At 42.1% G+C, this 144,179-nt stretch overlaps 2 protein-coding genes and 1 long non-coding RNA gene across 10 annotated transcripts; 1 reads left to right on the forward strand and 2 right to left on the reverse strand.

Moving 5' to 3' along the window:
• Positions 1–8,524: 8,524 nt before the first annotated feature.
• Positions 8,525–78,516, reverse strand: znrf2b (zinc and ring finger 2b). 5 transcript variants are annotated; one of them, XR_003981317.1, is made up of 6 exons: positions 77,551–78,516; positions 42,132–42,227; positions 10,912–11,017; positions 10,321–10,439; positions 9,208–9,281; positions 8,525–9,026 (listed from the first exon to the last, which is right to left on the reverse strand). XR_003981317.1 is itself a non-coding variant. In XM_030395048.1 (5 exons), the coding sequence occupies exons 1-4, from the start codon at positions 77,969–77,971 to the stop codon at positions 9,224–9,226; spliced, it is 681 nt and encodes a 226-aa protein (XP_030250908.1). In that variant the 5' UTR covers positions 77,972–78,515; the 3' UTR covers positions 8,525–9,026; positions 9,208–9,223. The 5 variants fall into 5 exon arrangements, 3 of the variants coding, with proteins under 3 accessions (XP_030250908.1, XP_030250909.1, XP_030250907.1); XM_030395048.1 differs by lacking the exon at positions 10,321–10,439 and having other exon boundaries at positions 77,551–78,515; XR_003981318.1 differs by lacking the exon at positions 8,525–9,026 and having other exon boundaries at positions 9,264–9,281; positions 10,321–10,470; positions 77,551–78,515.
• A 16,060-nt stretch (positions 78,517–94,576) lies between these two features.
• On the reverse strand, positions 94,577–103,768 carry LOC115566827 (uncharacterized). Of its 4 annotated transcripts, none has more exons than XM_030392840.1 (16): positions 103,275–103,768; positions 102,420–102,522; positions 101,700–101,815; positions 100,200–100,349; positions 100,012–100,098; positions 99,799–99,924; positions 99,612–99,692; positions 99,317–99,481; positions 98,582–99,192; positions 98,149–98,476; positions 97,169–97,973; positions 96,788–96,997; positions 96,345–96,667; positions 96,119–96,259; positions 95,854–96,015; positions 94,577–95,764 (listed from the first exon to the last, which is right to left on the reverse strand). In XM_030392840.1, exons 1-16 carry the CDS (start codon positions 103,302–103,304, stop codon positions 94,766–94,768), a joined length of 4,437 nt encoding a protein of 1,478 aa, XP_030248700.1. In that variant the 5' UTR covers positions 103,305–103,768; the 3' UTR covers positions 94,577–94,765. The 4 variants fall into 4 exon arrangements, with proteins under 4 accessions (XP_030248700.1, XP_030248699.1, XP_030248702.1 ...); XM_030392839.1 differs by having other exon boundaries at positions 94,577–95,767; XM_030392842.1 differs by lacking the exon at positions 100,012–100,098 and having other exon boundaries at positions 94,577–95,767.
• Positions 103,769–114,422: 10,654 nt separating this feature from the next.
• LOC115567984 (uncharacterized) lies at positions 114,423–116,094 on the forward strand. The gene is made up of 4 exons (XR_003981309.1): positions 114,423–114,595; positions 115,405–115,566; positions 115,650–115,742; positions 116,002–116,094. It is a non-coding gene; the product is annotated as an uncharacterized LOC115567984 (long non-coding RNA).
• Positions 116,095–144,179: the final 28,085 nt, after the last annotated feature.

Consider the following 144,179-nt stretch of genomic DNA (forward strand, 5'->3'; position numbering starts at 1 on the left):
CATATATGCTTAAATGAGCTGATGTTCTCTTTGATATTGTGGTATGATGGCTGGGAATCACTACTGCTGCACCTGTTGCTCCTGTTATCGGCTCTTTTGATCCATCTGTGTATATGTACACATATTCCCCATACTTTTCATCTACATAGTTATAAAATTCCTGTACTATATCTGCTGTCTTATTTCTTCTCTTGATGTTCCATATTTCTAGATCTACACTTGATTCTTGTAACATCCATTCTGGTCTTGTTGTCCACAGAAGTGTTGGGCTGAATTCTCTCTGCTGTATCTTTAGTTGTTGTGCTAAACCCTCACTGACCCACCCAAAGCTTGTTTTTTGTTCTTTCCCTTTTTCCCAACACATCTCCAATCCTCTCTTTGTTGGGTGATCCTCACTGTGCCCTTTTAGGTTTGTCCAGTAGTTGGCTATAAGCTGTTTCCTTCTAATCCATAATGGCATTTCTCCTGCTTCCACCTGAAGGGAGCATACTGGTGCTGTTGTCATTGCTCCTAGACAAATTCTTAGTGCTGGAGCTTGGATAACATCGAGCTGTGAGAGGACCGTTTTAGCTGCTGATCCATATCCCACACTACCATACTCTATTCTAGACCTAATTAGTGCTACATATATGTATTTTAATGAAGTAAAATCCGCTCCCCATTCTAATCCGGCCAAACACCTCATAACATTTAATACTCCCTTACTTTTTTCTACTACTCTCTTCACATGTTCTCTCCACGTTAATCTAGAATCAAAAATCAACCCCAAGAATGGAAAGCTGTTTACTCTAAGTTCTTTCCGTATAAGTTTAACTTTTTATTTGCACTGATTTTCTTTTTTGAGAAGAACATTACTTTACTTTTTTCCACTGAGAATTTAAAACCCCATTCTGCTCCCCATGTTTCCACTTGGTCGATCCCTTCCTGCAGCTTCTTCACTAAATGGTCTATGTTGCCTCCCTTCTTCCATAATGCCCCATCATCTGCAAACAGAGATCTTCCCATTCCTATCGCTATATTTTCAAATATATCATTTATCATTATTGTGAATAGTGTAGGACTTATAACACTCCCCTGCGGTGTACCATTCTCTACCTCATGACTTTCTGACACCTCCGACCCAATTTTAACCTGGATAACCCGCTCCCTTAGAAAATCCATAACCCAGTTAAATAAGTTTCCCTCAATTCCCATTCGATGCATCTTGATCAGCAATCCTTCTCTCCATAACATGTCATATGCTTTTTCAGCGTCAAAGAACACTGCAGCCACCGTTTCTTTATTTACCTGTGCTTTCCTGATGTCATCTTCTAAACACAATACTGGATCCATTGTGCTCCTACCTCTTCTAAATGCACTTTGATACTAAGTCACCAGTCCCCTCTTTTCAATATAGTGCATGAGCCTTTCATTAATCATTCTCTCCATTATTTTACCTATATGTGACGTACGAGCTATGGGTCTGTAATTTATTGGCTTACTAGGATCTTTCCCAGGCTTCCTAATCGGTATGATTATTGCCTCTTTCCAGCTTCGTGGGACTTTACCCTCTTTCCAGACTTTGTTAAATAATGTCAATATTTTCATTAGTCCCCCCTCACTTAGATGTTGAATCATTCTGTAACATATTGTATCTTTACCTGGTGCACTCGTTCTTGTTTTGGCTATGGCTCTTTTCATTTCTCCAATGGTAAATGGGACATCTACTTCGCTTTCCCTACTATCCTTTCTTTTTAATATCTCCCTGTTTTCATCTCTGGTTTTCTCCCTTCCTTGTCTTCCCTCCTCAGTTAAATTATTTGAGCTGTGTACCGCAACAAACGTTTTAACCATTAACTCTGCCTTTTCTTTATTGGTTACCGCCATTTCATTTCCATTGCTCAAAACTGGATAATTCCAATCCTTCCTATCTCCACCCATTTTTTTCAACATTCCCCAAACTTCTCCTATCTTGGTAGTGCTCCCAATTGATCCACAGAACTTCCTCCAATACAGCCTCTTTGCTTGTCTTATTGTTTTCCTTACTATTGCTTGTGCTTGTTTATATTGAATCAAATGTTGAAAGTTATGATATCTTTTAACTAATTTAAATGCTTTGTTTCTACTCTTTACTGCTTGTTTGCATTTTTCATCCCACCATGGTACCAACTTATTTTTCTTCCTGCCTGTACTTCTAGGTATAGATCTGGTTGCTGCTGATATGATCCCCTGTTTTATTTCCCTATCCATCCTTTCCACTTCCATATTATCACTGATCTGTGAAAGATTTTTGTCACATTTCATTGTAAATTCTTCCCACTTGGCTTTTCCTAGGATCCATCTTCCCCCACCTCTTTCTGTAGCCTGTACTAACACACATTTTCTATAGGCGGAGAAAGCAAAAAAGGGAGAGGATGAACTTTTTTCATACCAGGTGGGATTGTAGACAGGCCGGGGATGCATATTATTGATAGAAAACCGCTCTAAGGTGTATTTTGCATAATATGGGACCTTTAAACTTTCTTACATTTGCATTTGTGAGGTCTTTTTTGCTCCAAATATTGTAATCACATATTGTAATCACATTTTATTAATCCACCTCTTATTTATCTAAACAAATCAAGCTCTTGTTGACCTCCCACTGAAACTAATGTGCTTAAACATTAAACTGTAGATTAACCTAAATCATTTTAAAAACCGTATTCATACACAGGACCTACACGTGCATGGGATCACACACAGTTTAGTGTTTGAATAATAATCTGTCTTGAGTTTGGTTGAAAATGATCTTGAAAAGGTCTTTAATAGCATACAAACTGTCTGACACCTGTAAAAGACCTGTTCCAGTCCTAGTATGGGTCAAGCTCCAAAAACACTGGAGCCTTCAATTACCCATAATGCTTGATAGCATCATTTATTTGAACATTCTTTCCTGGTAAATGCCCACATACAGTATGTGTAGTAATATTGATGAGTGGAAAACTGACTTTTACATGTAAAACCAACTGAAGTGCTCCTATAATTCACCTACCTTGTGTAGATAATTGAACCACCATCATTATTAGTCCGTACAACAGCCTGTCCTAACTCGTATACAAACGTAACAGTCTTCACTTGACTTGCACTCAGGTCCATGTTTAACAGATGTGTATTTGCAAAAATAAGCAGAGTATGACACTGTTAGGCTGATTAGATGGCTGGATTTTTACTAAAAAAATGTGATTAGCTTCAAACACAAAATATAACATAAAAATGCAACAAGTACACAAATGATTGGTATCCAAAGGATTCACTCTTAATTGCTTTGTGTACATAGTTTTACAGAGAAGAAGTATTTCTATATGTTTTACGTTTGTTACAATTTTCTGTCTGTATCAGTCACATTCACAACGTTCTCGGTTACATTCCATCGGGTGGTGTTTGCTGGGGCTCAGAACTGGCAACAAATTATGACAATGCTAAAAAGTGCGTGACTGATTCTAAAGCAGCTCATGTAAGGCTTCTCTTAGAGCAGTACCCTCAGTGTCTCTCGCACTGCCAGTACAATTAAAGACCACACAGTCTGTCCTAGAACTGAGGCAATACACCACTGCCTTCCTCCCAACTCACTGCTGTGGCTCACACACCTAGAACACAGTATGAAGGGTACTTCCCACTGTATGTGCAAATAGGGGAAGCCCTTATGTGTGGTAGTTGCAAAATATCATGTGACATATTTGTGTCGAAACAATGTAGAAACAGAAGAACCTGATGTTGTCCAGTGAAAGTCCCGAGACACAGTATTTTTCCATGAAACCAAGTGTCTCTGTTCACTGAAGAAGTGGTTTAATTCAAAGCTGCCTTTTCCTCGATACCTTTCCTTTTTAATCTTCAGTTTAAAGGTTTCATATTTTCTCTTTCGTGCTGGAGGTGTTACGTCATCATACCTATTGAAGGCTGGATTTGTTACACTTTCCTCTAAAATTCACAGACAAATAAAAAGACATCAATAGTCACTGTCAGACCTGCTCACAGTAATAACTTGTATGATCAGTCATGGAAATGATGATCAGTAAAAACAGCAGTCTGTCAGGTTAAAGTGAGAGATGGAAGTACAGTAGCAGCCCTGTGAGATGTCCATCCATCAGCCAAATGGTGAGACTTTTACTACCAGCAGAAAACAACATGAGAACTACATGACTCTATAGCACCACTGTGTGGTGGGATGGTATTACTGCACTCAGCGAATATCTGTGTGGCTCTGACCCGGTGGATCCAAAAACTCCAAGTTCACCAGTTTTCCCTCTAGTGACCCAGAAACAGATTCATCACAGTCATCCCAACGTGAGCATGATACCACTTGTAAAAATATAAACAGTTTGAAGTATAAATACATACAGGATGGATATCATTTAAAGGGATACTCAGGTCACCTGTCAGTATTTCACTTCCATAAAGTTGAAGGACAGATTTAAAAAAAGAAAGAAGCTCTCAGTCAAACTCTACCATCACTGGATCCTCGCAGGGTGAGCAGCGTTACTCTGTGAGGCTTATTGTAAAACAATAGTTACATCAAAAAGATCTAAATTCATTCAGATTTATTTGGATTATTTCAAATTTGATGTAATGTAAAGTCTGCATGTGATCTCATAATTGGCTTCCAGTGATGTCACTCAGTGGCTTAGTTGCAATGTGGGTAATGTAGGTGCCAGGTTTGGAATAGGAGGAGAATGGATGGATGATATCTCTGGTTGTGCTGTACTGATTTTAATCATTTGTCTTCAAAGTGTCTATAACGAGTCCCACAGTGTTACAGAGTGCAGTGCTAGAGCTGTGCTCTGCTTTTCCAAACCTGACGCCTACATTTCCCACAATGCAACTTTTAGCCACTGAGTGACATGACCGAATTTATCAGACTTTAATATGTCATTTTGGTGGAGTTACCATTTTACTGTTTATTTAGCAGCTCTCTCTTTGATACTATAAGTGATTGATTGACATACAGCTATATAAATAGAAAATGTTTGATATATGAAAGCTTCCAGATTACTAGTGTCTTTCTTCATGTACAATGGAATTTGATGCTGCATCTACGTTGTAGACTGAGTAATAATGTCCCATAATGAACCCACCTATCACAGGACCTGAGAAAATCAGCTGCTTTGTTGATTGGCTAGAAAAACACCTGTACACACATGCATTTTGGTGGCTGAATACCACTGATATACTGTATACTCCTAAATATACTAAATATTCATGAATTGACTGATATTCAGATTTGAAATATTGTGTTTGTATATAGCATGATTTGATGCCTTACACACTCCAGAAGTGGAGGAATACAAATTGGTAGTAGTAACACTTTACTACCTGGAGGTAGTTTAAAAGACAAACAGAGTGACAGAATGGTAAAAAAAGAGAGCAACCAACATGCTTTTAAAGTAGCTGTTACAGAAACAGTAAGCAGCTTCTTTGTTTTTCCAGTATAAAAATAGTCTTCGGGGTAGTGGGACAAGCGCTGAGGCTGGACAAAGGCTGTGGAGGAAAGAGGTGACGAGTTTGACTGGAGCTTTGGGAGCCACACTCTGATTTCACTGATGGATTCATGTTTATGAATCACGGTTGATGATGAGCTTGTCAGTGAAATTAACTGTGATACAGTTTTGATAAAAGTCTGTGCACAAAAGCTCTTCCATGGTAGAGGTCTTCTCACAAACCCGACCCCATGAAAACCAAAGAGACAGGTCCAGCCATCCTTTCAACCGGTGTCTGGGCTAACTTTACTTGATGCTGGGTCTGTGTTAAGGAAAGCACTTAAATTAAGTTTGGATTAAAGCTACCAGGAGTCTACCAAGTCTGCTGTAGTTTAAGCCATGAAATTAAACTACTTCCAACATAACGACAGCCATTCATATTTCTCCTATAACCTGCTGACACAATAGAGTTTTAGTGCAACCAATGGTCACATGGGGACCAAATGTTGCTTGTTGCACTTAATGTTACAATAAAGGATCACTATGCTCACCCTAGTTTACCTGCTGTGTTTAAACCAGCAACATTTGTCACTTCAGATGACAGTTATCTGGTAATCACTCTGAATTACAAATGATCTTGTGGGTGCCCTGCTGACTAAAGATTTGTGTTTGTTGTTTCATGTCTCTACTCTTAATAAAGGAATAATATCTCATCCCAAAATGTTTAAAAGAACAGTGTTTAAAGTTAAGTATGCTTTATCTTTACTATTTTATTCTGCACAAAAGTAACAAGCACAAAGCGCAGTGATTCCCACAGTCAAAACTCTTGGGAGGACACAGAAACTGTGGGATCACATTAAAGTGTTCTACATAGCTTTATTGTTCAATGTTATAAAGGAGTTATTTATAAAAAGTTATGCTTACATTCAGTCTTACTTGCCAATATTGTGTGAGCTCTAACAGATGTGATGCATTTGTTCCTCTGATTATGAAATATTTGAAACTGAACTGCTTACATTCATTCGTCCTAGCTTGCACTCTTCTTCACTGCCTTTGCTGGTGCATCGCAGCATATCCTGGTGTATTACTGCCACCTGTAGACTAGTGGAACAGTGAGAAAGCAGAGGCAGGACTGTTGCCATGTCCCAATTCAGGGTCTGCATCCTTCGAAGGACCCGGCCTTTGCAGTCTTCGAAGGCGAGTCCTTCGGAGGGACCTTCAAAGGCTGCGTCAACCGTTGTTAAATGGGACGGTCTGGCCTTCGGAGCATTTCCTGGTTGCAACACCAGATGTTCCCACCCTTACCCTTACATTGCAATTTCTGCCGCCCAGGCCCGCAAAAGTTGGGCGCGCAAAGAATCTTGGGATATGGGAGGCTGCGAAGGATAGTAGCGGTGCATCCTCCAAAAAGAGGTAAAAGAAGGCCGCATTTGTGGGCTGCATTTGGAGGAGCCTCCAAATTGGGACAGCCTTTTCCCGCATTGTGGCATAATTGGCCTTCAAATGCGGCCTCCAAAGGATGCAGACCCTGAATTGAGACACTGAAAGTTTATAATGTATGTGTGTCCTTGTGTGTTTGCACGAGATTTAAATTGATAGATTATAGTAGATTGAAAAGAAGAACCTCAAAGGACTTCTTTTGGTTTTAATTTAGTTTCATTTTTTTTTTTATCCAGCCTGGTGGCAGGTTTTGAGAATAACTATACTAACAATACAAAAGTAGCCAATCTTATAGCTAATGGTCTAGTTAGCTTGTGTAGGTCACATGGAGGCACTCAGACGGTTTCATAACCAGTTAAAAGTTCTGTGTAATAGATTTAAATAAGGGATTATGGTAAAACAAAGAGTAAAACAAATTAAAATAGAAATGTGCATTATCTTTCTTTCTTTTCTTTATTCATCTATCTTAATTTCAGTCAATGAAGGCCAAGTGGTTTCCTTGTGGTTTCCTGATGTGATGCTGCTGACCTGTGAACTGTGATCATCACTGTGGGGGAGATGAGCATAAAGCTTGTTACTCTGGCTCTACAAAAGAATAAAGATACAGCAAAAGTGAACTTCAAAATACTATTTTTTACTTAGAGTGGGAACCAGTTTGATCATAGGGTTAGGGTTAGCATCTGAAGTGTGATGACATGCAGCCCATTCAAGTTGTATCAGCCTTAAACAGACTTATTTTATAGCAAACTGGAAAAAAAAAATCGAATTTCCTTGTTGTATTTTGTCATGAGATCCTACTCACGTTATACAATTAGATTTTCCATGTTATACTGTTTTGTTAATCCTACACACCAACTACTCAGTTCTAAGAAAAATGCCTCTTTTTGTAACATTATGTCACTATCTTGATATATCACAAAATGTTCTTATCTTTACACAAAATCCATGTATTTCTTTAAAAGAAGAAAATTCTCCTCATAACATGATACATAGTTAGAAAAAGAACCTTCCATATGCTCAATCGCATATCTTTTATAACATGACAAGAATCTAGTTAAAACAAGAAACTGTTTTGTTGCTGGGGTTTTATGGAAGCGAATCTGTTCCATAATTCAAATTAAAATGGATTAACATAAAATGCTTTTTCATTTTCAGAATGTAGCTGCATTTTTCGACTCATAAATAAAATTAGTAATAAATCATCAAAATTGCATTTTCATTTTCTTCTTCAAGACTGCTCATTTTGTAACTTAATTCAAATGATAAGGAAAAGGACATTTAAGATATAATTTTCAAAAGATGACCCAGCAAATAGGTACCAAAATTCAATTTGAAATGTGAAATTTGAAAATTAAAATGCATTAGCAGAAATGCTTTCTCATTTCAAAGTCAGAGCTGCATGTTTTGACTCATTAATAAAATGAGTAATAAATCATCCAAATTGCATTTTCATTTTCTTCAAGACTGCTTATTTTGTTACACAACTAGTGTAACAAGAGACTAGACGAGTCTCACAGTCAGACCCATGAAGTATACGAGGATAAGGATTTTGACAGAGGATTACTTGAAGACTGAAAAGCACTGATGATTTAGTGTGTGTGTGTGTGTGTGTGTGTGCGTGTGTGTTTAATCATATTCACAGGTGATTGGCACCAATTTAGCAGCAGCTTTACTTCTGTATACGGCTGCTCATGCAGACAGATATTATGTCTCTGTCTCTGTCTCGTTTCTCCTGGACTGGACTGGCACAGCTCATAGTCGGGACTCGTCTGTCCGGCCCTGCTGTGGCTGCGCATCACAACAACAAGGCACTGGTAGACACTGATGTTGGAGGGATTCAGAGTCAAATGGGGAGGGATAACCCTACCCCATCAGCTGACATGCTGTCCAATGGCCGCGCATCATAATGTCATATGTGGCTCTCAGTGTCAGGGCTAGGGAGGATATGAGGTGGAGATAAGTCGGTCCAGTCTTAGGCGCACAGTGTGCAACACAAACATCTGTATCCCTGAAGATTGCTTAAATGACATTTGGCACACCGTGGTTCTACATCATTGGGTAGGTGGGGATGGGTTCACTCATCAGTGGTCACAGTGTCCAGCAGTCTCCCTGGATCCACAATTCATTTCATGGATCACTGCTATTGTAGAGTACCTGTCATCAAACAACCAACAGAGAACATTGAAAAAACAATACACAAATGACTAGGAGAAATCTATCTATCTATCTATCTATCTATCTATCTATCTATCTATCTATCTATCTATCCATCCATCCATCCATCCATCCACCCACCCACCCACCCATCCACCCGGGATGTTGGCAAACACTGTACCTGTGCAAACAAAGCTTTAATCTGATGGATGCTCTGGACATGATCTATTCACTTGGAACCACTCATCGATACAGCTGGAGAAAAAGTAAGGAAGAAGAGATCAGTAAGAAGTGTGAAACAGAATGATTGACACTCAGTGCGTTTACATGACACCCAAGAAAACCGAATTACTGTGTTAGTCTGACTATGATCAGATCTTTACGATGCATGTATACACCTTAGTCTGACTAAAATCGGACCAGATCAGATTTCTCATAGTCGAATTAAAGCACCCAGATTATTCGATTAATAGTCGCATTACTCCTGCATGTATACGTTCCAGTGGACCAGATCGGATTTTGCGTTCGGCGCAAGCACGAGATTTTTCCCCAGGGGCCGTGAGCCGGAAGTAGACGGACGGCGGCGGCGGCGTCTTTCCTCCGAAATCACCGCAAGAAAGAGCACCATTGTGCATCTAGTTTGTGTAATTATCATGTACACCATATACGAAGTGTACAAAGATGTAGCTTCATCTCGCTCTTCGTACGCCATCTTTCTTGAATGCCGAGGCAGCTGGTGACGTAAAGAGGTCAGCCGGAGGTGTCTCTGTTACCACTAATTAAAATGGGTACAGCGCCACCTAGCATACTGGGTATGACATGCTCCGGCCCAATAATCCGATTTTCTCACCGGCATGTATACTCGGATAATTGCAGTTGTCTGATTGAGTAGCATAGTCGAACTATGGCTGTAATCCAACTCAGCTGTGCATGTAAACGCTCTGACTAAGACTGTGTACAAGTCATCAAGTCATGAGTCCTACAAATGTTTGTTTTGACACCTAGTGGTGAAAGGTGGTCATAATGCATAGTGTTTGATATTAAATGTGTCACAGCTGATCTAAGTCAAACTAGTGTAAACGTGCAAGTGTAAATAGATCTGTTTCAGACTTTAAAAAAAAGACACAAAATTGTATTAATTTTGAAATGGAGTAACTCAGTCAATTCAAGTATCCATATCCAAATTCACAGTGTGTTCAGTATAGAGCTCTTGATTTGTTGCTCTGACAGTTTATCTGAACTGAGGTGTGTTGGAGGGGAATTAACAGATGCATTTGATATGTTTAACTCAAACCTGGAAAATATTTTCACACGGAGCAAGGACTGTGGATGTTGTCCTCCATCAGGTACATCAGAAGTATTATGAAAGCAGTGACTGGTGTAAACAGGAGGAATGAGGACAGCAAGCAAAACCTGTTCCAATGTTCATACAGGCAGCTGATCACTGTTTAAAGAGACACTTGATAAAGACGTGAACCTACCATTTAAACATTACCTTCATGTATTAAGAACAGTGTCTTCAACAGGGGATCCAGGACCCCTTGGCATTACTTACTCATGCTCTCTTGTGCAATCATGTGTCTATGATAAATCACTCTGTAGCACCCATCCATAATAGTGAATTAGTCAGCTAGCTTCCTATTATTGAAACATTTTGGCCAGTTATCTGTATTATTTTCCTCAAGTGTACAGATATTCTTTTTGTGTCACAATGGATTGTTTTGCAAATGATCAACTATCATGACTAAAATCACCCTGATGTAAATTGAAGGAATTCCAAGCATTTCCCTTTTTACGACGACAGAAATAACACTCAAGTAGATCTTCCTTATATTAAGGTTAAGAAATAAAGTGATACAGTATTTTCCTAAACAGAGCGTCATACCCTTTATGATAGATGCAGAGGCAGGGCAGGCGGGCTATGGTGTCTCCCTGTAGCAGCTCCTCCAGGCAGATTGCACATTCTCCTGCATCCTTAGTAAGGACGTCCTCTATAAAACAGCAGACACATCACACCATAGGCATGGGTTAGGATTACAGGAACCCTCAATACACGACACTTCAAAATAAATGGACAAATGAAGATATCTGCCACTACCAATACTGCTGCTACTGCTGCTACTACTACTAATGCTACTGTACATATAATATAATGTCTTAACAAGACATCAATTTTAAACTTGTGTACCCAAAGGCTTCATCTTCTCACACAATGAAATTGGATACTTAGAAAGAACTGTACTGAGTAAACTGCAGTGTTAGATTATGTATGTATGTATGTATGTATATATGTATATATATATATATATATATATATATATATATATATATAGGGCTGCACAAAAAATCGTTAAAAAATCGCGATCTCGATTCACACATACACGTGATCTCATTTCTACACACAGCGATTCTGAAGCATTTTATATCTCGAGCTGAATCACAAACAAATGCTCCTACTTTCCTCCCGGATTTTTTGAAGCGCCCCCAAACGCAGCACGGCCGCTGCCTCCTCCCTCAACCTGTGGTAAAGCGTCTTTACAACACGTGATTCAGTGGCGGAAGCCCACCTGCAGTTGAGTGTTTGGAAGGAGTGTGAGAAGCCGTTTTTAGACAAGGCAGCAAGCCGCCAATCTGCCCGTCCTATTGACGGCTAGATCCGCGGTTTTAGACAGAGGGCGGCAAATTGGGGGTCTGTTTTGGTCCGCCGATTTGCTGCCTCGGACGGTACACTTATTTCCGCCTCGACTGCTAGCTTGTTGTTGTAGCGACAAGCTAGAAACGGTCGCTACTTTCAAATTAAAAGCCCCCCGCTAAGAACCCAGTTCTAAACTCCAATGGGGTGCAATGTAAAGCTCTTATTTTGAAGACAAATATGTTGTCAACTGTTTGCAGCCCAACTTCGGGCTTCACGTCACGTCACCTCTGAGGCGGCTTTTGGAAAAGGAAGAATATTATGCCTCCGTTTTAGAAAGCCGATCACAGCAGCTATCACATATCACCTAGCCAAAGCTACGGCCCCAATAAACACTGTACAACATGAGGTATTAGAGGATGCCCTCTCATCTTGGAGACAAATTTTTTTTTTTACTTTTGTAAAAATCATTTATCATCCAATGATAGAACTAACAAAACAAAAAAAAACATTGCTTTGGCAGAGGCATAGTAGTATGTCTCTGCCATACTACAATGTTTTTTTTTTTTGTTTTGTTCAAGTTCATCAGTGCAATAAACATTTTGTGAAAAAAATCGTGCCAGAGAATCGTGATCTCAATTCTAAGCAAAAAAATCGTGATTCACATTTTTTCCAGAATCGTGCAGCCCTAATGTCAATATTCCTCCTGGGGGGGTGCACAATAAGCGTTTAAATTTAAAACATTTTAAAATACCTACAAAATCAACAGTACATGCTACAGTTTTGAAACTTTCACCAAACTGTAGCCCCAATACTGCTGAAACTTTAGTCCACTTAAACTCATCTCCTCCCACAAATTTTTGCTTAATTGTCCTCAAACTTGCTAGAGAGCATCTTCAGACCGCCCTCCACAAAACTTGTTTCTTGGATTTTTGATTTATCAAAAATTAAGCCTACAGTGCATCAAAATGTTTGACCGTAAACAGTACTGTAAACATATACTATCAAATTCTTGCTAAATACATTTTCAATCTTCCTGAAAAAAATTGAGAATATTTTGGAGTCATGGTTGATGAAGTTTGGCAAATATCAGAATTTTATCTCAAAAACTGAATTTTTGAGAACATTTTGAATTCTGCTCTCATGGGAACAACTAGAGTCAATGTAAGACTGGCATTTTTAAACATCAGATTTTCTCTTATGAAGCAAAACACTTAGAGTTAAAAACAAATCGCCAACATTTCCATGCTGTCAAGATGCAATTTATGTATTATCAGATTTTTGTTCAGGTAACAGAATTTCTGACATTTTGACCATTTTTGAAATCTTCCTTGACAACAGCTGCCTGGACAGTGACTCCCTGAGTCGACAAATGAAGCTACACAGCTGGTCTCACTTCCAGCCAATTAGCTCAGCGAGTTAGGAGCTGGTTCTTGGTGTCAGGGGTTGTGGGTGCGAGACCCAGCAAAGCTAATGACGATGACAGATCAAAATGTCAGGTGTCCTCAACATGAAACACAAGACAATTGTCCTGATGGTGGCATCACAGCAAGCCTCGAAATTAAATAAAAACAAATAGCTTGGACTGGACCATGGGTGAAAGCTAACCGAATTTTGAATAAAGGTCCAGTCTCATGCCAGATTACTTCAGCTGTAAACCCAAGCCAATAGTCCTGATGGTGGCGCTACAGCAAGCATCTAAAGTTAAAACTTTGAAAATTCATAACAAATCAACCTGCTAGAACTTCACACTTTCATCAAACTGTAGTCCCAGTACTAAAGAAACTTTTGTACATTTAAACCTATTAAAAATTATGAAGTCCATCACTCTGTTTTTTTTTAAACTGTGAAACGTATGAAGACCTCCCACAATTTTTGCCTCCAGTGCATGAAAATGTTTGACTGTGAACACTACTGTAAACATATAGCCTACCTGCAAATAAATAGATAGATAAATAAATCTTCAATGTTCATGAAAAAACTGAACATTTTTTAGAGTCATGGTAGATGATGTTTGACTAATATCAGAATTTTACCTAAAAAACTGAATTTTTGAGAACATTTTGAATTCTGCTGTCATGTGAATAATTGCAGTCAATGCAAGCAGCATTTTTAAACATTAGTTATTCACTTATGGAGCAAATTAATCATTTTTAAAAACAAATTACCAACATCTCCATGCTGCAAAATGTGTATTTTCAGATTTTTGTCTTGATAACTGAATTTTTTACAGTGGTTTCAAATCTGCCTGCACAACAGTGAATGGCTTAATCAATTTGTCAAGCCACTGTTATAATGCCACTTGCCAATTAGCTCAGAGCGATAGATGACAGTCTTTGGTTCCAGAAGTTGTGAGTTCAAGCCTCAAGTCGTCCAAAGTGAACATTGTTGTCAACTGTCTTGTCTTCCTATTCTCCTGTTTGTTGCTCAGAATTGCCTAATTTTGCCAAAAAATAGCCAAGACCCGACCCATCGCTGCGCAGCAGCTATAATTTTGATTTTGCCATTATATTTCATCTTCAAAGCTATTTACTTGGTGTCATTATTTTCAGCACAACCTCACATGTGTGACTGTACAGTTATTTTTTTTATTTTGACATACTGTATTAACACAATGGACCTAAAATCACAAAAAAACATGAAATACGAGTAGAAAAAGTTAGATTTTTTTACTGTGAAAACCACAAATATGTTTAACAAACCATTTTTTTAATCATTTTTTTTACTTATAATGCAAATATAAATTGTTGTTTGCTAAATTTGTGCATACATTTCAAAAATGTACAAAGTTATATGTAACTATTTACATTTAAATGCAGGCAATGCTCAGGTCTGCCTGAGCTCCTTCCAGCTGAATGAAGAATTGGACTGCCTGCTCCACATTCAGCTTCTCCTCATTATTCTGACTTATTAAACAAAAAAACGACTCCACTACTCACTAAACACACTACACCAAACACTACATAACACACTAACTTTACACTCCAAACACGCTAAATGTCACAAATCTCTCAACTCTCACACAAACCAACCGTCGTTCGGCCTGTCAATCATCCGCCTAGGTCCCTCCCACAACTTCCTGTTCCTCAACAACCAAACTTGCTGCTTGGACACTTTCATGACAAAAGCCTGTTTTTACCGTTTCTACCTGCACCAGACACAAAGCAAACGTGACGGCGATGTTCGCGAAAAAGAACGGACATTATTTACCCTAGGTCCGGTTTTGGACGTGCCGATGCCTCCGGTCCGTCGCCTCGGGAGGTGGGCCGTGTAGCTAGCGGCTAGCTGCTAGCTAGCGGCTAGCTACACACGATCATCCACAGATTCCGATTCCATTTTGTTGTCCACGCGTCTCCGGATCTCCTCAGACCCGAACAGACTCGGTCCGGACTCGTTTAATCTCATTAATCCACAACAGTCAGTTTAGATGCACAGAACAGAACAGAACAGAACGGGAACGAACCGCTGGCAAAATCCCGGTCCAGCTCGCGCCGCTGCAGGTATGAATCTGCTTGTTTCTTAAGGTGGGGGGTCGCGGTGGGCTCTGCAGTGATTGGCTCTGGTGCACGTGTGGCTACGGTGTGCAGTGATTGGCTCTGGTGCACACGTGACTGTAGTGGCTCCGGTGGACAATGCTCGTGGAATTTGTAAAGCATTTATGAAATAATTTATTAACGGTATCATTGCAGTCCAAACAAATGCAATATAGCACACCATTGAACCACGCAGCAGCCATGTTGAAACTCTCAGGTCAGTCTGATCCTGATCCGCAGAGATATTTGAGGCACACACACACACACACACACAGACAGACAGACAGAGATTCCTTGTATTTATAGATAGATATACATATACATACATATATATATAAATTATATATATAATATATATAAATATATATATATATAATATATATATAATATATATATATATATATATATATATATATATACATACATAATTATGTATATATATATATATATGTATATATATATGTATATATATATATATATATATATATATATATATATATTAGGGCTGTCAAACGATTAATTTTTTTAATCGCAATTAATCGCATTTTGTCCATAGTTAACTCGCGATTAATCGCAAATTAATCGCAATTTTTTTGGCACATTTTTTTCTGTTCTAAATGTACCTTGATGTATTTTTTAATGTTCTTAATACTTTTAACAACATAAGAAAGGGCAAATATGCTTGCTTTATGAACATTTTTTTTCAACACTTCAAATCATGCAGGAAGATAAAAGGCCTTTTTTGTTGTCTGCTTTTGGCGGGGGGGGGGGGCTCTCTGCATCTGCCGTGTGTTTGGCTTGCAACTGATATTTGAGACTCAATGTACTTCGATGGTAACTCATTTCATGTCGATAGTATATGCAGATAACTTTTGTCCTATCGACCGAACCATCTGGCTGTTTTGAAAGTAGTTTGCCGTTTATACCGTAAATGACCAAATAATATCCGGGTTTCAATTAACCACAGGGTCCCTTTAAACGCCGGTGCAGATGTATATTTTGATAAATAACGGCCGGTTCCAAATAAATGTCGGGTCTAATTCTAAATAAGGAAGAAGAGGTGTCCACTGACACTGCACGTTTTTCTTCTTCGCCTTTTTCACATATTGTGCTGCTTTCTGTCAGTCAGTATCACACTGATGATCACCATGGCTCCGGTGCAGCAAAACAATAAAAAGTACCACTTGAAATTCAAACTGTCTGTCGTAAAATATGCAGAGGAAAACTCGGGAGAAGCAGCCACTAGATGTTTCTCTGTCGACCAGAAGAGAGTGAGAGAAACTGAGCTTCAGCGTCTGTCTGAGGAGGACATCAACAGGGCCAGGCTGCCTGCTGGAGGGAGGAAGAAGGCTAGCGAGGAGCCTGAGATAAACATGCGGGGATGAGTTATCAGCAAACGGGCACGCCACGAGAGAGTGTCCCACAAAATGATCAGGGTGATGGAGAAACAAATGTCCGCCACCGTGAGTGACAGCAGAGATGAGGAGTTTGCAGCGAGTGCTGGTTGGCTGAATCGTTTCCTCTGCCGCAACAACTTCACTTGCAGAAGGATGCCAGAGAATTCCCAGAGAAGCTGGAGAAGTTTGTGACATTTTCATCCAGGATTATTGTGAGGAAGGAATTAAACGCCTGTCCCAAATTGCCTTTTGGTCTGTTAAGTGATTGAAACAACTAAACCCCCCGGCTATTATTTGGTATTTTACGGTAAGTCCTTTCTCAATTTCCTCACTTTTCAGTCCACCGTGTTTTTCCCGAACCGCCAACCCTGCTGCATCTTCTTCTGATTCCCTTTCTGCCACCCTCTGGATCAAGACTACAGGTGCCACTGACGGCCGTAAATCTTTCAATGCGCGTTTTGTTTTTTGTTTTTTTATACCGAGCGTTAATCGCGCGTTAAAAAAATTAACGGCGTTAAGAGGATGTTGCGTTAACGCGTTATTAACGCGTTAACTTTGACAGCCCTAATATATATATATATATATATATTAGGGCCGGGACTTTAACGCGTTAATTACGATTAATTAATAACACAAAAAATAATGCGTTAAAAAAATTAGCGCATTTTAATCGCACTAATTTTTGCACCGCGGAACGTTTCTCACTGGATGAGTTTCAGGGGTACCGGTTATACTGGAGCACCAACAAACGTTCATGCATGGCGTTCAGTTGGGCAGTAACTACTACTACAAGTAGCGGCGTTACTAGTTTAACTACATTTCTCAGTAGCGTGGTGGTAGCGTCGCTACTTTCTGAATGAAGTAGCTTTTCAGTAGCTTAGCTCTTTTATTGACCAAGTAGCGCGGTAGCGTCCACACAAGCTACATTTTTATGAACACCTCTGAAGTTCAGCGCAGCGGAGCTTTCTGTTGCGGTCTGAAATGAAAGGATAAGTCGGTGATGCCACCGCCACACATGGCCGTGTATGTGGAGCCGACAGAAGCACTTCCGTATGACGGTGACACCAACGTACAACGTATACAACGTCTCTGCTGCACGGGAATACAGACAGGTTAGCTTCAGTGAGTTATGTTACTTGATGGAAAGATGGCAGAGGGTGAGGAGGACGGAGACGAGTTGATCCCGAGGGATGCAAAAGACAAACTTGAATAATAAACAAATACAGTAACAGAGAAACATTACTCTGAATTGTTACTTTTGTAATTTTTAACCAGCACAGGATACAGCAAAAATGCAATTTCTACAAAACCAAAGTATGGTGATTAGTCAAAATGATTAGCTTAAAATGTATGTAGATATAGCTACTACTACAGAGTGGGCCTAATAAAAATACCACTTTTGAAACTGCCAGTTATATGAGACACTGGTTGATGGATAGAGTACTTTATTAATCTCAAAGGGAAATTAAAGTGTTACAGCCACTTGACATAAATCAAAATCCAAAAACAATGAGGTAGGTAAAAGAAACAAATACAATTAAAGGCTGAATTATATACAATAACTAAATAGACTAACTCAAATATCAAATATAAATTATAAAGCTGAAACTAGAAGACTAGAGAACCTTAACGAAAACTACAACTATAATATACTATTTGCTGTTTAATTATGTTAATATGCTACAGTGTAGGACACTGTCCATTAGTGTAAGTCAGGTGGATATTGCTGTGGTAGCAAGGTGAATGTCTGTCCATGGATGTTAGAATTAAGTGTGCATTGATAGTTGAATAATAAAATATACAAAATAGTGAAAGCACAAATTATTGTTTAATAAACAATTGAATGTAACATTTTTGCCTGCTTATCTGTCTGATTGATAATTTTATTGATCACTGAGATAGCTTTGACTTGGAATGAAGTTGTTCCAATATAAAAAAAAATAGCTTTGATGTAGTTAAGCTACTTTTGCCATTTTGCTGTAGCTTAACTTGCTAAATTTCTCTGGGGAGTAGCTTTGGTGTAGTGAAGCTTCATTTAATGTAGAGTAACTTGTAGCTTAGCTCACTACTTTTTTCGAGTAGCTTGCCCAACACTGCGTTCATGACTTCAGACAACAACAATGAACGAAGAAGCAAATGAGACTGCTCTGGTTGGCCCCGTGGATGGGAAATTTTGTTTTAAAAAGCGGACTGATGGCAGCGTAGATAAGAGCACGGTTGTGTGCAAATTATGCAAGAAGGAGTTTGCGTATCACCGCAGCATATCAAGCCTCAGATATCACCTAAATGCTAAGCAACTATTTATTATGTTGTTGTTGCAACTGGCACTTTATGTTGAACTGTTTATTGTTTTGGCCAAGGTTATTTACAGAGAGTTGGACTGAAATTGATTTGTTTAGATCAGCTGTTGGTAAAGTCTGTTATGGCCTCTGAAGATAGATGTTTTCTAATAGTCAGGGTTTCTGAATGTACTTGAAAGTATTGTGTTTTACTTAAAAAACAAAGTGTTATAGTTTACAGAAGGTCTACCTACCTATAGGCTACCTGAATCTCTGAAATGTATTCCTAAATAAGCTATTACTACACTTTATGGCAAAAATTGCACTGGTCTGTTGGTCTTGAAAAAAAAACCCCAAACAATGTTTTGTTGCTTAAGCTTCTGTATTCAGTCATTATTCAATGGTATACTAAAATCCAGGTGAAAAAAATTGCTTCTCACTGTTCTCAGGTCAAATTTTTATATGCGATTAAAATGCGATTAATTTCGATTAATTAATTACAAAGCCTCTGATTAATTCGATTAATTTTTTTAATCGAGTCCCGGCCCTAATATATATATACATATACATATATACATATGTATATATATATATATATATATACATATACATATACATACATATATATATGTATATGTGTATATATATATATATATATATATATATATATATGTATGTATATGTATATATATATATATATATATATATATATATATATGTATATGTATGTATATGTATATATATATATATATATATATATGTATGTATATGTATATATATATATATATATATATGTATGTATATATATATATATATATATATATATATATATATATATATGTATATATATATGTATATATGTATATATGTATATATATATATATATATATATATATATATGTGGCTCAGTGACGAATAAGGTTTGAAGTTGATCAAAAATGTAGATCACTGCAGATCAATGTAGTTTTTACTTTTTATGAGGATGTTATTCATTTTTAAAATCTGATTTTCAAAAAATGTATCTAATGTGTTTTAAATTCGAGTTATTTGATAACACCAGTCAAAAATGTCATATTGGATATCGTTACTGAATTTTCCAAATATTATCATATTAGAACTTTTAAAGTCAATAAGGCTTCATAAATATATAAAGTAAGACAGTTACCAATATTTAGAGCTCAGAAAATGAAACTTAGACAATTCCTTTTTTCATTATAATGTGTTTGCTAAAGACATCATGACCCTACTTGTTCAAGTTCTCACCTACATTTCAATGCTGCAAGGTGGTTCAACCTGCAAAATGTCTGAAAATCCCTTACAGTACTTGGCATCATACTCTTATTGTTTTCTCAACTCCATAAAATGTAATTATGCATTTTAAGGCATTTTAATCAGCGTTATCCCGCCTGACTGAAATCGTTACTCGGTATGATACCTAATGTTTCCACTTGAAATGTCATCCTGTACACCAGTGGTTCCCAACCTGGGGTCCGGGCCCCCCCCAGGGGGGCGCCAGAGATCGCAGGGGGGGCGCACAACTTTGTCTGCTCTGAGGTTGTGAGGTTACCAAAATTATATTTGTGCACATTAAATGTATAAAATCCCAATACCACACCCAACTGGATAATCAAAAGTCTTTATAATCCAAATTGAACGTATCTTTGGTCCACATTTAGATTCATTGAACTATTTATCACCAACACCCCTATGAGGTAGGCAGGTAGGTAGGTAAACTGTGTATGTGTTTGTGTGTGATACACCTGATGACACAAAAAAGGAAGAAATGTATCTATATACATTGTAAAACAAGGAGAATAGGAGCAAAAACCTACAACTGTTGTTTATTTTTGCAAATTAAAGTTTGTAATTAATCACTTTATTCTTTCAGTGCATGCGGGTTGGGGTCGGGGGGGCCTGGCTTGTCTTCGACACAGGCAAGGGGGGCTTCAAGGAAAAAAGGTTGGGAACCACTGCTTTACACAACCTAATTTGATGTTCATCAACAATCCATGTTTACATCAGAGTAACAGGGGGACAGTCGACTCAGGAACACATAGCATTTTAAAAACTTTAAGCAATTCAAAGTGTTCAAATACTAAAAAGTGCTTAAAAATACCATTATCAAAATATAATATGCCAGCAATCAATTTAAATGTGCATAATAATGTGTTAATATCACAATTAGAATGGAAATCATCCTTGGAAGTGGACAGCAGAGTCTTTAACTGGGGAGTTGGGCCTCTTGTGTTGTGCCATTTGTTCATGGAGAGTAACGGACGGACAGACAGACAGACAGACAGACAGATAGATAGATAACTGTATTAATTCCTGAAGGGAAATTAGATTAACGTAGCAGTGGGTACAATCAAAATACAAGGGCAAATAAAGAAACAATGACATCTCTCTATAAAAGCAAGGAATCTCTGTCTGTCTGTGTGTGTGTTTGACTCAAATATCTCTGCAGATCAGGATCAGACTGACCTGAGAGTTTCCACATGGCTGCTGCGTGGTTTAAGGGTGTGCAACGTTGGATTTGTTTGGACTACAATGATACCGTTAATAAATTATTTAATAAATGACTGCACACCATATCCATGTGCGCACCAGAGCCAATCACTGCAGAGCCCATCCCCACGCCCCACCCCCTGAGACCACAGGCGCGCCGGTGCGTCCAAATCATGTGACTAATTTAAGATGACGTAGCAGCAAGACACAGCCTCCGTGATTTTCGATTTCAATAAAAAACAAGCAGATTTATACCTGCAGCAGCGCGAGCTGGAGCTGGATATAGCCGGTGGCTCGGCCCCGTTCCGTGCATCTAAACTGACTGTTGTGGATTAATGAGACTAAACGAGTCCGAACTGAGTTGGTTCCAATCTGAGGAGATCCGGATACGCGAGGACAACAAACTGAAATCAGAATCTGTGGACGTTCGTGTGTAGCTAGCTGCTAGCTGCACACTCTTGATGCAACGTTAGCCTATAAAATCTAGTAGAACCTCCGTATCCCTATGCATTTGCGCTAATGTGTAGGGATACGGAGGATCTACGGTCTGTTAAGTTTCGTTTTTTATTGAAAGTAAACCTCGCGTCCAGCAACTGGGCCTCGCACTGTATTTCGCCGCTCACAAATCACCTGTTGCCCAGTTGCGCAAATGTGGAGGTTCTATGGTTGAGTATATGTAGTGCCAAAAGAAAGGGCGGTCTGACGGCGATGTAAAGCGATGTGAATTTTCTCCATACAACGTACACTTGAACTGTTATAGACATTTTTAGGTGAGCCTTGTTTAAGGTAGTTCAATTTCGCTTTTTCTCTGGACCCTGTTCACTGCAGTACAAAGCTGAGCGTCTGGGCTGGAGCGGCTCTCTACTTCTCCAAACTGAGGCTGCGCTGATCGCTGATTACGGTAGGAAACAGATCGACTATAGATATGTACTTTATATGACCCCACTTCAAAAAACCCGAACTATCCCTTTAAGTTCCCACGATGACCGCATGGCAGACAATGTTGGACGCATCCCAATGATTACCTTCAACCCTCACACTGCAGAACTGTTCTATCTTCGCATCCTTTTGTACCAGGACCAACTTTATTCAGAGACCTCCTAAAAGTTGGAGATGTGATGATGGACACGTATTTGGCAGCCTGCATTGCACGTGGGATTGTTGACAAGACAATGAAGTAGATTCTGTTATGGGAGAGGCAGCAAATGTGACCTTTGGCCCCGCACTGCGTGAAGTATTTCCCAACATGCTCATGTTGGTTCACAGAAGACAGCAATGCAGTTCTGGGAAAGGCATAAGTGTGTTCTTAGTGAAGACTTCATGCACAGGGCAGTGGTGAATGAGCCAGATGAATACATTCTGAATTAAGTGCTACCCGACCTTAAAGCGAAACTCTCGCCAAAAAGCAACCGAGGCTTTATTTGGGATTGAATATGAGTCAAACCTTTGTGTAAAAGCATAATTAGGACGAAAGAGGCAATTTTAAGATTTACCGTAGTTTTGGTTTTGGGCACGTTAATTTTGAACGGGAGTGCATGGGGCAAGACATGCTAGCATCAAAATCGCTATTTTTAGAACACTAAGAAGGCTCGGCACAACATGAAACTTTGCTCGTAGTATCACCAGGGTCTCTACTCATGAACACGAGCATTGAGAACATTGTATGTGTACAAAGAGTTTATGAAAAAGAAGGTTTTTGAACTACTCACGTTGGCTGCTGAATCTCCTGCGCGTTGCCGTCAGGCAGACAAAAAGTGTCGATCCCCGAGTGCGACCTGCGACCTCAGGTTGCACTCAGGGATCGATACTTTTTGTCTGCGTTGACGGTAATGCACAGGAGATGCAGAAAGCATATTTCAGAATGTCCGTGAGGAGAGCCTCCACCTTCATGTGGAATACTCTGGCAATGGTGTCTGGTCTTTGGTGGGTCTGTTGACCCTCAAAAATTGATCCTTTTATTTCAGGCCAGTTAGGGTTGCAAGTGAAGGTGAGGAAGAAGTCTGGTTTGCCTTTGACTCTGACCAAGGCCATGACGTCTTGGAATTCTTTGGCGTACCATCTTGGTGAGCCATAAATTGTGGGTGGCAGGATGGTTAGGCATCATGGGAATATCTCAGTGTCACTACTCAGGGCATCACCAATGACTTTATTCTTTTCTGCCTTGATAGATTTCTGATTGTGGCGAATCCAGTTGAGATGTTGTGACTACATTTTTGCCATCATGTCACAAACTGTTGTGTTAGTCTTCCACCACGGAGCAGTACATTGAAGTGATGAGCAGTGTTTTGCACTTGCAGATGGAAACGGTAAAAGCATGTTGGGTTGACACCTCTCAGTTCAGTGTGGTATCCTTGGGACCCCTGTGGTAGAAGAAGCACATGATAGTGGGTCATATGCTGGATGAATGGCGCTGATTGTTTTAAGTCATCCTCCTCTGAGGTGAATAGTGACAGCCAGTTTCCCAAATTGCTCAGTAGGAGTTGTTCCTGGAGCAATGACGGCAACATTGCTGTCCAGTGATGGAAGATTCACAGTGCCGCGATGAAGGTCACAACATCGAGTGTGAGCTGTTACGACAATTCTCAGCTCATTGGCAGTGTCATTTTGGGTCACATACTCAATTGCTGACTTAAATTGTTGCACATATGGGTTGCACTCGTGAATGGCCTCTTGTGCTCTCAGCAAGAATTCTTCATTCAGCCCACTGTTTGAGGCATGATTGCGGCGGAAATCCACTTCATGGGCAGGATTATGGAAGTAGATCTGAGCAAAGAGGGGCACTTGACCCTGTTCAGGAAGGGGACTGGCATTGTAATGATAAACTTTCCCTTGTATTGGTACGCCTGGGTTGAAGCCAGGAATAGCAACTTCTCTAATGCCAATGCTTGCCATCGCCAATGAATTGTTGTATTGTTTTGCTTCTTTAACAAAGTTTTGATTAATGAAGAGGTCCTTGATAGCATTTGGTGGCTGTGGTGGGATTTAGCCGGGCTTGGGATTTGTGGGATTGTATGTGAGGTCTACTTTTCCAGTCATGCAACAGAATCCGTTCCTCTCCTCTTTCCATACATAGGCATTGCAGTGTCAATTATCATTTTTGGCTCTCAAAATATGAGAGAAGTTGCTAAACAACGAACCCACAAACATGATGATGGAAAACACGAACTGTTTATTTTTGGGGTCATGGCCTAATAAGTTTGAGAACCCTTGGCACACAAAGCAAACAGAAAATTCAGAAAACAGAAACAGGTATGTGACGCTGTTACTGTGATGATAAATGAGTTAAATATTGAATCTGTGTCTATAATAACCACACCCTGACATGTAAATGTGACATCTGTCTTGGTTCATTTAATTTAACTTAAAATTTGGATAACTGACTGAATGGGAGCTGCTGTAAAGCATTTCTGTTTCTGATTCATATATTATGCAAAGTCAAGAATATGCAGAAAAATAGTAGTCGTAATAAAAAATTATAATAATAATAGTAATAATGAAAAACTATATACATGCTGCATATTTATAATAGAAGTCTCCTGCAACTGTACTTTTTTTTTTTTTACCATTAAATGTTATTTTATACATTATCATATTTTATAATGTTCTGTCATGGAGTACATCACTTCACTGCTAACAGAAAAGAGAGCAGCTCACTGCCAGTTGCAGCTTCTTATCTTGATCTGCAGTCTTTGTTAATTTTTTGTCATGATTGTTATTATTAGTACTTAGATTATCAAAAATCACAGTTACATGTCAGGATGTGGTTATTATAGACAGATTAAATATTTAACTGTCATGTATCATCACAGTAACAGCGTTACATACATTAGCAGCTGTAAACACATAAACACATTATAAAACACATCATGTGGTCCATCATGTGGTTCGCCTTTTTTACGTATCGCGCTTGCTTTCTGTCAGTCATCACACTGATGATCGCCATGACTCAAGTGCAGCAAACTTTCTGTCTTAAAATATGCAGAGGAAAACTCGGTAGAAGCAGCCGCTAGATGTTTCTCTGTCAACCTCAAGAGAGCGAAAAAATAAAACTGAGCTTCAGCGTCTGTCTGAGGAGGACAGCAACAGGACCAGGCTGCCTGGTGGAGGGAGGAAGAAGGCTGGCGAGGAGCTTAAGATAAACATGCGGGGATGAGTTATCAGCAAACGGGCACGCCACGTGTCCTGCAAAATGATCAGGTCCATGGAGAAACAAATGTCCGCCACCGTGAGTGACAGCAGAGATGAGGAGTTTGCAGCGAGTGCTGGTCGGCTGAATCGTTTCCTCCGCCGCAACAACTTCACTCGCAGAGGACTACTGTTGCCCAGAAGGATGCCAGAGAATTCACCGAGAAGCTGGAGAAGTTTGTGACATTTTCATCCCGGATTTTTGTGAGGAGGGAATTAAACGCCTGTCCCAAATAAACACCTGGTCTGCTAAAACCTATTGGTGGTTAATGGTGGTCCTACGCCCCCCCATCGGCAAAAAAAAAAAAAAAAAAGCGGATTTGCATGATTCACGAGGGTCGCATTTTCATGTCGAAAAATTCGGAAAAATCACATGCCTGATCTATGTGCGCTGGTAGATTAGTTCTTAAGCGCTGCCGTGTCGCTTGCATGCATTGCATCAATTATTATTATTTTTTTTTTTGCCTGACATTCTAGCCCAGGCGCTACAGATTTCAGGCCGGGCGGGGCGCCTGGCCAAATAAGGTCTGCAGGAAACCCTGGTCGTGGATGAAGTGACGATGACGGATTTCAGTGGCTCCGAGGATCAGCCAAACCATTTGGTGGCATCACAATGGTCTTCAGTGGCGATTGGAGTCAAATCCTTACCGTTGTACCACACGGTAGCCGAACCAAGATCATAAGAAGGTGTTGCAAGAGCTCATACCTATGGAAAAATGTTAAAACTCTTCGTCTAACAGAAAACATGAGGCTCTCTCAAGCTGCAGAACATCAACAAGCTGAAGAAGACTTTGCCAATTTCTCTTAGACCTTGGCGAGGCTAAAATTCCAGTAATGCCAGAAGAGGGTGAGTTTGCCATTAAACTCAATGACACACTGACAATTCCTGGTGACAAACTGAAAGACATTGTCCATTGGGTGTATGAAGACATGCTGGCCAACATTTCCCGTCCAACGTGGCTATGCGAACGCGTCATTTTATGCCCAACTAACTCTGAAGTCGACATAGTAAATGAGTACATGACCAAGATATTTCCAGGAGAAGAACATGTTTGCAACAGCGTTGACACTGCAGATTCTGAAGGTCACCATATGTACCCAACTGAGTTTTTAAATACACTCTGCCCATCCGGAATGCCTCCTCATCGCATAACTTTAAAGGTGGGAATGGTGATTATGCTACTGCGAAACTTTGACCAACAAAATGGACATTGCAATGGCTCAAGATACATCATAGAACAAATACTGCCACACCTCTTAGTTGCAAAATCTGTAATTGGTGTCAATGCCGGATGCACTCTCTTCATTCCACCCTCATACCATCTGACAGCATCTTTCTATTCACCTTGTGATGAAACAATTTCCAGTGAGACCCTGCTTTGCCATGACTGTGAATAAGTCACAGGGTCAGTCTTTACAACGCGTTAGTGTTTTCTGCACAAGAGATTTCTTCAGCCATGGACAATTCTACATTGCCGCCAGCAGAGCTGGCAGATCAAACAGACTTCGCATGCTATCTCTAGACGAAGAAACAAAGAAAAAGCATCACTTTCTGGAAGATCATGTTTCAGCCCAGAAAAATGAACCTACCAGACTAAGTATGAGAAAATAACCTGTTTTGGACTACACTGTCATCCCTACAAATGATTCTGAATTGGGTACTACTCAACTTAAAGCTATGTGTATGTGTCTGTGAATGTGTGTGTGTGTGTGTGTGTGTGTCTATGTGGGTAAGTACACGTGCGCCAACCTGTATGTTCTTGCATGATGTGACATGCATGATGATTGAATTAGGGCTGAACGATGTATCGTTATCGTATAGCTATATCTAGATATGAACAATCAAAATATTCATATTGAAAAAGCAACGATATAAACGATATAGATTCCACCCTCCCTCGCCCTGCATGTACAGCTCTGGCAGTCACAACAAACATCATTTTTACGATTGCCCTTGAATACACCGCTAAGGCCAGCCAACCACAAACCATATTTCATGCTTGCTATGGATCGACAGCTGAAGCCAACCAATGACAAACATACGAGGGCGGGAGTGAGGGAGACGAAGACTGAGACGCACACACACACGACAGGGTTGCCAACTTGGCGACTTTCTCGCTAGATTTAGCGACTTTTCAGACCCTCTGAGCGACTTTAATTTCTAAAAAGCGACTAGCGACAAAATGAAGCGACTTATTCAGCTCATCAGGGGAAAGGCGAGAAATATATGATATTGTAATTCTCATGCTGCCGAGAGTGATTGCAGTCTGCGGCTCCCCTGCAGCAGCGCCGGCTCTCTGTCCTCTCACACGGCTGCAGGTGGCAGGCTGGTGTGTATGTATGTAGGGGGGGCTGGCTGGGGCAGCAGGAGCGGATGCTGCGGCCTCTCGCTCTGTGGATTTGAGTCCGTATAGCTGCCGTCTACTCTGTTTCGATCCGTTAATTCTCTGACTTCTTAGTCTTTCTAGATTCCACTGGTACTTTACCGGCGATAACCTGAAGCTGCTGAGTCTCGATCGTCACTCTCACTCTCTCTCCAGATTAGGATGTCATTGTTCATCTTGTAAAAATGCACATAGTTAGTTTGATCTTCTCCCTCCCTTTACTGATGTTACTTCAAATATATTTGTCTCTGTAGTGAGTTTGTGATTATTTGGTAAAGATTTCTCTATCAACCAGTTGTATATGTCTTAAAATAGTCTCTTTATTTTCCTGAAAAATGCTTGGTTTTCACCAAACACGTAGTCATATCGTATCATATTGATATCGAGATATCTGGCATTAATATCGAGATATGAAATATTGTCCATATCGTTCAGCCCTAGATTGAATTACTCCCATTTTGTTACATGCATGAATATTACATATATTTAATCATTTAGCATTTATGATTTAACTCACTGCATGACCCTCACTAACACTAACCCTCACCTTAACTGAACAGACAATTTCTCATTCTCATAAAATCATCACTCTGCTACAACAGCCGCCCCTCTATCTACCTTCCCAATTTCTGTCTTACAACGAATTGTTCAAAACTTAACATGTCTGTTTAAACATACTAAGGGTTTGTGTTTAACACCAATGCAAAAGCATAACCATGATGGATAACAAATTCATACTTATTACAATATTCCACCATACATACCCTTTCATTTACCTCAAAACAGAATTCTAACCAGATTTAGCTTTTAAAACACTTTCAAATATCATGCTGCTTTTTCCCAATGGCTAAAAAAGCAAAATGGCATTGTAGTGGTACTTTCACATTGGTGGAATGGGGTTCAACTCCCTACCGTGTCCTTGCTAAAAGCCCAAATATATGAAAACACAATAGTTATCAATCAATCTACACATTTCACGACAAACAAGACAAATGTCCCTGACGTCCCACCGTCAAACACAGCCTCATTTGGCCATCCGTGAAAAAGCTACTTAACCTCCCACTTTTCTATACTTCCTATGGGCACTGCACTAGTCTCTCCATAAAAGCAAGAAATCTCTGTCTGTCTTTCCTTCTGTGTGTGTGCCTCAAATATCTCTGCAGATCAGGATCAGATCGACCTGAGATTTTCAACATTGTTGCTGCGTGGTTTACTGGCAGTTCGGTCCCATTCTGTGCATCTTAACTGACTGTTGGCGCGGCGCCCACGCGTTTTTGCCTACCGCCTAAGCAGGGTTCTCCCCAGACGGTGGAACAGCGGCGCTACGCCGCTATACCGCTAGGTCAGCGGCGCTATACTCCGCGCGTGACGGTGACGAGTGTCCGTCCCCCGGCTGACGGCGATGAGCGTCCTTCTGTCCCCCGGCTGTCCGTGTCTGGTGTGGACCGTCTAACTGTACCTCTGCCAACTCATGTATGTCTGTGTGCTGACTGTGTGTGTGTGTGTGTGTGTGTGTGTGTGCACTCTGCAGTATTCATCTTTTCCTGCAATGCATAAAATTGGTCTGGGTCTTAAGTGGAAGTCATCGTGCGCACCATTACACCCATCACCTGCAGCAAAACACACAGAGTGTCATTAGAACTGGCCTTATGTAACAGTGGATTAACCCAGATAGGCCTGGAAAAGCCAGTTATTATGGGCTGCAGCACATGGCATCCTGCTCAGCTGAGGGGAAAACATCTTTAATGTACTGACGGTGCTGGTCAGCCGTTGATTCACGAACAGAGACGATAATAATACCAATGAATGGCCAAGATATTTGAATGATATCTTGGCCATTCATTGGTATTATTATCGTTGAATGGCCAAGATATTTGAATGATAAAAATGTTTGATTTGGTTGCCAAGCAATATTGTTGTTGTCCACGCCCCTTCAGTAGCAGAGTGGGAGATGCAGTGAGACAGGAGGTGTTATGTGTCTGTTTGTAGCTTCACACACAGTCTGTACAATGATTATAAATGTATTTGTATAGCACGTTTTAAAACACAGTTATGTAGTGTTCATGCAGCAATAATAGGGAGTTTTGGGTTAAATTTGTCGGACAATAATACTTAATGATTATCAGGGCTAATTATTAATTATGATAAATAATATGATCCACTTTACATTAGATCACCTCAGGGCACCGGCCTTGAAGAAGGGAAAAGATAGCCAATTCACCAAATCGGTCTCATGAAAAGGTACTAAACTGTCAGTTGGTTACTCTGATTAATAATTAGCTTAATAACTACAACCAAAATTACCACAACAGGTGTAATGTCCCCTGGGGTGGGACTGAGCTACATGTCGAAGTATCCTTCAGCAAGATACTGAACCCCAAATTTGGCACCTTGTCTGGCAGCCTCTGCCATCAGTAAGGGTCCTGCGATGAGCTGACCCTGGCCTTCGTCCATAGCTAACTGGAATTGGCCCCATTAACCCCCCTGAAAAAGGGGGATAAAACATTCCTGCGACCCTCGCGAAACAAGCGGTAGAAAACGGAATGGAACGGAACGAAGGTGTAACGGTTGAAGGATGTTAGAGTTCTTGACAGAGTAGAGGTTGTAGAGTTGCACGATACCCGCGGTACCTACGGTACCCCGCGGTGCCATATCCTAACAGTTCCTACTATACTAGAAATTCTACACGACGGTACTACCGTGGATTACTATACTACCGGTGCCAGTTTCCGCTACATAGCGGCCGCCTCTACTCTCCTCCCGGCTTCTCATTGCATGCTACTCCCTTGTAAACAAACCCACATGCTAACTACTGCAACCGAACTACACAGCTGCTGAATGATTGGCTGTTTGCCTGTTACTGGTGATGTCCGGGGATATGATAGGCTGTTTCCGCACGCTGGGTCCGCCTGTCTGTTAGCTGATTGGCTGTTCAAGTGTTTCTGCCGGCAAGAACGAACTCCATGAAGACAGCTCCGCTTCGACAGAAATTCGCTTCAAAACATACAACAAGCTAAAGTTCTGTCTCGCCCAGACGCCCGCACGGCTTACAGTCACTAACACGAGACAACACACTCACCATGGCAGAAGCACCAGGCCCGAGCGGCGAGTCTGCCGCGGCCGTGTCTCAGTGGCACCACTAATTTTGCTCAAAAAACCAAACTCCAAAAGTCACATTTGGAACTATTTTAGCTTTAAACAAGGCACAGATGGTAAAGCAATAGACGATGGCCGTCCACTGTGCAGGCGCTGCCACCAAGCTGTAGGAGCCAAAGGAGGGAACACATCCAACCTCATAAATACCTGCAGTGTCGTCACCCAGATTTATAGGTCGAATACCAGGTTAGTATGCCCTGTTTATTTTCTCATTGGCTAATATTAGGCTATATGCTCCGTGTACAGGCTGAGGAATGAAGAGTTAAAGGATATCAAAGTATAAAGCACCTAGAAAATGCATAAAAATATAGTTTTCACAGGGAATCAGTTCCTGTTTATTGTATTTTGTCCTCTATGGTTTATTATGTTATATTATTGTCAAATAGATATTTTTAAAAGACAGAGGATTTGTTATCCTGAGTTGATTATTTATATTAGTTAAACATAAATAATGTGCAAATGAAACTAAATGATTATATGATTTCAACCATATAAATTCTAACTTCATTTATTTGTTTTTTATTGCTCGTATGCTTTTGTTCATGTACTCTTATTGACCCAGTTATGAACTAAAACCATTAGGACCATTAGGCTAATTTGTTATGTATTTCCCACTCCTTATTTTAGAGAGAGCCATCCAACCCCAAAAGGAAAGCAACCCATGGCCAAGACCATACCTTTTTTTTGTTATTATTTTAACTTTTTAATAAATGTTATTCATAAAAATATTTGTTTCAGTCTAATTCATGCTTCACTAGTATTATGTTTATCATGCACCAAACAACATTATAAGTAATTAATAAGTATTTATAACTTGTACAAATACATTGCAGTTCATAAAAATAATGATAATAAAAAAAGGCTGCAGTATTGCGATAATACCCGGAACCGTGATACTTTGTCTGGTATAGTATCGTGGTTACTTATTTTGGTATCGTGACAACTCTAAGAGGTTGGCAACATTCACTCTTCTACAATATCAAGAAGCTTCAACAGTTTTTTATGTAACAAAAAGTAAAACTCATCACTCATGACTGGTGTTGTCCCTTCTAGTTTTAAGTCTGCTGTGGTTAAGCCTCTACTTAAGAAACCGCACCTCGGCCCAGGATCACTAAATAACTATCGACCAGTGTCCAACCTTCCCTTCTTCTCTAAAGTCTTAGAAAGAGTCGTGTCCCAACAACTTTCAGGCTACCTACTTAATAATAATCTCCTGGAACCTATTCAGTCAGCTTCCAGAGCCTGTCACTCCACCGAAACCGCCCTTACTAAAGTGGTAAATGACATTTCACTTACCTTAGACTCTAACTCGACCTCAGTGCTCATGTTACTGCATCTCAGCGCTGCATTTGACACTATAGATCATGGCATACTGTCAGACAGACTTGAAAGTCAATTTGGCATCTCTGGCCTGGCTCTAGCCTGGCTAAAATGTACCTGTCCAAAAGAACACAATGTGTTTCCTACAATGGTACGTCATCAATTTTTACTGCTGTGAAGTATGGAGTTCCCCAGGGCTCTGTTTTGGGCCCTTTGCTCTTCTCTTTATATATTTCACCTCTCGGCCAAATTATTCGGAGCTATGGAATACATTTCCACTGCTATGCGGACTACACTCAGCTGTATGTGCCCTTAAAAGCTGATGACAAATCTCAAATCATGAAGCTAGAGACCTGCCTATATGCAGTGAAGAAGTGGATGTCAGAAAACTTCCTGCTCCTAAATTGGGAAAAAACTGAGATGCTGGTCATCGCCCCCGCCAGACAGAGACACCATGTTGATCAGGTGACTGTAACTCTCGACAACTGTGTTATTTCTCAAAGCTCAACCGTCAAGAACCTAGGTGTTACTTTTGATTCTACACTCTCTTTTGATCAGCACATCAAAGAAATTACCAAGATCGCCTTCTACCACCTGCGCAATATAGCTAAAATTAGGTCCTTCCTGTCCACCGCGGACGCAGAGATCCTGATTCATGCCTTTGTTTCGTCTAGGCTGGATTACTGCAATGCCTCAGGTCTCTCAGGTCTTCCATGTGAGAGCACTAAAAGTCTTCAGATGGTTCAGAATGCTGCAGCCAGAGTCTTAACACGTACAAGAACATTTTATCATATTACACCAATCTTAGCATCTCTGCACTGGCTCCCAGTACATCTAAGATCCGACTTTAAGGTGCTGCTGATGACATACAAAACTGTACACAGCATTGCCCCGTCGTACATGTCAGATCTCATTACACCATATATTCCAACTCGGGCATTACGCTCTGAAAATTCAGGGCTCCTGATGGTTCCCAGGATCAAGAAGAAGTCAGCTGGCTGCAGGGCTTTTTCCTATCGGGCTGCTTTCCTCTGGAATAACCTCCCAGCTGACCTCAGACCAGCTGGCTCTGTTGACGCCTTTAAATCTAAACTCAAAACTCACTTCTTCGATTTAGCCTTTAATTAGCCCTGATGTCAACTGTAAGCTTCTTCAGTGGCTAGGTGTCGGTCTCAATGAGTTCCTATACTACTAGAGTTACACTGTGCTGCCGACGAGAAACAATCTGTTTATTCTGATAAATACTGCATTTCTCTAACCTTTGTTGTTGTTTCCTGTTCCCACAAGCTGCAAGCTGTGTCACTCTCTACACTCTCTATAGCTTCCTGCTCCTCCTCCTCCTCTTCTCTCTCCTCCTTCTCTTTCTCCTCCTCCCCTCTTTCTTTCAGGCTCCCCTCTGATGGACCACGGCCCCCTGGGACCATCTACCGTTTCCGGGCTCCTGCTGCCTTGAAATACGGACTGATCTGGATCATCACACCCCCGGCTCTGCTGGATCATTGCTCTCCTCTGCTTCATTATCTCCTCATATCTATATTTCTGTTAATCTTGATGCCTCTCTCTGTCTATTACTAATGATCTTGTGTGTCCTGCCCTCTTCCAGGTCAACATGGTGGACAGGAGGTCGTCTGGCTCGGGCACCACTTGGTGATGCCTCCTCCATCTATTGCATGTCTGTCCGTCCTGGAAGAGGGATCCCTCCTCTGTGGCTCTTTCTGAGGTTTCTTCCATTGTTTTTTTTACCCTGTTAAAAGGTTTTTTTCCATCAACATGTGAAGTTTTTCCTCACTCGAATCGAGGGTCTAAGGACAGAGGATGTTGTTCACTGTACAGATTGTAAAGCCCACTGAGGCAATGTGATTTGTGATTTTGGGCTATATAAATAAAATTGATTTGATTTGATTAAAACACACATCTAAATTACATGTACTATATACAGGTATGTGTGTGTGATGTGTTGCCTGGCTGTTAGCATGGGTTTGATTTTATCAACGTTTCTCAACTGAAAGAAGCTGAACTGGAGTTTAGTAATATGAGGTTAAAAGTTCAAATGTTGGTGTAGCAGTATTCCAAGATTCTTTGAGGTGGTCTTGATATTGTTGGCATGGCAGGGGTTATATTGACTGATCTCTAAACAAAAACAAATATGGGCCAGTCACAAGGACTTCAGTTATATTGGAATTGAGACGGAGGAAGTTTTGAGACATTCAATTTGAGCTGATTTGAATAGAAGCTAGATAGTTGTAAAGGGTGGGATTCATTCAGGCAACCCTGGGTTAACTGTGTTAGCGTGTCCAGCTGACCTTTGACCTCTGTAATGACCCAGCACAAAGCAAAGGATGTGGAAGGAGGAGGTCCTTCTACTGCAGCAGGTTGACCTCTGAGCCGTTTGAGGTGTCTCTCAGTCTGGGTTGTTTTACCAGATTGAACAATCAGTACGTTTACATGCACAGCTTAGTCGGATTACAGCCACAGGGTATATACAGCAATTCTTAAGTTGAATTTAATACCTTTTAATACCTTTTTTAATACCTTCATAATATTTTTTAATACCAACACGACTTCGAGCTGCAACTGTAGTGGCAACCTTTTGAACTCAGTGTTGGGGGTAACTAATTAAAAAGGTAACAGATTACTGTCATTTTGTTACTTAACTTTCTGAGTGAATAAGTGTAGTAATGCTTACAATTCAAATCAAGTACCTATTATTACTAGATACTTTGTTACTTTTTTGCCTATATAAAAACACTGACCTATACACAATTATTTGTTATTTAATCCTAATTCACGACAAAAAATGATTTCATCGTCATGTGTAGGAAGAGCACACACCACTTCTCTGGGGCCAGTCCGGGGAGGCAATTTTGAAAAATAACCCTTTAAATGGTGACTACTGGTGAGATTTTTGAAAAAAAAATTCATTTTCAGAATTTCAGAATCTGAATCTAAGACATGAGACAAAATAGTGTAGAAGCTGACATTACTGCTTGAAAATGTGTAAACCTCTTGAGCATTAGAGAACTTTTGTCTTTATTATTATCTATTTTTTATGGAAACAGAATCTGTTTCAGAAGTCAGTGGGCCACATGACAAAATAAAATACAATAACAATGGGTGTGTCTCATTCGTCCAGTTTACTAATACAATTTGCTGCTGGATTTGAGTCATGACATGGAAGATATTGAAAAAACCTGCAATTATTTTGTATTAATATATTTATGCCAAGTAATTTAATGACGGTCCCTAAATCAGTTTCCAGTGATTCAGCGCGAGGCTCTGGAGGTGAGCTAACCGTCCTCCTGCTGCTAACACTGGGTGAACCTCAGTAAAGTCGCGGCTGGACCCGAGTGAATGTCCGCTGAATATCCAACCTGAAACTAACTTCACTCTGGTTCGATGAGTTGCCTGTTGCAGCCTTTGAATAGGATGACAAGGATTTTAGTCACTCAACTTAAACGGTGACTTGTAGAAGCTCTTCTTTGAATGAAGTTCCGTCGTGAAAAATGAATGGACGACTTGCGGAGTGACATGAAGACACAGGCACAAAAAACGTTGACAGCGGTGGCCGGTCATCATGTTTACAATACCCGACCTGTGCCTTGCGCACTCCCATCCAGGGGTCCGTTTCACACAGCAGGTTTAGTGAAAACTCTGAGTCTGTTAACCCTGAAATGAGGGAAACTCTGAGTTTTCCGTTTCACAAAGGGAGGTAACTCAAACCAGAGAAAGAGGGGTAACTCTAGCCTGTTTCACAGAGAGAGGTAACTTAAGCTCTCGGTCAGTTACCATGGTAACATACTCTCTGAACCTAACCTGGTCGGGACCAGGTTTTTCTTAACAAACCTCGAGTTTCTCTCTGTCTCCGCCCTCTTTCAGCCACACACGGTATTTGATTTCCTCATTCTTTCAGTCAGCAGGCGAGTTTTGGCGTAGTATAGTTCTGATTGATCATTTCAAAAATCAGTCAGTAGGCCTACATTAGAAGTTATATTAGGTGGCGACTATTTTCACTACCATGGCATGTCCTTTTGATAATGATCCCGTGGATGAAGGTGCAGCATTACTGCGCAGAGAATTAAATATTCGTCGGGAGATGATTATCAGACCGTACATAGATGTTCTTGCATTTCCAGACAGTTATCTTTTTGAGCGGTACCGTTTCACGTCACAGTCCATCATTTACATACACAACCTGATCCGTCCTTACATTTCCAACATTACCAACCGCAGTCATGCTCTCACATCCCAGCAGATATTGTGTGCTGCGCTGCGTTTTTTTGCAAATGGGAGTTTTTTTATACAACGTCGGAGATGCAGAGCACTTGAGCAAGGCAACTGTATGCAGAGCGGTCAGAGAAGTGTGCTTAGTTAGTTAAAATGTTAGTTTAAATGGGCTTAATTATTTAACAGAACATGATACAGATGAGAAGACATTCATGTGTGTGAAAACAGCATAATATGTTGGGGATAAAACAACTGTACAGTCAAACAGCCACTTAATATTTACAATGTAAAACATGATCAAAATGAGGTACCCCCATGAGATTATGCCGAGGTCTTACCTGTTTGAACAATGTTTTTATGTTTCATCTTCAGCTGCAGCCAAGTGCGCTTCTCAGCCGGGGTTGCACCTAAATGAAATAAATTAATAGGCTACCACTAAAGCAGTTTCCCCCTGTAATATTATTGTGATTGCAAATGACTACATTTAAACTTATGCATTGACCCGAGCACGAATGTTCTCCCACGCCGTCTCCCTCTCTTTTGCTGCTGCAGCGGTGTTACACTTCCTTCTAAAATCGTCCATGGTGACTCGTCGAATCAGGGCTCCATTGATGCTGTCTTTTTGTACTTGTGGTCCACGTGCTTAACTCCAGGTTAAACTACTCCGAGTTGATCAAACTAACTCAAATCAGCTGTTCTGGAACCAAAAACTCAGAGTTTCCTATCTCAGAGTAGATCAACTCAGAGTTCAGGGTTAGCCTCAGAGTTTGTTGAACCTGCTTTGTGAAACGGACCCCAGGTGATATTCATTGTCTTTTTACAGACGTGGCAATAAGCCTCTCGCCTGTCACCAACTACTGGCCTAAGCCAGTCTTTGAATCTAGAGTCCTCTAACCAGAGGTCCGAAAAATAACATCTCCCCATGACTTCGTCAACAGTAGTGAACTTTTGCAAACTTTTGGCAGCAAGCCAGCTGTGTGCTATCCAGTTGTAGCATAGACTGAGGCGCTAATAGTTTTTACCGTGTCGCACACTGTCTGACGTCACATCATCGATACCTCTTAGGTCCTTCTCGCACATATAATTTATATAACTAAATTCAGGCGATTTTTAGGAGATAGGCCTGCAACTCATAGTTGGATAGTGGTTCAAAAATGTAATACCTCGTCAGATGACGTTTATTACTTTTTAATACTTTTTAATGGCCTTAATTTTTGCTAATTTCATTTACTACCATTTAATACCTTTTACAACCTCGCGGACACCCTGCTCCATAGTTCAACTATGCTACTCAATCAGACAACTGCAATTGTCCGAGTATACATGCCGGTGAGCATGTAAGCATGTCATTCCCCGGTACGACAGGTGGCGCTGTACCCATTTCAACTAGTGGTAATAGAGCCACCTCCAACTGACCTCTTTATGTCACCAGCAACAACAAACTGCCTTGGCATTCGAGAAAGATGGCGTACGAAGAGCGAGACGAAGCTTTGTACATTTCGTATATGGTGTGATAATTACACAAACTAGATGCACAATGGTGCTCTTTCTTGCAGTGGTTTCAGAGGAAAGACGCCGCCGTCCTTCTACTTCCGGCTCACGGCCCCGGAAAAGAAATTTCGATCCTGCGCAGAACGCAGAAATCCAATCCGATCTGATAGAATGTATGTAATGCACGAGTAATGTGACTATCAATCGAATAATCTAGGTTTTTTAATCTGACTATGAGAAATCCGATCTGGTCCGATTTCAGTTGGACTAAGGTGTATACATGCATCTTAAAAATCCAATCATAGTCGGACTAACACAGTAATTCGGTTTTCTTGAGTTTCATGTAAATGCACTGAATGTGTCTCTGACAGTGTCATGGGTAGCAGGTTGTAAATCTGAAAGCAGGTCAGGAAATATCTCAAGTTCTATAATGGAAACACACACAAGGGGAGCTGTGTGTTATACATACATGACAGCTGCTGTTTGTGTGCATCCGGTAGCGGATATGTTTAGGACTGGCATGTTTGTATGTGTGGGGATGTGTGCGTGTGTGTGGGCAAGCGTGTATGTGTACGCAGGCAGATAGCAGGGAGGCCTGAGTGGCTTATCTTATCTTATCTTAAGCCACAAACCCCACAGAGCAGCTGTGAGCAATCATGTGAGAAAACACACAGTCTCACACAGTTAACATAAACACTTTTTGGCTGAAATCACAGGTGGATCCTACTAAATTTGGCACACTGTGTTTTTTACAAGATCTTTCCAAAACTAGAAGTCCTAATTAAAAACTATAAAATAGATATAACTCTAAAAAAAATTAGCTAGAACGATGCATCACTCTGTTGGAGTCCTCCTATGACTGTGCTGTGGTGTTGTACAGGCAGTGGCTGCAGACAGCAATTTGAACAGACAATGGTAAAAGTTTCATTTATACTTATCATCAAGTTAGGGTGCACTCACACTTGGCCCAGTTGTTCCGTACTGTGCCGAAGCATGATTGTCCATCCTCTGCAGTCCCAAGTTGGCCTGCACTCACTTTGGTCCGGCCGCAACCGGGCCTGAGCACATTTACCTCTTATACATACATCATCGGGTCATAGCATGATCACAGCACAATGGAGAACAACATATAGAACAACAGAGAACATGGCTTTACTGACTTTTTTGAGGCTTATTTTGTGTAGTTTTGGTCACAGATGGCCCTCTCACATTCTTGGATGTTTTGATTATGCAAGGGGACGTAGTAAGCATCATTATGCTTCATGTCCACGTTGTGCACCCGTGCTCAAGCATGAGCAACCGTACTGTGGCAAAGCACACCTCTTCACACCATGCAAGGGCCAAGAAAGTGTACTGTGCTTGAGCACGGTATGTGGTGCTCACACTGGCCAAACAAACTGGACTTGAGGGTCAAACGTACTTGGGCATGGCACAGATTACCTAGTGTGAGTGTAACCTTACTCTTCAAAATAATGTTATTAGCTGCAGCTGATATGATCTGTGCAAAACCATTAGAACTATTTCTCACTGTCTTTGTCCAAAGATGTCTGACCCTTAATCAATCTGGCTAGTCGTTGAGATATCAGTCAACCTCACCACTACTGGGATAGAAAGACTTTTCCAGGACACAAAGTCAGGGAAAAGGCTCGATGGCAGCCGAGGGTTCACTACAGACGTGGAATGACATAGGCATAAACACACAAATACAAACAAATACACCAACTCTTAAAACTAGCAGGTTTTGTGTACACTGTTCTTATATTTCAAATCTATCAGACAATCTAAGAAGTAAGTTGTGTGTCTTTTACAAAGTGCTGTGTCTCAAAGACAGCATCAGTTTTTTCACTGACTTTAATCCTAAATACTGTGGGGAACTGATGAGACTGTGACCATCATATGACTAACAGGCAAAAAGACTGAAAGGAATCAGTTCCTGCTGTACAGGAAGCCAGTTCACTCAAAGAGGACCTCAACTGCAGAGTACAAAAAAAGAAATTCCAAAAATGAGGAAGCATACACAGATGCACTCAGATTAAAATCCTGATGAGGAATTATATGTAAAGGGAGCAGTGATTTTTTTCTGTCTTGATAGCGAGTCTCTGTACTGTGTTGATGGTTTCTAGTATTATAAAGGTTTCACTGCTGTCATGTTTCTATACTGACACAGGGAGTAAAAGTAGGTCATCTATACTGAAAAGGAAATACAGGATGAGGTGATTTGTAATGAGTGATTAAAACAGACAGAGCTCCAGATCAGCCTTGTCATGTGCTTACCAAAGACACAAGTAACTGCAACATGAGCAGCATTATTCATATATTTTTTCACAGATGTTATAGTACTCCCCAACACCTGATGACCTACATCAGTGGAACACATAAGTGTAACAGTGACAATGGTTGTACTCCTATATATTACAGGCTGGACACACTTGCTGCCTGTGTACTGCATGGCAGCTGATTGCTGAGCTGCTGCTGCTCACTTGCATGGACTTCACAAAGGCACTGTTGCTGCTGCAGCGCGCCTCCTTCCTGCACTCTGTCTACATGGAGTTTACTTATGCAATTTTCCTTCACCCCCTTTGAGTGCACAGGAAAAAATTGCCCCTCTCCGGTTGTGTCTTTTTTTTTTTTTTGCATTCATATTCTACAGATACAGGCTGGAGTGAAACGTTGGTACGACGTCGATAAGACTGTTGAGAGGTCTGCTGGGACAGAAACAGCTCTACATCTGTGTAAAAGATTATAGTTCACCTGAGATATATCTGTATCAGAGTATATGCTGATCAGGAAGTAGCAAGAATTTGTGGTATGCCAAGTATCAGTTGACGGTTAGTCTGAAGCACCATTTTTCTGGCTATAGCACAGAGCGCTGATCTCCCCATTTCTAACCCCAAAAACAAAGCTGCGATGCACTCAGTTGTTTGTCCAACTGGAGAGACAGTCAGCACAAAACCAGAACTATTTGAAATGCTCTTCATAAAATTTGGGTCCCATCCAGACTTCCTGTCTTTGGAAGGTTTTTGGAAGCTTGTCTCATCTTTCTCTCTCCTGCTCCTCTCCCCTGCACACAGTCTCCTCCTGCTCTCTTCTCTTCCCTCTCATCATCTGTCCTCTTCCATCGCTACCATTTAACCATGAGTCAAGATAGAAAAAACCCTTGAATTATTATGCAATTACCATATTCACATGCCAACTACATAAAATGTACATTTAAAATGTACACACAGGTCACGGAGGTAGTGGGGGTCGCCTAGTAAAGTCGCAGGTTTGAATCCCAGGCTCCCCCAGCTGCAAGTCGTGTATCCTTGAGCAAGATACCGAACCCCAAATTACTCCTGATGGGAAAGCACTGTAGAAATGCAAGTCCTTTTACGACTTACATTTCTATATTTTTCTTTCATAACAATATTATAATGCCATTTTCAACATCAGTATCAGCCTCAGACAGGCCAAGGGGCCACATACTTTTATCATGTGACATGTCAGACTGGAGAATTTAGTCAAGGCTAATCTGACTTTTACAAAACTGATAGTGAAGTGAACTGAAGGTCAGAGGAATCAACAAAAACAAATGGCTAAAAAGAACTCTTTGAAGAGTGATTAATTTTTCCTCCATTCATATTTGTTGTGGTTTCTTTATACAGAAAAATATACATATAATTAATAAACAAAGAAGGATCTGGCCTCTCAGCACAGTGCTGGTCTAGAGTTTTGGAAATATTACAGAAAGATTACACAAGATTTGACAAGGAGCAGACCGGAACAGAGGATCAGGTTACATATGCAGAATGCTGTGATTGTCTACTTTCATCAGACAGTTGTTTTTTGAATGCAACAGAAATGGTCATTAAAGGATAATTATATACCTGTGACAGTTTCATTATTATATCTTACATATATAGCTACATGGTTTTCTCACAGGCTGACCAGGCTCATTCGCTCCTGCCTTCTTTAAATTCTATTGGTAAAGCAGATAAAAAAAAGAACACAGAGGCCTACCGTTATATGTCACTCTGGGTTTGGTCAAGCACAAGACAAGGTGAAGATCCATCTCATCTGATGACACAAACTTGGAGCACACAGGACACTTGAAGCCTGGAAGAAAGAAAAAAAAACAACAATTTATTATCCTCCCTTCTCTGTGGAGCCCCATTTATCGTGGTGTTTTTGCACTGCATTTCCAATGATCACTTGTCAGTTTGTGTAGTACTACAAAGGTGGCATTTTCCTTTTTTCTGTCTCAACAGCTATTAACGTATTGACCCGAATATAGGACGAGGTTTTTTTCGATGAAAATTATGTGAAAAAGTGGGGTCGTCTTATAATCGGGGTCTAACCGTTGACACATGCTGATAGTTGTCTGGGTCGCTACACGACCGCAACAGCAGAGGGCGCCAATTTATTGTAGAGACGTCACTGACGCTGTGGCTGCGGTTATCTGTCAATCACAGCGGAGAGGAAGTGACAGGAGATGAAAAATGGAGAGACGCAGTGATTTTACGGAGCAAAGTGGATCAAGTGTGGCAAGTTAACAGACATCTGAGGCGGAGCTATGATGCTGATTTTAAGATAATGGTGATCAATGCAGCGGAGGCGCCAAACAACTGTCAGCCAGCCAAGAAATATGGAGTTACGGAGTGTAACGTCCGAAGATGGTGGGTCCAAAAAGATCGTCTGAAAATGCTAACAGTAAGAGAAAAGCTTATCGTGGTCCTCTAAGCTGCCACTTCCAAGAGACTGACAGGAGGGTATGTCAGTTTGTTATTGAGAAACGAATTTTGGTTATCAGAGTCTTTCTGAAGATTAATCTTGAAAAGAGGGGTCGTCTTATAATCAGGGTCGTCCTATATTCGGGTCAATACGGTAATTCAAACAACCCAGTACTTGTATTTATTGCAGACAATTATAATCTCTACAGTAACACATCCCTATTTGAGGATTTTATGAGTCATACCAGACACACAACTGTTCACAGCAAATAAAACAGCATTTTTTAGTTTAGTTTTTTTAAGTTAGAATGTTATTTGTTTTTTAAGTATACGATAGGGATGTGCCAATCAGATTTTTTTTACCCTGATCCGAGTCCGAGTCCTTTAATAGTATAGTTTAATTTAGTAAATGCTGATAACGAGTCCCGATCCGATACTTAGCCTTATCTAATATATTCCTGGATAATATATATATTAAGAAAAAAAGTACCTGCATCCAAGATGTTCCTTATTTTTTAAAATTCCTTTCACTTTGTTCTTCTATTTTGTTTAACAAACTTTACTTTCATTTGGCTCTTTCTTATTCTACATAAACTACCAGTCAAAAGTTTGGACACACATTCTCATTTAATGTTTTTCTTTATTTTCATGACTATTTACATTGTAGATTCTCACTGAAGGCATCAAAACTACGAATGAACACATATGGAATTATGTAGTAAACAAAAAGTGTGAAATAACTCTAAAGTATATTTTAGATTCCTCAAAGTAGCCACCCTTTGCTTTGTTGACAGCGCTGCAAACCCTTGGCCTTCTCTCAATGAGCTTCATGATGTAATCACTTGAAATGGTTTTCACTTCACAGATGTGCCTTGTCAGGGTTCATTTGTGGAATTTCTTGCCTTCTTAATGGGGTTGGGACCATCAGTTGTGTTGTGCAGAAGTCAGGTTGTTACACAGCTGACAGCCCAATTTGACAACTGTTAGAATTCATATTATGGCAAGAACCAATCAGCTAAGTAAGAGAAATGACAGTCCATCATTACTTTAAGAACTGAAGGTCAGTCAGTCTGGAAAATTGCAAAAACTTTGAATGTGTCCTAAGTGCAGTTGCAAAACCATCAAGCGCTACAACGATACTGGCTCACATGAGGACCGCCCCAGGAGAGGAAGACCAAGAGTCACCTCTGCTGCTGAGGATAAGTTCATCCGAGTCACCAGCCTCAGATAAATGCCACACAGAGTTCAGCACACACATCTCTACATCAACTGTTCAGAGGAGGCTGTGTGAATCAGGCCTTTATGATCAAATAGCTGCTAAAAAAACAACTACTAAGGAAAAGCAACAAGCAAAAGAGATTTGTTTGGGCCAAGAAACACAAGGAATGGACATTAGACCAGTGGAAATCTGTGCTTTGGTCTGATGAGTCCAAATTTGAGGTCTCCACCTGCTGTGTCTTGTGCGTTGAGAAAAGGTGAACGGATGGTCTCTACATGCATGGTTCCCACGGTGAAGCATGGAGGAGGAGGTGTGATGGTGTGGGGCTGCTTTGCTGGTGACACCATTGGGGATTTATTCAAAATTGAAGGCACACTGAACCAGCATGGCTTCTACAGCATCCTGCAGCGACATGCCATCCCATCCAGTTTGTGTTTAGTTTGACCATCATTTATTTTTCAACTGGACAATGACCTAAAACACACCTCCAGGCTGTTTAAGGGCTATTTGACCAAGAAGGAGCGTGATGGAGTGCTGCGCCACATTCCCTGGCTTCCACGGTCAACTGACCTAAACCCAATCGAGAAGGTTTGGGATGCGATGGACCACAGAGTGAAGGCAAAAGGGCCAACATGTGCTCAGCATCTCTGGGAACTCCTTTAAAGGCAGGAACACACCAGCCCAACCGTTGGACGTCTGAAGCGTTTGGAGAGGCTCGGACGAGGTCGGGAACACATATGTTTGGTGTGTTCAGCTCAGTCGGAAGCTTTCGGAGCCGCGCGGACGTTGTCGGATCCGACTGAGCATGCGAAGTCTGAGGAGGAGGGCCGTCGGACGTCTGAGCCATTGGATCCTCTGATTGGTTGTGTGCCAGCTGAATGGCCGTTCTGATTGGCGGTGTGCTGGCGAATCAGCGCGGTGTGTGGGAGGGACGGAATACTGTGTGCGCTTTGTTTTTCTATGCACTCCGTTCCGTCATTCCCCGTTTTCATGTTTTGCAGTAGTGGCACCAGACTAGTTGTTACGTCCGTTCAGGACGAATTAATTTGTGTAAGTTTGGTAATGCCTCGCTGCATGTTTAGTATGCAGCTGTTTTTTATCGGAAATAGTTAAGTTTCGTTTTGATCGAAAGTAAAGAGAGTTGCGTGCATAAGGTTCTCGTTTACAACTCACAACACAAGCGCCACCCGCTTATTGCATCTCGCGCAAGCGCAGAACGTACACGCTACTGTGGCGTAGGCAGCACGTCGAAGCGGTGTGTTCAATGCAACTTTTCTGCCGAACGGGTCAGACAAGAGGCAACGGAGTGGTCGGATAAGGCAGTTGGACGTCTGGGCGGTGTGTGGGGGCCTTAACACTGTTGGAAAACCATTTCAGGTGACTACCTCATGAAGCTCATCGAGAGAATGCCAAGAGAGTGCAAAGCAGTAATCAAAGCAAAGGGTGGCTATTTTGAGGAATCTAAAAAATAAAACACATTTTAAGTTTTTTCACACTTTTTTGTTTACTACATAATTCCATATGTGTTCATTCATAGCTTTGATGCCTTCAGAGAGAATCTACAATGTAAATTGTCATGAAAATAAAGAAAAAACATTAAATGAGAAGGTGTGTCCAAACTTTTGACTGGTAGTGTATGGTATTGCAACATTAGCCTACCACCTTCCTTGTGTTAGCAGGTGAGTGTGTGACGCTGCACTGTAACAGCAGACCCTCGTGTACAGTCAGCTGAAATGTGTGCGAGACGCAGCCCACGCTTGGTACCTCCATATCATCCATTGCTTTTTTCATATTCCTTACGTTGTCACATAAAATGACGTGGACGCGTTTGCTTGTCTATTTCACACGCGCTCAGCATCTCCTCGATTGCATGTTTTACATGCTCTGCTGTATGAGACCCACAAAACTAGTGGGTAACTCGAAAGTGGAATAAATGTAATGTAATGCTGAGATGGTAGGGCATACCGGAGATTCAAAAACTCCAGGTGACGAAGAAAACTGATCCTCTACCACGGAGATGAGCTGGTTATCCAGAGTGATTAATTCAATTACCTTCTCTGTAATATTTTATCATACCAAATGAGTGTATTAAGTGCATCTCTTTTGTTACCCCCCTGCGAAATGGTTGCACTGCAGATATGACATGCAGCTGAACTGCTTTTGCTTTCTAATTTAACTAATTTTCACACTGCAGACATTTTATCCACAGGTTTGCCAGAGAAACGTTACGTGTGCGTCTGAGTTCTGGCACAAATTGTGCTCTGACATAAGAAAAAAAAATGGACTTGGGTCCACGTGCAAAATTATTTAAAATGTTCATCATAACGTTGCTCGTTTTGATAAATGTTTCACATTTATAGGTTGGTATTTTTCAGCAATTGCATTTACTGCATTTCCATTCAATGTTCCACTAGTGCACTCCTGAGTATATTGTGTTAAAATTGAGCGCTGCGCGATTGATACAGTTTGCATAATCAGGTTGAATGTTAAAATATTAAAATGATGAATTCCTAAAACTACCTAGTTTTATGCCATGTTTTGAACGAAGGTTTGCATCTTCTCATCATCAAAGCTGAACAGTTCTGCATGCTGTGCATTATGTCACACTGTTACATTATGTGATGTGTATGTAAGGAGCTGGACACGTGCAGTATCATCCTGTCATTCACTCTGTATGCAAGGGCCGAGGGGCTGCATGTCACCGACCTACACATTCAAAACACTCAAAACAATAAACTAGAAGTTACAGCCCAGGAACAGAAGCAGAAACTGTGTGCAGGAACTCAGTTAACAAACTATGAACCTGTATTCATTTAAAATGTGACATGTCTGGGCTTTGTGCACAGAGTCTATCATGAGTTCCTGCTCTGACATTTTCAGTTGCAAAAATATTTGAAGTGGCAACCTATTTTGATTTGTGTAGGACATAACGTTTCTGTACTCATGCTTGTCGTAAGGCAATAAACTCCAAAGACAGTCCAAGAAGGAAACGAGGCCAATGTAAAAAGCAAAATGCTGCGATTTATTCTCAAAATATAATCCACTTTGAACAAAAATAAAGGTTTCCAAGCAAAATCCTGGGTATCCAGTCTGTCACCTCAAACTAATTGACAGAAAAAATGAGTTTCTTATGCCTAAATGACAGTTAAGCTACGGTCAGAAAATTGTTGCTCCAGTCCTGCTCCAATACCTTAATTACCAAACAGAGATGCCGACAAGTGCCCACATGGCTAGTTTACTACAGTTCACTACAATACGCTGTGCTTTACAGCAGTATCGGTTTGTGGTAGCAGGACAAAATAGAAGCATAATAAAACCTTATTTAGTGAATAGACATTAATTACATTAAGATAAAACAAAATATCAGTTATGATTAATCCTAATAAATTCAAACAAAATAGATATTAACTAATTAGACACACAATTAGCTCTGCTCCTCAGCTCCCCCTGTCAGTGGAGCTGGGGTGCAGCAGGGATAGGTTCCTTGGAATTACAGTCACAAGAATCTGCATTATGGGTAATGTAGGCATCCTGTGTGTTACCCAGGAAGGACATTAGGAAAATCCAAAAGTGTGGACAAAAGAACTGTGCATTACATGATTTACTGCTAAACATCGTTGTACCGGAAGCGCAACTGAACGAACAAACAAACGACATGAACGATTCTTCCTGCCGAACTGACCGACGGGAACTGAATCTCGACATGGAACGATGAAATCCACCTCTACTATGGACAACTTTTGACATGTTTTAACACAAATTCATTGCAGTCAGATGTTCTTCTTTTCAAAATAGAAAACATGGGTTCACATGTTTTTTTAAATGATGAAACAGAAGTTCACATGATTTGTGTTGCCATGTTTGTTTCCTAAACTGATTCTGAAATTAATTGACAGTAGAAAACACCCAGTTCTTGTTGATGATGTTTTTTCTTCATTGAAAATAATAAAAAGCACAAGTTTAATTGACCTTGTTGACTGTCAAGCTTGATTTGTAGTGCCAGTTTCTTCTGTAAAAGCAACATGGTCAGATGGTGAAACTGGATTGTGTCAATCGGTGTAACCAGTATTTTTCATAAAAATATTATAATTTACAGGAACATTCATAGGGTATAAGGTGTAATCCTCTATTGCAATGTACTACCATATTCTTTAACAGTTTATACATAATTTGTCAAATGTTATTTAGAAAACGCCAAGGGTTTTCAGCATTTGTCCTGGTCCATATTGAAAATACGCATTAAAAATGTATTTTAAAATAATCCAGATAAAATCTATTTTCAAGTAATATATTAAAATTAAGTAAGTGCTTTTTATAATAACACTTGCATACACTCTAGGTGGTATTAGATATTGGTTACACCACTTGACATTTTCAGGGGCAATCCATCTTTCCTTTTGTAAAAAATGGTTCAAAAGCTATTTGAAATTACATGAAACCAACAGAAATACAAAATACACATTTTTTCAAACCTGATGCAAGCTTTTAAAACTATTTTTGAATTGCTCATAATGCAAACTCTTATTTGTCACAGACCCACATATATTATTACAATATCGGCTTATTAATATTGTTATTGTTGTTGTTATTGTCATTATTATTATTATTATTATTATTACTACTATTTTTATGCATATTCTTGACTTTGAATGGGAGCTGCTGTAAAGCATTTCTGTTTCTGATTCCTATATTATGCAGTCAGTTGTCCATATTTTAAGTTAAATTAAATGAATCAAGACAGATGTCACATTTACATGTCAGGGTGTGGTTATTTTAGGTGCCTTTAAAAAATGATCCACCGCGGTCAGCCTTCGCCGGAAACTGCCGGCATATTTAACAATACATTACGCCGTCGCGATGGTTCAGCCAGGTATACTGATCCCTCCACTTCGGGAGAAATAATGGTACTGTTTGTACAGTGCTTTCAGAACATCAATCACCTGAAAAATGATAACAGAATTATAGGAGTAAGAGAAATGATACATCTCAAAATATTAAATATGTTGTAATTTCAATTTTGAAAATGTAATACTTGTTATAACGCAAACCCCTATTACTTTTTGCCATCGTTGCCAGATCATACAGATTTTTCAGGGACAGACTCTCTAAACAATTAAATGGGAACAATTTCAATAAATAAGTCTTTTTTTTTTCTAAAAAATTGTTATTTTCATTTTTTCGTGGCTGGGCCACTAAAATTACACATGGGGCCAGTAAAACTCTAATCTACTGGCCAAACGGGCCAGTAAGGAAAAAATGTTATGTTGGACACTGGGAGGCAACTGGGGCACTGTAGCTGTGAAGCTTTAAGACCTCCACACGAAGCAGCCTGGCCGTGTCCACAACAGAGGACCTGATGCGCATCAGCCTCGAGGAGCCTCCACTGGAGAGCTATGACCCAAGTCCAGCTGTAGAGAGGTGGCTTAGCTCCAGGCGGGTCAGGAGACCAGACTATGTTGACTGCTGGAGCAGGGACATTCTTCCAGTTTAAATGGTTTTAGCTGGACCTAGACTTAATGAATTAATGAACTTTCCTGGCTGGTTGTAATAAATGTTATATTTTCATACACACATTTGCATTGTTTGTCTTTCCTGGTTTTTGTTAAGGCAAAGAGCCAGTTATAACATTAAAAATTAGTCTACAGGGTTAGGATTAGGCTAAATAAGTACTTTATTTGTTTGAAAATGACGTTTTTACCAAAATTGCAGAATTTTCATTGTGCTACTAAAAAATGTTGTGTGCTACTAAATTTTTCAGCATGGTAGCACAGTGATACTTGGAAAAAAGCTTAGCGTCAAGCCCTGAAATGACCAAAATTATTACGTAATTGGCTATTACGTTGTTGGCCATTATTACATTATTGGTTGCTACACTGCTCATTTTGGACACATTTATTTAATCCTCAGTGAAATGCACTGGATGAGGTCAAACGGTAATGTAAGATGGAAATGATTGAACGCCATTGAACGAATGTCAGCTAATAGGTTAACTTGTGGTGTTGCTTTATTTTTAAATATGTTCCAATCATCTTTTCAGTTGATGATCAATCAGGATGTTGTGAAATAGCAATCTGTTAGTTTCCCTAAGTTTACAACCTGCAACCTGTAACACAGCCTCATAACACTGAGCGTGACATTGGAGGAAAATAGCAGCTATGTGACTAGGATCTGATCATTGATGTTTGGAATTTTTTTCTTTTGAGATGGATCACCCATTTTATTACCATATTACAGTCAATCAAGCAGCATTACTGGTGAATCAGTAAAAGCTAAAGACATTAATGTGATCATTAAAACATTTTATTCACTCAGAATCTGATCAATGTTAATATGGCTTCCTGTGTTGTTTTTCTGCTGGAAACTGTCCAAATTGTGAGCAGCTTTATGCCACTTCTCCTGGTTGAACCCACCTGCTCTCATCCACTTTCCAAGCAAGGCAAAATGTATCTCAAACAGGCCATTTGTCCTCTTCAAATACTTCCAACAATCTGAGAGTTTTTGTCTTTTCTCTGTGAGCAAATATTTCCCACCATTTGGACCGTATTAAAATGATCTATGGTGCATGGTCTAAAGCGGATGCTGCCAGTACGTCTAGGGTGTGTCCAACTCTGCTTTGCTAGTTAAACGGCGGATAATCTAGATGCAAAGTGAGGCCCAGGGGACAAAGGGGTTGTATTTAGACTATGGATGTAACGATTTTCACGATATCGCGACAGCATCACGGAACTGTGACATTACCTAACAACCTATCATGTGGTTATTTAGCTCATAAAGCCCATGGGAAACATGGAAAATCAGTATGAAGGTATTCTAGTATCTCTCCTTGCCACTTTATTGTTCTGTTTGAACAGTAGAGGGTGCAATCGTACCACTCAAGGCTAGTATTGCACGGTAAACCGATACTAGAAAGGTACCGCGGTACCCAGCCGTTAACAACAATACTTTTTCACGTTTTATTAGTATCGGTACTTTATGAATTTTGTGCAACAGCGGTGCAGCGTGTCTGTGTGCAGCCTCCCTCTGCTTCCTCACTGCCTGCAGACAGAGTGGGCGTGGTTTCACAGTGACAGACAGTCACAGAGCAGAGCGACACAGACGTGTTGGCTCTCTTGGTCATTACAGATTTAAAGCATCATTTACAGACAGGCTTTGTGGTGTCCGTGGGCTTGCCCTTACTGTCGGCAACGCAACAATATTTCCGTATTTTGCTCCGTGCGTCTGCTTTTTCAACAAGCCTAGGACGGTCGGCAGGAGCACTCATGCCACTTTCAGCTGACAGACATGCGGACTTGTTCAAAGAGTTCAAAGAGCTGCAGGTTAGTGATAGATAACATAAATATCCCCCAGATGAAAGATTTTTTTTTTTGAAAGGAGGCAGTCAGGGGTAAAGCTAACTGTTTAACAGTCCGATGTGGTTCCACATCTCTGTATGCAAACACAACGTTCACACTGGTAACATGAACTTTACCAGAACATGCGCTGGTGTTCATGAGTATGCTGATCAACAACACCACTTATAAATGATCTATTTTAAGTCAATCAGTACTAGTAATATAATCATAGCATGCACATTTTTGTCAATAATTTACAATATATATTGCAATTTATATTACTAGAAAATGGTGTGATTAGAGCACAGACCTCCACCAGGTCTGGGTCATTTGTGTTGTACTTTAGTGCACTAATGTAGTTTACAGGCTAATAATCCAGGGTTTGAACTTTATCAACATGAATTACAAATTGCAAATTTCCCCTTTGTGGAACGAATAAAGTATTACTTATTATATGAATTGCCAGACTTACAGTTAATGTCAGAATGCTGAATAACATTGTAGTTAATGTGCTGTTAATTTTTTTCTACTACAAGCACTGAGCTTTTAATGGAAAATCAGGTTATTTAATAATCTCTGAGAGCAAACAAGACAAATGAACAAAACAAGAAGACACTTGTCTTCTTGGATACAGATACAGAAGCTATAAAGCTCAGAAGCTTTTACAAAATATATTTTTTTATTTTGACTTTTTAAGTTTAAGGTTTTTAATTAATACAAAGAAATAAATCATTTTAAGTTCCACATTCTGTCACCTAATATTTTATTCCATTACTTTTGATGATGTTTTAGTTTTCTGCAGTGGTATCGTTTCAGTATCAGAATCGAGATATTTTAGGCAGGTATCGTACCGAAGTCATAATTTTGGTAAAGACAACACTACTCAAGGCACATGTCTTTTCTGTGGTCCTCTTCTGCTGGACCCTCTGCCTTGCTGTTTCACAATCATCTGTCTAGGGCTGCAACAACTTGATTTAATCAGATAAAATCGATTATAAAGTTAGATGGCAACTAATTTCAACATCAATTAGTTGGTTGATGTTATTGATACATTTGCTGTGACGCGGAGCGAGCGATTACGCTTCATAGTCAAAGATGGTTGAGTGGCAGATACTTAAGGAAAAAGCAGCAGTTACATTCTCCTACGGTAGGGAGCCGTAAGACAGCCAATGGTGCGCCTTGCTCACATGATCAAAAAGGAAGCGACTCAGAGTTGCTGTCCTTTCTGAATTGGCTATGTTACGCATTTGCAATATGGCAAAGGTAACAGGAAATACAAAAAAAAAATACAGAAGAGAAGAGTGTATGACTCAAGTCATCAACAGTGTGGGAGCACTTCATATTATGTCTTCAAAGACAACTGGTAATTGCAAGATGCTGAGGTGATCTTGAATGGCACTGAAGCACGACATTACTGCATGAGCACCTGAGGAGAGAGCACGTCGGAGCCATTATAGGTGGAGGAGACTCGGTGAGTTAGTAAACTATTCAAAACACATCACCTGTCAACATTGATCCGTAGTGCATGTCTAGTCGGTTAGTTATTTTTAACTATTTTTCAATGAGGAGGAGTATTTGTTTGTTGTACCTGCTAACTGACAAAGTATTGGAGATGATGAACTTTTTGAAATTATAAACTTCACCATTCAATAATCCTTCAAATGCAAGATTAGGGCCCACTACATTACAGGTTTCAATTTTCAAAACAAATGTATACGAGACAGAAAGACATTCCATCTATCAATGTAGCCCCCAGTTGAGTAATTAGTAGGAGATAGTCTACAGTGTTTCCCACAGAATCAGACGTTAATTGTGGTGGTAGCTGTCCAACTAATAAGCATGCGCACTCAAGACTTCCGCCGACCGTGTTGGCTACCTTCCAGTTTAGCGTCGAGCTAACTTCAATGGGGATAAAATGTAATCAGGTGGCTTCTCTAGACTCTCCAAATTTTATTGGACCAAACTGCCCACATTTCTGACAGTAAAACAAATCATTTTGCGGGGTTGTGCGGCTTTTACTACTGTTTTACAGATGCGTCTCTCCCAATGTTAGCTTTTGGGAAAAAGTCTCCAGAGCATCACATGACGATGTAATTACACGGCTTGGCCACAACAAAAACTGTCTGCAAGGCCTAGCGCTCTTCCTCACACCGCATCCACTGTATCAGAGTATATAACATCATGCTATTCACTGACGAGTGAGCTGTCTTGAGTGAGTGAGAACAGGACACGCAGTTCCAAAAATAGAAAATCAATATGTAGCAGCCAATGTTGATATTGTGGCGGACCGCCACAAATAAATTAATGTGTGGGAAACACTGGTCTAAAGTGAATTCTTTATTTATTCACAATAGAAACATGAGCAATATCTGTTCTATTAAAATATATATTATACACTACTCACAATAAGTTAGGGATATTGTGAGAGACTCAGTGGATTTCATACATACAGTGTTTGTTTCACTTCAGAGAGTTTTGGGATAGGGAGGCAATTGTATTGGGGTGATAGACACACATCATTTTGTGTTTTCCACGTAATGGTCTCACTGTGTACAGTGTGCCTTACATATTGGGGCCAATACCAAAAAACTAAAAGACAACCCTTTTCAATGTGGCATCAATTTCAACACTCTGTGGGTATAAAAAGCTGGTATTGTCAGTAAGTCATTCCAAGTTCATAATTCAAACAGCCATGAACACACGGCGTCACTTAACGGACGAACAGCGCCACCTGGCCATAGCGCGCCTTCAGGTCGGTGGCAGGCAGTCAGATGTTGCTCGTGAACTTGGTGTGTCTCAAAGTGTCATCAGCAGACTTGCATCAAGACACAGAACTACTGGCCGAGTTCGTTAAAGACCCAGGAGTGGAGCCCCACAAGTGACAGACCGCAACGATGACCAGTACCTAAGGACCTATGCACTCAGACATCGTTATGCAACTGCCACACAGCTGCAGGCCCAGTTACGAGATGTGAGGGGTACTAGGGTTTCCAGACAAACCATTCGAAACCGACTCCATCGCTTTGGCTTGAATGCCAGACAACCGTTGCAGGTGACTCCACTGACACCAAGACACCGCCGTGAATGTTTGCAGTGGGCACAAGACCATGTGACCTGGACAATGCAGCAGTGGTCTACCGTCCTGTTCACTGATGAGTGTCGGGTCACCTTGCACAGAAATGATGGTCGTCAGCGTTGCTGGAGAAGGCGAGGTGAGCGATACGCCGAGGTCAACATGGTCCCCAGGGTTCCCTTTGGTGGAGGAGGTGCAACAGTCTGGGCAGGCATCACCAGTCAGCGCAAAACAGATTTGGTTATTGTAGATGGCTCAGTCACTGCACGTTCTTACCTCAGTGACATCATAGAACCCATCATCATCCCCCAATTCCGCCAGCACACCCCCAACTTTCTGTTCATGGATGATAATGCTCCACCACATCGTGCCAGAATTGTCACAGCTCGACTTCAGGAAGTCGGAGTGCCTCATATGGTATGGCCAGCAATGTCCCCTGACCTGAACCCCATAGAGCACGTCTGGGACCAGCTGAAGCAGAGACTGGATGATCGTACCCCACCCCCACATGACCTGGCAGAACTGCGTGTAGCACTTGTGGAGGAGTGGAACGCATTGCCTCAGAACAACATCATGAGGCTAGTGAGGAGCATGAGACGTCGCTGTCAAGCTGTCATTGCGGCAAATGGTGGAAACACCTGCTACTGACATTGTCAATTTTTGTTATTTGGGGCTATCCTTGTTATTGTCTAAATTTTTGGGGTAATAAATATTAAACTAATGAAAATGGTGTTTCTTCTCATTCATTATTAGTAATATCAAAGGGAACTTTTACTTATTTCATTAAAATTCAGACCAAATAGGAAAAACACTCATGTAAATAACAATATCCCTAACTTATTGTGTGTAGTGAATTTCCCTATCATTCTCAGTGCATGGCAAAGGTTGCAGTCCAAATGTCCATTGATTTATCTGATTACATTTTTCAAATTCAAATCCAAATTTAAAAAAATGCCTTTACTGGTGTTATGTCACACATATTGCCAAAGCAAGTGCTTTTTTAATTTAATGTTGGAGGGATAATCAAATAAAAACATTAGGGGTGCACCGATCCGATATTAAGATCGGATACTGGCCCCGATATTGACAAAACAGCTGGATCCGGGATTGGTAAAATGAAACAGATCCACGGCCGATCCAGTTGTTTTTTTTTGTTTGTTTTTTCTCCGTCGCAGCACATCCTACGTCATTCTTCAGCCTAAATGTGTCGCATGCTGGAAGAGCACAAGTTGTTGTTTGACCAACTCTTTATTAGTTTATTCTCAGGTTCAGCTGCTATGTTTTATTTTGTATTCCTGTTTGCAGGACGTTACACTTACTCACGTCACATTTCTCCGCTGATTAGCTAGTAGCCCCGCCATCAGTTGTTAGCCTCACCGATCAGCCGTTAGCCTAGCAACGCTAACTTTCAAACCGACGTACTCAATACTGTGTGGGCTGTCCATCGTTGCTCCGTTGGTCCTCCCTCCACCACAACCTCAGGGTTATTCACCGCCGGGCTCCTTTGTTGCTCTCCTCTGCTGCTGCGGTCTCTGCGGCTCGCAGCGATGCTGGATGGTCGCTACTTCGCCGTTGCTGGCGGGGTCTTCAGGTGTTCAGCACAGGAGCACCTGGACCTCTGCTGTCACTTCACCCCAGGCTTCATCGCTTGGATTGGATCTCTTGGTCCCCTGCGTCGCCCCCGCTGTGTGCACGGAGCCTCCAGACGCTAGTTTGTTTACGGACGGTGCTACTGACTTCAGTGCTAGTTTTCCCTCCGTGCTGACTGACAGGCGCTCCATTTATTCTTTGTTTGTTTGTTTCACTTTGTTACGTGTGTCCTTGGGTACCCTGACAGGCGCTATATAAATTAAATGTATTATTATTATTATTATTATTAATAATGTTACACATGTTTACAATGTTCGGTAACTGTTTGATTATTTTGTCTTAGTTAGGAAAGTCTGGTGCCTTTAGTCCCTTTCACATGGTGGAAGGTATACAGTTTATTATTAATTCAACAACGGTATCGGATCGGTATCGGGTATCGACAGATACACAAAGTCCAGGCATCGGTATCGGGACTGAAAAAGTCGGATCGGTGCATCCCTACTCACATGGCAAGGTATACGGTTCATTCATTCAACAGTAACATCGGATCTGTATCTGGTATCGGCTGGTACGCTCAGCCTAGGTATCGGTATCGGGACTGGATCGGAAAAAACTGGATCGGTGCATCTCTAAAAAACATACGTCTGTAAAGACTAGTGCAGTAGCTCAAAGCACAAAATAGATAACTGAATACAATGTGACAATAACAGCAGAAAACAAATTAAACTGTCATCAAATATAACATGAACAACTCTCAGCTGACTGTCACTCACTGTCCCTCAGTCTGTAGCAGGCAGAACAAAGACTGCTGCGTGATCACAGCTCTTTGTGTCTTATCTGTATTTGCCCTTTACATCAGCAAATATCAACAAAGGCAACATTGCATGTTTTAAGTTAAATGAGTTTCATTATGATTTTATATAATATTGCCGCTCTTGCTTCAGAAAGAAACAACTCAACATAGGTGATGAAACTCTGAGGAAGGATGCCCCATATGCACACCACAGCAAGCATCTTTTCTGACTGATGGTATCCTCAGTATGCTGGTAACTGTCATTAGGCCACTATAAGTTGTGGAGGATGAAGGATTCAGAAAAATGATCCACATGCTCAACCCTGGTCACACTCACCAAACTGATGGAGAGGATGTACCAGATGACATTCCAGAGAGTGAGGAGTGCCATAAAAGCCACAAACAGCAACATTTCCCTTAGTACTGATGTAGGGACAAGTGAAGCCACTGAAGCCTACCTTGGCATTACGTGCCACGACATTAGAGGCGTTTGGAACATGGAATCAATCTGTCCTACGACCATGCCACTGGAGGACTGCAATAAAACATCCAACATCGCGGAGTGGTTGGAGGAGGTAGCAGCCAGATTTAAAATTCCTCCTAGCAAATTTAAAGTCATTGTGCATTACAATGGTGCCAGTCTCCTGGCTGCAGCAAACATACTGAAACAGAAGTATGGGTGGGCTTATGTCTGCTGCACTGGCTGCACATTCCAACTGGCCACCAATTCTACACTCAAGAACTCAAGCACTGAAAAAGCAATTGGTCTTTCTGATTCTGACACCTGTGCTGGTCTTTAATGTGCAAATTAAATTGCAAACACAGGCACTCAGAATTAGAAGGTGAGGCAGATCAGCTGCAGCTTGACAGTCTTGTCTGTGACCAAAACAGTACCAGCGCAACTGCCAGCTCCACTTGACCATAACCACAGATGCTAGACATACAAATCCTGTCGCCTTACTTGACTCACTCCTTGATTCTGAATCCAGCAGTGAAGAAGAGAATAGAGAGGGAGAAGCTGAAGATCTTAACAGCCAAGTGAGGAACAAAGTCCTCACATACTTTGAGAACAAAAGCCCCTCGCCAAAGAAATCCATTACCCTGGTGGAGGGTTAACGTGAATAGATATCCCTCAAGAAATCCTGTCAAGTTAACAACAACAGCATTTAGCTTTGCTGCTAAAATATGCCACGGCATTTGTTACAGTGACATTACTGCGTTCATGAAAACGTGTACACATTGTAAACCTGCCCAGCTCTTATCGTATCAACACTACTCTGCTTCACTGAGGGTCCAGTTATTGAACCTCAGTTCTTTTTGACTAGGATCAAATGCTTTGTCAGATTCTTAGGCTTGCTAATACATTTTTTGATCACATATTCTTACTTATGTAACTAAATATTTTTTCAACTCATGGCTGAATTGTATTTAGTGTATGGAGAAGTTTGTCATATTTTGTTAAAAACTGAGTAAGGATGGTTTACAAAATCCCACACACATATTCACAGAGCCTAAATTGGTGTCTTCAAGTTGCTTGTTATCATTTGTCAGAATCAAATGTCAAATAAATGTCTGCCGATTGCCTGATCAATGAATCGACTGATAGTTTGAGCATTACCCATCCCTACGACTTTGCTTCAGAACCATAGCTCTCACACTGAGGTCATGTCAATCAGTGGAATGTAACCAAGTACATTTACTCAAGTACTGAACTCAAGTACAATTTTGAGGTAATTTACTAATTTACTTAAGTATTGCCATGTTCTGCTACTTTATACCTTTAGCCAAATATTGTACTTTTCACTCAACTACATTCATTTGATAACGTTAGTTACTAGTTACTTTGCAAATAGCAAGCTGCATCAGAGCCAAAGTAAAAATTCATTTACTTGATTATTGGCAGTTGGATACAACACTGATCCCGATAATCAATATAATTAAAAAATAATCAACCAGGCTGACAATAGTCAGCCCCTTGTATACTGTATATGTGCATTATTTACTTTTACTTAAACTTGTCATATTTGAGAACATTTTCTGCCTGAAAATTACTTACTTGAATACTTGATTCTTGAATATGTTTATGGTTTGATAACTGGAGAGTTTTGGGTGACTTTCACACACTCATGTTTACTGAAGCATAACTTAAAGAATAACTTTGCCAATTTTCAACATTAATCTCTATCTTTTGGAAATGAGTCCATGCTGAGGGACACACTACCGGCCGCGCTGATAAAGACTCGGAGGGAATATCATGAGTGCATTGTGTTGTGTTACTCGGAGACATGGCTTCACTCACACATCCCGGACCACAGCGTGGTGGTACCCGGCTTCAGCACTGTTCGGGCGGACAGGGACCTGACAAGCAGCGGAAAGAATAACGGAGGAGGGATTGCACTGAATGTGAGTGAGAGGTGGTGTAATCCCGGACATGTTCATGTGAAGGAACGTCTCTGTACCCCGGACATTGAACTGTTGACTGTGGGGATGAGGCCTTATTATTTGCCCCGGGAATTCCCGTCCGCCATCATTATCGGTGTGCACGTTCCTCCTTCAGCTGATGCAGCGGTGGCCTGTGATGTCATCCACTCCGCTGTTGCCCCGGTACAGACACAGCATCCCAGTGCCTCGATTGTCATCACTGGGGATTTTTATCAGGTTTCACTGAACAAAACAATCCTAACATTTCACCAGTATGTTGACTGCCCCACCAGAGACTGTAACACACTGGATCTGTTGTATGCAAATGCTAAGGATGCATACAGTCCCACAGCCAGAGGCAGATCTATGTCCTCAGAAGTATGTCCTCCTTGTTCAGCGGCAGCCTGTCCACACTAGGAGCGTGAGGAGGTGGACTCAGGAGGCTGCTGATGCACTACAGGATTGCTTTGAGTCGACAGACTGGGATGTACTCGTTGAGCAATATGAGGAGGATCTCGACAGCATGACCGACTGCATCACAGAATACATCAGGTTCTGTGAACACACCACCATGCCAACCCGGACTGTATGCTGCTTCCCTAATAATAAGCCTTGGATCACCAATGACCTGAAAGCCCTTCTTAACAAGAAGAAGAGGACGTTCAGGTCTGGAGACAGGGAAGAACTGAGGAGAGTGCAGCATGAACTCAGGGATATGCTGAGGGCCTGTAAAGACGCCTACAGGAGGAAGCTGGAGGCCAAACTCCAGCAGAACAATGTGAGGGATGTGTGGACTGGTATGAAGCAGATCACCTGGTGGAAGGTGATCGGCAGACAGTCATCGGGCAGCCTGGAGAGGGCAAACGAGCTGAACAGATTCTTCAATAGGTTCAGCTCACAGCCTTCTGTCGTCTCCATGACACCTCCAGACCCCAACACACCCTCACTGCCCCAAATGCTTCCTCCCCTCCTCCCTCACTCCCCTGATGTGAGCTCTCCTGTGCAGCACCTCTTCTCCTCCTCCTCCTTCACTAGCCCCATTCACACTGTCGTTTGCATGCAGGGATCCTGCGCCAATTCTCTGCACCCTCCTCTGTGTAAAAGTTTCAGATGTGGAGAGGGGGGAAATTTCGCTCCGGCGCTGATCCGCCTCTGGAGGTAGGATAAGGGCCGCATTATTCGTGAGCCGTCGGAGGCACGGAGCAGGGACGTGTCAGTCGTGCAGTCTGATAACTGCACAGGTCCTTCACTCAACTAAATACAGAGAAATGTCCCACAAAAGCAACGTTACAGGACCAAACAAAAGTAACGTAGTAACTGTTACTGTCTTTGGCAACTTATATGAGGAAAAAAATACCACAGCTGTACGTGGAGAAGCATCCGTCCTCCTGCCTGTCCTACCGACTCTTTTGTCACCGGCAAAAACTTTAACTCACTGAGTGTTTGTCAGCCCTCCTGACCGAGACTTCAGGGAACTTTCCCCCAGAAAACAGCCTCCGTCCCTGCCAGTGAGGGAGACAGACAGTGTCCTGCTTACTGATGGTGATTACATTTAGCGTGAAAAACGTAACTTTGTCACTTTCCAGGATGTTTGGTGGGTCAGTATCTCAATCACTACACATTATAACAGCATCCATATGATTAGAAACTGTCAGCAGGTTTAGATTAATAGGGGGGACACCTGGGAAACACCGACGTCATCAACATGACGTGTACCGTCACGCCTCTTTAGGAGCCGCAGCGCCGACTTTCAGTGTGAATTACAGGGCGGAACGGCGGAGATGCTTCACTGTGCAGTGTTTCCTCCAGTATTTTCTGAGACTGTGGCACTGGGGGGTGTACAGTTTGGGTCATCATAATGTAATATTTTTACTTATGTCATAGGCTACTTAGGGAATTTAGGGAATGCTCTCACACAGCCATCATGAACTCCCCTGCATGGGCTTGGAATGAAGATTCATGTTGTAAAGAAATATTTTTATTATTTGTTTTAAGAGAGGAGTTATCCAAGTCAGAGTCCTGCACGGGTGAAAAATAATGTACTGTGTCGGACACAGATGCGGATCGGGTCGGACGCCTGAAGAGGCGGGTCGGGTTTTACGATTGCCATTTTCAAGGTGACCATTTTAATCCTCTAGCTAACTATCAAGCTAAATATCCAACATGCTAGTTAACGTCAAAGACTGCGGTGGAAGACGACGGAAAAATATTTCCTTTCTCTAACACTAGATTTATTTATGCCTGAATTTTTAAGGTGTGGCGGCTTTTATTTTGCCGTGGCGGTGCGCCACAGTCAATTACATGTAGAGGAAACCCTGCTGTGTGAATCACCATCGGCGGAGAAATGGTGAACCACCGCTCCAGAGATAATGCGGAGACGTTGTTTTAAAAGGGCTACTGAAGACTACAGCATCCTCCCCCGCAGGCCAGGTTAGGAGACAGCTGGAGAGACTCCACCAGCAGAAGGCTGCAGGCCCTGACGGTATCAGCCCCAGGATCCCGAAAACATGTGCCAGCCAGCTGTCTCCTGTACTACAACTCCTCTACAACCTGAGCCTGGGTCAGGAGAGAAAACCGGTGCTTTGGAAGACTTCCTGCCAGGATCCTGTGCAAAAGAAGTCGACACCATCAGACCTCAATGACTATCGACCAGTGGCCCTCACATCTTACGTCATGAAGGTGCTGGAGAGACTGGTCTTGGCCCACCTGAGCTCCCTGCTAGACCCTCTGCAATTTGCCTACCAGCCCCACTTGGGAGTTGATGACGCTGTCATCTACCTGCTGCAACGAGCCCATTCGCACCTGGATGGTGGAGGAGGCACTGTGAGAATCACATTCTTTGATTTCTCTAGTGCTTTTAACACCATTCAGCCACTGCTACTGGGGGAGAAGCTGCAGGTGATGGGTGTAGACGACACAATGATCTCCTGGATTACTGACTACCTGACAGGCAGGCCACAGTTTGTCCGTATGGGCAGTGTTCTGTCTGATGCGGTGGTTAGTGATACAGGAGCTCCACAGGGGACTGTACTGTCTCCTTTCCTGTTCACCTTATACACCACTGACTTTCAGTGCAACACCGGGTCGTGTCACCTGCAAAAGTTTTCTGACGACTCGGCTGTTGTTGGGTGTATAAGTGAGGAACAGGAGGAGGAGTACAGGGCACTGGTGGACAACTTTGTGGAGTGGACTGGACAGAATCACCTGCGGCTGACCAGAGAGATGGTGATAGATTTTAGGAAGAAAAGGAAGACAGCTCCCCAACTACTGTGCATTCTGGGAAAGGATGTGGAGGCGGTGGAGGATTATAAGTACCTTGGTGTTAGCATCAACCACAGACTGGACTGGAGATCTAACACTGAAGCTGTGTACAAGAAGGGGATGAGCAGACTTTACTTCCTGAGGAAGCTGAGATCCTTCAACGTGTGCAGCAAGATGTTGGAGATCTTTTATCAGTCTGTGGTGGCCAGAGTACTTTTCTTTGCTGTGGTTTGTTGGAGAAGCAGCATCGGAGCCAGCGACACCAACAGACTCAACAAACTGATCAGGAAGGCTGGCTCTGTGATTGGCTGCAAACAGGACACTCTGGAGGCTGTGGTGGAGAGGAGGACACTGAAAAAACTGTTATCCATCATGGATAATCCTCTCCACCCTCTCCAACTCACACTGGTCAGACAGCGGAGCACCTTCTCCGGAAGGCTGCTTCAGCTTCGCTGTCGTAGCAACAGATACAGGAAATCTTTCCTGCCACAATCCATCACTTTATACAATAACTCTCTCACCTCTGCCTGACAGAAAGAACTCTGATCTCTCTACTGTTTTGTTGTATATATTATTATTGTTTATTGTTTATAGTATAGTTTGCACTGTATGCGTACATTGTGTATATCTTGCTTTCTATCTATGTTATGTATAGAGTGTTTTTTGCGGACCCACTGCGGCTGTGGGATCAATCTGGGATCAATAAAGTAATTTTATTCTATTCTATTCAACACCAGTCAACCCCACTCAATGTTCTGGACGGCACTGTAAAATCTGGCATCCTTCGGTGAACCAGTGATGTCACTGGTGCCCAGAGAGTTACAGGCCACTTCGTTTGGATTTCTAGTCTCCACCTCTGGGTATCCAGCGGGCGTGATAGATCGAAATAGTTTTTGTCTGATACTGTCACCGACAACCAGCCTGATGTAGTGCATGTGCCTTACATGAAAGTTTTACTCCTGGCTTGACTAGAGGTGTGCCAGAGACCTATGTCAACATTCTAAATATAAACTGGACAAAAAGACCAGCAGGGCAGAGAGGAAATATGACCATGAGTGAAAATGTTGTCGTCCAGGGGCCAGCAAACTAGTGGCTACAGGCTTGGGCAGTGATACACAGCAATAATAAATGTTTGTTTTTCAGTACCTTTGGGGAGAAACATGGTTAGAAATAAAGCAATGTGGAATAAACAGAACCTGTGACACACGCATTTAGATATAGAAGTATGATTTATAAAAACCAAAAAGGATGAGATATGAGTGCATATGAGGATGTAACTCTGGGAAAAGTATTTGCCACCTTACAGATTTCTTTTGTTTTTGCTTTTTTGTCACACTTAAATATTTGAAATTTGAATATTAACTGTTAATTAACTGTGATTTACCACATTTTTGGGAAAGCCAAGTCCAATTTCACTAACTCCCCCCAGGCCTGTGTGAGAAATTACATAGTCTTCCTGTTAGTGATCAAATGTGCTGTAAAGGATAGGAGAGGAAGGGAGAATGTCACATTGCTTGAGGTGTCACAAGAGCTACAGGTGGGGGCACACACCCCACATGGGAAGATACACAAGTTTAGATAAGATGACATTTGCTGTCCCATCTGTTACATCAACGTGTCACTGTCCTGGGAAGACAGGATACACCCAAACATCAAAGAGTCATTGTTATGTAAAGAAAATGTCTTATGACTGTTGTAAATGAAGGTAACCTCCTCTCTTATTTTGTACTTAAGGGATAACAATTCAGAGTTCAGGAGAGAACGCTTTTGCCTTTTTCCCCAGGCTGCGTGTTATTAAATGACATCTGATTCATACGCTGAAGTCTGAAGTTCTTCGGATACTTAGCAACTCTCTACCTCACAAAGGAGAATTTCCACTACAATTGATTACTGCCAGACCTGCAGAATCAAGAAATCACTTAAATAGAACCTCTCTGACAACATTAAAATATCTCAAAAAGCAACACATCATGTCCTGATCCAAAGAAATTCAAGAACAGATGAGAAGTCATTGACAAAAAAGCAATTCCCTTAATAAATTAAATCATCATTTAAAAACGGCATTCTCAGGTTATCTCTGTTTGATGATCTGAAACATGCAAGTGTGACAGAAAGCAAAAACACAAGGAATCTTTCATATTTGAAGACCACATAAAATGAAGAAAAAGTCTGTCTGGAAAAAAAACTTTCAGGAAGCTCAAACATCTAGGTTCATTTGAAACATTGCATATTACTCACTATTAAATGCTCACTGTAAACTTCTAAATTCAAAACAGTGTTATTTTCCTGTTCACATGACACTTATTTTCAGGAGTACAAAACATTGAGGGCCATAAAACTCAGTGCATATTCAAAACTGTGGTTTCGATCATCACAAAAGAATTTGGAATTTATTCACCTCAGATGACTAAACAAATAACTTGCCTGCACTAATTTGAAGGGTGATACTGAGATCTCGACTGCAGTAAGTAGGCCAGGACTGGCTCAAAGACAGTGGTTTTGATGCACAAGATGTCACGCAGGTGAGAGTCACTTAGTCTTGTCCTCACGCGGTTCTTGTTAAAGTTCATCAACAAGAATGTCTTCTCGCACAAGTACGTCGAACCAAACAAGCTCAGCATTTTCTTAGCAAATGTTCGTCTCTTCTGGAACCTGCCTTTATCCAGCTGCCGGTAAAAGTTGACAAGAGGGAGCTCTTGGTCCCGACTCCAAGGTCCCGACACACTGAGCTTCACACTGCAGCTCAATGAGCTCCAGCTGCAGGTGGTCTGGAGCGTCACCAGGGTCCACGGAAAAAGGAGAGGGAAAAAGGGTGATCTTCTTTTCAACAACTGCAAAATCCCGAAAGCGCTGTTGAAACTCCTCAGCCAGAAATGAGATGTCTGCTGCACATCTCCTCATCTGCGCACGGATATTGTTCTGTGGAAAACTGGTCATCATTTCGTGCAGCGCAGGGAAATGTGTGGTATTGGGCTGCGTTTGTGACAGGTGGCTTCGGAAAAGTTGCAGCTTGGTCCCAAAGGCTTTGATGTACAGTTCGCTTACTGCATTTTGCCCCTGAAGGCTCGTGTTCAGCACGTTTAGATGCCGTGTTATGCCAAAATCCTAAATCGGCTAGCCAAACAGGTTTCATGTCATCTACGGCGGAACAAACCGAAACAAATAAATCTGTTCCTCTTGTTTGGTCCTTAAGGATCTGAAGGTCAAGTAGCTCTTCACTCACATTCATTTCATTGTCCACTCCTCTCAAAAAAATGAGTAACTGAGTGGTGTCAGATGCGTCCGTGCTTTCGTCGCTGGCTAGCGAAATGGGTACGGGTACGCAGATAGAACGCAGATAGAACTTTTGACGCACGGAGTGCACATGCACCTTTGATAGCTAGATAGATAGATAAGATTTTACTGCACCAGAACATGGACATATCAATGCACAACCCCAATGCATAAAACAAATGTATAAATCATCAGCCAGCCGCTCCATACTAAAAACATGTCTTACCATCATTTTTCATCCATGTCTACCTCTTCATCCTCTTCTTGCTCGTTTCCCCTGGCTAGTATTTCTCACTGTCCTGTCTTTCTCCCTGGTGTGCTGGCTCAGCTGTGTTGCTAACATTAGTGCTAGCAGTATTAGCACTAGTGCTAGCTGAAGCCGCACTTGATTTTAAAAACAAATCAGTCAGTCTGCAGCATTTTTCACAATCAGCCAACAGCGTTCTCTTAGATTTCTCTCTCTTTTCCTCCACTCCCCCCTTGTGTCGCTTGATGCCTCGGTTCATTGTTTTTGCTAGCTTAAACAGTCAACTTCTAACTTCCAATCTCCAACTTCCAACAACCACGCAGACACGGTCTACTTGATTCAGTCTTGAAAATTCACAGACGGCATTGCTTCATTTTAACTTTTGCAAACAAATAATCAAATAAAAAAATGCTGGTAGATTTGTTTTATTTCAAACCATGCACACATTTGATCATCTGAATAAGACATTTTGCTACAAAACAATGCAGACTGATGTAAAAGTTTGCGACTGTAGAGGGTAACCGTGACTGTGATACAGAGACTCGTATGTGGCATATAAATACTGATAAGATTGCTACTATAATATGTTTGAGTGAATAGGAGAAATTTGGATGTCATTTAGTGTTAGAATATTATTGACACTTGAAAGGGGGCAGACAGATATAATCTTAAGACCGTATGTCTGCCACTTTTATGCCGCTCTCTGGTTGGTCGGCTGGCCCAAACGGCCCACAAGGGCTCCAGCATCTGCTGCAATTCCAGATTACCAGTCCGTCACTTCTGGTGGGCACAGGTGGCTGCCTGCTGGCATCCAATTTAAAGACACATTGTGGCCACCTACCGGTCTGGAGTGTGAAACAGTAGATCAACACGAAAAAAAAAAAAAAAAAAAAACTGACGATGACTGCGTGGCGGCCGCCGGCCATCCTGGAGTAGCGGCCGTTCTGTGATTCTCCAGAACACACAGAAGGCCAGTCCGCCCCTGAGTATAGGCAGTGATACGTGAACACAGGTATAGCCTATCACAACAATAGCCGCCCGACCCAGCCGCCCAGCGAACCACAACGCTGTTGGCCGTTGCAATAGACTTTTTTCCCTCTTTCTTTTTTTTTTTCTCATGGCCCGGCCCACCGGGCGGGGAAATCCCCGGTGTCCCCGTACGCCAGTCCTCCCTTGGTTTGCAGTGCTTGGCAATCACCATTGCCACCTCGTAGCTCGCCTTTGGGGCATTTTCATTTGACTCACGGCTCTTGTGAAAAAACGCTGCTGTGAAGTTAAAACAGCTTCAAGTTGCTTCAATTTTTCACGGCGCTCGTTCCCAGCTAGCTGGTCGTAGTTAGCATGCTTCGTCTGGTAGTGCCTGTTGATACTGAATTCCTTGAAAACAGCCACAGTCTCTTGGCTAATTATGCAGACACAGTTGTTTCGTATTTCAGTGAAAAAATATTCCAATTTCCACTCGTCCTTGAAGCTGCAGCCCTCGCTGTCAACTTTCCTTTTTTTAGTTACCGTCGCCATATTAGCAATGGGCTGGAAAGGGTCACAAAAGCGTGGAGCCACACCTCTGTGCTGCCACCTTCTGGCGAAATGAAAAATAACTTTTTTGTACGCGTATAATACTGTGGTCAACAGTGCTGGTGGGTGCATATTATTGATTTTATGACAGAGGCTGCGGGCCGGTGGGAGTTTGAACATGGGCCACAATTGGCCCCCGGGCCAGACTTTGGACATGCCTGGCTCACAGCCTCTGAGAGCTAACAGAATGATCCATCTCAGTGTCACTGAGGGACTCTGAAAACATCAAATGACTTGATTTAACGAATACCATTTGTTTAAAAAATAAGATTTTTAAAAAATATAATTTCCAAGAGGCTCTTATTCTCAACAGACAGACAACAGGCAACACACTTATCATATATTCCTCATACTCACAGCTGTGGTGTAGGAGCGAGCTACATGTTGAGTCCTGTTCTTCTGATCGTTATTTTAAATCATTAATAATACTACATTTAATACACAGAGCCGTCAGGTGGTGATCCCACATTGATGCACATTTCTCCTTGTTTCATTTTGCTTGAAAGTTGACCTGAAGTGATGGGCTGTGACGATTACTCATCCACCCTCCAAATTATTGTTTCTGTTGTATTCACTGAAAGTTTTATAACACTTCTTCACAGATGTTATTGTGAACAGTGTTATGAATCACTAGACTAAGATCTAAAGAAATTAATATAATATAAACTATGTGTTTTACACAACACTACCTAAAACAAACAAATATATAGTCAGTGTAGTATTATAACAATGAAAACTATGATGATCTTGTCACATTCCATGTAGCTAACTCTTTTGAGATGCCTTTTTGTACACAGCCCCGTCTGAAACACCCATCTCCACGAGCCAGGCAGTTTTAGGACATATTACTGTCACTGAGTGGAGTGTCATGAGGTTGCATGCAATGCATCCTGGCACATGTCGACAGGCTCTGCAAGCAGGACAACTCTAATAACCCAACTTTCTCTTTCAAGACCCCACGCACTGGGGATTGTATTACAACATGTCTCATCAACACTGATGGAGACATCCACAAAAAACATGGTGAATTTCTCCTTTAATGTAACATGTAGAAACATATGAATGAATTGCCACTTTATGCAACTGCCAGAAACAAGTGATTGGGCAGAGTCGCTGAGACATTCACCCTATGACAAGACAATGTACCAGCTGAGGGCTTAGCAACCGCTGAGAGTTTACATTGTGCAACTTCATAAAACACTAATCGGATATCTTATTGATTGATTCTACTCTTTAAAGCTCAGTAGTTTCAAATGAGATTATTTCTAGACCATAAATAAACAGAGATTTTGATGTTTCCTAGTGAATCCACGGGCAGATGCCCCCTGTTTAAAGCTTTGTGAAATGAAACAGACAGAAAATGTAATCAGGCCATTTACTTATTGTTATGTTTGCTAAAATTGTCATCATGATCTGACAGTAGAATAAGATACAGGTCAGCTGTGTAAAAATCCACTGTCTGTGGCTCTACCCAGTGGCTGTAATTTGATTTGCAAGAATCCACCACTCCCGGTAGAATACAACCAATCAGAGCCAAGGAGTGTCTGAGAAGTGTCAATCACTCTCCTGCATATGCTGCTGGCAACTCCCCTCCCTCATGCAGCGCGCACTCGGCAATGCCCTTCCCCCGCGCAGTGCCTGCTGTTACCTGGTCAGATACTTTCATGCCCAAACCGTTAACAATGGCGGACAACAGACAACAATAACAGAAAAGCTGAAATATGCACCACCATTGCCCACGTCAAAGAGAATAATAAGAAGACTGGCGAAGAAAAGCAGTGTAAAAAGAAAGAATTGGACTGAGCCGGAGAGAAAACAAGGATAAAAATTGGATCGCATTTCAGAGATGGAGGGAGCTAAGGGAATTGTAAGGACTCAAGAGCAACGCAGAGTTTGCTGCTTTTCTGCTGGATAAGTAAGGACGCCTGCTTGATATACAGGTACATCTCAAAAATTAGAATATCAAGAAAAAGTTTAATATTTTTTGTCACTCATTTCAGAAAGTGAAAACCAAACATTATATAGCTTTATTACACATAGAGTTAAATATTTCAAGCCTTTATTTCTTGCAATGTTGATGATTATGGCCTACAGGTAATGAAAACCCAAAATTCAGTGACTCAGAAAATTAGAATATTACATGAGATCAATTAAAAAAAAAAGGATATTTTAACAGAAATGTCAGGCTTCTGAAAAGTGTGTTCATTTCTATGCACTAAATACTTGGTTGGGCCTCCTTTTGCATGAATTACTGCATCAATGCGGCATGGCATGGAGGCAATCAGCCTGTGGCACTGCTCAGGTGTAATGGAAGCCCAGGTTGCTTTGATAGCGGCCTTTAGCTCATCTGCATTGTTAGGTCTGGTGTCTCTCATCTTCCTCTTGACAATACCCCATAGATTCTCTGTGGGGTTCAGGTCAGGCACGTTTGCTGGCCAATCAAGCACAGTCACACCATGGTCATTGAACCAGCTTTTGGTACTTTTGGCAGTGTGGGAAGGTGCCAAGTCCTGCTGGAAGATGAAATCAGCATCTCCATAAAGCTTGTCAGCAGAAGGAAGCATGAAGCGCTTTAAAATGTCCTGGTAGTAGGGATGGGCGATATGGACTAAAAAAATTTATCCCGATAATTTATGGTATTTATCACGGTAACGATAAAAATGATGATAAATCAACACCAATTCAGCCTAATCTTTTTGACTATAAATCTATCACCAAAATAATGATAAAGGCTACTAAATACATCAATTAAGTTCAGGTAGTACCCCTGTACTGCAAAAATGTAGTGAGTGACACCAAACAAACAAGTCTGAAATGTGAGAACAGAATCTATTATTTATCAAAAATGTATTTAAACTTTTTGGCACACAGGCAGTAAAAAAACAGTTTAAACAGCAAAAATAACTTAGCTTACAAAAATCACAAAGTAGTGCAACTGCAAATACAATCTGATAAATTAAGAAACAAGACAAATAAATAAAAGTTCACTGAAAATGAAATCAGTGACGAGTGATGAAAAAATATGCAGAATTTACCAGTGGCTGGAACATGCCACAAATACTAGTGCAAGTTTTCACATACATAACACTTCACTCAAACATATAATGGACAAATGTAATAACAAAATGCAACTACCATTTCTTCAAAATAGTGCAAATGACAACATGATAAATTAAAAAACAAACACAAAACCAAATATAATTTCAATGAACATGTAAACACTGAAATACTCTGGTGTACAAGAATGTGGAGAACGAGGCTGACAGGAATATCTATGTACTTCTTTCAAGAAGAGGACATGGTTCACACCTTGAGATTTTTGGTCAGAAAGACTAGCATATTAACTGTGGCTGATTTCAGAAGAGACAGCTGACAGGTTACCACATTCCCTCCAGCACTGAAGACCCTCTCTGAGGCTGTACTTGTTGCAGGGATGCACAGGTACTTCTTCGCTTGACGACCAATCACAGGGAAATTCTCCTCATGTACTTTCCACCATGTAAGTGGACTGCTCTCACTGTCTGCCAGTTGCACAAGTAAGTAACTGCTTAATTCGGCCTCAATTTTCTCAGTGTAAGAAACACTGATGGTGATGGAGACCTCAGCAGCAGCTGCTTGTTTGCAAAAGCTTCCAAGACACTTGTGATGTTTGTCTTCTGTCTCTTGATCCTGGCCTTTTTCAGCAGATTGAGGTGATGTTTCAGAGGTAGCAGCAGCGGGGCCACACAGATTCTCCCTCTGTGACTATTCTGGCTTTGATGACCAGGATCTATTCCTGACTCAGGTGCTGTGTGCGAAAGCGTGGATCAAGAAATGATGCCATGTTGATCAGTTCCGCAACATCTGGATTGCTGGATTTGGTCATCATATAGTTCAGTACTGAGGTTTTTATGGTCTTGGTGAGATCTGAATCTTCATCCTTCTCCTGCAGAAGCTCACTGCTAAAAAGGTGAAGATTAGGCTTCAGGCATGACACTGTGACGGAGAGGGCATCTGTGAATTCCAGGAGAAGTCCTAATGCCTTGCTGACAGCCTCAAGGACGTGTCCTACCACTTCCGCACCAGATGGCTGGTTGACCGTTCAGCAGCCAAAACTTGTGTAATGGCCTTTTCTTGCTCAAGAAGCCGCTGAATCATCATCTGCCTGGATCCCTATCATGTAGGGGATTCAGTCACCAGTTTATGCTGAGGAAGTCCGAGCTCCTCTTGTGCAGCTCTGAGAGCCCGTTGCCTTTTCCAGGTGTGCGAAAACAAGCAGACAATCTTCTTGCAGACTCCCACAGCTCTGTCAATCCTGCTATCCCTCATGCTTCTCTCTGCAACACAAAACAAACAATGAATGAAAATTCAGACACTTGTTTACAGAATTGTTTAATATCAATTTAATCTATTTCAGTTCACATTAGTTGGTCAGTGAGTATATTAGCAGAACATTAAACACACACACACAGCTTTAAATTCTGTGTAAATAGAATACACTCAACTGATTTCAGTTTGAGTCTAAAGTGGTTATTGTGCACCTGGATGACCATCTTCATTAAATATTATACTCATGAGGGTGTTTGTATGTTAAATGCACATACAGTAAAGGGACAGTAAGATAATTACTCACCAACAGCAATGTGCAGGTTATGCCCGAAGCAGGACAGCCTTGTCCACTGGTTCAGGGGGACTGCTTTGACCACCTTAGCTCTGGCCCACTGTCCATTCCTGCAGAAATTGCTTCAAACCGCTCGCAATATTTTCACTCGTGTGGTAATCCGGGAAAAACTCGTCTGAAGGCCACGGCTGTTCAAACTCCAATCACTCGTTATGTAGTGAACGGTAAGGCTAATGTACAGCTCAGTTTCTTGGCTACTCCACATGTCTGTGGTTGAAGCAAAAGACTCCACTGTAGACAGCATTGTTTGTAACCCATCACGGCACTATTCGTACATCTTAGGCAAGGCTGTCTTGGAAAAATACTTCCTTGAGGGCATCATGTACCTAGCATCCATTTTATGGATCATTCGTTTGAATCCTGCCTTCTCCACAGTTTGGAGTGGTAACATATCTTTTGCCAGGCAAAACACCACTGCCTCCGTTAATCTTTCCACCGTTTGCTTTGATGATCATACGGTGTGGAATGAGCAAATGCATCGGAGAGTTTTGTCTGAGTTATTGTTGGTTTCTTACCAGAGGCTCTGGATGAAGTTGATGCTGCTTCTGCATCCTTATGCATTTTTCAGGCTATCTTCATATTCTGGTTTGTGCTTGTGTTTGAGGTGGTGGAACAAATTAGTGGTGTTACTGTCCTTTGTAGGCACTATTTGTTTGCAAACCTTGCACGTTGTAAATTGTTGCTCCGTGTCAGATTTTTTAAAACCAAACCAGTTCCAGATAATGGAGATGGAGCTTCGTTTAAGAACGAGCTCCTCGCTGCCCGGCGCATCTGCTCCGCCTTGCGCCACTGTTGGCTGCACTGACTGTGGACTTCAGAAAACACAGTGGACCAACACCAGCGGATGTTGCTCAGTGGTCCAAATTCCTCTTTTCATATGAAAGTAAATGTTGCATGTCATTTGGAAATCAAGGACCCAGAGTCTGGAGGAAGAGTGGAGAGGCACACAAATCCACGTTGCCTGAAGTCCAGTGTGAAGTTTCCACAGTCAGTAAGGATTTGGGCTGCCATGTCATCTGCTGGTGTTGGTCTACTGTGTTTTCTGAAGTCCACAGTCAACGCAGCCATCTATCAGGACATTTTAAAGCGCTTCATGCTTCCTTCTGCTGACAAGCTTTATGGAGATGCTGATTTCATCTTCCAGCAGGACTTGGCACCTTCCCACACTGCCAAAAGTACCAAAAGCTGGTTCAATGACCATGGTGTGACTGTGCTTGATTGGCCAGCAAACGTGCCTGACCTGAACCCCACAGAGAATCTATGGGGTATTGTCAAGAGGAAGATGAGAGACACCAGACCTAACAATGCAGATGAGCTGAAGGCCGCTATCAAAGCAACCTGGGCTTCCATTACACCTGAGCAGTGCCACAGGCTGATTGCCTCCATGCCATGCCGCATTGATGCAGTAATTCATGCAAAAGGAGGCCCAACCAAGTATTAAGTGCATAGAAATGAACACACTTTTCAGAAGCCTGACATTTCTGTTAAAATATCCTTTTTTTTTAATTGATCTCATGTAATATTCTAATTTTCTGAGGCACTGAATTTTGGGTTTTCATTATCTGTAGGCCATAATCATCAACATTGCAAGAAATAAAGGCTTGAAATATTTAACTCTATGTGTAATGAATCTACTGTTTGGTTTTCACTTTCTGAAATGAGTAACAAAAAATATTGAGGACTGGCAGTTAGAGAATGCTAGTTCACATCCTGGGCATTGTCGGGGTGCCCTTGAGCAAGGCACCAGCCCCTAACACTGCTCGCTGGGCGCCTTAGCATGTAGGCCTATGTTTGCTCATCTCCTCTACACTGTGTGTGTTTGTGTGTGTGTGTGTAATGTGAGTGAAAAAAATTTGGGATTAACATAGTAATACATAACATAATATGAGGCACTCGTCATTGTAATTTAGTTGTCAGAAATTGAACAATCAGGGCTTATGTTGTTGTTGTTATTTTGAACGTGACATCTTGGTTATCTGCACGATATGAGGAAGATGTGCGATAACACTGTTCAATATTGCGAAGACGATATAACTTGCGATAAATAAACAAATATTGAAGTTTGCATAACTATACAGTTAATGATGGCTAACGTTAGTTTTGAATTGTTTGTGTAGGTCTTTATGGTTGTATTGCAGATGGTGATGGAGGTTGGCTGTATTTCCTCTAGAAGTTGGAACAACTGCTCGGCATGTTTTCACAGTACCTGTGTTTGTAACACGTCTCTCCTGAATCCAAAATAAGTCCATTATCTTGCATCCTATGTAATTGTCCTTACAAGCCTGCTCATGCAGGGCAGGCTCCTCTGTGAGGAAGACTTTGAAGGCAGGGCTGCAGCACAGCAGATAGGAAGAGGGAGGGACCTGGGGGCTGTGCTCATTCAAATATTCTGGCTAAATCCACTTTTTTCTCAAAACTCCAGACTGCAGCTTTAAGTTCAGTGTTCTATCCACCTTATTCCTGACTTCGCAAGTTTACCCATGGTTCATGGCGGTTTTGCTCTTCCAGTTGAACTGGGTGAACTCTGTGTTTACGCTAGTGTAGCTGTCATGCTCGCTCTAAAAAACGGCTTTTAACACAAAGAAAGCGACAAAATGGACAAAAATCGGAGGTGGATACACAATACGGATGTTTTAAAAAGTTGTGAGGACAGTTCTCATAATGCCTCACCCGTCAGTTCTCACGGAGTGGGCAGATGACATGAAGCAACGGCCCGACGTTAGCTACATCGACATAGTTAATTATCTTATATTTTCTGAAGGTGTTGACGGCGGAGAATTATGTAGTTACAAACGCACAGAAGCATACAACTACCTGCACAGTAACAAAATAGGGAAAGTACTGTTGAAGAAACACAGCGAGTTTATATTTCTGAAGGCAGCAGCAGCGCCCAGCCAGAGTGTCAATCAAGCTAAACATATAGCGTGGTTAATGCTGAAGTAGGCCTGGGCGATAAACCGAAAATTTACCCATACCGAAATTTACGACAATAACCAACGTCATTTTGGCCATGTCGGTATATTCGGTGTCATAGGCATAACATCCACTAGAGACAGGGGACATGTTAGGTCCACTTGATAAATCTACCCCAGCGTATACCGATGTGCTTATTTTACATTAATTTGATGGCAAACTCCGCCTGCTGATGCGACACCAGCTATGCCAGGTTAGTAATCAAGTGAACCCACTCTCGCTGTGAGTGGCGGACAGTTTGTGTAATGATGCTGCGTTCAAAGGCTGCAACAGGCCACTGTCTTCGGCCGGGCTGGTCCATTGATCAAACATTTGTGTTTTGTTTTTTATTGACTCAAAATAATGACTGTATTTCCAGCTAGAAAACGCGCATCTCTCTCCTCCCTCCATTGTTGTTTGCATTTGTGTTTCTGCGTGGTCTGACACGTGAGTGTCCTCATGCTGGAAAACGTGACTTCTCGCGTACGTGACGGCACTCCCCGAGACGCAAGAAGAAAGCAAAAATATATATTTTTTACTAAGGAAAATGACAAAACTAGTAACGCGTTACCGGCATCACTGATTGTGTAGCTTAAGTGCAACATGGAGCATGAAGATGTAAAGAAAAAAAGAAAAACAGTAGAATTAACTTTGAGCAGGTTTGAAGGAAAGTCGGAGGTGTGACTGTGGACCCATTTTAAACAAGTCGTGGGCCGTGATAATGACATGTGTCGGCTTTGTCGAGTGCATTAAGTGCGGCACTTGTTGCATTATTCATTAAGATTTCTGTAGTTCAAACAACTCGCAATTGTAGTCGAGAACGTCAGTTATAACAGCCCACGTATCAAACAGTTGTCGTTTTAAATCAGTCTCGGGCTCATAATTACAATCAGTCTGTCAGGCCGGGCTCGGACACAACGTGCACGGGCTCGGGTCGGGCTTGATTCTAAGCTCTACTCGGGTCCAGCCGCGACTTTACTGAGGTTCACCCAGTGTGAGCAGCAGGAGGACGGTTAGCTCACCTTCCAGAACATGGCACTGAATCGCTGGAAACTGATTTAGGGACTGTCATCAAGTTACTTAGCATAAATATATTAATACAAAATAATTGCAGTTCTTTCAATATCTTCCATGTCATGGGGCCCAGTGACTCCAGCAGCAGATTGTATTAGTAAACTGGACGAATGAGACACAGCTATGTTTATTGTACTTTAGTGCTTCCTCTATTTTATATGAATATTAATATGCAGAAATCTTGATTTTTTTTCTCAATAGCTTCCATGTCATGTGACCCACTGACTTCTGAAACAGATTCTGTGTCTATCAAAAATATATAATGATAAAGAAAATAATGGTAAAAAAAAGTTCTCTAATGCTCAAGAGGTTAACATATTATTAAGCAGCAATGTCTCTACTATTTTGTCTCATGTCTTAGATTCTGATTCTGAAGTCCTCAAAATGTTTATTTATTTACATCCAACCTCTTCCTCTACTTATCGTTCATTTATCGTTATCGAGGTGAGTTGCTTAATATATCGTGATATTGATTTGAGGCCATATCGCCCAGCCCTATGCTGAAGGAAAGTGGAGGCATGGAGACAGGCTGCTGCTCGTGCATTGCCGGGTTAGAGAAGACATGCAGTCATGCAGCAGCTATACTGTGGAAGATATCCATAAACCCAAATATTTATTTTAGTGTCAAAGCTGCGAGCCATGCTAGTCTCCATTCCTCCTTCCTCAGTATGGCGTGTAGGGCGCAGGGCACGGACATGTTTGTCTAAGTGGTTGATGTTCTACACGAGACGTTTCTGAAAAAAACTTACATTTTCATGAATCGTTGTGGCAACCAACAATGGCACATGTTATACATTAGCTCATTTAAAAAACAATTTAGCATTTATGACATAACACTAGTTGTTCAGGGCTAGCTTTGGCGGCGGCGGTCAGTCATGCAGTTGCAAGGCAACCGGAAACAAAAAACCGCTGGCCGAAGTAGTTACCTGTCATGGCAGCACCCATAGGCTTCTGAGGAAACGGGTGGATACATTTTAATTTTGTTCCTGAGGTGGTTCAGGAGTCTAAAATCCTAGTTCTAGCAAAGCTTTGCACCATCTTCTTCTGATGACATCAGTACTCTTCTGAACACTGTGCTCACTCTGCTGCTGTGGAATCAGTTAATATTCAGTGTATGGACACAGCGTTTGAACATAGTACACTCTTGTATAATGAATATTGTATGTATGAGCCCACTAACATTGTGGCAAAGCTGCCCTCCATCCTCCGCCGTGGTGTCAGAGCAGCTCTGCCCTCTTACCTCCGAACAGCTGGGGCGAGAGATGTGCTGGTAGTGATCCTATCACGAGCCGGGGACCTTCGCGCCCTCCGCCTGAGCGCTCCCTGTCCACCGCCTCCTCCGGGCTGCTGCCGCCGGACTCCTGGGAGCTGTAGGCTCCGCTGCTGTTCGGAATGTTGATGCCGGACGGAAGTCTGGTCCCAGAGCCTCCAGAGCCTCCTACAGACCTGGCCCTTGCTCCGAGGTGCTGGCTGGTGCTGGACGTGGCTCCAGAGGCTCCGGACGCACTGTATGCATGATACCTCAGACCCCCGGCGTTAGTCCTGCTAACGTTACTGCCGTTACTGTTGGACGTGCTGGAGGGCAGGTCCGAGCCGGAGTAGGCTCTGGTCCGTCCGTTTGCAGCTGGATTAGCGGTCGGGCTGCTCTGCTTTGCCCCCATGTTAACCTCCCTTGACTCGGCTGTGAAATATTAACGAGGCTCTCTATGAGCCACTGCGGGACAGTGCGCCAGATTTACGCCAGAGGCAAATGGCTCAGCCGGACAGACGCACCGGGAGATCACAGAAGCACGATAAAGTCGCTACGATCCCATCGACACCGTGGATATGCAAGTTAGAGAAAAGTTGAACCGGCCGTCGAGAGCTTAAGAAGTGTGTAAAAGTTGAGAAGCCGTAACCATCGTATTCCCTCAGTGACAGTTGTGGCCGTGTTGCAGGTACCGTGGATCCTTCCTTGTCTGAGCCGCCGCTGAGGACCCGCTCCGCCGCTGCCGCTCAGTGTCCGCTCCGCCATGGCCCCCGAGCAGCACGACGCAGCGAAGAGCCGAGCTCCTCACATCTCCCTGCCTCACCACACATCGCTCGAAGGAAGGAAGTGATGGAGGAGAAAGCCCAGCACAGACCGTTGTCAAAGGAGCAGCAAAGAGGGTCGGTTCGTAGGCTAGCTGTCAAGCTAGCTGACCTCCTACGTATTTCCGCTCTGACGTTTCAAAATAAAACCAATGCAATGTGTTTTTTTTGGAACATGGCAGTTTCCAGTGTAAAACTGTAGGTCCAACTGTTTTTAACAGACATGCAGACAATACTCCCTCTGTTAGTTTCTTTAATGTTTTACTCATGGTCCTGTAGTTTGTGGCTGTCATTGTGTATGCTGAATGTACTGAGAGTTGTTTCTTGAAGCCCCTTTAACAAAGGAACTCAAACAACATCCAGAGAGGGAAAATAAGAGCATTGTCAAGGTTAGCTTGTTCCAACATGCAGCAGGCAGCAAGAGATGTCCCTGTCAGCTGTTCACACATGTTGGAAATACTCTTGTTGGTTTGGCTGAGGGGCAGCACCTGGGCAGGAGGCTACGTACTTTCCCATAATGATGACTGTGGTTACGTTGCTATCAATATGAATTTGACTTATCCATAAAATCAACAAAGGAGTGAAAAGTAATATACAAGCAAGCAAAGAAGTGCAAGAGGTCGAGGAGTTTAAACACCATTCTCGCACATCCCAGTGTAGGTTTCAGTATTACCACTTTCGCATTGGCCAAAAAACTCACTTACACCTGTTAACATCTGGCTTTTGTGCACAGTGTCAATGTAAATGAAACATTTTTACACTGCAGTAGTCAGTGGTTTATCGCCTCTAAGCTAATCAAACTGTTGCTGGAAATTAGAAATATTCTCAAATACCTGAAAACACATGTAGCTCACTCGGACTTCGTACTAGACAGCTGGCATTGTAAAGTCTGGGGCAAATAACCTGTGGACCACGCTGCTTTGCCTCGCAGCTCCTGCCCACCCTCGCTTTTTATGTGAAGTTTGCCTGTAATTGTCAGTAAATATGATGACATGATTTTCATTTTCCCCGTTGAAAGAGCCTGTGATGCAGACATTTGTTCACACAAACAGCATAACACTTAACCTTACTGCCAAGAGGCTGATACTGTTAATGCTATTAAAGATACTAAACAGGACACTTTACAGTAGTGTCTACAACCACACTGTCGACTCTGACACTGCACAGTGTATATAGTCCGGCTGATATTTGTTATTTTGCATTAAACAAAAAGTACTGTATCAAGTAGTTGTCAGGATTTAAAGCTTCAATGCGAAAGAATTTTAGTTAAAAATATTCAAAAATAAACTGAAATGATCACCAAAATGTGAGGAAATAACAGTTAAGATGTTATACACTTTATATAGCCTACTGTATTGCAGAGATAGCTACTGAAGTAAATATGCTAACCAGCCAGCTCTGTCCTGGTCTTCCTACCTAGCTCCTTTGCTCTGAGCTAACTAGCTAACAGCAGCTTCTTCATTTAGCAATTACTCTTCTGATATGCTGCCCCCAACAGCCAACATTTTCTGTGCTATCTGGAGGACAAACTATGTAATAGCAACAGTGTTTCTGATTGACCTCAAACATGGAGCACCTTTGGTATTTTTAACGCTGCCTTTGAATTATCAGTTGGCTCCAGCATACAGGCTGATATTAATATATCTGTGCTAAGCTAAACTCGACTGATTCAGTCATTCTCTAAATATTTATGACATGACTGCTTTTATTGTTGTCAGTGTTACTTATTTTTCATGCACTGCATCATTGTATGTAGTTATTGCACACAGCAATAATTAAAAACAATAAAAGCAGTCATGTGTATTGAGATGAAGTACCATTATCCCATGACTGTAAGCAGAAAAACACATACAGAAATCTAAAACACTAAATGGTTTACAAAAATTGAGAGCCCACATTAAGTGTTCATTGATGCAAAAATACTTAAAGTACATTTCTCTTGTTGATGTAGGGCCTTGCTATATTACTACTTCTTTATTTTAACTTGGTATGTACAGACCTCTACCATTGCACTGAGTTTTAAAATACAGGTTAACCTTGTAATGAACTTTATGACCTTTATGAAACATTTGCACTCTAGCAGCTATACCATATTCGGGAAAGATCCTTTGGTACTTTTGTGTACTAGAACCAATGTGAAGTATGGAATCCCCCAGGGCTCTGTTCTTGGCCCATTGCTGTTCTCTTTCATATTTTAGCCAAATCATTCGCTGTTATTGAATATATTTCTACTACTATGCAGTAGATACTCAGCTGTAAGCATCAAGGTCAATCTGACCAGGGCTGAATCTGCTGCATTGTCCTATCAATGGATATCATTGTATTTACAGTATATAACTTTTCCGCCCCTTGTCAGGTTTCTAAATAGACATCGTCCATATTTTATGACTGTGCAAGGTTGATGTGATTTGTGATGTAAATATGACTTCCCAAAACGTAAGTTTTGCTCTTATTTTAGAATCCAAAGGAGTTATTTTTAGTATGATGGTCTCAATACATGGAAACATTTTGGATAGATATGAAAAAAAAACATTGTCTATCTTGCAGAATCAATACAGGTAACTGAAGTAATCTATTGGCTCTAGATGTTAAGTTATATTATCTTATATATAAGACAGCAGCTCTTTACAGCAGTAAAGAAAGTTGAAGTTGGTAAAGATTTCTTATGAACATTGAAATATTTTACTACAAGACACATTTATCTAAATTATGGGGTGTAGCTTCCCCTATTTAAAATCTCCAGTAGTCCAAAATTGTTCAGTTTCACCAACTTTGAAATTTGAACAGCAAAATTCAAGATAAAATATTTAGCCTTGAATGTTTGAGCTGCCAAGAAAAGGTCATGTATTGTGAGTAGAATCGATTAGAGTTCTGTGCTCAAATGATATTCTGTCAGTTGATTTTTCATTATGAATTTATGAACTGTAATAAAAGGCTTTTGAAATTCCAAAAGTTGACCTGACCAAGTGTGACTTTCAAACGATATATACTGTATTTATATGATTTGCTAGTCCTGCTGGTAAAGGAAATCAACATTCCCATACAGATGCTGATTTCCTTTTCCAGCAGGACTTGGCACCTGCCCACAGTGCCAAAACATGGTATGCCAACTGGCCAACCTTAAAGGGATATTCCGGTGTAAAATTAATCCATGGTCTAAATCACCGTGAAACTGTGTTAGACTCCCTCTCGAGAGATCAAGATAGCAGACCGCTAATTTACGGAGTTTTATCAACCTCAGAAACGACCGCACGACAACAATACACTGCAGTAAATGGATCCAAATATAAACCGCCACCAAAAAGCCACAAATAATGCTCAGAACAGCACCAAACTTCAGCAACAGTACAAATAGGGTCTCAGCACATAGTCTGGGCCATCTAACCTCTGCTAGCTTAGCTGGATTTCTACTGAACAGCTGACCAGATTTACCACTCTTCTGCAGCAGCTTCCTGTTGACGGGAAGTCCCGACGAGTCGATTACCAAGTGCAGTAGAGTTCCGCGGCTCATGGATGAAAATGTATGATTATAACTCCATGGAAAAGCAATCAAAGTTCACCTGCCAGTTTATAACAGTTACTATCGAGAGCGGACAGGGAAAAGAACGGAATTGAGCATTTCTAACCGCACTCGGTAATTGTCGCGTCGGGACTTCCCCGACCCGGAAGCTGATGGAGGAGAGTTGAAGTCTGTTTTTAGCATCCCAATAGCTTCCCTAGCTAAGCTAGCGGAGGTTAGATGCCCCGGACTATGTGCTGAGACCCTATTTGTACTGTTGCTGAAATTTGTTGCTGTTCTGAGCATTATTTGTGGCTTTTTGGTGCCACTCACTCACTCACTCTGCCCTGAGTGAGTGAGTGACACAGCGCCACCTTCAGCACAGTACGTGAACGAGAATCACGTCGTCAGCGACAGTTCTTTGTGTGCAGTAGGTTCGCGAATCATGAACAAATCACAGCACGAACGTGAATCACGTCCTCACAGTTCTCTGTAAGATTCGCGGCAGTCCCACTCCCGGCTGGCATGCTCACGGCTGAGCTCAACTGAACTGAGAAAGGAATGAATCAGTTCATGAAGTGATTCCGTTCACTTCGTTCACTCAAAAGATTTGTTCGTTCGAATGACACGTTAGCGATCGACACAACACTATAGAGAATGTATCAATGTGGCGAGGCAAGGACAATATCCTCTTGACAATTCAAGAGGATATTGTCCTTGCCTCGCCACATTGATACAGTAATTCATAAAAAAGGAGCCCCGACCAAGTAATGTGTGCATAATAAAACATACTTTTCAGAAGGGTGACAGTTCTGTATTATAAATCCTTTTTTTTTTATTGGTCTTATGTAATATTTTATATTATTTTGAGACACTGGATTTTAGATTTGAGAAGCTGTAAACTGTAATCGTCAAAATTAAAACGAAAAAACCCTTAAATATTTCACTTTACGTATAATGAATCTAGAATATATTAAAGTTTCACTTTTTAATGAAGTTATGGAAAAACATAACTTTTCCATGATATTCTACTAATATTTTGAGATGTACGTGTGTTCTATCTATCTATCTGTCTATCTATCTATATACACACATACGTGTGTATATATATATATATATATATATATATATATATATATATATATATATATATATATATTAGGGGTGTAACAATACATGTATTTGTATTGAACCGTTTCGGTACAGGACGTTCGGTTCAGTACAGGGCTGTGCACGGGTGAGTTCCCCGAATGGAAGTTGCGTGTGTTTATTTTCAGCCTACAGCTACACGTGCAGCCCGGTTACGTCATGGCTAACGCTAGCGAGAAAACAGAGCTTGAAGACCCTAAAAGCTAAAGTCTACTGCTTGGGAACACTGCGGCTTCCTGGTTAGATATTGCAACGGAGAAAGACATGTTTCTGGTGTGACAGTTTAACTGGTGTTCATTTTACCAGTGAGGGTCCCAGGTGTGCTGGAGGTGTGGTTTGAGAATCCCGTCGCGAGAGGGGTCCTCAGCCATGTCCGCTAACCAGAGAAAACATTCTGATCACCCTGCTCATCGATCCAAGTCATGTATATGTATATTCATTTTGACGTGGCTTGAATACTACTATTCCACACGGAGATGCTGGCGGCTGGGGGCTGTGACCTGCAAACCACTGTTAGACGAGCGCTACAGAGCACACAGTGACAGTGTAGGTGACTGTGACGATGCCTGTCCCAAAAAACACGATTGTCAATAAATCGTCCAAAAGTGCATATTGTCGTCCTTATATCTTCGTAATGAAAGCCTGTACTCATGGGTGGAGTCAATGTGGGCAAATTAATCTTTCTGCCAAAAAATTTGAGGGCTGAGTAAAACTGAACAGGGCTACATGCTGGAACTGTTAGTGCTGCACTTATGGAAAAGTTTTGTTAAAAGCCTTTTAGAAGCTGTGAGGAATTTATTTTTATAATATTTCATATAGTTTTTGTTTGAGAATCTTTTACTCATTGGAAAGCTTATCTTATATTTTTATTTTGTTTATTTGAGAATTTATTAACTTATTATCCGGCAGCACGTATATATATATATATATATATATATATATTTATGTATATATATATATATATAATGAATAATTAATTTAGAATAGGTCTTCAAAATTATACATACAGTAATTATAATATTTGGTTAGTGTCTCTTGGCCATTTTCACTTCAATTGGATGCTTCTAACTATTCCTTTGCAACATCTGATGTGTATTTTCAAATCAATAGTTTCGGTTTTGGGCACGTTAATTTTGAACGAGAGTGCATGTCGATCCCCGAGTGCGACCTGACAGGCAGGAGAGTAATGGTGATCGACACTTTTTGTCTGCCTGACGGCAACGCACAGGAGATGCAGCAGCTAACGTGAGTAGTTCAAAAACCTTCTTTTTCATAAACTCTTTGTACACAAACAATGTTCTCAATGCTCGTGTTCATGAGTAGAGACCCTGGTGATGCTACGAGCAAAGTTTCATGTTGTGTCGAGCCTTCTTAGTGTTACGGTAAATCTTAAAAGTGCCTCTTTCGTCCTAATTATGCTTTCACACGAAGGTTTGACTCATATTCATCCCAAATAAAGCCTTGGTTGCTTTTTGGCAAGAGTTTCGCTTTAATAAATTGTTTGAGATCAACATTGGGTCTTTGGTGTGTGATGACATTGACATGGTTTGGTTTCTGTAGCTACTTAATATGTGTAAATTAATTGTGGTCTGCAGAAAACTGCAGTGATGGCTTTGAAGGTTTATAATAAATAAATTATAAATAAATAATTCTTATGAATAAAATAATTAGTGCGCATGTGCGAAAAGCTGCAGGCTGCCTGTTAAGTTGCTCCAGCCTTTGAGTTTGCTTTTTGAACTTTGAACTTTTTTTTCCCTTTTTGTTCATTTTTATTTCTTCACTGTTACTCTGTGAAGTCCTGCCCTCTCTAACAAGGTTGTTTTTAGAGAGTTTTTGTGCTTTTTTCATGTTGTTTTTTATAAAATGCCGCTTCCACCGAGACATGCTGTTTTTGTTTACTCCGGAGAACAGCTGATCGCGCTAATGCCGGCCGGCATTGTGGCCAGACCAGCTGACATACCACCTGAACTCTGGAGAAAAACACACCAGGGATGCAGAGGAGGGAAGCAACGTCGGGGGATGAGAGGAGGGTCGAGACGGGACGGGCTTATGGAAAGGAGAAGATTTAAGCCCTGTCTCCCCTCTGTTGTTATGGGAAATGTACGGTCTCTTAGCAACAAAATGGATGAGCTAACAGTGCTAACGTGGATCCACACGGCATACCGGGAGTGCAGTCTGATGTGTTTCACTGAGACATGGCTGCACAGGGACATTACAGACCAGAACGTCTCTGTGGATGGTTTCCACACCGTCCGGGCCGACTGGGAATGTACCGAGAGCGGTAAGCGGAAAGGCGGGGGGGCTTGCTGTTTGAGTGAATAGCAGATGGTGTAATCCTGGTCACATCACAATTAAAGAACAGCTTTGTAGCCCGGATGTTGAACTGCTGGCCATTGGACTCCGTCCATATCATCTGCCTAGAGAGATCCCACATGTCATCATTGTTGTCCTGTACATCCCTCCCTCTGCAAACCCAACATCCGCCTGCAGCACCATACACACCAGCATCTCCAAGCTTCAAACTAAACACCCCAGTGCCCTCATCATCATGTCGGGAGACTTTAACCATGTCACCATGGATACAGTTCTGCTGACATTCAAACATTACGTCAGCTGTCCTACCAGAGAGGAGAGGACCCTGGACCTTATGTATGCTAACATTAAGGATGCATACATCTCCTCTTTTCTCCCCCCTTTGGGCAGGTCAGATCACAACCTGGTTCACCTCAAACCCTGCTATGTGCCTCTGGTGAAGAGGAAGCCTACGACCACAAGGACTGTGAGGAGGTGGTCCGAGGAGGCTCATGAAGCACTGCAGGGATGCTTTGATGTAACTGACTGGCCTGCACTCTGTGAGCCCCACGGGGAGGACATTGATGGGCTCACAGAGTGCATCACAGATTACATTAACTTCTGTGTGGACTGCAGTGTCCCTGCTCGGACTGTTACCTGTTACACTAATAATAAACCTTGGATCACTAAGGACATCAAGGTCATCCTGAATGAGAAGAAGAGGGCATTCAGAGAGGGCAACCGTGATGAGGTGAGGAGAGTGCAGGGGGTACTCAAACTTAACATCAGGAAGGCTAAAGACAATTACAAGAGAAAGCTGGAAAATAAACTCAAGCAAAACAACATGAGGGATGTGTGGAGTGGCATGAGAACCATTACCGAGTTCCAAAAGACTGGTAATATGGGGTTGGATGGCTGTAGGACCGGGCCAGTGAACTGAACCTTTTTTTCAATAGGTTTGATACTGCGGCCCCTCTCCCACAAGACTCTGCTGCTGGCTGCCCAACAACAACTGCCACTTTACCTCCCCCTACTCCTCCTCCTTACAGACCCCTTGTCTGCCCCCCTCCACCTCAATTCACACCCAAGTACTCCACCCCTCCCCCCTGCTCTACATCATTTCCTCCACAACCTGAGGACCTCAGCTCTCCCCCAACTGTCACCTCTACAGTATTCTGCATGCCTGACCTGGTGAGAAGACAGCTGATGAGACTCCACTCCGGCAAAGCTGCAGGTCCCGACGGTGTTCTTCGCAGGGTGCTTAAAGCCTGTGCCCCCCAGCTGTGTGAAGTACTCAGTCAAGTATTCAACCTGAGCCTGCACCTCCAGAGGGTCCCTGTGCTGTGGAAGACGTCCTGCCTCGTTCCTGTGCCGAAGACGCCGCTCCCTAGCGGCCCTCAGGACTACAGACCGGTGGCCCTGACGTCCCACATCATGAAGACCCTGGAGAGACTCGTCCTGGAGCAGCTAAGGCCTATGGTCAGGCCCTTCACTGATCCACTACAGTTCGCCTACCAGCCCCGCCTGGGAGTTGAGGACGGCATCATCTACCTGCTGAACAGAATCTACACTCATCTGGCCAACCAGCAAGTACTGTGATAGTCATGTTCTTTGACTTCTCCAGTGCTTTCAACACCATCCGTCCAGCTCTACTGGGTGAGAAGATGGCTGCCATGCAGGCCCCCATCGTGTCCTGGATTGTTGATTACCTGATGGGCAGACCACAGTACGTACGCCTACAGAACTGTGTGTCTGACAGGGTGGTCAGCAACACTGGGGCCCCACAGGGGACTGTCCTCTCTCCCTTCCTCTTCACCCTATTCACCTCTGACTTCAACTATTTCACTCAGTCTTGCCACCTTCAGAAGTTTTCTGATGATTCAGCAATAGTTGGCTGCATTGAGAAGGGTGAGGAGAATGAATACAGGACTGTTGTGGACAACTTTTTCACTTGGAGTGAACGGAATCATCTGCAGCTCAACGTGACAAAAACAAAGGAGCTCATAGTGGATCTGAGGGGGGGCGAAAACACCAGTGACCCCTGTTTCCATCCAGGGTGTCCCTGTGGACACTGTTGAGGAATATAAATATCTGGGGGTGTACTTCAATAATAAGCTGGACTGGACAAGAAATACTGAGGCAGTCTACAAAAAGGGCCAAAGTCGACTCTTTTTCCTCAGGAGGCTGAGGTCCTTTAACATCTGACGGACGATGCTGAGGATGTTCTACGAGTCTGTTGTGGCCAGTGCGATCTTCTCCGCTGTCACATGCTGGGGCAGTGGGCTGAAGGTTGCAGATAACAACAGACTGAACAACCTGATCAGAAAGGCCGGTGATGTCGTGGGGGAGGAGCTGGACACTCTGACGACTGTGGCAGAGAGGAGGATGCTGTCCAAGCTTAAGTCCATCTTGGATAATGTCACACACCCTCTCTATGACACACTGGCCCAGCAGTAGAGCACATTCAGTGGAAGACTCCTCTCACCCAGATGCACCACTGAGCGCCACAGGAAATCATTCCTGCCTGTGGTCATTAAACTTTAAAACGCCTCCCTAAGAGAGTCAGACACCCCTCCTTCTGTAACCTGACTCAAACATGGACAGTCATGTATTTTTTGCACTTCTTGCACATTATTTAACTGTATATTTGATCTTTTATGTATGAATACATATATAGCTATCTATCTATCTATCTATCTATCTATCTATATATATATATATATATATGTATATATATATATATATATATATATATATATATATATATATTAGGGCTGTCAAACGATTAATTTTTTTAATCGCGATTAATATCGCATTTTGTCCATAGTTAACTCGCGATTAATCGCAAATTAATCGCAATTTTTTTGGCACATTTTTTTCTGTTCTAAATGTACCTTGATGTATTTTTTAATGTTATTAATACTTTTAACAACATAAGAAAGGGCAAATATGCTTGCATTATGAACATTTTTGGCGGGGGGGGGGGGGGGCTCTCTGCATCTGCCCTGTGTTTGGCTTGCAAGTGATATTTGAGACTCAATGTACTTCGATGGTAACTCATTTCATGTCGATAGTACATGCAGATAACTTTTGTCCTATCGACCGAACCATCTGGCAGTGTTTCGAAAGTAGTTTGCCGTTCATACCGTAAATGACCAAATAATATACGGGTTTCAATTATCCACAGGGTCCCTTTAAACGCCGGTGCAGATGTATATTTTGATAAATAACCGCCGGTTCCAAATAAATGTCGGGTCTAATATTTATTTTTAAAAAAATTAAGGAAGAAGAGGTGTCCACTGACACTGCACGTTTTTCTTCTTCGCCTTTTTCACGCAGTGTGCTGCTTTCTGTCAGTCAGTATCACACTGATGGCTCCGGTGCAGCAAAACAATAAAAAGTACCACTTGAAATTCAAACTTTCTGTTAAAATATGCAGAGGAAAACTCGGGAGAAGCAGCCGCTAGATGTTTCTCTGTCGACCAGAAGAGAGTGAGAGAAACGGAGCTTGAGCGTCTGTCCGAGGAGGACAGCAGCAGGGCCAGGCTGCCTGCTGGAGGGAGGAAGAAGGCTAGCGAGGAGCCTGAGATAAACATGCGGGGATGAGTTATCAGCAAACGGGCACGCCACGAGAGAGTGTCCCGCAGAATGATCAGGACGATGGAGAAACAAATGTCCGCCACCGTGAGTGACAGCAGAGATGAGGAGTTTGCAGCGAGTGCTGGTTGGCTGAATCGTTTCCTCCGCCGCAACAACTTCACTTACAGGAGGATGCCAGAGAATTCACCGAGAAGCTGGAGAAGTTTGTAATGTTTTCATCCAGGATTATTGTGAGGAAGGAATTAAACGCCTGTCCCAAATTGCCTTTTGGTCTGTTAAGTGATTGAAACAACTAAACCCCCCGGCTATTATTTGGTATTTTACGGTAAGTCCTTTCTCAATTTCCTCACTTTTCAGTCCACCGTGTTTTTCCCGAACCGCCAACCCTGCTGCTTCTTCTTCTGATTCCCTTTCTGCCACCCTCTGGATCAAGACTACAGGTGCCACTGACGGCCGTAAATCTTTCAATGCGCGTTTTGTTTTTTGTTTTTTTATACCGAGTTAATCGCGCGTTAAAAAAATTAACGGCGTTAAGAGGATGTTGCGTTAACGCGTTATTAACGCGTTAACTTTGACAGCCCTAATATATATATATATATATATATATATATATATATATATATATATATATATATATGTATATACATATATATAGATATAGCTATATATATATGTTTCTTTTATTTTGATTTATGTTTATATTTATATTTATATTTTGCTCTTAATAGATGTTGCTTGTATAATATATGTTATTTGTATATCTGGAGCTTGTAACAAAAATAATTTCCCCTTGGGATTATTAAAGTATTTCTGATTCTGATTCTGATTCTGATTAATGGCTGTGGATGCAGAATGCCTCTCTGTCAATAATAGAAGGCACATTCAGACAACAGAGTTTACAGAGCTGGTGTCAAGGGTAAGTGGTTCTCTCACCCTGGACTGTGTTAATCCTTCTAATCTCCTCTGTCTCGAAATAGCTTGGGTTATCTGACAAACAATGACGGCAACATCCTTCACCACCTACGTAATGAAGGGGAAGTTGGGGCAGCTCAGCAGCCACACAGCACAACCACAATTACATTAGCCTTAATGACCGTTTTTTGTTTGAACTGTCTGTATGGTAGCATTATTTAGGTGTTGGTGATGCTGGATGGCAGACATCCTTTAATAATGGTTTGTGTTGGAAAGCCTGTGAAACATGGGAAATTGCTCTCCATTAAAACAACAGGAAACTATTAATCAATAATTAATGAGCAATAACGATGTGACAATAAAGACCTTCATTCTTTTAGATTTAATCGCTGATGGTTGGTTGCTATTCTTTCACTGTAGTTAGACAGACTTTATTGTCATTCAGTGTGCTACAAGTGAACACAGAACAACATTTCGTTCTCAACATAGGATTAAAATATGAAAGTATATTTAAAAAATACCACAATAAGAGTAATAAATATCAAAAAACAAAAATATACTGAAAATCGCAAATCAGTAAAAGTGACATTGTTGAGTTAGGTAGTGCAAATATTTTGAGGAAACAAGAAATACGACAATTGTTACTTAGAGTTCAGCAGTCTGATGACATGGGGGAAAAGCTGTTACAAAGCCTTCTGGTCTTGCATCGAATGCTGCAGAACCTCTTTCCAGAGGCCAGCACGGGAAACATTTCATGGTGAGGGTGGGAGGAGTCTTAGATAATATTCCCAGCTCAGCACATGCAGCACTTTGCAGGAGCAATGTCCTGAATGGAGGGGAGAGAACAAGCACAACAGGGCCAGTTCTTCCAAGTGGAGGGGGCAAGGGGGTTCCGGGGGGTTATGTTTGTTAAGAAGCCTAATAGCAGAAGGGATGAAGCTGGCCCTGCCCCTGTTTGTTTTGAATACAGGGGCAGCATATCTTCTACCAGAGGGCAGGATCTGAAAGCAGGTACTGAGGTTATGGGTTGAGTCCCTCGCGTTCTTACTTGCTTTCTTCACCGTCCTCTGGTCATAGAGCCGCTGGAGGGTTGAGTACTGCTTCCCACAGAGCTTGGACCCCAAGGTGATCACCCTCTGTAGTTTGGCCTTGTTGGTCTCTGAGAGCCCCTCATACCAAGCCAAAGAGAAAAGGTGATGAGGCTCTCTATGTTGCAGATGTAAAGGCTGCGGAGGATGGGAGGGGCTATGTCTCGATGCCTCAGCCTCCGAGGGAGGTAGGTCCGCTGCTGGCACTTTTTGAATATGGTTTGTGTGTTGTCGTTGAAGGTCAGCCTGCTATCGATGGTGGTCCCGAGGTACTTGTAGCGGCTAACCCTCTCCACAACCTCTCTGATGAGTGTCAGCTGTTTAACACTGCTGACCACCTCCACAGCCATGTTGTTGATGAGACGGGGAGCATGGCTGGGCTGCTTTTTCCTGGAATCTCGTTTTGTCCATGTTAAGAATCAAGTTCTTTTTGCTACACAAGCCCACCAGCTGCACCACCTCCTCCCTGTAAGCCAGGTCATGATCATCCCTGATGAGGCCCACCACTGTCGTGTCATCCGCAGACTTCACAATGTGGTTGGTGGTAGCTCTTGTGACGCAGTCGTGAGTCATCAGAGTGAACAGCAGGGGGCTCAGGACACAGGACACTGTGCTGAGGGTGATGACACTAGAGGTATTCTGACTGACCCGCACTGACTGTGGTCTTTCAGTGAGGAAGTCTAGCAGCCAGTTGCACAGGGGGGTGCTGAAGCCGAGGGATCCCAGTTTGTCTACCAGATGCTGTGAAATGATGGTATTAAACACTGAACTGAAGTCCAGGAACAGCATTCCGAACATGAGCCTTTCAAAGCACTTCATCATATAGGAAGCAGCACTAGGGTGACGCCGCCTCCGCCTGTGACGCCGCCTGTGACGCACACCGGGACTTCCGTGAGATCGATAGCTGTGTTTACTGTGTCTCTCTCCTTCTCCGTCTATCTTAGCTGTTTATTCTTCTTCGATTTCTTAGTCTTCATAGTCATGCAAGTGTTGTACCGTAGCTAACGCTAGACTTTGTGTACCTGTACGTATTTTGTTGAATTGAGCCTCTTTTACTGGGTAGTTTGTTGCTGCCAGGTTAGCTTCCTCAAACTAGCTTAGCTCATTCCTTCTCTGCCTTTCACCGCAGTCAACACAGCCTCGATAAACAAGTGTTACGATGGCCTGTGCTGACTCTTCTGCAGTTACTGATAGGGTGTCTCTATTAGAGAGAAGTGTCCGTGAGCTAGAGCAGCTTCTTTTAGCTAGAAACACAGGCACTGCAGATAGTGTTAGCCCCGGGCCTGATAGCAGGCCTGCTAGCCTTAGCACTAGCTCAGTCTCGTCGGCAGCTGCTGTGGAGTTTGCTCCTGCTCGGCCGCGGCGTAGGAGAGGGCGCAGGAGCAGGTCACCAGTTACGTGGGGTGGTCAGCAGTCACCCCTCCTGACTGCTAACCAGTTTTCTGTCCTTGCTAGCCCAGTTGCTAGCACGGCTGGCTCGCGTGCCTCCCCAGCCCCGGCCGACGGGGCTAAACTCCACACGCTAATGATAGGGGACTCCATTACCCACCACGTTAAGCTAGCGTCATCAGCCACAGTTTATTGTTTACCTGGGGCCAGAGCTTCCGACATAGAGGCTAATCTTAGGGTGCTGGCTTCACGCAGGGCTAAACAGGGAACTCAGGCATACAGCACCACAAGCTACAGCAACATTGTAATTCATGCTGGCGCCAACAATATTCGTCAGAAGCAGTCTGAGATTACAAAAGATAGCCTAGCCAGGACTTTTTTCAGGCTGCAAGAAAGATGTGTCAGCATCGATTAATTGTCTCTGGTCCCTTACCCCAGCGGGGTAATGATGAGACGTACAGTAGGCTTACAGCTATGAACCGCTGTCTGGCGCGTCACTGTAGGGAGCAGGGATACAGGTTCGTGGATAACTGGCCCTCTTTCTGGGGTCGCCCCCACCTGCTGAGAGCAGACGGCCTTCATCCTACTGGAGTCGGCGCTGCTGTTTTGTCTAGCAATATAGACAGGTGTTTGAAGCAGGTTTGACACAAGGGATGTAACACTCAGCAGGTCGCAGGTCTCTAGAGAGCCTGCTAGTGTTATTGTTAGTGCTGGTATGGAGTCCACTAGCCTAGTTAACATGGTTGGTCAGGGACATAGCACAGAGTACCAGACTGATAGCTTAGTTCATAACATTGAGACTGTCACCTTCCCTCACCACTTTTCCATTGAATCATCCTCTAAATGTGTAAATCATAATAATCTAATCTGGATCTCCACCTCTGACAGTGGGGAAATGTCTCAGCAAGCACCTTACACAGTCTTACATAATAAAATACCAAAGCTAGTCACTACTGCATCCCGTCATCCCTTCCTGCACAGGCAGCCAAAACCTACTACTACAAAAAGGTACCTTGTTCCAATTCCTAAATTATCTACCATAAGCTCCACCAAATGGCCGGTCACTGGAAACTGCTCCAATGAGCTTAAAACCCTCAAATTTGGTTTTATCAATATTAGATCACTGTCAACCAAAGCCTTATTGATTAATAATTTGATCACTGAGCATAAGCTGGACATGATTGGTTTATGTGAAACATGGCTGAAACCTAATACCTTTCTGCCATTAAATGAAGCCTTGACTATAACTACGCCCATGTTGCTCAGGCCTCTAAACAGGGGGGAGGTGTTGCTCTAATCTACAAATCTATTCTCAGCCTAAGCTCCAACCAGGATATTAAATTTACTTCATTTGAGGCTCTGGTTTTAAAACCATCCTCATCAACTAGTAACAGCCTTGTCCAGGGAACAGGCTTTCACCTGGTTGTACTGTACAGACTTACTCCCAGTTCCTAGAAGAATTTGGTGAATTTATTGCAGATCTTGTGACTCCGTTCCGTTTTCTTTTCCGCTTATCCGTGAGGGTCGCGGGATGTTGCCGCTTTTCCCCCCTAAGGGGTTGCGGGGCTTACTGGGGCCAAATCCAGTTTCACTCTATGGGCGTAGGCCAGGGTTCACCCTGGATGAGTCGCCAGTTCATCGCAGGACCCTTACTGATGGCAGTGGCTGCCTTCACACTAGATGCCAACTGCACATCAGGAGCGACTTTGGGGTTCAGTATCTTGCTCAAGGATACTTCGACATGTGATCTGATCACCAGTCAACCAGCTCTACCCACTGAGCTAAAGCTGGGGAACAATGGACTGTATAGGGGGGGGGAAGAAGGAGGAAAGAAGGGGGAGAAGGGAGAAGAAGAAAAAGAAGGAAAAAAGGAAAAATTGAGGTGTGACATAAACTGATAGTTATTAGTGTCTCTGCTGCCCACCACAAGTTATTGTACACTGTTTTCTCTCCATTATTTTGAGAAATATGACCAAAAATGACACTTAACTGGAGTATGGCAGGAAGTTGTGCACCCTAGGTCGCCGGTTCGGTTCCCGACTGGAACATGTTGTTACCCAAAATTGCCAAGTGTTATAAATCTATCAAATATCATTTAATAGGTGATACAAATTGGATAGAGGCTTCTTGTGAATGTCAACCAGCTAAATAGCGGTTGACTGTGTTGTTTAGTGCTCAAATGTTATTACCAATGAAATAATAATAAACTTTATATAGCAATGTAAGAAACATCTGTGAAAATCACCACAGAAATACGGGAAAGATAATTCTGTAGAAATATAGCAATTTTATTACAAATTTCACACCTTAATTCTCTCTCTCATATACACAAACATGCACCTAAAACTATAACACATACTAATAAACTATTAGAACAAGACTAAAATATAACACAACATTTATTTTGTTATAAAACTATTTACATTATGTACAATGAGACAAAGAATGTCCCAAATCTATTTTTTTTCTGCCCTTTTTCTCCGCATCTCCTCCATCCATTGCTCCACTGGCATGGTGTTTTTTTGGGGACAGTATATGTGCCCATAATACTGTCGGTGACCAGTGTCTGTGTTGCGGGGCTGCTGGCACCGACTGCATTTATTTTGAGCCACTGTCCGGGTGTAAGTCCTGCGGACAGGTGGTGGGGAAGGCAGTGGGCCAGAAGGAGCGATCTGTTGGACTCCAGGTGTTTGTGCTGTGGTGCTAGGTGTAGGTGCCGGCTGAGGGAACAACTGCCTCTGAGTTGCAGACTTCCTCCTGACCACTGCCTGTCCTGCTGTACTTTGGGGCAAGTGGTACTGAAGATGGGGTCCAGGGTGTGGGGGTGCAGCTGTGGGGCGCATCTGTACAGGTGGGAGAGGAGCAGGAGCAACCGGAATAGCGGCAGGCAAGTTTACCCCTTGAAGAAGAATACTGCTGTCCTGCCTCTTCAGTCTCCTGTTGTGCCACTGCACCAGCGTTGTTTGATTTATGTCAAACAATTGCAGAGCAGTGCTTTGCATGACAGTGGCATTACCCAGGACCAGCTGCCTGATCTTCCCGTAGTCAGTGACAATCAGAGTCCATCTTGTCAGAGCGTAACTGCCCTGTTTTTTGGGGCTCTTGTGAATGTTACACAGCTTGACACAGATGGACTCTACAAGACGACTGCAGCCTGGCCACTGGGCGGGGGACCCCGAAGACGCCAAAAAGCAACGCGTCATGCTCTCCACACCTGGAGTAAATTCAGCTCTCTTTTTTGAAACCCTGAAGCGTCCTGTGGTCAGACGCACCTGGTGCCGTGCAGCATACACCACCCTCTGCTGGTCATATGGCAGGAGGTTCTGCCAAAGGGCTATAATTGTGCTGGCCTGCTGATTGCTCAGTGTTTGGCCAGTTACAGTCCTAAGCCCCACCAAATACTCTGCCATGCTATCCACTCGCTCCATCCCTGGGATACCCTGCTCATCAACAGCCTGCTGGAAAATAAAGTACATCAAAATCAATATCACAGGCAGAAAAGTAACACATCTGTCACTGTCTAACTAGTCACGAAATAACCTACCAGCTGTTGCTCAGGTGCTGCTCGGATCATGGCAGGTGCCCCAGAGGGACCAGCGGTTTGAGTTGACAGAGTATTTGGAAGGACGGTGATGTAGGGAGGGGCAGCAGTCGTGCTGGTGGCAGCCGATGGGCCAGAGGATGTGGTTTTGTGCTGATACAATATCTGTTAAATGTAATAAAATAAACATCAAAATAATACGATGACAAGCAAAACAATAAGACCACTGACACTTAAAAAAAAAATAAAAAATTGCAAAAAGACTTACTAGCTGTTGCCCTGGTGCTGCTGGGGTTTGTGACCCAGTAGTTGCTGTAGCAGCAGACACAGTGGTTGTGAGGGTGGTGGGGAGAGGAGGGACAGAGGCTGAGCTGGTGGCTGATGACTTTTGGGTCAGCAAATTGAAAGCCTGAAACAATTAATACAGTTGAAATAACAATTCACACTACACCACAGGTAAAACAGATGATATGTCACATAAAAAAAACACTTACCAGCTGCTGTTGAGGTGCCATGACGGTGCTGGGTGGCGACAGGAAAGGACCAGCAGTTGCAGCAGGTGCTGCAGGACCGGCAGAGGCCTTCAGAGAGGTGGGAGGAACTTGGGCTGAGCTGGTGGTGACAGATAAGCGGTCAGAGGACAGGTCCAGAACTTCAACTGTTGGATCAAAGTCAGTGTCGTCAAAGCCCTCATCTTCCAGCCCTTCCTCAGTGCTGACGTCCTCCAGCATCTGATCAGTTTCCTCTAAGTCAGGATGTACATCCTGTAAGGCCTTTCCTGTCTGACGGAATAGGTAATCTATACCTATTAGCTCCCCTGGGACAGACAAGACAATAACAGAAAGAAAAAATTGGCTTCCAGAAAATTCATTAAAAAAGATTATTCTATTTAATGATATAAAAAATTGCTTCATGGTAATGGAAAGCTGCAACTAACCAGTGTAAACAGAGGGTGGCTGAAAAGAGGGGACCAGCTTCCTTCCAAGCAAGTTGACACTGTGTGTGTTCACGCAATGAACAAGGTCTCCCGAGTAGCTGAGCAGGGAGGGAGGCTTGACTGCCAGGGATGCAGCTTCACGGTCCTGGTTCCATCTGTTGAGTCCTTCCAGGAGGTACAGCTGGAAATTCAAGCAGTTGGCACTCGTTCCTTAAGGTAGTACAAATGTGAGCACAACTGCATGTTAATTTGTTGTGTCTGGTCATTTGAAAACAATAATTGTGACACTGTTGTATCCAAGATACTGGTAATGAAATCAATAAAGTAAAATTTTAAACTGTAAATATTTGATCTTGCTGATGAATAATGATTCATACTGACCTGGAATGAACCTGTTCACATGTAGGTGAAACGACTCCAGAGATGTGGAACCCCTCGCACACCTGTAGTTTGGCAGGACAATGCCTGCCTTGGTGGTGATGCCAGTTTGCACATAGAGCAGCACACATGGTTCATCCTGTATGCACTTAACATGCCTCTGCTGGATTTGCCAGATGTGCTGCATCCTCTCCTGGTCCAAAAGAGGGACACCAAGAAAGTCTCTGCCCTTGACCCCGATCAGCTCGCTGAGGAGTTGCTCTATCATGATGATAGTCTGCCTCTCTCCTCTTGTCTGCCTTCTGCAGTGCAGGACCAGTTCCGCCTTGGTGATGTGCTCGTCCACTAGACTTTCTGTGATGCCAGGGACACGTTCCTGTCTCAGCTGCTCCCACTTGGCTTGACGCAGCAAGGCCACATCTCCTCTATCCCACTCAAAAATGCAGACTGACAGTTTGGCCATGAACATGGGGTACAGAGGATGGGCATCCTTTGTACATCCAGCTGCCAGTCGCCGCATGAAGTGGTAGATGTCAAGCTTGACAATCAGGTCTGGCCACCCACCAAATCTCTTTTGCAGTTTTGTCGGTTCACTGCCCTCCCGACAACAGTCACAGTCTACATAGAGTAGCTGAGGAGGAGCCACACCCGCATCACTGTATCTACGGATGAGGTCAGTTGCCATGGTGTCCACAGCACTGCCCTCCTGAGCAGTCAGGACACTGATAAGGATCTGACACCTCTCGTTGCTCACGGATGTCAGCCACAAGGCGGTCCCCTTGGCAATGCCTGACAGCTTCTTGGTGATCTGTAATGAAACAGACAAAACAGTGAATGATTAAATAAATTGTCGAATTTATATGTGAGTGCTAGTGAAATAGTACTATGTTTTATTTCTAAATTGAATGTACTGCTAATGCCGTTTAGACTTCTTTTGTTTGTAATGTGGTAATTTACGGTGTTAACAGTAAAAACATATTTACCTTCTTCGTAGAGTCCATCTTAAGGACACTGCCAAAAATGCATGTTATGCTGGCTTTGATGTGGTCCAGCCTGGTCAGAATGTCCCTTCCGTAAACCGCCAGCATCCACCTGTGTGAAGGGATGTCTATTGGCTCAGGTGGATCCTGGAACTTGACAGGAAGCAGGCTAGGTTGGGCTGCAAAGTATGAGCATGCCCCAAGGTAACGGCAGGAACGCTTAAGCCACTCCTCGCTGTGGTTTTCCGTCAGCTGTCTGACCAAGCGGGTGGGACTATTACCGAGGGCCCTCTCCCTCAGGAAGCGAATCACCCGCACATCACAAGCGTATCTGTATTAAACAAAGGGAAAGAGACGGATATTAAAACCAGCTCATCTGTTCTGTGTTCAATGACAAACATCTGTCATCTATGCGAAATTATCTCAGTATACTCACTTTCGAGTCAGGATCAGTCTGAACTCCAGCCTGAGAGCCAAATCCAGCTGGTCCAAGATTGTCTTGCTGGTGGAAAGGTAGGTTGTTTTGCAACCAACTGAACTGCACCAGAGAGTCTCAGTTATCATCAGGTAGTACCTGTCAACATCCAGAACGAGACGGGCTCTCTTGTGGGCTCCATAGCTTGTGAGCTGTTTACCACACACAGGGCAGGTCAGCCTGACCTTCCATAGGTGGTATGGCATCCACACGAGAAGGCGGTGGGTAAAAAAACGCTCTGGATTGGGGGCCTGATGATAAATGAGAGCTGGGTCTGGTGGATCATACCACAGCTTGAGGTCAGTGCGCAGCCGCTGGTTCTTCCAGAGAGCTGCTGAGATCCACTTCTGATCTTGAGCTGGTATTGTCTTGATCAGCTTTGCAGGCAGCCAGCCAGGCTCTGACCCTGGAGCAGTCTGAGCTACAGGTACAGGCTGGGCTGTAGGACCATCTACAGATGGAGCAGCAGAGGAGACACCAGCAGAGGCAGATGCAGATGCAGAGGTCACAGGGGCCAGAGGAGCAGAGGAGGTACCAGAGGGGATACAGGAGGAGGCGGCAGATGACACTTCCTAATTTATCATTTAAAAAAAAAAGTATATATATAGACATGATTACAAGCCACTCATGAAGAATGTTTGTTTTGAGTGTAGTAAAACGTCTATGTGAAGAAAACAACTTAATTTAGTTTCTTACAGCTCTGGAAGCGGCCAGTGGAATGGAGGAAGTTGAAGGCACAGGAGAGGGAGGAAGTGAAAGAGGAGAGACAGTCTGAATGAACATCCTGCGGGAAGGAGAAGGCGTCCTTCTTGCCATTGCACTTGTGACAGTGCTGGATGGCTGAGATGTTCCACTGAGGGGCTGAGAGAAAAAGAGCACAGTTTGCAACACATAATAAAACAATCTATCATTATTAGGGATGACAGGCATGAAAACAACTATGCATATATTGCATAATCAAATTTAAGCTGTGTCACTCTCCTTCCATTACCTTAGTTGCATGCTTGCCAGCCAAACTTAGGTTTGGCTTTAAAGCCGCACCATGAGAGCCACCAAACCGTGGCTTTGTAAACTGCCAAAAAGAAAAAGGTAACCTTAAAGGGGAGCCCAGTACATTTTAATGAAGTTCAATATATTAATAACATAAATATCAGCATAAGTAAATCCTCATTACTCACCGATGACAAAGTCAAAATCGGCTTTTGAGGCATCCGACCAGGTTTTACGGCGGCTGACATGGGAGATGCAGATGAGGGTCCTGGTTGTGGTGTCCCCGAAGAGGACACAGGGACAGAGCTGGAAGGCTAGAGGTTCACAGACAAGAGAGTAAAGTTTTAATAATACAGAGTGCAATAACAACACCTCCTAATCTTATGAGAGATCTCTGGTACCTTGTTTGTATGGAAACCACAGTTACAGGCCTGTGTCCCTCCAAACAGAGACATTTGTCCCCTCTGCTGCTGCGGACATTTCTCAATCTGTAATATTGTTTGACAGTAAATCGTAAGAATGTGTCTCCTTTTAATATGACATAGCTTTGTGTTTTATGATGAACACACATCAAGTTGTCCAAGTTTACCTTCAGATATAGATCATGCCACTTTTTCTGGCGTGGTGCCGGCCTGTTTCCTGCCTCAGAGGCCCAGACCCCCGAGGCTGCGAACCTACGCAGGCGGGACATCCATTCATCATCACCCATAGCTCTGTGCTTCTTAGGTTTGGAAGACATCTGGCAGTAATAAAGAAAGAAAAGTGTTGTTTATACCAAACCAACTAAGGTTTATATTAATTCAGTTAATTACAAAATACAACCAAATCAATGCGCACAGTTATTTGCCCAATTATATTACACTAATATATTCCTGTTACATTACACTATTATAAGAGCACTTGCATACAAAGAAGCACACATTTCAGCTCAGTGTACAATGAAGTAACGTTAGTATGCCAGGTGTGCTTGTTACATCTCACACACTTTATTATCAATTAGTTTAACATAATCAAGTTAAGCCTCCTGTCACAACAGGTGCAACACCCGAATACAATACACTCATTCATAATATATACTGAATATGCTCCGATATTATACTGATGTTAGGCTATACTGTACTGTTGAGAATGAATGAATGAACGAACGAATGAATGAATAAATGAATGAATGAACGAACGAACGAACGAACGAATGAAGGTATGAAGGTACCGCAGTACAGTAAGTATTACATATTGTTCTCAGAGAAAACCCAAATGCGCACACTCATCTGAACTCTTTATGCTTAAAAACTGGCGCAAAAAAGGATTAACGTTATGCATGGCGGTATGTTAAGCTAACGTTAAATATAAAGCTAATATAGCGTTTGACGATCATAACGCATAGTAAATGAAAGCAACGTTATCTTTATCAACGGACACTGTGATCGTATGCAATGCTGAACCATGTTAATATAAACATTTAGAAACGATGTCAAACTGTAACTTTAAGCTAACTTGTTAGATAGATGAAACCCCTTTTCAAAATCTAACCGTAAATGAGAGGACGTGAAAATCGTTTCTCTGTATGTTCGTTTCTCTCTTTAATAAATAGGTAATACCGATCGGGCTAGCTAGCTGACTAAATAAATGAATGAATGAATGAATGAATGAATGAATGGAGGTACCGCAGTACAGTAACGTACTACATATTGTTCTCAGAGAAAACCCAAATGCGCACTCATCTGAACTCTTTATACTTAAAAACTGGCGCAAAAAAGGATTATGCATGGCGGTATGTTAAGCTAAATATAAAGCTAATATAGCGTTTGACGATCATAAGGCATAGTAAATGAAAGCAATGTTATCTTTATCAACAGACACTGTGATCGTATGCAATGCAATCCATGTTAATATAAACACGTAGAAACGATGTCAAACTGTAAGCTAACTTGTAGATAGATGAAACCCTTTTCAAAATCTAACCGTCACGTTCAATGACAGCGACCTGAAAGTCGTTTCTATGTATGTTCGTTTCTCTCTGTAATAAATACGAAATACCGGTCGGGCTAGCTATAGCTGACTAAATACAATAATATAAACAGTATCTTACTTTTTTTGTAGTTGAAGATGAAGTTTTAACTGTTCTGGACGTCTTTTTGGATGGCAGTTTGAGCCGGCCGGTCTCTCGGGAAAAAAAACTGTAGACGTTCTGCGGACTTTCTGCGGCTGCGCGAACCGAGAATGTTGGAGAAGGGCCATGTTGATTGGCTGTCAGCAAAGATGCAAATAGCGAGCCCCGATTGGTCGGCCGTCTAAATGTTGCAGATGCGCCGCAGCGATTGGCCGCAGCAAAGATGCAAATGAAGAGAGGGGATTGGAGGAGATTATACAGGCTGTCTGTCCCCCGCTACCGCTACAGCCGCCCCATCTTGTGACTCGTTCAGATAAAATCCTAATCATTGGGGATTTCAATATTCACTTAAATAAGCCCTCCGACCCTCCAGGGAAAGCTTTTTTGAGACTTCTTGATATTTCCAACTTTATTCAGCTTCTCCATGAACCCACTCATTCCAGCGGAAACATTCTGGATTTGATAATTTCCCATGGAATAGATGTGTCAGCCCTGAACGTCGCTTCTGTCTCCTCTGCTGTGTCGGACCACTTTCTCATTACATTTGAAGCGTCATTAGCCTGTCCCTATGTCCATGACACAAATGTTGTTACTTCTCGTCATATCAGCCCTGCAATCACAGCGACGCTCAGTGATAAATTGCCCTGGGTCCTGGCCCCCTTTGTGACTGTGACAAAACAAATGAAGTGAATTCCATACTTGTTTCGCTCCTCGATTCTGTGGCACCGGTCTCTACCAGGACAAGACGACCAAAGAAATCTACTCCCTGGTTTACTGATGAAACCCGAGATCTCAAGCAGGCCTGCAGGAAAATGGAACGAGCATGGCGTAAATCCAAACTGGAGGTTTTTCATCTTGCCTGGCATGATAGTGTACTAAACTATAAGCGTGCTCTAAATACTGCCAGAACTGCATATTTCTCCAGCCTAATAAACAATAATAAACACAATCCTAGATTTCTCTTTAACACTGTGGCTAAACTTACTCAAAAACCACAGTCGGTGAGCTGTGCACCCTTTAATGCAAATGATTTCTTAGATTTCTTTTGCAATAAAATTGATGAGATCAGAATTAAAATTAACTCATCATCTCTGGCTTCCTCGTCAAACCTTCTGAGTTAGTCTCAGCTCTAAACACTTTTGAAAATATCTCCCTTCAGATACTGTCTAAAATTGTCTCATCCTCTAAACCTACTACCTGCGTCCTGGACCCCTTTCCGGCAAAACTGTTTAAAGAACTATGGCCAGCACTGGGACCTACAATGTTAAATATTGTTAACTCATCTCTCATGACTGGTGTTGTCCCTTCTAGTTTTAAGTCTGCTGTGGTTAAGCCTCTACTTAAGAAACCACACCTCGACCCAGGAACACTAAACAACTATCGACCAGTATCCAACCTTCCCTTCTTCTCGAAAGTCCTAGAAAGAGTCGTGTCCCAACAACTTTCAGGCTACCTACTCCATAATAATCTCCTGGAACCTTTTCAGTCAGCGTTCAGAGCCTGTCACTCCACTGAAACCGCCCTTACTAAAGTGGTAAATGACATTCTACTTACTTTAGACTCTAACTCGACCTCAGTGCTCATGTTACTGGATCTCAGCGCTGCATTTGACACTATAGATCATGGCATACTGTCAGACAGACTTGAAAGTCAATTTGGCATCTCTGGCCTGGCTCTAGCCTGGCTAAAATGTACCTGTCCAAAAGAACACAATGTGTTTCCTACAATGGTACGTCATCAATTTTTACTGCTGTGAAGTATGGAGTTCCCCAGGGCTCTGTCTTGGGCCCTTTGCTCTTCTCTTTATATATTTCACCTCTCGGCCAAATTATTCGGAGCTATGGAATACATTTCCACTGCTATGCGGACGACACTCAGCTGTATGTGCCCTTAAAAGCTGATGACAAATCGCAAATCACGAAGCTAGAGACCTGCCTATATGCAGTGAAGAAGTGGATGTCAGAAAACTTCCTGCTCCTAAATTCGGAAAAAACTGAGATTCTGGTCATCGCCCCCGCCAGACAGAGACACCATGTTGATCAGGTGACTGTAACTCTCGACAACTGTGTTATTTCTCAAAGCTCAACCGTCAAGAATCTCTGTGTTACTTTTGATTCTACACTCTCCTTTGATCAGCACATCAAAGAAATTACCAAGATCGCCTTCTACCACCTGCGCAATATAGCTAGAATTAGGTCCTTCCTGTCCACTGCGGATGCAGAGATCCTGATTCATGCCTTTGTTTCGTCTAGGCTGGATTACTGCAATGCCTCAGGTCTCTCAGGTCTTCCATGTGAGAGCACTAAAAGTCTTCAGATGGTTCAGAATGCTGCAGCCAGAGTCTTAACACGTACAAGAACATTTTATCATATTACACCAATCTTAGCATCTCTGCACTGGCTCCCAGTACATCTAAGATCCGACTTTAAGGTGCTGCTGATGACATACAAAACTGTACACGGCCTTGCCCCGTTGTACATGTCAGATCTCATTAAACCATATATTCCAACTTGGGCATTACGCTCTCAAAATTCAGGGCTCCTGATGGTTCCCAGGATCAAGAAGAAGTCAGCTGGCTGCAGGGCTTTTTCCTATCGGGCTCCTTTCCTCTGGAATAACCTCCCAGCTGACATCAGACAATCTGGCTCTGTTGACGCCTTTAAATCTAAACTCAAAACTCACTTCTTCGATTTAGCCTTTAATTAGCCTTGATATCAACTGTAAGCTTCTTCAGTGGCTAGGTGTCGGTCTCAATGAGTTCCTATACTACTAGAGTTACACTGTGCTGCCGACGAGAAACAATCTGTTTATTCTGATCAATATTGCATTTCTCTAACCTTTGTTTTTGTTTCCTGTTCCCACAAGCTGCAAGCTGTGTCATTCTCTATAGCTTTCTCCTCCCCTCCTCTTCTCTCTCCTCCTTCTCTTTCTCCTCCTCCCCTCTTTCTTTCAGGCTCCCTTCTGATGGACCACGGCCCCCTGGGACCATCTACCATTTCCGGGCTCCTGCTGCCTTGAAATACTGACTGATCTGGATCGTCACACCCCGGGCTCTGCTGGATCATTGCTCTCCTCTGCTTCACTATCTCCTCATATCTTTATTTCTGTAAATCTTGATCCCTCTCTCTGTCTATTACTAATTATCTTGTGTGGCCTGCCCTCTTCCAGGTCATCATGGTGGACAGGAGGTCGTCTGGCTCGGGCTCCACTTGGTGATGCCTCGTCCTGCTCGGTCGTCTCCTGGTTCCACTAACGTTGCATAACTTGTATCGGATCTTCTGTTGATGTACCTTGTAAACTGTGAATTGTGGCTCTTTTCTGTACACGCAACATCTATTGCATGTCTGTCCCTCCTGGAAGAGGGATCCTCCTCTGTGGCTCTTCCTGAGGTTTCTTCCATTGTTTTTTTTACCCTGTTAAAAGGTTTTTTTTCCATCAACATGTGAAGTTTTTCCTCACTCAAATCGAGGGTCTAAGGACAGAGGATGTTGTTCACTGTACAGATTGTAAAGCCCACTGAGGCAATGTGATTGTGATTTTGGGCTATATAAATAAAATTGATTTGATTTGATTTGATTTAGGAAAGAGTGCGATTGGCCGGTAGTCATTGAGTGATGTGATATGAAGTTTCTTTGGCACTAGGAGGATGGTGGCAGTTTCGAAACATGATGGGACTTTGGCTTGATCCAGTGAGGTGTTAAAAATGTCCGTCAGGACACAAGCCAGCTGATCTGCACATTCCCTGAGCACCTGTCCAGGTATGTTGTCAGGGCGCGGAGCCTTCCATGAGTTGACACAGAGTTGACTCAGAGAACTTCACACCTCAGCTATGTCAAGGCAAAGTACCTTTTCATCCTGGTTGGGAACAGTTTCCACAGTTAATCAGTTATTCAGTGCCTCAAACCTCCCAAAGAAGTTATTGAGTTCATTTAGTAAGTCCACGTCATCGTCATGCACAGAAGGGGCAATCCTATAGTTGGTGATAGTCTGTATGCCTTGTAACATATCCCTGGTGTTAGCGGGATTATAGAAAAATTCTTGGATTTTTCAACTGTGAGCACTCTTTGCTGGCTCATGCTGGGGGGGGGGGGGCTGCTCTGAATGCATCTTTCATGGTGGTGTAAGCCATGTCTGTATGTACTCCCATAGTTGCACAATCCAAATGCTGTGGGAAATGTGGGAGAACTGACTTCATGTTGGCCTGGTTGAAATCCCCAATGACAATGAAAAAGCCCTCAGTGTGAGCAGATTGCAATTCAATGATAATCCGTAGAGAACTTTCATGGCCTCTTCAGTGTCAGCGCTAGGGGGCACATACACAGCAGTGATGGAAACGAAGGTAAACTCCCTGGGCAGATAGAATGGTCTGCAGTTTACATCCAAAAGCTCAATGTCTGGTGAGCATTGGCTTGAGACAAACTTAGCATTTTCACACCAGTTGTTGTTTGTGTAAATACACAGACCAACCCCTCTGGATTTACTGCTGAGTGCGCAGCTCCTGTCAGCACGAAATGTAGCCAGTCCCTCAAAGCTAACAGCATTGTCCAGGTTTGATGAGTTTAGCCATGTCTCTGTCAGAATTATTGCACAACAGTTCCTCATCTTTCGTTTATTTGTTAATTCCAGCTGCAGATGATCTATTTTGAGAGGAAGATAGATGGAAGTGGCGTTTTATAGGGTTTACAGCTAGCTTTTAGCCTAGCTGTTAGTCCTCCCTGCAGCCGCACTTCCGCCTTCGGTCACACCGTCTCCGCTTGCTCCTCTGTTGGCTTGTGATGCTAGGAGTGTCTATAGCAACTGGGTCTTGTTGGCGTTGCACTTCGAGGCTATGTAAACACTCCCGGGTAGTCGTGTCTGTGAGGCCAAAATCACTGGATGATCGTAATTCCAGCAAGAGATGGCGATCATATATCAATCTGTTGTGATTTTTTCAACATACAGTTTTCTGGATCTAACAGAGGCGCAACTTTCACTCAGTCACACTAACGATAGGTCTACTAGCCAATCAGAAATACGGTGGGGGCGGGCCTTGGCCAAACAGATTGATCCAGAGAGCAGTCGCTCCACGTGCTGTTGAATCTGGGTTTTGCATACTGGCAACGCGCACTGTAGTGTTAGGATAGACCGCAAATTCATGAAGCCAGGGAAAGACACTAAAGATGTCGACAAAGGCATTAAGAACAAATGGCGCTGGGCTTGGATAGAAGATGGAGGTGGTTAAAAATATTGATTCATCAATGCATTGCAATATATTTTTTCCCAATTCAATATTGATTCAGAAATCAACCCCCCCCCGACCACCCGCTGTCCCTCGCCGGACGTCTTTCGGTCCCCACCTCCAGCAGTTGGAAGCGCTCAAGGGCCGTGGAAACACCATCGGTGCTGTGGAGGCGTGTAGCCGATGTCTAACTCACCACTCCTTCGGAGACAGTAAACTCCCAGCGCAGCCAATCTCACCCTGGCAGCTGCACCGTGTGCCTGCGGGTTGCACTCTCCTCCGGGGAGAGAGGGGGGTTCAGTGTCAATGTTTTACCCCTTCACGTCTAGCCGGAGGGCGGAGGGACCGCGGTTATGTCTATGTTGTCAGACAAAAATTAACCATGCATACCTAGAAACAATGGCACTTTCTCAGCCTAACTATGGTTGCACTATTTTATAACTAAACACATGGTGTGCCTTTGTTTACATTTCAATTCAAATTAAAGCTGCAAGCAGCGATGAACGGGCCCTCACAGTCCACGCGCATAGGGGCATGCTGCTGTCGGGGCATGCTGCCGTCGGCTCTTGTTCATGCAGCACCTTCTGTTGAGGAAGCCATTCCTTTATAATTTGGTGACTTGCTCCCGCCGGTTTTAAGTAATGTACACTGATGTCAGGAGAACTCCTGCAATCTACATAAAGAACAAATAATGACAGGACTTCACTGTGTGACCCTACAGACTGTTGAACAGAGGTTTGTATCCATTAGCAAGGCAGCAGTGCCCTCTGGTGGAGAAAGCGTGTCCACTCAAAAGTGAAGGAATTTCAGCTGTCCTTTAGTCTTTTAGCCATAAATGTACCACCTATTGGCCAATTTGCACCGAATTTTGCACAAAGCTTCAATGGGCTATGGAACAGAATTAGCTAAAAGGATGTGGTAATTGGGCTGTATTTGGTAAAGATATGCAAGACTGTCTGTTTTGAACACAATGTGCAGGAATTTGTTGTTTTATATTTTGGAGGTGTTTTGGACTATCAAAATTCTTTTGATAACTTTTTGTTAGGAGGGTCCACAGATGCTTCATGCAAATTTTGGTGCAAATCGCTCAAATTGCCTAGGAGGAGTTCGAAAAAGTATAGTTGCAATATGGGCATGACAAACGAAATATTCATCATTAAGTCCTCACAATCCAAATATAGCTGCAGTGCTATCAAATGGCAGCTAAGTACTACTGAGACACAGGCTACTGAGCTAACTCAAACTCACACAACATATTTCCATGTAAAATGACACAAACTGCAATAGCGATCAGATTATCCATAACTACAAGCAGAAACCACTTACATTTCCTCAAGAATGCACACATCATTAGCGAAACACACAGAAAGTCCATGCAGCTTCACACGGTCTGCTCACTGACTGTCTGGTGCTTTTTAGTCTGACTGAGCATGTCCTGACTTGTTTACTGCTAGTTGTCTTTGCACCAGTAGAGGGTGCTGTTGGACCTTGACCTGTAGACCTTTCTTACACTTTCTGTGGCTGCACACACGCTGGAGCAGTAGCAGAGCCAAAGTTGGAAATGTCCCTATAAGAATGAATGAGAAAACACCTCCCAAACTCCTGCAATTTTTGAAGAAAGTGTGATGGTTATCACCAAAATAGTGAGTAACAGGAGACATTGCTGAACTCTGTGATATCTTTTTTTATTTCTGTAGAGACAAAACAGGTACTGTCTGCTCTCCTCCAGAAATTTAGGCTCAAAATTAACATGGCGGCTTATGGGGGAGTTGCTGGAGTGCTTGCTGCTCTGGGGCTCCTACAGCCAAAAGTGTAAGTCCTACATCTGAAAAAAGAACATAATCTGAAAGCCAACAAGATTTCCTACATTTCTATGCATATATTGTCTATGTGAAGTAAAAGATGTGGGATCCAGATCAAGCTGAAGAGAATTTTTGCTGCTTTCCACTCTAGTGATGATGTCACGCACTCTAGCAATACAATACACACCCATTTTAAAATCAGAAGACGGCCTAAAAATCCTTAAAACTAAAACTGTGATGATTTCAAGAGATTTCAAAAAAGCAGACTACGTGCCTAGTAGTTCAAGGTCTTCTTACTCTTTTAAAGATGAAATGGTGTCTGCAGCTCAAACTACAAGGTGCAAGAAGAGGTTGAAAGTCGATGAGTTTTGAAGAGGATTTGAAGATTTTCCCATTTACTTTCCGTTCATAATAATTAGACTGCGACCAGAGCGACACTGATTGGCCGATTTGCACCAAATTTATCACAGACAATTATTCGGCCATACCAATCAATCAGGAATATTTAAGTGATAATCGGACGGTATTTTGTCAAGATATGCAAGATTGTCTGTTTTCAACACAATGTGCAAGAAATTGTTGTTTTATATTTTGGGCGTTTTATGGACTATCAAAATTCTTTTGATAACTTTTTGTCAGGAGGGTCCACACATGCTTCATGCAATGTTGGTGCAAATCGCTCAAATCGTCTAGGAGGAGTTCGAAAAAGTAGGTTTTTCATTTGTCGTGATTTTGCGAATGGAAAGTTACTGCAAAAGTGGGCGTGGCCTACACCAAACAATCCATCTGAATTCAGGGAACACAAAGGTATGAGGTTTAATAATGTGCAACATATTAAGTGGGAGTTTGAGCGAAAAATGCTTTTGTATTGAAAATAGCGCCACCTGGTGGTCATTTTTGGTGTGTGAGTCACAGGGGCCATTCTATAGCACCTCTATGAATTTCATTTCCACAAGTGCTATGGTGTGGGCACAGTGCCAAATATTAAATTAGACGGGCACCAGAGCGCCACCTAGTGGCGGATTGGTAAGCCCTTTATCAGCTGTCCTCAGGCCGGCACTGACAATAAATGTACATAGTTTCGCGTTAATCTGATGAACCGTTGTGGAGATATAAAATACTTCAATTTAAAGAGCGCCACCTTGTGGACATCATCTAAGAGTTTGCACAGGGCCTCAGGGTCTCATGGGGAAGTAGTAACCTGAGTTTCATGTCATTAGACCACACCAATGTGGACATATACAACACTTCCTGTTTTGAGCCAAATCTGCAGGAAGTTATTATTTAATAACTTTAAAATCAATTGTCCTATTAAAAGTCTTTTGATAACTTTTTGTCAGTAGGGTCCACAGATGCAGTGTGCCAAATTTTGTGCAAATCAGTGAAATCGCCTGGGAGGAGTTCGAAAAAGTAGGTTTTCGACATTTTGAGAATTTGCAGGAAAAAAACGGAGGTGGAAATAGGCGTGGCCTATACCATGAGACTCAGCACAATTTACTGAATACGTGGATATAAGGTTTTTGAATGTGCGACAAAGTAAATGGGAGTCATTAGCCAAAATGCACGTTCCTTAATAAGAGTGCCACCTAGTGGTGGAAATTCAGGATGACAATAGATTATAAAATTTTGTTTTGGGGTATGTTCAGGCAGTGAAAAATGCGATCATTTTGGACAAAGAAAAAAAGAAGATGACAAGAATCATTTGAAAAACAATAGCATCTGTGGACCCTCCCCATGTGTCCCTCCTGACAAAAAGTTATCTAAAGACTTGTAATAGAAAATTAAATTTTTAAGTTATTAAATAATAACGTCCTGCAGATTTGATTCCAAACAGGAAGTGTTGCATATCTCGACAATGGTGTGTTTGGATGACATGAAACTCAGGTTATTACTTCCCCATAAGGCCCTGGGGCTCTGTGCAAAATTTTAGGCGATGACCACAAGATGGCGCTCTTTAAATTCAAGTATTTTATATCTCCACATTGGTTCATCGGATTAACATGAAACTTAGTATCATTATTGTCAGTGCCCTCCTGAGGAGAGCTGATTAAGGGTTTACCGATTTAACATTAGATGGCGCTCTGGTGCCAGTTTAATTCAATATTTGGCACTGTGCCCTTACCATAACACTTATGGAAATGAAATTCATAGGGGTGGTCTAGAATGGCCCCTGTAACTCACACACCAAAAATGACCAGCAGGTGGCGCCATTTTCCGCTATTTTACACGTGAAAGCGTTTTTGGCCCATAACTCCCACATAATGTGTCGCACATTGTTAAACCTCATATCTACATGTTCCCTCAATTCAGCTGAATCGTGTGGTGTAGGCCACGCCCATTTTGCGATAACTTTCCATTCGCAAAATCACGACAAATGAAAAACCTACTTTTTCGAACTCCTCCTAGACAATTTGACCAATTTGCACCAAACTTTGCATGTAGCATCTGTGGACCCACCTGACAAAAAGTTATCAAAAGAATTTTGATAGTCCATAAACAGCGCATAAGCTGGACTTTCTGTGTGTGTTCTTGAGGAAATGTAAGTGGTTTCTACTTGTAGTTATGGATAATTTGATCACTTTTGCGGTTTGTGTTATTTTACATGGAAATATGTTGTGTGTTTGAGTTAGCTCAGTAGCCTGTGTCTAAGTAGTAGTTAGCTGCCATTTGCTAGCACTGCAGCTACATTTGGATTGTGAGGACTTATTAGGGGGCCAAGGGAACGCGTATGCAAGCAGTGGTGCTAGGAACCCTATTGTAATTGTAAAGATTTTTAGGGGGCCAAGCCCGAGGGCCGAGGGAATGCGTATGCAAGCATACACGTTTCTTAGGACCAGCGGTGCTAGGAACCCTATTGTAATTGTAAAGATTTTTATTTTTATTTTTCTCCGGCTAAAAGTGGTGCTGCAGGCTAAACCGTGCAAGGGAGGGTGGTGCAATTTGGAGGGTTGGTCCAGACTCCTGCGAATATCTCAGACACACAAAACTACATATATCCACCTGCAGGGGGCGCTATAACCAAGGCCAACACGTTTTTGCCTATAACTCCCAAACCGTATGTCGCGCATTCAAAAACCTTGTATCCCCAGATTCCCAGAATGAACCTGAATCACTTTGCGATTGGCCACGCCCACTTCCGGTTAGAAAGTTTTTGCAAAATCGCAAAAACTGGAAAACCTACTTTTTCGAACTCCTCCTTGGGATTTTGTCCGATCTGCGTGAAACTTGCCACGTACACTCTTCAGCTCAATCTAATCTAAAGTTATCAAAAGAATTTTGCTCTGTCAAAAAATGCACAAATTATTCACAAACAAATTTCTGTAGCTAGCTATAAAAATGTAAACTGTTTGATATCTCGGTCAAACTAAATGCTGTGAACACCAAATTTGAGATCCTTGGTTGGCATGACACAGGGATGAGCCCAATTTGGCGAATTTTGGCCACTAGGGGAAGCTGAAAATATGGGAAGTTTATATCTCTTGAACAGCTACACCGATTTTTATGAAATTTGGTCGGTAGGATGTAGGGCCAATCCTGAGGCCATATGTTGAAGGTGGTCATACTGCTCAATGTGGGCGTGGCTTATTACAAGATAAACAACAAACATTAATTTCAGCCAAACTATTTAGGCTGAGAGCTTTGAAATTTATATGGTACAGATAGAATAGGACACAGTTCTTTCATACCAAAAATTGCACATGTACTCCAGTAGGTGGCGCTATAATGGATGCAATCGCGTTTTTGCCTGTTACTTCCACATTTTAAATAATGCATTCGCATACCTTATATCCATATGTTCCCTGAATAGAGCTGGGTTTTCTGACATAGGACAAGCCCACTTCTGCTGCACATTTCTTTCGTTAAAGCGCCACATATGCAAAACCTACTTTTTCGAACTCCTCCTTGGGATTTTTTCCGATCTGCATGAAACTTGGCACATACACTCTTCAGCTGGACCTGATCTAAAGTTATCAAAAGAATTTTGCTCGGTCAAAAAATGTGGAAATTATTAACAAACAAATTTCTGTAGCTAGTTATAAAAATGTAAACTGTTTGATATTTCAGTCAAACTAAATGCTATTAACACCAAATTTCAGTTCCTTGGTTGCCATGACACTGGGAAGGGATGAGCCGAATTTGGCGAATGTTGGCCACTAGGAGGCGCTGAAAAGATGGGAAGTTTTTATCTCTTGAACGGCTTCACAGATTTTTACGAAATTTGGTCGGTATGATGTAGGGCCAATCCTGAGGCCATATCTTGAAGGTGGTCAGGACTGGTCAATGTGGGCGTGATTTAGTACAACAAATCCAAATTGGCACACATTCAGCCTTTTGCACTTCGGGTGCACTTCCCATTACAGCGAATACCACGGCTCAGACGTTGGCCTGTGTCCTCACTTTTGCTCCCGAGCCCGTCATCCTTTGGGACCAACTTCCGTGGGCTCTGCGGTGCGCGGGGGGGGGGGCTTGGCCCCCGTTCATAACTGCTTGCAGTTCTAGTTAGGGGGCCAAGCCCGAGGGGCCGAGGAAACGCATATTCAAGCATACGCGTTTCCTAGGACCAGCGGTGCTAGGAACCCTATTGTAATTGTAAAGATTTTTATTTTTATTTTTCTCCGGCTAAAAGTGGTGCTGCAGGCTAAACAGTGCAAGGGAGGGCGGTGCAATTTGGAGCGTTGGTCCAGACTCCTGCGAATATCTCAGACACAAAAAACTACATATATCCGCCTGCAGGGGGCGCTATAACCTAGGACAACACATTTTTGCCTATAACTCCCAAACCGTATGTCGTACATTCAAAAACCTTGTATCCCCAGATTCCCTGAATGGAGCTGAATCACTTTGCGATTGGCCATGCCCACTCCCAGTTTGAACGTTTTTTCGCAAAATCGCAAAAACTAGAAAACCTACTTTTTCGAACTCCTCCTTGGGTTTTTGTCCGATCTGCGTGAAACTTGGCACGTACACTCTTCAGCTGGACCTGATCTAAAGTTATCAAAAGTATTTTGCTCGGTCAAAAAATGTGCAAATTATTAACGAACACATTTCGGTAGCTAGCTATAAAAACGTAAACTGTTTGATATCTCGGTCAAACTAATTGTTATTAACACCAAATTTTAGATCCTTGGTTGCCATGACACTGGGAAGGGATGATCCGAATTTGGGGCACTAGGGGGCGCTAAAAATATGGGAAGTTTGTATCTCATGAACGGCTACACCGATTTTTTACAAAATTTGGTCAGTATGATGTAGGGCCAATCCTGAGGCCATATCTTGAAGGTGGTCATGACTGGTCAATGTGGGCGTGGCTTATTATAAGATAAAACAACAAACATTCATTTCAGCCAAACTATTATGCTGAAAGCTTTGAAATGTATATGGTACATCAAGAATAGGACACAGTTCTTCCATAACAAAAATTGCACATGTACTCCACTATTCAGCAAACAAGGGGAATTATTTGGAGTTGCTGGACATCCCAGACCCCGAACAGCAGCAGCGCAGCCCAGAACCAGAGCAGCAGCACAGCCCAGACTCAGAACAGCACAGCCCAGACTCAGAACAGCAGCAGCACAGCCCAGACTCAGAACAGCACAGCCCAGAAATGTAAAGCTTGCATCAGTAATGTCATTCATTTTAGATTGTTATTAATCAGACAGTTGAAATGTACATGATGTGTTTTTTAAGTTATCTAGTTAATTCAAATGCAGCACTGCCAAAAGTAGCAGCAGCACAGCCCAGAACAGCAAAGCCCAGACCCACAGCAGCACAGACCAGACCCAGAGCAGCAGCACAGCCCAGACCCACAGCAGCAGCACAGCCCAGACCCACAGCATGCACACAGAACTGAATTTGTAAGAAGTATACTGTAAACCTACAATTTGCAAGTTTCATAGCCATTAAGGCCAGTGAAAAATGGCTGAGCATAACTTGCACAAAGCTTGTGCTGTTTCCCATTTCACCTCAGGAGGTGTTTGTTTTATACTTTTGAAATTCAATTGTGTCTAAGCTCAAACAAACACAAAAAACATTGGATTAGCATTGGATCCATCTTTTGTTGTTGAACAGTAGCTAATGGTTATTCTAGACATTTTACTTTCATTCCAGCTAAACAAATATATTAAGTGAATGTGTGATTTGTTTGTTTCATTTAGTTTTTTTAAATAAGTGATGTCATGATAGCTAGCTTTGAATGACTGTTTTTCTGGAATCGCCTTTGTGTGTTGTGAAGCCAGTTAGGGCAAATAAACCTTTAATATGCTGAACATCCATGTGATGGGGCTCTGGCTATTATTTGTATTTATGTTTAATTTTTATTGCCACATGTGGTCCTATTGAAGGCCCAGGGCCCAGGTCCACGGTTTGACACTGCATAGACTAAAGTGAAACCTATCAGCTCCGCTGGTTTGGCGGAGACATAACGCAGCGGACACGTATCCAGTGGAAATTGGGGGTTCCTCACTCATTTCCTCCCTTCCTTCCCTTACTCCCTTCCTTCCTCCGTTTCTTCCTTCTTCCCTTCTTTACTTCCTTCCTTCTTCCTCCCTTTCTCCCTTCCTCCCTTGACCTGAGGACAACCGAGGGGTTAATCATGTTAAGTCAGACACTTTACTGTGTCCTATTGAGAAATATGTTGATCAGTATTTTCTGTCTGTCTCCTCAGATTAAGGCAGAATTCAAAAGGATTGTCACCGTAGATCTCCTGGAATCTTTTCTTGAAGGACTTGATGGTCTGATCCCAAGACTGCTGGAGGTGTACAAAGCAGCAACCAAGTCTGGAAAAAAGCAATCACTAAAAGACATTTTGAACTGCCTTGTGAGAGATGTAAGTGCAAGAGGGGATGACTAGAAAATTTGTTATGTTTGTCATAACATTTTTATCTTACTGCATGTTTCTTTGTTTTGTAGGACACAAATGAGAGAAGAAGGGCTGCTGCTCTGCTTGGTCTGCCATACTACATATCAGGCGAAGATCCATCAAATGTCATCAGGATGTGTGATGTAAGAATATTTTTTTAATTTAAAAAATATTTAAATATAGTATGCACTTGAACTGACATTGACACTTTACACTGGGACTTTTATGTGGTTAGAATTGGCTAAAATATCTTCTGTTGTTGGCCTCATCCTCAACAGTTTATCGATCTGCTTCTTGGCATTACTATGCTCTTCTTCTCCAAACCTGGTGTTGGAGATATGGTATTGTAAAACTGATGTACTTGCAGATGAAAATGGTCATACATTATTTCTGCTCTTCAAGTCTCATGCTGAGAACCTGGATGAAGCCATGAAGGGGATGCAGCTTGGAGTCCTGATTCGCTATGAAGGCGAACAAGGGGCCATTCCACACGAGATCTTCAATGTTGCAGTTGTGGTTGAGGAGACCATTGTGCTTCACAACATTAAAGATGTGGCACACAGCTTTGCCATGCTTATGGGGGTCATCTACTGTGTTAATCTCGAGTATCCAGATGCCATGAAGAATTCCTTTGAGTTTCTTCAGCACAATCCTGAAGGTTTTGTTTCCATATGAGAAACTGAAGTTGAAAACAGAGGACAGATGTCACAGTTTGTACCCCAAGATTCTGTTTCTCAATCCATGTACTCGGGCCGAGGCTTAGTCTGGTTTGATCTTCATTACCACTCTCTGGAGTTATGTACTGTGAACAATCATTACTGTCTCAGGCTTTTCTTTTTGAGACTGCTAAGGAAAACACGCTGATCTTGTCCCACTTTATTATATTGGACTGATAATGAGGGCTAATGGGGTCAACTGTTCAATACAGAATTGTGATGTTAAAATGTGGGGAACTTTGTTTTAAGATGTGATACAAGACTTTCATTGTAAATTCTCTGACAACACAAACCAGCCTCCAAAAGGAAGGAAGGAAGGAGGGAGGGAATGGGGAGGGAGGAAAGAAGGAGGGAGGGAGGGGGAGGAAGGATGGAAGAAAGGATAACAGGAGGGTTAAATAAGCAGCTCAATCTGTTAGACAGATGATTAAGAGCTGATTGATTCTACTTACTAATTTACTCAATGTTCTTGTTTAACATGCATAAACATGGTCTCAGACTGGCTTTTAGGTTTGCAAAAAAGTATTTAGTCAGCCACCAATTGTGCAAGTTCTCCCACTTAAAAAGATGAGAGAGGCCTGTAATTTTCATCATAGGTATACCTCAACTATGAGAGACAAAATGAGAAAAAAAAATCCAGAAAATCACACTGTCTGATTTTTAAAGAATTTATTTGCAAATTATGGTGGAAAATAAGTATTTGGTCAATAACAAAAGTTCATCTCAATACTTTGTTATATACCCTTTGTTGGCAATGACAGAGGTCAAACATTTTCTGTAAGTCTTCACAAGGTTTTCACACACTGTTGCTGGTATTTTGGCCCATTCCTCCATGCAGATCTCCTCTAGAGCAGTGATGTTTTGGGGCTGTCACTGGGCAACATGGACTTTCAACTCCCTCCAAAGATTTTCTATGGGGTTGAGATCTGCAGACTGGCTAGGCCACTCCAGGACCTTGAAATGCTTCTTACGAAGCCACTCCTTCGTTGCCCGGGTGGTGTGTTTGGGATCATTGTCATGCTGAAAGACCCAGCCACGTTTATCTTCAATGCCCTTGCTGATGGAAGGTTTTCAGTCAAAATCTCAAGATACATTGCCCCATTCATTCTTTCCTTTACACGGATCAGTCGTCCGGGTCCCTTTGCAGAAAAACAGCCCCAAAGCATGATGTTTCCACCCCCATGCTTCACAGTAGGTATGGTGTTCTTTGTATGCAACTCAGCATTCTTTCTCCTCCAAACACGACAAGTTGAGTTCAGTCAGACAACTCACGTTTGAAATGTTTATTACAAGCAGAACATAGTTAGATTTGTTTTGGCGTCTAGGCTCTGACCTCACCACTCCCCGCGGATATGTTTACATGAGATATTGGGGAGTGATGATTAAATATATTTCCCCCTAGACAGAGCCTGCAGGTGGATGCTGGGGTGGTGGTGGGCTGAAAGAGCAGGCGGTGATGCTTGTGCAGAGCAACAGCAGCATTGACGAGCCAGAGGGAGAGAAGATAATTTTATGCGTTTAAATAACCCGCTCAATAGAGAGGGTGCGTTTGTGGGATGGTCTGGAGAGAGAAGCATATCATGTGTGTATATGGCAGTGAAGCTCGAGTTGACTGCCTGAACTAGCTCGCAGGCGTCGCTTCATTTCAGACAACTCACGTTTGAAATGTTTATTACAAGCAGAACATAGTTAGATTTGTTTTGGCGTCTAGGCTCTGACCTCACCACTCCCCGCAGAAATGTTTACATGAGATATTGGGGAGTGATGATTAAATATATTTCCCCCAAAACTGCACAGATAAGGAGCCCGACGCTTCTGACGTGAGGATCTACTATGTGTGAGCCTGGCACCACCGCCGTGTGTCCATTCCCCATAAGCACCTCGGCTATGAGGGGAATATACTATCTGGTGAAGCTACTATGTGTGGGCCTGGCACCGCTGCCGTGTGGCCATTCCCCAAGAGCACCTCGGCTACGAGGGGAATATACTATCTGGTGAAGCTACTATGTGTGGGCCTGGCACCGCTGCCATGTGGCCATTCCCCATGAGCACCTCGGCCATGAAGGGAATATTCTATCTAGTGAGCAGCAATCCTCCTGTAAGTGCATTGCAAAGACATGCTAAGCTGAATGAATACTAACCCAGCAAACCACCTGATATGCGATAATAGAATTAAACAGCGAGGTAGCTACCAAATTTTATTGATGCATTTAGAGGGTACAGGAGCTCATGAGCTTTTGTGCAGACAAGATCTCCTTCTTGTGGAGCCTGATGTAGCGTTTGAAGGCTGAGGATGACCAGCGGCCCAGGGATTTTAGCGTCGATGTAGGCAGAAGGAAAGCTGCGGTTGTGGCTGCGCCGATTCTCAGGGAGTGAGGGGAATAGTGTTCTGGGGAAAGACCGCAGCTCAGGAAGAGGTCGCGCAGCTTTGAGGAGAACCAAGATCTCGTCATGGGTTTGCAACCATATGTGATAAACAGTGGTGCCGACAAAGGGGTCAGAGAGCGATGTTGCAGGAATTTCATCATGGAGGAGAAGGGACAAAAAGAAGTGTTAGTCTTAGCAATGATAATTTGGGTGCCTTGGCGAGATCTATCAGACTTTGAGTGTTTCAGAAATATAGATTACATGTGATCTTCTATGGTTAAATCAGAGGATTCGTGCTGAGGATTAAAAGAGAGAGATCTGGTCGTATATTCACCACACCTGAGAAACCCAAAGAAAGCCATTAGCAGAACCGCTTCCAATAGAACATCAATGTAAGGTGAAAAACACCCATGTCTTAATCTTGACACCAACTTATGCACCAGTGAAATGGTGAGAGGCAGTCTTTTATCATTGCCTGGAGGACGTGCCTTTTTGAGGCGAGAAACAATCTGTTTTTTCTGATAAATACTGCATTTCTCTAACCTTTGTTTTTGTTTTCTGTTCCCACAAGCTGCAAGCTGTGTCACTCTCTATAGCTTCCTCCTCCTCTCTCCTCCCCTCCTCTTCTCTCTCCTCCTTCTCTTTCTTTCAGGCTCCCTACTGATGGACCACGGCCCCCTGGGACCATCTACCATTTCCGGGCTCCTGCTGCCTTGAAATACTGACTGATCTGGATCGTCACACCCCGGGCTCTGCTGGATCATTGCTCTCCTCTGCTTCACTATCTCCTCATATCTTTATTTCTGTAAATCTTGATGCCTCTCTCTGTCTATTACTAATTATCTTGTGTGTCCTGCCCTCTTCCAGGTCAACATGGTGGACAGGAGGTCGTCTGGCTCGGGCTCCACTTGGTGATGCCTCGTCCTGCGCGGTCGTCTCCTGGTTCCACTAACGTTGCATAACTTGTATCGGATCTTCTGTCGATGTACCTTGTAAACTGTGAATTGTTGCTCTTTTCTGTACACGCAACATCTATTGCATGTCTGTCCATCCTGGAAGAGGGATCCTCCTCTGTGGCTCTTCCTGAGGTTTCTTCCATTGTTTTTTTTACCCTGTTAAAAGGGTTTTTTTTTCCATCAACATGTGAAGTTTTTCCTCACTCGAATCGAGGGTCTAAGGACAGAGGATGTTGTTCACTGTACAGATTGTAAAGCCCACTGAGGCAATGTGATTGTGATTTTGGGCTATATAAATAAAATTGATTTGATTTGATTTGATTTTGAGGCTGTTGAGGAACAGCTGGATGGAAGGATTCCCAAGAAGGCTCTGGGATGCTGGATCATGGCATCGTAAGTGGAACTGAATCCCGGCTAGCATAGCTTTTATATTTTGCATTTGAAGATTGCGGGACTCAAATAAAAATACAATAAATGCACAAACTTCTGAGATGTCTACTGGTATAGGACTTAGGATGAGGTTGGCACAGAGGGAAGAGAAGAAATACCAAGCAGAATCATATGCTTTAATAGTACTTTTTGCTAAACCAAGTCTCATGTATTTGGAGGCAGAGCACAAGAGATCCTGCAGAGGCTTGGACGTACTTAATCTAGAGTCATCTGACTGAATGGCGGGCATGGCGTGCTGGAGGGCTTGGCCTGGGGACACATAGTTTTGAACTCCTGAAATTTAAAGCAGGAGAGTGCATCAGCTACACAATTTTCATGACCAGGAATGAAGGTAGCTCGCAGAATTAAGTAGTTTAGAACGCATATCCAAGTTAAACGTCGCATGAGACTGTTTAATGGTATTTTAGAGCGCCCCTTATTGATTATTTGTACTGTAGCAGCGTTGTCACAAAACACCATAATTTGTTTCCTGGTCCATCTACTGCTCCATAGCGAACAAGCGACAACGATAGGGTAAAGCTCATAAAGAGCAGTGGATTTGGATTCGTCACAAAGGGATTGCATTTCAGGTGGCCAGACGTCTGCGAACCATTCGTTATTTCAAAACCCCCCAAAACCAATGAAAGGGGCCGCATCTCTGAAAAACTGGAGGGAATCTGAAGACTCCACAAAGTCATTGTAAAAGAAAGAAATGCCGTTCCATTCATCACATAACAAGCCCCAGAAACGCAGATCTGAGCGACAGCCTTCATCTAAAACTACGATGTCACTTAGATTTTGAATGGAATTAGCCAATTCTAGCAAGCGTGATACAAAAGAACGACCTTGCGGAATGATGCACATAGCAAAGTTAAGGTGGCCTAATAGAGATAAAAGATCTCTTTTAGAGAAAAAAGCATCGGTAGACCAGGATTTGATAGCTTCTCTGATGCGAGTCAACTTGTCTTGTGGCAGAGATGCTTGCATTAGCATGCTATCAAGGGTGATGTCGAGAAATTCTAAGCGCATGCTAGGGTCTATAGTTTTCTCTTCTGAAAGAGGTACACCTAACTCATGGAAAAGGCTTTTGACTATGGAGATGCTGCGAGCTGGCGGGGATGAGGGAAAGTCAACTACCAAAAAATCGTCTAGAAGATGCAAGACAAAAGGGAGTTTGCAGATGTTGTAGAGGATCCAGCATAATGCTTCTGACAGGGTGTCAAAAATGCGAGGGCTACTGCGGCAACCAAATGTCAATTTAACCGAGAAGTACAACTTGGAACGCCATTTTACACCGAAAAGGTGCCATTGCAAGGGATGTAGTGGCATGACTTTGAAGGCATCTATGATGTCTGCTTTCCCCAGCCATGCACCGACCCCTGCTGACTTAATCATCTGCACAGCATTATCTACAGAGGCATAGAACAAGGAAAAAGGCTCGAGGGATTAAGCTATTTATACTCGGAATGGAAGAATTATGAGGAGCTGAGAGATCAATGATGAGACGTTTTTTGTTTGAATATTTCCTGGTAGCGACACCTATTGGGCTTACTCTGAAGATGGAAAAGGGGGATTTTGACAATGGACCTATCATATAGCCCTTTTTCACCTCTTTTGCTAGGAGCTCATCTACCATTTCTGGCTCCTTGAGAGCAGACTGCAGGTTCTTAAAGACATGGGTCGCTTTTGGGAGCCAGCATAGACCTGATAGGAATCCTTGGACTAGCCCAGTAATGAGATAATTGACGAAGCATCTGCTAGGGTGATTTGAAAGAGCTTTGGAGAGAGCTGGAACATTCACTGGAGTCGAAGGATGCTTCTAGTTTATTTCCCCGATTTTGCAGGACGAAGCCTCCGGGGACACACAGAGCGTGGGTGGTTGTCTCCACACCAGCTACACACATGCATAAATTTACAATTAGGATAAGTACAAACATTCTCATTGAAATTAATGCAGCTAGGAGTCTTGAATCCTGAAGGAAAAAATACCTGTCGCTTTGGAGGATGATTTACCTGATTTAACACAGGATTTTTTGGCTGAGGCTTCGGGGTAGACAGATCTTGAAAAGCGGTTCTTGGACAGAGGGAGGTTGTGTGGGAGAAGGAACCACAGATAGAGCAGGCTAGAGTTTTATGCCCGGTAAAATGTCTGCTGATTAGGGGCAGGTCGACTACGGACCAATCCAGTCTCTTTTCTGAATGTACATGGCAGCTTTGGCAGAGAAGGATTTGTGGTATTCATAAAAGAGAGAACCACCGTATGAGAGACCAAGGTCTGAGATTATAGCCAAATAGGTGTCAAGTTCTTCCCTGCGTAGAGGATATATTTCGCATATGGTGTCTCTGAAGACACCAAAGGCAACATTGAATTCTGCCATAGTTAGAGCTTTTGACAGTCTTGGATCGCTATCTTTGAGAACGACGGAAAAATCCCCGCAATCCACAAATCTTTTGTCGCCAGATTCGGAACCACGTAACAGAATCTTCACCAGATTTACGTCCTGGCCTGTCAAATGAGAGCAGATATATATATATATATTAATATAAATGTAAATGTAAATGTATACATTCCTATAGGACTCCCTGATCTTAAATCATTAATAGAACAGAGTTTGCGAATAAAAGATATTCTTTTAATTGTAACGTATGCCTATAGATCCTGAGACAAAGATTAATAATAATAATAATAATAATAATTACCTGTTAGAATTTGGTTCCTGAGGGAATCTGGAATTGCGGATGCAGGGGGCAGAAACCGAGAGCCCATTGTTGGAGCTGGAACTGCAGTTCCCAGAGTCCTTTGGGGTGTGACGTCAGCAGGGAGCGGGGCGGCTAGAGCCGTGTCAGAAGTTGAAGCGGATGGGCCCGTGTTGTTAATGTTATGAGCGGAGGAGTTCGCGATTTCCAGGGAATGGATTCTGGAATTCATAACATTGAGTGCCGATTTCACTTCACCGGTGCACCGGCTATCCGGCGAGTCGTTTGCGGGTGGTTTGCTGCGGCGCAGACGAGGGGCGTCCGATTCATTCCCGGAGTGAACCTCGGCGGACTGAGCCTGGGTTTCGGGAATGACCCCGACTTCTTCCTCCGAGGACGGAGACTCACTCCCCAAGTTGGAGATAGTTAGAGACATAGCGATCAGCAGAGCCAGAAGGTAAGGTAGCAATTGCATGAGCAATTATAGCAGTGTCTATGATTTTGAGAAAGCGCTGAAAGAGCGGGCGTTGATGCTTGTGCAGAGCAACAACAGCATTGACGAGCCAGAGGGAGAGAAGGGAAATTCATGCGTTTAAATAACCCGCTCAATAGAGAGGGTGCGTTTGTGGGATGGTCTGGAGAGAGAAGCATATCGCGTGTGTATATGGCAGTGAAGCTCGATTGACTGCCTGAACTAGCTCGCAGGCGTCGCTTCATTTTTTACCAAAAAGTTCTATTTTGGTTTCATCTGACCATATGACATTCTCCCGATCATCTTCTGGATCATCCAAATGCTCTCTAGCAAACTTCAGACGGGCCTGGACATGTACTGGCTTAAAGTGAAACACGTTCAGCACAGACATTAAAATGGCTGTGCTGAATGTGCGCTCTCTTCCTTTATCATAAATGATGTAATTTTAGATAACAACTTAGACAGCATTCTCCTTACAGAGACATGGCTTGTTACTGATGCACCTGTTGTTCTCACTGAGGCTTCTCCACCAAATTTTAACTTTTTATTTTCTACTAGAGGGGGACAAAAAAGAGGCAGAACTGCTTCAATCCCCAAAGACACCATGTTGTCAAATGAAGTCTTTTTTAACAAATATTTATCATTTGAGTACCATGCATTTGTTTTTAGCAGCCCCCCCATCCTCTGTATGACAGTCTACAGACCACCCCGCTATTTCACCTCTTTTAACAGTGAATTCTTAGAACTACTCTCAATTACCCATAGCAATTATAACAGAAAATTAATAACCAGTGATTTTAATTTACACATAGATAATTCCTCAGATCCAATATCGAGAGAATTTTTAAACCTTCTACGTTTTAATCAACATGTCACACAGCCGACCCACAGCAGGGGGCGCACCTTGGACCTGGTCATAACCTATGGCCTGTCCATTGGTGCGCCCTCTGTTGTGGACCTGGCTGTGTCTGACCACTTTTGTGTGTTTTTTACAATCACCAGTTTTAACCAGCGGGAGGCCCCAGTGAGAACAGTGAGGAAACGCTACCTGACTTCTGAAGTGGCTGCAAATTTTATCCAGATTTTACAGAGCACTCCTGCAGAAATTTTACCAGCACCATGTGATTTTATTGTTGACAGTTTTAATCATAAAATAAAATCAACGCTGGCCTCAGTGGCTCCACTTTTAATAAAAACAATTAATACAAGACCTACACCCCCGTGGAGAAATACAGAAATTAAAAAACTAAAGAGAAACTGCCAGAGTGCTGAGAGGAGATGGAGAAAAACAAGGTTAACAGTTCACTATGACATTTTACGTGAACACCTCAAAACCTATAACAACGCAGTCAAACAGGCAAGAATCTCCCACTTCCAAAAAATCATCAACGAACATAAAAACAACCAAAAAATCCTCTTCTCCACAATTGACCTTTTAACAAACCCAAATTTGAATAGATCCTCCAAAACACCAACTGACGCCCTTTGCGAGGACTTTGCAGACCACTTCAGAAGTAAAATCAATGACATCAGATCGAGTCTTTCACCTCAACAGATTTTAAATGTCGACACACCTGGATCATTGATTTTTCCAGAGGAAACACTGGAGAGTTTTGCCCTAGTTGATACAAGGACACTTGGTTGAGTATTCTCCCAAGTAAAGCCCACAGCCTGCCTATTAGACCTAATTCCCACACTGAACCTTGTGGATACTTTGAGGATCAGCTGTTATACATGGTGAATTGCTCTCTTCAGACGGGGGTCTTCCCCGCCTCCTTTAAAACGGCGGTGGTGAAGCCCCTTCTGAAGAAGAGCAACTTAGATCCCAACATCTTTAATAATTATTGGCCTATATCCAAACAACATCTTAGAGAAGTATCAGTCTGGTTTTAGGACAAACCACAGTACAGAGACAGCCCTTTTAAAGATTTTAAACGACATCAGGTGCAACTTAGATAACCATAAACTCACAGTCTTGGTACTACTGGATCTAACCGCCGCCTTCGATACAGTAGAACATCACATTTTATTAAATAGACTGAAGAACCTGGTCGGCCTCTCTGGTACTGTTCTTAACTGGTCCGTCTCTTACCTCACAGACTGACACTTCTTTGTGTATGTATGCATGTTCCTCAGAAACCCACAAAATAAAGTGTGGGGTTCCCCAAGGGTCAATTTTAGGTCCAACTCTTTTTAATCCTTACATGCTTCCCCTTGGGGACGTCATCAAGAGGCACGGCATCAGCGTTCATAGTTATGCTGACGATACGCAACTGTACATTGCCATGTCTCCTGATGACACAGGGCCTACTGATGTACTTTTTAACTGCATTATAGATATCAAGACATGGATGGCAGCAAATTTGCTACAGCTCAACCAGGACAAAACAGAGGTTTTACTCATTGGTCCTGAAGGCCAGAAAGAGAAACTTTTGCCCAAGTTAAAAAAAAAAAAAAAAAAAAAAAGTTAAAGGATTTTAAACCATCACAATCTGTAAAAAATCTGGGTGTGATTTTTGAATCTGAGCTCAGTTTTATTCCACACATCAAAAATATAACAAAGATTATTTACCATCTTAAGAATATAGCCAGAGTCCGCCCGTTTCTCTCTCAGGCCAGCACGGAGGTGCTGATGCATGCTTTTATCTCTTGTTGCTTAGACTACTGTAATGCCCCGCTCTCTGGCCTTCCCAGAAAGAGCATTTTGAATTTACAATTATTACAAAACTCAGCTGCAGAGTGCTGACGAGGACCAGAGGGCGGGAGCACATTACACCGGTTTTAAAGTCGCTGCATTGGCTCCCCGTGCATTTCAGGATTGATTTTAAGGTTCTTTTACTAGTTTTTAAGTGTCTTAACGGTCTTGGGCCTTCTTACTTATCTGACCTTATCAGCCCCCGCGGACTCTGAGGTCCTCTGGCACTGGCATTTTGACCATACCACAGGTTAGTTAAAAAAAGCATGGGGAGGTGGCTTTCAGTTATTATGGGTCCCGACTGTTGTTAGGATTCATACATTTTCATTATGACCCCCCAGAGTATTGTCTGTTCTGCTGACCACTTAGCATATGGCCCTATGGCCCTGTTTTCCTAAATAGTGTGTGCCCATAAAACCTGCACATCACTAATTTTCCATTGGAATGTGAGGTCTGCCACACCATGACTCAATTACTATGATGCAATACTGATTGTCCTTACAATGCCAAGGCAAGGGTATGCACGCTCATTATCACACGTTATTAAAATTATTATTGTACATATCCTGATGACAAATGAGATAGGTCAGAAGCGTTAGTCCTTTTTATGAGGGGCTAATACATAGGAGAGCAAAGTCAGGGTATGCGAGAGAACACATTTACTACATTCATTCACATTTCACACATTGACTGCAGAGGCCTCAAGGCCAGAGATAGGGAGGTAGCCATAACAATAAAACAATGGCAGACATGCAGGCAGACAGAACAAGGACTTTCTCTCTCTCTCTTTCTTTTTCCTCCAACAGGGTGATGTCACCAGGAGATCAGGTTTCATGTGCCAAGAAACTAGGACCAGTTTGCACACCCCCGATGGGAGGGCTAAAGTCTAAACCACAGTCCTCCCTTCTTTTTTTATCTGCTTGACCAATTAAAGCTATTCATCTTATCTATTTGTTAGACCAATGACAATTCAAATTTGTTTCAACTGAAGCCATATAATGCATTGTAGACTGTGATTGTGCATCTTTTCTGGGTGATTGGTTGCAGTTAACAGTTTTGCTGCTTAGGGCTCTGCTGCCTGCAATTTTTCAAACAGAAAAGATCCTTGGTTGACCAAACTATTGCTTTTGCTTAATTATACAATTCTTAATAAATAGTTAACAGTATGTCGTAGTCCGTCTTCTCTTATAGTCTGTTTATTCTCAAATCTCAAACGAACACGCCTGACACTGTGGGACAGCCTGCCGGAGAACCTCAGGGTCGCGGAGCTTTTAATTGATTTTTAAATTCCTTTTAATTCCTTTTATGCTGTGCTAATCAGAGCACTTGTATCCTTTATCCCTTTTTTACTGTTTTAATCTCTCACGTTTTTAGCCTCTATGCTTTTATGTTTTAATCTCTCATGTTTTTAGCCTTTATGCTTTTATGTTTTAGTCCCTAGTGTTTTTAGCCTCAATGCTTTTATGTTTTAGTCCCTAGTGTTTTTAGCCTCAATGCTTTTATGTTTTAGTCCCTCATGTTTTTTTTAGCCTATATGCTTTTTGCTTTATTTTACTGTTTTACTGTTTTGGTCTGTCAGTTTTTAATCTCCAGTGTTTCCTCATGGGGGCCTGCCAGACTGGGAGTTGTCTCTGGTCTGGACGCTGGGGTGCTGTCCCATGGGCGGTTTTGGCCTGGGTGGCTGAAGGGCTCTGCACCTTGGTGCGGGGCCTCCTGTCTGCCCGGGTTGGGGTGGTCTCTGTGACGGCGCTCCCTGCGGCCTTGAACGGTGATCTCTCTCAGCGTGGTTGGCCCCCCAAAGGTAGCTTCCTCCGCGCCTCAGGTCTCACTGCCCAGCCATGTCTCTTTAGTGACAGCTAGAGTATGTGTTAGTGTGAGTGTGTGTGTCTCTGTGTCTGCGTGCATATGTGTGAGTGTGTGTATGAGTGTGTATGTATTTGTGTATGTATTTGTGCATGTCTGTGGGGGTGGGAGGGTTGGGTTATTTTAATTTTCTTCTCTTGATTTTATTTGCTTTCATTTTTTTTTCTGCTGTTGTTTTTAATCTCTGTAAGGCACTTTGAGCTACTTTTCTGTATGAAAAGTGCCATACAAATAAAGATTGATTTGATTTGATTTGATATATGTGGTATATTTAAATTTGATATCTAGATTAACATTAAACATTTAGATTTACCATTTAACATTTATATTTAACATTTATATTTAAGTTTCACATTTAGATTTAGATTGAGATTAAACATTTAACATTTAGATTTAATATTTAACATTAAGACTTAGATTGTTTATTCAGATGAAACACTGAAATTATATTTTTAGGAGAGAAGTAGATATCACAAAGTTCACAAATATTGCTGTAAATCTGGTCAAAAGTAACATTAAAAAATTCACGTTTTTTATACATGTTTTTTTGCTAAATGTGGCAAAAAGTTGCTGTTTATTTAAGCATGCACAACTTTACAATCGGCGCCCCATATACACTGTTCTAAGGAACCCAGCTGTAAATAGAAGAGGGTAATGTTTTATACATAGCAGCGTTATTATAGATTTTTGTTGAAAAGACCTTGTGAGGGTTCTGTGTTTGGTGTGTTTTTGCCCTGCCTGTTTTTCCCTGACTCTTTGTTCCTCCCCCTCAGAAGGGCTTGGCTGACGGGGCTGACGAGGCACACCTGCGGCCATTCAATCGTTACTACCTCTATATATACACCTGGTCTTGGCCCTTCTCCCCTGCCAGATAATTACGTCTTGTCAGTAGAGCCGACCCTGTTCATAGTGAGATTTTTGCTGCAGTCTTAGTTTGCCCCATGCTGCCTCGTTGCCTGAGTTCCTGAGTTTGCCCCGTGCCTGAGCGTCTTCTTGCTGTTGAGTTTCCCCGCCTGTCTCGCCGGACACTTTTTACTTGTGGAGCCTTTTGTTGGTATAAACATTTTTGCACCTACCACACCTGCCTTTCTCTGCTTCGGGGTCCAGCTGTCAGTAGGCCCCTAACAGACCTGACCTACTCCATCTCTGATTGTTCAACAAGGCTCTATTTGGTTGACAGTCGCAACCCAAGGCATTGTGGGATTGCCTTTGGACAGCTAACAATTATGCGAACAACAACAAAAATTGTTTTCAATAGACAATAACGGTCAAATAATCATATAAAATATTAATTATTGGATTTGTCATTGTAGACTTATTTTACAAGTCTTCAAAAAGACACAGAAGTTCAAGGCTGGATTACAAAGCTGCTCAAAGGGCTGTGATCGCGCCAGAGTATCATGAGCACAATGGTATCCTTCTGGGCAAAAAGTAAAGTAAGTCACCAACATGCAGCTTTCCAGAGAAGCTTAGTATGTCCTATACAACTTACTCTGACCATGTATATGACATTGTGGACTCCCAACAATGAGATTGGGTGGTAACGTGTTAGATGACACTGTCAATGTAATAAACCAGAGAACAGACCGAGATCTTGTTAGTGATGCTTTAAAGTGCTTGTTGCTCAACGAAATACAGAAGGACATATTTGAAATGAGCTTGAACTTCATTTTTTGGCTGTGAACTTGTGAAGTGAAAACTAGCAGAACACTTCTTGTAAGCATGAAACCACTGGATATCTTTACGTTGGTAAATTTTCACGGCATGTTTGTGGCACAAGAACCAGGTAAGCCAAAATATGATCTCTTTTCCAAACCCTGACCAAGTGTTTCTTGTGCCTTAACCTTACCAGTCTTTCTGCGGGAGTCAAAGTAACTCGCTGACCACCGCCGATTGTAGCCATGAACTTTACCCAATCCCAGTCAGGACATCAAACTGGAGAAGATTTCACCGGAGACACATTGCTCAAGGCTGTTACCTAGCCAATCTCTGCTGTGGGAGACTATGGAACTGCCAGTCTGCGGTCAAGAAGGCAGACACCATTTTAGCCTATGCCTCCCTGCAAACTCTTCACTTCCTGGCCCTTACCAAGACCTGGATCACCCCAGAAAACACTGCCACTCCAGTTGCCCTCTCATCTGCCTACTCCTTTTCACGGTTCCTGACACAAACAGGTCCCGTCCCCAAGCTGCACTCACCTAAATTCATCGGCATTTTCTCCACATTTGACCTCCCTCGCCCCCAGACCTCACACAGTCACAACCCGCCGCAATCTGAAATCCCTCTCACCCTCTGCTCTCTCCTCTACTGTTCTTTCCTCACTACCATCCACAGACCAATTTGCTCTAATGTCTACTGAGGAAGCCTCGTCCACTCTGCTATCCTCCCTCTCCTCCTCTTTAGACGCTCTCTGTCCACTCACCTCCCAACCTGCATGATCTTCTCCGCCCCATCCCTGGCTGTCTGAATCTCTGTGAACCAATAGATCAGTGCGACGGCCAACAGAGAGAAAATGTAGAAAATCACATCATCTTGATGACCTTGCTCACTACCACCACCTCCTCTCTGACTTCGCCTCAACGGTATCAGCAGCCAAATCTGCCTTCTACCTGTCAAAGATCGACTCCTCTGCCTCCAACCCCAAGAAACTATTATCCTTATTCTCTTCTCTCCTTACACCTCCTCCCCCTCCCCCTCCTTCCTCCCTCACTGCTGATGACTTTACAACTTACTTTACAAAGAAAGTAAGAGATATCAGCTCCTCATTTACTCCCATACCCATCCAGAAAGCACCTTCCCCGACCATCACCTGCGATGGCCTTATCTTCATCAGCCCTCTCTCCTCTGAAGATGTTCTCACACTAGTGATGTCTAACCGAACCACCACCTGTTCCCTTGACCCGATTCCCTCCTCCTTTCTCCAAGACATCTCTCATGAGATTCTGCCATTCCTCACCACTCTGATCAACTCCTCCCTCTCTTTAGGCATTATTCCAGCTCCTTTCAAGACAGCCACAGTAAAACCACTCCTAAAGAAACCCACCATTGACTCAGCTGACATCCAAAACTACAGACCTGTATCTCTTCTTTCATTCCTCTCTAAAACCCTGGAACGTGCAGTCTACAACCAACTGTCCTCCTATCTTTCAGAAAATGACCACCTTGACCCTAATCAGTCAGGCTTCAGGACTGGTCACTTGACTGAGACGGCCCTCCTCACAGTGACTGAGTTGCTCGGTGCCACAAGGGCCTTGTCCTCATTCTCCTCGTTTTATCCTCTGTGGATCAGAGTCAAGCACCAAATCCTCCTCTCCACTCTGGCTGAACTTGGCATTACTGACTCTGCTGTAACCTGGTTCAAACATACCTGACAAATCGCACTTTTCAGTTCACATGGAATGGCTCCTTGCCCAAACCCTGCTTTCTGGAAACGGGTGTCCCTCGAGGCTCAGTATTAGGACCACTTCTGTTTCCACTATACACTAGATCACTTGGTTCTGCAATCACATCACATTGATTCTCCTACCACTGTTGACGACACCCAACTTATTTCTCCCATCATCCTCCAACACCCACGTTGCAACGTGCATCTCGGAATGTTTGGCAGACATTTCAGCTTGGACAGTGTCATCACCTAAAACTCAGTGTAAGTAAAACTGAACTCCTGTCAGTCACTGTCGGGGATATCACAGTATCGCCATTGGCGAGGAACCTGGGCGTAATCCTCGATGACGGACTATCCTGCGCCCCAAACATCACTGCTGTGGCTCGATCCTGCAGATTTTCCCTCTACAACATCAGCAGGATCTGGTCTTTCCTCGCAAAATATGAGAAGGTTTGCGATGCCTGCATCAGATTCAAGACAATGGTGCTGGCCTTTAAGGCCGTCAACGGAACTGAACCCGTCTCCCTCTAAACACTGTTCAGACCACACACCCCAGTGAGAGCACTTTGCTCATCTACATCAGCTGGCTGACTGGTACCCCCATCGCTGAGAGCAACCAAAACCCACTCAGCAAAGTCGCGACTCTTCTCTGTTTTGGCACCTCAATGGTGGAATGAACTCCCAACCAAAGTCAGGACAGCAGAATCACTAATAAAATATTAATATGATGTATGTGTTTGTGTGAACACCTTACAAAGTTACAACAGAGGCCATTGTTACGCTTTTTATTTTAAACATTGTCAAAGGGAAATGTCTCCCATTCAGTCTCTCTGTCTGCCTCGTGATCCCTGTCATTTCTGATGTTATATCATTGTTCGGTTGGCCAACGATGTGAGCAGATCTCTTTTGATTTGACCACAAACATTATCCCTACATGATCTAAACTGAAGTGTTTTTATAAACTCACTGTCATTCAGTGTTTGGAGAATGTTTCGTCCTCTGCTTAAGGCTCTTACAGTTCTCCTCCCTTATCCTAACTCCTAACTACTCCTCACTATAGCAGCTCTCTAAAGGACAAATATGCTTTGTGAACAAGTTCTTCTATTTCTATTCTTATGAATACAACCTGGGATTTTTTTTTGGGAAGATGGGAACTTGATCTTTTTTTGCTATGACATAGTGGAATTTAAGCACTGTGGTTGGAAAGTGCAAACCTGAAACATTTTTGAAACAAGTTTAATATATTTAGAGGCACTGCTTCACATCTTTTTGCTCTCAACAAATTGGGGCCACAGAAAAGATTGTAACTTGAAAACAAATGAATCTTTATGCATTTTTATGACTTGGGACCGGTTAGTCACTAGCATGGAAAACATTCTGTACGTGTATCGTGATCTGAATACTGTTTCATCAGACGCAATTTAGCACACTCCTGCTCTGGACTCCAGCCAGCAGTGTGGATGGATGTGGATGGAAACAAACACCATTCAAGAAGTCAATAATCACACAGATAATACCACAGACAGCAGAGCACACCTGGATGTAACTCATCAATGGTACACCCAGTTACTGTTATGATGTTGTACTGTTTCCCCAAGGCCATGCCCACTGAGAGCAAATGCACCTGTCCTACTCCCACAGCCCACTGGGTGGTAGTGTTGCTTTAAGAATATCAGCTCAGACTTCAGGAGAAAAGGCTTTTCCTGTCAACACACCCAAAACAACATTAGAGGTCATGTCAATGACCAAGAAAACTGCTATCAGCTGTACTTAACACACCGGTCCAGAATGGTCCTTTAATTGATAGTGTTCCTGTGTATAATAACATGGATATCACTCAACATAAGAATTAAAGCTCGAATCATACACAATATAAAAATACTAGATGGCAGGCTGCACCATACTTCCTTCATTAATCTTACTTTATTACAATCATTGTTGTGATTTACGTTATTGCAAGATACAAAGATTAATGGAAAAATGAAATATGTAATGGGAAATAAATTATACAATCTACTAATATATTTTATTTTGTGAGTTAATTACTCAAATAAGTTTCTATGCATAATATTGACGATGAATCATCTGTGGCAAGGTACTTCGATAGTCCTGACCACAGTCTGAGTGAAAGACATCATATCACACGGACATGGAGGCAGAATCAATGTATGGATTACACCTCCTCGACAGCCTCATTGTGAATGGGATGAATGAGGAGATCAGATTTGCTTGTTTTGCTTCTGTGCTGTGTTGTGATTTTCCGTCACACATATATTTTGAGAGTGTTCTTGAAAGTGTTCATGGCTCCAACTGTTCGGATGAACACATGTATACGCACTGAGTAATGGGGAATAACCTCTCTGTGTGGCAATATTAATAGTCAAATGGAAGTACTGTCCTTGTTTTTATTGTACTTTATTGTACTGTAGTTTTACTGTTGTAGTGCAACAAACCAGACACGGTACATTCTACAAGAATTCACCTTCTCTGCAAATAGAGAGCAAGGACAAAGATGAGTTGGAGTGTAGTTACAACTTGGGCAGTGGCCCTTATGTTCCGGGTCTGCATGTTCTGTGGAGTAATAACAGCTGAGATCCTGACAACTTTCTTGTCACAGATGGGTCAGAAAACAGTCACATCAACCTAAAATATTTATTGTTCACCTCTCGTGAAACTGTCAGTACATGTTTATGGAGCTCCAAAGTCTCAGTATTATCTTAATATAGAGTATTGATAAAATATAACTGTGTGAAATAAATAATAATTTAGATGGATCCTTTATGTCAGTACATAATACTACACAACAAACTCAACTCATTATCATTTGAGGAAAAATTCATTAAAAAAAAGGATTCAGTCATCATCAAATCCCCCCCATTCCAAAGTCAGGTGAAGTCAGTGTGGATGAACTGATTCGGGCTCACATGCTGTGAACAGGCTGATATGATCCTGTTTGTACTAATGCAGGTTATCTGGTTCCTTGAAAACAGATTTAGGGTTGGTGTGTTAAACTTGAATTAAGATATCTTGAATAACAATATACTCTTATTTTGAAATTAAGACAACATGAGTGAAGTTGGGTGATGGGTGATGTTGATGGATGTGCGAAAGACGTTTAAAGATGCAGACACCATCATATTTTGTCACATAGTGTGATTAGGGAACTGGGCCTGTATCTTTCATTAAGGTCATGTCCTGTGGATTTGTTTTTAAAGTGTTTTAATATTCTGTATATATTTTACAAAATGTTGAAATAAAACTAAACTATTCAGTTGTTGAGTTCTTCATGTGTCACTCGTTACATAATGTGACATTACGGTAAGTGAGGAGTTGCACATGTACAGTGCGATCCTTTCATTTAGACTGTTTTGGTGCATGGGGGCAACATTTACATTACATTTACATTACATTTACATTAGTGGTAACTTTGTTTATGATCTGAGCTCACAAACTATTAACATTTTCAGTGGCAAAAATATTAACATTAAGAAATACAATATAATAAGAGAAGCTTTGAATAACCAATCAACCTACCTGCTGCAGCCATGCTGTTTGTTATCACCTACTCCAAAACATTTCCCCTGCCAGGTTTGCACAGGGTTCATGATGATGAATAAGGGATTGCATCAGGTGGGGAGTGGAAGTACATGTTCCTGGATCTTTGTAACAGGGCTGGGATATACAATATTTCTCAAATCCTGGCTGTTGCCCTAGTAATGACAAGGTTTCAGGATTATAAACTTAATGGCTAAATACTGATTGGGATGATAATGTAAGTAAACAAGCTGGTTACAGGAGTTTGGAGACAGTTGAAACTTGTTGTTGGTGCATAAATTGAAGTGTTGCACAGATCTGTAATTTCCGTCAAGCAGCACTCATTAAAAATGTTACCATACCACGTTACCATAAATCAGACTTTAGGCTTAAGGACTTGTTATTATGACAACAGTTCATTTTGAACTTAATGCAGCTTCAAAGAATCAGAATATCCAGACTCCCTTCTGATCTGCAGCATTGTGTTCTGGATAACTTGGTTACCCACATATGAAGAACTAGCCCTGATATCTGTTTGTGTTTGTTTTAATTACGCAGTTCTAGAGGTGACTGTATGTAGCATGAAGGCATTTTTGGTTAAAACAAGAAAGCAATCATTGCAGTTCGGTCAGCATGTCACGCTGTAATGTCAGCTATACACAGGGAAACCCACAAATCCTTTAGTTATATGTAGGCTACTGAAGTGCTGCTGAATACCAGAAATATAACTCACAATCCTTTAATATCAGATAAAAAGAAAACACAGCTTACACTAACATCTGCGTGTGCTTGTCTGGTCGTAGGGTTGATGTGAATTCCAACCTTGTGTAACTCCAGTCAACAGGCACATATTATCCGATTACACAAGTGACCATTGACTGACCTCAGTAATACACCAACACCGCCTCCATGTGTTCTGACTATACCCCACTCTGCATTCCAGACAAAAACTTGAAAAGAAGAAAAAAGCACTTAATTAATTGCCTGACATATTTTTCAGTCATTCTCCCAGCTGATTTAGTGGGATATGTCTATCAGGTGGATTAGGCTTGTTTTTCTGCTAGCCCCTGTGCTGACAGTGGGAAATGATTAAAAGGGGAGATTATGTGACAGCAAATTTTATGTTGATATCATTAAACTTTCATCATAGACTGGGTTTAAAGCTCTAAATTGCTTATTAACTCCGCTTTTTGTGGTGGTTCGCCTATCAACACTTCAAATGAGCCAGATATCAGAGCAGTCCCCCAATCCACCACTCTGCTCTTATTTGGCTGTGGAAACATCTTTTATGTGACTGAGAAAAAAAGAAATGGACACCTGCACAGATTTTCACCCATTTCTGGTCCTTCTCCACAGTGTTTCTATAGTCATACAAAGACTTTGCAGACTTTTGTCACAAATGAACCAGGTCAGTAATTAATATTGTCTAAATAAAACACTAAAGTCACATTCTTATTATTTCGTTGCAGATCTGTTTAGTAACATTGTGTAAATGTGAATAAATATGAATATTGTAGGTTTTCCTGCTCAGAAAAGATCATTATGGCATGAACACAGGTCAGGGTAAAGCTGACTTGTGCTTGATATAATCTGAGCACTCATGTACCATACACACATTGAAAGAGTTCAAACAACGTCAAAAAAAGGCGGACAAAATCTGCAGTCCTCATTTCTGCAATAAGTGTATTCTTAATATCTGGTAAAGCTAATGCGGGGAGTCAGCCTGAAAACAATATTTCCTTAAGTATATCATATTATGTATGGTAATTAAAGTATGTATTTGTTCTGCATTAAAATGTGTATACATGAATAGACATTTGTTACATATTTTGTTTAATTATGTACTTTCAAATCCAGAAATATACACAAGTTAACTCAAGGTAATGGTTTGTTTCATCTTTCATCATTCGTCTGCCGTTGCTACTTCCAGGTCGGGTAAGTCAGCTACCGAGACTGAATTTAAAGGAGACATATTATGCAAAATTCACTTTTTTGTTGCTTTAGTCAGTATATTTGAGTTTCTGGAGTGCCTTCCCATCCCTTAAGCGTGGTTCTATACATCGCCTCCCTATCAGAGCAAAGTAGCTAAATTTTATTTATCAGGGAAACGTCCCAGCTTCAGTGAGCACAAGAGTTTTTGTCTGTGCCAATCACTTAATGTCAGACTGTTTCAGCAACCAGGGTCAGTATAACGCTGGACTGGCAACAGATTGTTCTTAACTAGCTAGCTAGCTCACTGCCGCAAACAACTTCTCAGTTGTTACTGCTACTGTTCTGCCGTGAACACGCATGAGAGACCGTCTCCTCCACATGCTCACGGCCGAGCAGACGGTATGAAATGTTCTCAGTTGTTCACGGAAGGTGAGCTATTGTTCCTCCATGAAAACGCAGAGAAGACGATATGAAATGGCCTGTTATTCACGGCCAGTGAGCTACGTCAATTAATTAGCATGTTGTGCTAAAGGACAGTGTGTTAGGTGCCCAGGAGGACCTTGGCAGTCGAACGACTTCCTTTGTGTTAGTATACATGTAACTACGTGTGTAGTGTTAGCTGCTGGCATGAGAGACCCGACCTGAGAGTACCAGAACGTTATCTGCAGTAAAGCAATCACTACTTTGTTTTGGAGCCGGAGACAGGGTTTACCTGTCACATGTCTGCTGTGCTACGATTAACGTTAGTTATATGCAGGCACAGACACAGAAAAGTTGCTTGCAAATGTGTATTGCTCACTTACTAAATCTAATGTGAGATGAGGGATTTGCATGGGTTTGCTCGGATTATGCTTTGCCAGAATTTTCCTTATCAAATTGATTTTTTAATCATCATTTCTGTCTACATAGCTTTGTTTCATGCAACATGAGAAAGCGGACACATAACTTATCACTTCCTTTTGTGTTTAGCCAGGCACATATGTACAGCAGCCTGTGGTGCATCATGTTGCCTGCCAGACAGACCAACCAGTGGCATGCACAGTTGGCACGCAGCTTTCCATGAGAACTGTTGGTTGAACAAAAGCATGTTGTGTGATGTTAGTCACTATGTTTCTCTAAAATGTAATTTTTGTTTGACTCTGTTATGAATATTTATTGGCTAATGGAAAATCTGTTTTCATCTATCAAAGGCACACAGAAATCAGTCAACATCTACAAGTGCAGAGCTGCTGTACAGAGTCAACTTCCCCAAATCATTTGTCAAGTCAAACATTATGCAACTTTTACAATCTTTTATTTAAACCCCACAATTTAAAATAAACATGGACACACAGGCATGAGACAAAAGGTTGAAAATGAACACAAACAAATAAAATCTGAATTATTTTTAGAAGGTTTTCAAAATGTATAAATAAGAAGTAATTAGGAGAAATAAGAAGAGAAACTTTACAACACTGCAGCACAAGGCTTTTTGGTTCTAGTTCAATTTTCCTGTAAACATTATTTTTTGTTTATTGCACTGCAGACTACAGTGATGCACTGTTGGACCTGATCTTAGAAAAGGTTTTCCAGGACCCTGCCCTATATGTGAATGAGGTGTTGAAACTCATAATCCCTGAAGACCTCTCGGCTCTGTATGATAGACCCGACAAGCTGGACATTATAGCCAGTTATGTGTCAGGGTTCAACCAAGGACAGGTCTGAACCCAACATACTGTCCTTCTGCGTCAGGGAACTCTGCCCGAATCCTCAGCACCATGCAGACGGGCAGCACAACTCTCACTCTCTGCCCCAGAAAGCCCCAGCACCAGCTTACAAAGCTTCTGTAGGCTATATTGGCTGAACACAATTCAATGTAAAGTCGCACTGAATGTTCACATCCATGCCAGCTAGATACCATGCATGATGGTGGCTCAGGAAGCTGATGTAGTCTTTGTGTAACCTAGAAATTATGAGAGGTAAGTGAGTGACAATAGATAAGAGAAAGAGAGACTGCAAAATGACAACCATGTTTTCCCAGTGTTCACACTTGTTGCATTTCCATCCAGCAGATATTCTCAGGTTCTCCAGGCATTTGTTAGCAATTGCCACAGGAACACCTGTTTTTATGCAGAATTTGTATTATTCATTGGAAACTATGATAGCTAAGCAATAACATTGCTTTGTTTCTTTTGTAGTATTAATTTAAAGTTTATACACTGTTGTAACTGGTTAAAAAACAATACTGCTGCTAGAGAGGTGATGGGAGGCAACTGTGGCTTATTGAAAACTACAGTTGTTGAAAATTGCTGGCACTAATTACAGGTCGTCACTGCAAATAAGAAGAGGTTCCCAATTGACTTACCTGGCTACATAAAGGTAAATTAAAATAAATAAATGATATGGGGTTACGCTTTTCTCTAGTATGGGCAAGTGCTAATTTGCATCCGCATTGATGCAACTGAACAGCAGTAAACACCAGCCGAGGTTTGGCTAAGCTTCATGATGTAAACACTCGAGGCAGGAGAAGGGGGCTGTTATCTGTAACAACGCGGGGCAGACGGGCCAGTAAGCCCATAAAACTTTTGTTAGTCTGCAGTAACATAAAAGTAATGTCGAGGTAAAAAAACTTAACTACTAACCACTGAGAAACATCAATGTTCATTCTTGGCTGCTTACTTTCTTCTGGAGCCTCTTCTTGTTCTGGGTCGGACTCCGGCTCGAACATGTACATAAAAACAAACAGTTTGCTGTCTGGCAGCCATTTCAACCATTGCCCTGGTCATGTATATATATATATATATATATATATATATATATATATATGTGTATATATATATATATATATATATATATATATATATATATATATATATAAAATGTGGTTCTTAATATATGTTGCTTGTATAATATATGGTGTTTGTATATCTGGAGTGTGTAAGAAAAATAATTTCCCCTTGGAATTATTAAAGTATTTCTGATTCTGATACTATAACAGCATCCATCGCAAGATCCATGGATTTGAAGCTACAGACAACACAAGTACGTTTATTATACGTAAACACTAGTACTAGTACATCTACTACAAAGCAAATATGGAGCAAAATCCATCTCCCCTAAAATCACTCAGCAATTCCATGCATCTATTAATACCACAAATCTGCCCTGCCATTACAAACAGGATTATACATTTTATAATATAAATGTACTATACCATTTGTCATGAACACATTTACCTTTCTTCTAAAGGATCCAAAGCTTGGTCCTCTGCCACTGCTTCAACTCCAGCCATTAGATTATCTTCCCTGTCAAGATAATGACACCAGTGTAATCAGTGGTGTGTGTGTGTAGTTGTGAAGTGTGGCTAAATACATCTCTCTATAATATAAAAGCAAGGAATCTCTTTCTGTCTGTGTGTGTGTGTGCCTCAAATATCTCTGCAGATCAGGATCAGACTGACCTGAGAGTTTCAACATGGCTGCTGCGTGGTTCAAGGGTGTGCAATGTCGCATTTGTTTGGACTACAATGATACCATTAATAAATGATTTCATAAATGACTGACCAATTCCGCTAGCATTGCTAACCATAGCCACCATAGTCACGTGTGTAGAGTGTACAACACAAGTCAAATTTAGAAAAATAAATGCTAAAAGCTCTATCGATGAGTTGAGACCACTCTTTTCACCCACCCACACCCCAAAGGACTCAACCACACAGACGTGTTTAACAAGCAGGGTCGTAATAACAATAATAATAACTTTGTCGGGCGCACAGGTAGTCGAGTGGAGGTGCAGGCCACATACACGACGGACCCCGATTCAAATCCCGGCTGGAGGACCTTTGCTGCATATCACACCCCCTCTCTCTCCCCCATTTCTAATCTATCCACTGTCAAAAATGAAAAAAAGGTATCTATGCCTGAAAAAAATTCTAAAAAAATAAATAAAAATAACTTTATCAGACTGGTAGACACGCATAGTATCAATTTATATAGCACCACCTGAGCTTGTTTACATGCGATTGTGCACTTCACGGTTAGCTCTGAACTGCCTTTTATTCAGCTACATCGCAACAGTATCATCAACTCGTCAACACAATAGCCCCTAACACACAGCCTGTAAATACCGTTACTGTACCCCCTAAATACTGTATTTCCCAGGGACGGGAGCCGGTGCTGTGTGTATGATATAGCCTTATCCCCTACATTCCAAGGCAGCCGGGAAGCCGGCTCACTGTGTGTAGCTAGCGGCTAATATGACTACACAGACCCAAACAAACCGTCAGCCTGTTGCTAAAGCCAGCTGCTAAAGTCACCTCCCAGATAACAGTTGGGCTCTCCCTCCCATATATAAAGGGGCATATTCCTAACTATTAGGTTTCAGACTAAAGGACCGTGGAAAATGCGCAGTCTGTAACTATTCAGTGTTACACAGCAGTGGACTAAGTTACATGTTAGCAGCTAACGCCACATTGCACGTTAGCTGCTAACGCTATGTTACCAGCTAACTCTACTTTGCACTTTAGCTCACTCAGAGTCCTCGGTGATCTTGTTAAGCATACATGAGAATAAGGAGTAGCAAAGCCACGTGAAGTCGCCTGCTCAGTGGTGTCATATTTCAGCGTGTGTGCCTATGTGCACTGGAATGCCTTTTGTGAGCATGCGCAGAATAAACGGTCAGTGAGTGAGTTCCCAGGCCAAAGAGATGATGGAGGTCTGTCATTTTTCTCCCGTGAATATTAGCACATGAGAAGGTGCTAGCTAACCACTTTGTTGACTGACAAACGATAGACTGCTGCAGAGATGTCTAACGCTACAGATCTCATAAGATTTTCAAATCAAGCTCTAAACATGACCTGTAATGTATTCTTACCTGGTTACTAGGAAATTAGCTACGTCAGCATCTGTTTTCAGTCCCAGTTCAAGTTGAAGCGGCCTCTATGAGTCGAACACATATCCAATGTTTATTCGGGTGCCAGCCCGGCTTTGGTCTTAACTTCGTTTCGACTCATGACTTGCTGCTGATAAAACCTTTTCTACTTTTTAGCGGACTTTGTGTCCACTTTGGGTCGTTTTCTGGCCATAGCAGAGTCCATGACTACCTAAACAGTAGTTCAGGTCCACCGTGCTTGTCTTCATCCGGTCTCCAAACCGTTGAGGACGTGCATTCAGCGTCATTTGACGTCACGTCCACAGGTCTGCGTGGGAAATTCGGACCACAAATTGCAGTACATCATGCAGCACACAGCCTGTTCAAGGCAATGGGGAGATATGTGTGTGGGCTCATTCTTTTTGGTTTTGAATGCTTCATCACCCATTAGCATTAAAAGACTTAAAATGTATGTTTATTTTTTCACAAATCCTGCCCTAAGTTCCTTTAAACACTGTCTTTTATAGCCATGTCATTGTCTTGCTTGTTCTTGCTTGTGCTAGCTGTAACGTTAGTAACATTAGCATCCACAGATTCCTCTTCGCCCAAACCTTTGTGTAAAAGCATAATAATGACGAAAGTGGCACTTTTAAGATTTACCGTAGTTTTGTTTTTGGGCAAGCTAATTTTCAATGGAGTGCGGGGGCACTTGTACGCTAGCGTCAAAATCGCTATTTTTAAAACACTAAGAAGGCTTGACACAACATGAAACATAGCTCATAGTATCATCAATAGTAGTATAACATAATAGTATAACAATGTTCTCAATGCTTGTGTTCATGTGTAGAGACCCTGGTGATAGTATGAGCACAGTTTCATGTTGTGTCGAGCCTTCTTAGTGTTTTAAAAATAGCAATTTTTATGCTAGTGTAAGAGTGCCCCAAGACTCCATTGAAAATGAGCTTGTGCGAAAACGAAACTACGGTAAATCTTAAAAGTGCCTCTTTTATTTATTATACTTTTGCACGAAGGTTTGGCTCATGTACATTCACAAAAAAAGCCTAGGTTGCATTTCGGTAAACTTACAGTAAATCAATACAGGGGTCCGCGTATCAATGTAGTCGCATCCTAACGTCAAAACCAGTTACCGATTCATATCGGTGAATCTTTACACCCCTAACACACACACAAAACATTTAAGTCATAAACCTTTTCTGAAGTTTACTGATGGAATATTCTGTTCTTTGGGTTGTCACACAGACAACAATGGATATTTGAAAGTGGCCCTGTTGTTTAAATTTTAGTTTAAGTTGTTTAATCATTTAAATATTTCTAAATGTTGATCAGACCTGACAAAAGTCTGTTTCAGTGACATGCATTATGTGTTTCTTTGTCTTATTCTTACACCGCAGCATGTTTTCATTTATTGCTACTGTGTTGCACCATAAACTTTCTGAAGGTCACTGAGCCTCAGATATTACAGCAGAGACTTATTTTCTTTAGTGATGAAGCATTCTTTAAAAACTATACTGTTTCCCGTGAAATACTGGACAATTTTAAAACCCACTGAAATTATAATTATTGACCCGATTTTCTGAATTCTTTATGTATAAATACAGTTATTCTATTTGAGCTAAGACAAAATTATTTAAGTATTTGACAGTTGAGCTAGAAAGATCAAAACTCTACAGGGGCATGGAAACAGATTGTAAAGATATTTCTGCTGCTAATTTACAAGCAGTTAGTCTTCACCCTGTCGATCTGGGAGAAAAACATCTAATTCATTTTCAGTGTGACTTCAAACATAATTACACAAATTTAATAGAAACAGAATCAGAGACGTGTAGAATGTAACTGAGGTAACACAACTATGACATTTTTCTGACATGCATTCATATTCATGGTGTCTCATTCACAGATATTGGAAAGTGTCATGAGATGGCAAATTCTGTTTTTCTTTAACTTTCCCCATTGTTCACTAGCCTCAACAAATCAGACAGACCATAACAAGATTCAACATTAATTTATGAACCTTTGGCATGAGTGTGTCTCTTATCCTTTTACCATCTGAACATATTCTGCAGAAAGTAGGGGAGGGTAAAAAAAAGTCTGGAACTAAACTAAAATGAAATTCACCTGTGGGTGTGAACATTGTTGGAAACGTTGGGGATAATTTCATACACAACTCAAGAAAATACATAACAAAGATCTAGCAATTAAATGCATAAATGTTCCATATTATATCTTTAACTGTTTGGTTGAAAAATATGTTCATCACAAATTCCAAAAGGCAAAAGTGATGTCTTCAAATTATGGTTTGGTCCAACATGAAAAAAATACCAAACCCATTCAGCTTAGAAGACTGATTGGAAGGAATGTCACTTTTGTCACATTTTAAATCACTATGAAGAGACCAAACCTGCTGACTTACTGAAGCAAAGCTGTTAGTCCAAATATTTTGAATCAAGAAATTAATCCAAAATACATGCAATTGTTGTCTGCAGAAAACAATAAAATGCAGTATGATTCATTACAGTCATGCGACACTCACTTTGTGTTGTCACAGGGTATTTTGTTAATTGTTTGTTTGTATGAGATTATTGACATGATTTATAGCTGCCTGTACCCTAAAATAGTTTTTTGTAAGAAAAGGATTTACACTTGTTATGTGCACCTTAGAACAGTG

Source organism: Sparus aurata, chromosome 17 (assembly GCF_900880675.1).
Source record: "Sparus aurata chromosome 17, fSpaAur1.1, whole genome shotgun sequence".
NCBI classification, from domain to species: domain Eukaryota; kingdom Metazoa; phylum Chordata; class Actinopteri; order Spariformes; family Sparidae; genus Sparus; species Sparus aurata.

Excerpts from the sequence above, each read along its gene's own strand:
- znrf2b (XM_030395047.1), bottom strand. The coding sequence starts at position 77,971 with ATGGGGGCAAAGCAGAGCAGCCCGACCGCTAATCCAGCTGCAAACGGA. Across the intron at positions 42,228-77,550 it reads CTCGCCCCAGCTGTTCGGAG|GCTTCAAGTGTCCTGTGTGC; the intron begins GTAAGAGGGCAG and ends TCTTTCTTCCAG. Across the intron at positions 10,440-10,911 it reads CTCTGCATCTATCATAAAGG|GTTTTGCTTGCTGTCCTCAT; the intron begins GTATGACGCTCT and ends ACATTGGAACAG.
- LOC115566827 (XM_030392839.1), bottom strand. The coding sequence starts at position 103,304 with ATGAGCACTGAGGTCGAGTTAGAGTCTAAA. Across the intron at positions 99,693-99,798 it reads CGATTTTGACTTTGTCATCG|TTTACAAAGCCACGGTTTGG; the intron begins GTGAGTAATGAG and ends TCTTTTTGGCAG. Across the intron at positions 95,768-95,853 it reads CAGCACCTGAGCAACAGCTG|CAGGCTGTTGATGAGCAGGG; the intron begins GTAGGTTATTTC and ends TTTATTTTCCAG.